The 130,492-nt window shown below is 37.3% G+C and overlaps 5 protein-coding genes and 2 long non-coding RNA genes across 25 annotated transcripts; 4 read left to right on the forward strand and 3 right to left on the reverse strand.

The window, feature by feature from the left end:
• Positions 1 to 7,574: 7,574 nt before the first annotated feature.
• Positions 7,575 to 15,681, reverse strand: LOC116254103 (serine/threonine-protein kinase PBL27). Of its 5 annotated transcripts, XR_004172627.2 has the most exons (7): positions 15,338 to 15,508; positions 14,791 to 15,249; positions 14,016 to 14,215; positions 13,554 to 13,743; positions 8,991 to 9,382; positions 7,741 to 8,880; positions 7,575 to 7,626 (listed from the first exon to the last, which is right to left on the reverse strand). XR_004172627.2 is itself a non-coding variant. In XM_031629195.2 (6 exons), exons 2-6 carry the CDS (start codon positions 14,906 to 14,908, stop codon positions 8,275 to 8,277), a joined length of 1,506 nt encoding a protein of 501 aa, XP_031485055.1. In that variant the 5' UTR covers positions 14,909 to 15,249; positions 15,559 to 15,681; the 3' UTR covers positions 7,575 to 8,274. The 5 variants fall into 5 exon arrangements, 4 of the variants coding, with proteins under 4 accessions (XP_031485055.1, XP_031485057.1, XP_049933758.1 ...); XM_031629195.2 differs by lacking the exon at positions 15,338 to 15,508 and adding an exon at positions 15,559 to 15,681 and having other exon boundaries at positions 7,575 to 8,880; XM_031629197.2 differs by having other exon boundaries at positions 7,575 to 8,880; positions 13,965 to 14,215; positions 15,021 to 15,249; positions 15,338 to 15,510.
• A 7,478-nt stretch (positions 15,682 to 23,159) lies between these two features.
• On the reverse strand, positions 23,160 to 42,287 carry LOC116255031 (lipase-like). Of its 7 annotated transcripts, XM_050078042.1 has the most exons (13): positions 42,068 to 42,287; positions 39,595 to 39,664; positions 39,360 to 39,408; positions 39,187 to 39,276; positions 37,630 to 37,715; positions 37,281 to 37,346; positions 37,095 to 37,142; positions 36,199 to 36,266; positions 26,846 to 26,918; positions 26,609 to 26,770; positions 25,379 to 25,573; positions 24,055 to 24,143; positions 23,160 to 23,968 (listed from the first exon to the last, which is right to left on the reverse strand). In XM_050078042.1, exons 6-13 carry the CDS (start codon positions 37,287 to 37,289, stop codon positions 23,731 to 23,733), a joined length of 882 nt encoding a protein of 293 aa, XP_049933999.1. In that variant the 5' UTR covers positions 37,290 to 37,346; positions 37,630 to 37,715; positions 39,187 to 39,276; positions 39,360 to 39,408; positions 39,595 to 39,664; positions 42,068 to 42,287; the 3' UTR covers positions 23,160 to 23,730. The 7 variants fall into 7 exon arrangements, with proteins under 7 accessions (XP_049933999.1, XP_031486602.1, XP_031486595.1 ...); XM_031630742.2 differs by lacking the exons at positions 39,187 to 39,276; positions 39,360 to 39,408; XM_031630735.2 differs by lacking the exons at positions 39,187 to 39,276; positions 39,360 to 39,408; positions 42,068 to 42,287 and adding an exon at positions 39,762 to 40,942.
• Positions 42,288 to 45,703: 3,416 nt separating this feature from the next.
• On the forward strand, positions 45,704 to 58,071 carry LOC116254296 (exosome complex component RRP41 homolog). 5 transcript variants are annotated; one of them, XM_031629603.2, is made up of 13 exons: positions 45,710 to 45,842; positions 48,184 to 48,528; positions 50,290 to 50,377; positions 50,446 to 50,492; positions 50,685 to 50,745; positions 51,648 to 51,686; positions 51,782 to 51,849; positions 53,024 to 53,102; positions 53,190 to 53,226; positions 53,353 to 53,469; positions 53,571 to 53,656; positions 55,409 to 55,498; positions 57,754 to 58,071. In XM_031629603.2, the coding sequence occupies exons 3-13, from the start codon at positions 50,324 to 50,326 to the stop codon at positions 57,799 to 57,801; spliced, it is 726 nt and encodes a 241-aa protein (XP_031485463.1). In that variant the 5' UTR covers positions 45,710 to 45,842; positions 48,184 to 48,528; positions 50,290 to 50,323; the 3' UTR covers positions 57,802 to 58,071. The 5 variants fall into 5 exon arrangements, with proteins under 5 accessions (XP_031485464.1, XP_031485461.1, XP_031485460.2 ...); XM_031629601.2 differs by lacking the exon at positions 48,184 to 48,528 and having other exon boundaries at positions 45,705 to 45,842; positions 50,286 to 50,377; XM_031629600.2 differs by lacking the exon at positions 48,184 to 48,528 and having other exon boundaries at positions 45,706 to 45,842.
• A 2,969-nt stretch (positions 58,072 to 61,040) lies between these two features.
• LOC116254869 (ribosomal RNA small subunit methyltransferase NEP1-like) lies at positions 61,041 to 62,912 on the forward strand. Its single transcript, XM_031630486.2, has 6 exons — positions 61,041 to 61,107; positions 61,240 to 61,384; positions 61,482 to 61,587; positions 61,676 to 61,758; positions 61,880 to 61,936; positions 62,482 to 62,912. Exons 2-6 carry the CDS (start codon positions 61,298 to 61,300, stop codon positions 62,599 to 62,601), a joined length of 453 nt encoding a protein of 150 aa, XP_031486346.1. The 5' UTR covers positions 61,041 to 61,107; positions 61,240 to 61,297; the 3' UTR covers positions 62,602 to 62,912.
• A 1,067-nt stretch (positions 62,913 to 63,979) lies between these two features.
• LOC116254654 (anaphase-promoting complex subunit 7) lies at positions 63,980 to 84,199 on the reverse strand. Its single transcript, XM_031630184.2, has 18 exons — positions 83,866 to 84,199; positions 82,929 to 82,997; positions 81,846 to 81,896; positions 80,917 to 81,054; positions 80,765 to 80,827; positions 79,556 to 79,671; positions 77,932 to 78,016; positions 76,707 to 76,766; positions 75,332 to 75,377; positions 67,722 to 67,795; positions 67,290 to 67,340; positions 67,008 to 67,211; positions 66,871 to 66,915; positions 66,697 to 66,790; positions 66,456 to 66,601; positions 64,894 to 65,123; positions 64,519 to 64,579; positions 63,980 to 64,444 (listed from the first exon to the last, which is right to left on the reverse strand). Exons 1-18 carry the CDS (start codon positions 84,076 to 84,078, stop codon positions 64,361 to 64,363), a joined length of 1,830 nt encoding a protein of 609 aa, XP_031486044.1. The 5' UTR covers positions 84,079 to 84,199; the 3' UTR covers positions 63,980 to 64,360.
• Positions 84,200 to 84,294: 95 nt separating this feature from the next.
• LOC116254655 (uncharacterized) lies at positions 84,295 to 95,218 on the forward strand. Of its 3 annotated transcripts, none has more exons than XR_004172735.2 (4): positions 84,295 to 84,383; positions 84,897 to 84,958; positions 85,586 to 85,709; positions 95,019 to 95,218. It is a non-coding gene; the product is annotated as an uncharacterized LOC116254655 (long non-coding RNA). The 3 variants fall into 3 exon arrangements; XR_007573438.1 differs by having other exon boundaries at positions 95,025 to 95,218; XR_004172734.2 differs by lacking the exon at positions 84,897 to 84,958.
• A 17,614-nt stretch (positions 95,219 to 112,832) lies between these two features.
• On the forward strand, positions 112,833 to 116,726 carry LOC116254646 (uncharacterized). Of its 3 annotated transcripts, none has more exons than XR_007573455.1 (5): positions 112,833 to 112,947; positions 113,924 to 114,255; positions 114,375 to 114,439; positions 115,034 to 115,328; positions 116,618 to 116,726. It is a non-coding gene; the product is annotated as an uncharacterized LOC116254646 (long non-coding RNA). The 3 variants fall into 3 exon arrangements; XR_007573454.1 differs by having other exon boundaries at positions 112,915 to 113,216; XR_004172733.2 differs by having other exon boundaries at positions 112,915 to 113,189.
• Positions 116,727 to 130,492: the final 13,766 nt, after the last annotated feature.

The raw sequence follows: 130,492 nt of genomic DNA on the forward strand, positions 1-130,492 counted from the left end.
AGCTTCGGCTAGTCCGGTGAGTTGCCCAGAATACCCCTGGTTAGAATTAAAAGAATCAGATATAAATTGTATTGGCCAAGGGTATTGTCATCCTTGGAAAAGATTGTGGTTTGGGTTAGAAACCCTAGCTGCCAACTTGGAAGCTCGCATCTACCTCCACCTTGCACGTACTTTCCATATCACCAGCTGGACCCAGCCCATCCGATCAGCTACACGTGTTAGCCATCCAAGGAGCCACGTGCAGCTCGCCCTCCACGTCGCCCGACTTTGCTGGAAGTGGACCGAGTCTCATGCGGGCCTCCTCCTTCTCTCGCGGGCCACCTCCTTCTCGCGCGCGCCACCTCACCGCAATCCCCTCTTCTCGTGGGCCACCTCACCACTCTCCTCTATTCTCGCACGCTAAAGGTAAGTCTAATTCTCTCTTGGCGCCACTTGTCCCACTCGACCTCTTCCATTAGAATTAGGAAGACCCGGTCCCCTTCTCGCCACCTTGCCACTTTCCTACTTTGTAGGAAAATCACCCCCCTCCCGCACAACCCTAGCCGCCACCTAGCCATTAGCCGTAGCCATTCCTTTGTCAACCGCAACCCTAACCGTTACTCGCACCTAGCCCAGACCAAGCTCACCTAACCAAGCCCAGTTAACCAAGTCGACCCGGACCAACCTAGTCCAAGCTCACCTCAACCGGACCCAAGTGACCTTGACTGAACCCATCTAACCTAGCCTACACTAAGCCAACCCGAACCAAGCCTACCTCTTGATCCTTACTAACCGTGAGAAGATCAAGAATAAGAAGGCCAGTAGGAGTTACTTAGACTGATTAACCTCCCTTAGTTCTCAACCTACCCCGTAACCAAGCCCGAGGCCCATCGTCTGCTTCATCATTGCCAACCGTAGCCTGCCACCTCCATCGCAATTTCGGCAAGTGCTCATCCTTTGTCCTCGTCACACGAGGCCAAGCGGGCCACGCCTGCACCATCCATCGTCACTTTCATCGCCTGTCGTCGTCGACATCACCCGTGGCCAGGAGGGCCGCACCAGTGTTAGTCGCCCGTAGCCATCGCGCTCGGCCAAGACGGCCGTACGCGCGTATCGTCCCGTCAGCAGTCTTCCACTCCCACCTTCGCATTCCGCATCTGCACCATCCACATCATCTGCGTCGCCTAGAGACTCAAGCGCCAGCCTTGTCCGCCTCGGCCAGGCATGCCGCCTTGGCCAGCGTCCACAGCTCCTGCAACGGCCAGAAGGGCCGGTTTTGTCAGTAGTCGTCTCCATCCGCTTGGCCAGGAGGGCCCAGTCTTCAGCATCCAATCGTCTGCGTCCGCTCGGCCTGGAGGGTCGAGCCATCTTCTGTCTTCCACCTATCCACCGCGGCCAGGAGGGCCGCGACTTCTTTCCCACACCCATAGCTGTAATACACTGGGGACGGCTAAGACGTAGGGATTCCCCGAGTGTCATCCTACAGTCTTGACCAAGTGTCTCTTGGCCAGTAACACTCTGTTCTCCCCCTTGTAGCTTCGTGGGTGGTAGTACTTGCATCTTTTCTTTTGTATTTGTTTTTAGCCTGGCTTAGGCCATTGCTACCCTGCGCGGTCCCTCTAAGGCTCTCAGCCAAGGACACAGTCGTAGGGCAGCCAGACCTCCTAGAGTGGGCATGGTTTGCTTGTTAGTTGTGGTTTGTACGTGTTTGTTACGGTTTGAGCACTTGGACCTACGAAGATTCTTCACCAACGGGCAGTGCAGACGGTTTTCTAGAGGGTTTCAGCTTTGTGAGTGGTCTTCTTTGAGTTTTCTAGTCAGTTTGCTCACGGATTTCTTAGTATCAGAATTCGGTTTTGAAGTCCTCACGGCTTCCGACATCGTACGTAGTTTAGGGCTTTGCTTGCTTCCCCTTAGCAAGTGAAGGGTTGTACATCTCGTACACCCGAGGGCGACCGAGCTCCCGGTACGTCACCGAGGCACCAGGAGGGTGCAGTGATTTAGGCTTGAAAAAGCCCGGCCGAGGGCGAAGTGGGAGTACCGAGGCGCTTAGGCGAAGCGCGGCACTAGGTGGGCCAACCCGCCTCCCTTGCCTTTAAACTCACTACCAGCAGCTAAGGCAGCGGCAGCGTAGGACAGCTGGGCAGTTTTTTTTTTTTTTTTGGTTTTTCAAGTCAGAGTCAGTCGGCAAATCAGAGTCCTCGGATAGTAAATCAGTCGGCAGTTTAGGGCGGCCATAGACGCCTCACTTGAGAGTGGCTGCTTGTCCGTTTTTGGATTTACGGGCGCGGGTGATACTTAATCTAAACCGCAGCTTACACGTCTGGTCGCACGTTGAAGATCGATAGGATTGGCCTTAGTAGGGATTCGGCCGATTGAGAGGAGATTAAAATCGTAAAATTAACATCATTCGGCCTCTGGTTCTTCTCCTTGGGTTCTCGGTCCAGCAGCCTAAAAATTACAAGAAATCGAAGCTCTGGCCTTGATCTGAGACAGAGGACTAGCCCAGAAGGATCGCCCAGAAAAATGCTTCAAAATAATGTAAATGGGGCGAAATCCGACGGCTAGGAAGTGAGAGTGAACTTTCGTCGGAAAAGTGAGGACTTCCGGCCACCGCTGCAATTCTCGGTGGTCGCCATTGATTCCGGTTAGGGAAGACCTTTCTGCCCTTCCTTCCCTGCAGTTTTATTTAAAATTGATAAGGGTAAGCTGGACAATTGGACCACGGGATTTAGCCCTAGCCGCCGGCGCGAGATTGGAGTTTCCACCTTAGTCGCTCGCCAAATCCGGTAAGTCCCCTCTCGATCCATCTTGTCCCTTCATCTTGACACCTGTCAGCCATCCAGCAGCCTCCCCTAGGTCGCACCTCAGCTGCCTCCATCTGTCCCAGGCCGAGATCATCTCTGAATCTCGAGCTCCACTAAGATAGGAAACCCCCATGGCGCAGCCTCACCTTTCCATCTAGCCGCATCCTCCACCGCGTCAACCCTAATCCCTCTTGATCTCTCACGTGTTCATCAAGACACGTGTCCAGATCTCGCCCACTCCCCTGCCACCTCACCTGCCAGCTCGTCTTCCAGCTCATCACCCTGGTCCTGCCTTCAGCCGCGTGTCACACCGAGAGCCCTTGCGAGATCCCCTTCCCTACCTTTTCGGATCTCCCTTCCCTAGTTTTAGGAAAGTCATCGCCACCTCGCACCTCCTTTCCTTATTCTTCTCAGTCGCGAATCTCCTCTCCTCATCTGCCTAATTCGCAGCCCATCTCCTCCGTTGTTCTCCTCCACGTGTCCTGATCTCAGCCCTTGAGGAGCCCGAGTTAGATTGAGAGTGACATCTGGCATTTCGCCTCAATCTCCTTCTCCTCCTTTGTCGTGTTTCTTCCTATTGTTTAGGAAAGAGTTCGAATCTTTCCCTAATAGCTAGCCCTTTCCTAGCTCTCTTGTCTTGGTCCCCTCATCTTGCCACGTGGCAAGCATCGGCGCCCATCCTTGGTTCGACCAACCAAGCCTTACCCAACCTAGCTAGGAGCTCTCTCGCGCCACCACCTTGCTTAGTTACCCTCTTCTTCTCGCCCTTGTCCTAAGCCGCTATCTTCCATTTTACCTTAGCCGAGTTTAGGTGCATTTCCCCACCGAACCCACTTCCTTTGCAAACTTCCTTAGTGACTCGAGTCTACCTCGAGTGACCCTTAACCTACGTGACCCGGACCCACTGAGCTAGGTACAATAGTCAACTACCCTGTTAGTCAACCCTTACCTCTCTCGGTCGACTTCGACCCTCACCCGTGAGCTTAGGCTCAACCCTAACCTACCCAAGCGGATCCCCATTGTAGTTAGGTCAACCCCCTACCGCACCTAAGCCCTCTATTACTCAGCCTACCCCAACCCGAGCCTGTCATGACCAGACCGACCCCCTATTAGAGCCCAGCCTTAGTTAGGTCTAGGTTTTGTCGGCTTAGTCCGGCCCTTGCAGCGGCCGCTCCTCATCCGTCGGCACCTACCGGCGCGCGTGGCCGAGCCACACTCCGGAGACAGGCAGGTAGGCGCTGCCGCCCTGACAGCAGCCCCCCTCGGCACTACAGGCGGCCCTTTCGGCCCCGGCTTCATCGTCTTCAGCGCACAGCCGCAACCGGGCGTAGACGCACGGGAACAGGCAGCCGCCCGATCTGCACCCTCTCGCTTCCGACCGCAGGCGAACACTCTCCAGCGGACACCGTCGGCAGCGACCACAGCAGCACAGTCGGCAGCATCTCTCGCCGTCATTGCGCACCCGCCAGCACTGCTCAGCGTCTGTCAGCAAGAAACAGCCGGCCACTTCCGACGACCTGCACCAGCTCGAGCAGACCAGCACTCAGCGACTGCGCAGCGGCCACAGCCAGCGATAGACGGCCAATCCACCGCCGACGATCAGTCTTCCGGCGTGCGACCACATCGACCAGCGCCTTCCAACTAGCAGTCCAGTGCGAGCAGCAGGCGACGAGGAGGCTCTCCTCGACTGATTTTCCAAATCCGTAAGTTGCATTGCCCGGGGGCTGGTTCTCACCCCGGGACTCTTATCCGGCTACGCCAAGGGCAAACCTTGGCCGGTATCGTCCTTCTTACCCCCTTGTAGCTTCGGGAGGGGATTTGCTTTGAGTATTAGGAAGCATCTTAGTTTAATTCCGTTTATTGCTTTAGCCTTGGCTTTGGCCTAGCTCCCCCATTGAGGTACCTCGAGGGCACTACGCCCGAGACACGACCACAAGGAGCCAGCCACCTATTTATTTCTGTTTGGTGTGGTTTGAACGTTAGCATGGTTTGTATGGTTTGTGAGTGAGAAAGAAAGTCATTTCTTGTATCGTTCGCGAATTGTAAGGCCTCACACCTATTTTAATTTTGTGTAGTAGGCATACCGTAGTTGAGATTTGGGAAATGGGTAACCTACCCCTGTACACCTCTACCTAATTGGGTTTGCGCCGGGGTCCTGTCCGGCCGGGTAGATTTAATGTGTAATTTGCTTAGGTTTTTCGGTTTTTAGATTAGGCCTCAAGAAGGTTCTGGGAGGTTTAGGTTCACACTGGTCGGATTTTTCTAGGCCAGCCGGTGTGTGCCTAACAATTGGTATTCGGGCTTTCCTCGAGGGATTCTGACTTTAGGACTAACTTGCGGCTAAGATTTGGTTGAAACCGGGTGAGTGCCTAACAATTTCCTTCAATTCATGGCGGGAACGCCATACCCATTTTACGGATTAGATATTAGATCCATTCCAGGTTGTTTAAGACCCGAATTATCCGTGTCCAATATTCGAGGCCGTGCAATAGCCCAGTCGGGGCAACTCGAACTCTACAGGGGCGCCAAGAACCCTTTTCTTTTTTTAGTTTAGTATGGCCGAATAAAAATTATAATAAGTTTTTGTTCTTTTAAATTCTCAGGGAGGGTCATGCACGTTCATAGAAAATAGAAACACTAACACAGTGTAGGGAGGGTCATGCGCGTTCATAAGAAAATAGAAACAGTAACACAGTGTTCCATGAATTGCATTCTAGTAGTATTTTTAAAATTTGCATCAATCATTTAGATAAATTCATGATTGTTTTGTAAATTTGTCTCAACCTTTGAAACATATTAACGAATCACTATGTTACTATTCATGTTAAGGGCATTGGACGATGGAAATAGTTTGTTATTATTCCATAAATTTGATATTATGCTATAGTATTTGATGAATCTACCTAATCTTTACATAGATACATGAAACAGCATACTATTGTTTCTATTGTCAAATGACCGTGTCAAATCATTATGGTCTCGTGAACGTACCAAAAAATTAGGGTAAATTTATGTAGGGGCAAGCCAAGATTTTTTTCAGGGGCGGGCCAAATGGTTCAACGAACTTATTCATGTAGGGTCACACTAAATCAGAATACAAAAAATACATTCGACAATTTAAAAAAATTAATTTTTTTAATATAATTTTTTTTTTAAGTTAGCTGTGATAGGGCCTTGGCCTAGACTCCCTCCTTCCCTTCGCCTCTGGATTTATGTACCAATCTAACACAGTGTTCTATAAATCAATCCAAAATTTTTGGACAAGTTTACAAGACAATAATAAATTGTTACTATTGCCAAGCAAACCCTAAGAAGTTGTTTGATAAGAAAAACACGAGTGTTTAATGAACTTGTTTCAAATATTAAGGCAGGTTCATGGAACACTTGTTATGTTAAGCAAGTTCATGGAACACATAATGTTTCATGAGCCTACTCTAAAATTGGGGCCAGATTCATTAGACACTCTCTAAATGTGGCCTCCTCATTACCTAGTATGTGGCATATGTGTCGATAATACAAAAAATGAAATAAGCCATTCTTCATGGCAAGGAAAGAGGGAGGTGTAGACTACGTGTAGGCAGTTGCCCACACGAAACCCAAATTTTTTCTTAATTTTGTATTGATATTACTGAATAAATTTTTTGACTTACACGACGGTGCCCCTTAAATTTTAAAATTGTATATTTAGTGCCCCGTAGCTATAATTTTTTAGCTCTGCCCCTGTTCCATGGTGTTCCAGCCCATTCAAACGAGTCCTATGAAGCTTAACTGACATGGAGTTTTGAAAATGTGAACACCTAACTACCGACCATTTGATGTTTTACACTTGCACTCGTCCTTTACACCAAAATCTAAACATCATTGTATGCAGATATGAAAATAAATGCACACACTCGACCCCTAGTGATTCGCAATTGTTTGGATCTACCCATTGTTGAATTCAAGTGATCAAGAATAAGTTGATTGCCTTAAGCAAGTCTTTGATTCAAATCTTAAGTTGAATCATACAAGCATTTTACCCATTGTACACCCCTAAGTGGTCGTTAAGCAAATGAAAAACTTTATAAGTGTTCGATGAATCTGCTCTAAAGATTGACCTACATTTATAGACATCTAGTTCTAGTACTTTATAAATTTGCCTCAATCTTTAAAATATATTAATGAAATACTTACAAAGGATTCCAACTGCTAAACAACCTCTAATGGAAGGTACTTTTACATCTTTTCACAAAAAGTCCAATTTTTAAACTTTACTTTTGCCCTTGTAAAAAGAGGGTTTTCAGATTTGCCATAGAGGGCATTTTTGTCATTACTGACTCCCAACACACAGTCTCCTTTTAAAGGCCAAACATGTAACATGTTCTAAAAAACTACTCCTTTTTCGCTTCAAAATTTAGTGGCCACACTTTTTCTTTTTTCAAAAATTTGCGCTTTGCAGACATTTTCAGAATTATTAGGTTTTCTTTTTCATAAAAAACCAACATTTTTAGTTTCAGTTTTTGTCCTTACAGGGAACGGGTCTCCTGCTCACACTTGAAGGGCAGTTTCATTATTTGAAGGTCTAACACGCTGCCCCGTGTTAGAATGTGAGTTAGAATGTGACCTCCTCCTCAAATTTTGAAACATTTTCTTCAGATCTTCAGGAGGATAAAAGCTCGCTTTCTGCAACATACCTCCCAGGCTTAAAGATGCTCTTTGAGGCTTCAATGGTGAGGGTTCGAGAGTTCAAGATCGAGATTACCCTTGAACTTTAGAAAGAAGGAAAAAGATACGGTCTGCAATGCTAGGTATCCTGCTAGCAAGGACATAAAGATTTTCGAACCAGATTATCAAGATGCACCTGAAACTCAGCAGGAATCAAATTCATTCTTCCTCCCCCAAAGGAAAGCACCAAACCATGTGCAAATGAACAGCACCAATAATGAAAAGGGAAAGCATGGACAGCTAGAGATACCTCCAAAATGTTATCTTTGCTCAATTTTGGCCACCATGAAAGCTTCCAAGTACAGCAGCTGTAACTGAAACTATAGCTATTTTCCACCTTTATAACTATTGCAATTCTACAATTGTAACTGCTCATTCTTATCATTTTTCTTCTTCAACCCCCCGAGAAAAAGAGGGAACTGATACCCTTCCTTCCACCCATTGTCAACCAAAAGAACAGCTGCAAAATCTAATTTAAAAAACAGTCCATGTGATCTGAGCTAACGCACATAAACAAGAAGTGCATACTAGTGGATTAAGTAGAACTTTTCATCATCAAGAGACTGCTTTGTTAATCGTCCACTGGCAGTCGGAATGGACGGAGTTGAAGCTTCGGAGAACCTCCTCATGCTTTTCTTAGGGGAGGCATACATTTTCAACTGCAGCAGATATTTCTACAGATGGTGATCACTTTTGATGTGTTTTTCTTATGTCATGGGGAAAAGGCCAGTCTTTGTCCCCATTCAGTCATTTTCATGGAGAAAGCCACTTGCTTCACTGCCATTCAATCGTTTGTGCTGTCAAAGCTTCCTAGGGTGGTTGCCCTGCTCTTGTCTCTCCAATTCTCCCCCCACACTTTTGCCTCTGCAACTGCCCTTTCCCGATCAAGGTCTCGATTAGAATTTCTGGTTCTTCCGTACAGAACCAGACTGCCCCTTACAGAATCTGGCTTATCTAAGCCATCTAAGTCCCATCTCCTTCCAGACCCACCTCCAGATTCAGCTCTGCCTACTTGATTGAATCCAACTCCATGGCTGAAGTCTCTACGTTGAAAATCAGGAGAATTCTGGTACGATAATTGAAAAGAATGTCTGCTAGCAGGGGAATCCATTTCGCTCATCATATTTGTCCTCTCATCCCTCGCTCTTGGTGTTGATGGGCCACCTCTACTGTTTCGTGCAGCAACAACATTTGGGTCAAAGTTTTGGGAAGCCAAATATGAGAGTGCAGTCACAACATCCCCAATGAGAGGTCGGGTAGCAGCTTGCTCTTGCAGACACATAGCAGCAACAGCAAGAGCTTGATAAAGGCCTCTCATGGGATAACGACCTTGCAACAGTGGGTCTGCCATTTTAGGAAACTTTCTGCGGTCCTTGAACAATGGCCTTGCCTGCAGAAAGTCAGCAAGAAGGGATTAGCATCAACGCTGCACCAACTGCCAAAAGCTGATCCCCAACATATTGAACAACTTAGCAGCTTAAACAAAATAGACACTCTTACCCATGCAACAAGATTGTGCTCTCCAGCAGCACGGGTGTTGTCGATGGCTTTTCGTCCTGTAATGAGTTCAAGAAAAACCACACCAAAGCTATAGACATCAGATTTCAGTGTTAGTTGTCCTGTCATAGCATATTCAGGAGCACAGTAACCATATGTCCCCATCACTCTGGTGGAGACGTGAGTCTTATCACCAACGGGTCCCAATTTTGCAAGCCCAAAATCTGACAACTTTGGATGAAATCCTTCACCAAGTAATATATTGGATGACTTCAAATCCCTGTAGATAACAGGTGGGTTTGCTTTGTCATGCAAGTATTCTAAACCCTTAGCTGCACCTGCTGCAATCTTCATTCTAGTGTTCCAATCAAGTGGTTCCTTATCTGGCGGAAGATCTGCAACATAGAAAGCTGATAATCGCTACATAGATTTGGAAATTCATTAACTATGTATAAAATTCAGAGTATCTCAAACTGTCTAAGGAAATTTCCATTTTTTAAAGAAAATTACAATCTTCAACCTCAGATTGCAGTGGCGGCCGAGTTGGCATTAAAATGCTTCGGATGTTTAACAAAGACAAAACCCTGTTCAAAAATTTGTGCAACAAGAACAGGATTAAACAAAACATCCAAAAAACGCAATAGCATAACCATCCCACGACTCTAAACCAACCTAATAAGAACAACTTTCCAGCTCTAGAAGACACTAACAGGTAGACCTTTCTAGGAACACTACATCTTTCCTTGGAAACACCCAAAAAAAAAAGTAGAAAAAAAGAATTTCAAGAAGGGGAAGATCCCATAATAATGGCCAGAGATCGAATATTTTACATAAATTAACAGAAGAAAGTCAGAAGACTTAGACTACAAATTGATTTGGACATACTAGACCATTAATATAAGGCTATAGGCTTGTCAACATTTTCTCTACATGACTTTGCAGCTTTGCTTAGGTTAATGTCTACAAAGCTATGTCAGCCTTGGAATTCATTGTGGTTCTCCATTAGCAGCTTAACATATTTCTGTTGCATGACATTGGTCAATGATACGAAAAAAACTTCCAAAAAAGATAATAAAGTAGTATCACCTTCAGACTCTGTCTCTCTTACCAGGCCATCAGGAAGCCACATAATGGAGATGGTCCAAAGTTTGTGCTCTTTCTTCTTTCCTTTTTTCCAGCAAGAAAACTCTACTCTTTGGCATAGGAATCACCCCAAGCAATAGTCCTAAAGGCTCGGTGGTATAACAAAACTGTAACTTAACTTTGTCCATGGACTTTTCAGGCAGTTTGATATATTTTGCAGAACGACAAGCTAAAAGAAAAGGTTATCCCTTTAAATTAGTGCCTTTTAAAAGCATTCTTACCAAAATTTACAGTTGAGAATGTGATAGAGAAAGTTAGTCATTTCCACAGGCCACCACTAGGATAAAGTGGTAATGGAGATACAATATCATGAAACATAGATCTAAGTCACCCACTATGTAAGGACAAAAGATTGATACAGATGCAGTGGCCTCTTGTGAGCAGTGCTACTTAGCACCGCAGCTTTAAACATCAAAACTCTTTTTTACATTATGACAAGTGATCTGCCAAGCATGTTTATGTATCTCTGGTGTGACGCAAAATGTTGAAAAAGAAGCAATTTCTAAACTGGAGAGAGACATTGACTTTGACAGCAATTGCAACAAAAAGGTTTCTCATATGACATCAAAGAATAAAAGCAGCACTAGACAGTAAGTTTTCTCTAGCATAGAGAGTTGTAAGCTTGAAAAGAATAAAACATTCGCATCATTTCCCTTTCTCATTCACTCACAGCACAAAAAATTATGATGGTGCCCCTTTTCCAGATAGGAGGCATTTGAAGAATGCTTAAATTGACATAGGACCAAGTGGAAACCCTCTTGCCTACAAAATCTGTCTTAGAATCCGTCTATCAGATTAAAGAAGAATAAGTAGATAAAAGAATGAGAAGTACTTCAACCATTTTCACTCACACTCTAAACCTGCAGAATTCAGGATGAAGCATCAATCTGCAGGTCTAAGATATCCTATAAAACATGATTACCGTTCAATTGAAAGTATACACTTCATCAAGACATTAATGACATGTTTACTGGTATTTCTCTGGGATCTTTTTTGTATCAGAACATGCTCAATGACATGTAATCATGTGTCTCATAATTATCTGTGGAAACCTGAGAAGTAATCATCCTAAGACTCACCATACAAATGCCTCTTCCACTTCACATGGCAGGCTACCAGATCCTTATGGCTTTCTAAGGATCTGCTTCTAAAATCCCAGTATACAACCAAGAATTAGAGAACCTTATAAATCATACAAGAAGAGGATAGATATTTCCCTATATCCTATACCAGACCAGGATAGGTCTCCATAAATCCTATACCTTGCTCACAATAAGTTAAAAGACAAGTACACTCATGTTACTGTATACAGATACACTTGTAGAAAGTCATAACAATGGCTAAGATCATCGGCATGCCTCCTAAATGGCACCTGTTTTCAGAAACTATGGCTGACATGCGGCTTGCCATTTGTCTTTCCTCCAGCATATAACCCACAAGCATCCACACAATCTTTGACAAGCTCAAATCATAGCTTCCATTAAAAATATTTATTTCTAACTGAGCTCGGGCTTAAGCAAATCATTAACTAAAGCACTGATCCTCAACAAATATCATTCACCGCACAAACAAAAGCTTGCTCCAGAAGGAAATGTCAATCACGGTTCAGCAAAGAGGGAGAAGGTAAATCTCCATATCTACTTCTCCAGCTTTCCCTTCGCATCAAACCAAACCAACTTTTCTTGTTACTTATTTTGAAACCAAAAATTACTGTCTAGGAATCCTATATCTCGCCATTCATTAATTGAACTATTCTAAAAAGTCTACCAGCTTAACTCCCACCAAGGTCGCCTATTTCTCCAACTTTTTTAGTTGCTTTTCTGATGCAAGGGCAAGGCTGTGGGGAGATAGATCTCCTAACCTTTATTGATTCAAAAAATAGAGCGATACAAAAAGGAATGGACAACCAACAAAACAAAAGCTACCACCCTGTAGTACTAAATCAAAGAAGGAAAAAACCAGCAGCAAAGCCTTTAGGCCATCCAGATGAACAATGGGAATCATTACAAGAAACTCAATTCAGGATAGTAAAAGAACTTTCAGATCCACGCATCAACTGCACCAGCCTTTCCAAAATTTGCATCGGAACTTCATTTTGAATGACAAACAGTTTCCCTCTACCCAAATTAGTAGTGAACTAGCAATATCCCAGCTACTATTACAAGCAACAAGCACATGGTCTCACTAATCACCTTCCTTTGCAAAATTGGAATCCCCTGGTTGGACGACAGAAGAGACTGGCCAGAAGAAACACCGGATTCCAGTTTTAATCCTTATCATTAATCTCTATGTTCTCAACTAATGAGTCAGTTGAAAGAACCTCAGATGAGTCAAATATATCAAATGGATCAACTAACTTAAGCAATTCCCATGAACCAAGCCTTTCCTGCTCTTGAAATGCCTCGAAATAGACTTCATGAATAATGTCACTCAGAAATACATTTTGGCTCTTAGAAACTGATCATCAGGTGGCGACTGAGACCTGAATTTTACATTATATTACTTACCAGGCTACTAGCTAACTGCAACGCTAATGATCTCCTATGCAGGAAGGGTAATAATTAAGCAACCTTGTCATAGAAAAATTTCAATGAGCCGCTGATAAGAACTTATGAAAATGAAAATTGTGTTTCTTTAATAGATTTGCACCATATGTCAGTCAATGGCAGATTGCAAGATCTGCGATGAGGTCATTTAACAATTATTATCATATGATCTTTGGGATTCAGATTTGCAGACCCAATAAGATAGAAACATCTCCCTTTGTACTCTCAACTCTCAAGTCGCTCATTTTACGTAGCTCCTTAGTGACCTTAGGCAGATGAAATGCATTTAGAAAATATCAGGTACAGAAAATTTGTAGTCATATAGATGGTCAATTAAAAACTGACGAAGGTCTGAACAATTCCTTGTATTAACAATGCATGAAGAGGTGCTAGTTGATCTTTGTTGTTCTCCTTGTCATCATTAGGATCTTTTCTGTGTTTTGGATTAAAGTGGAGGAAAGTTCTGCAAACTCTATTTAAGATCAAGCTGACTCCCACATAATCTCATTTGTCATTTTACCCAATACAACCTTTAAAAAGAAAAATAACAGGAGAAACAACATTGGATCAACAAGTTGTACAAGATTGTTTCAGTACTGAGATGACCAAAAAGGACCCTTTAGAAATACTTCTTTTAAGGCAAATGATTGCAGAATAGAAGCAAGCAGTAACCTAAAAGAAGGGGATAGATCCCAGCCATATTCTTTGATCAGGTAGTTCATATTAGTAGCAGTTTTACATGATATCAGAGACATTGTAGTTCTTATCATGTTGGGCTAAAGCCCCATGCAATAAAGTGTCCTTCCTACTCGTGGGAAACAAAATCTCAGGCAATACAGTGTTAAAGATACTGTAAAAATAAAGCTTGCAGTCTAACCATGTAAGTGATCCTCCAGTGATCCCAATGGCATAAGCTCATATACGAGGAGGCGTTGATCTCCATCGGCACAATAACCAATCAAATTGACGAGGTTAGGATGGTGCAAAAGACTAAGCATCAGAACCTCCACCAAGAATTCCCTGTTTCCCTGTAGGCCATTTCTGTCAAGTTGCTTCACAGCAACCACCTGCAATGTTCACAATACTGAGGTAACATCCAGAATTTGGAAGGCAGAGCAACTTAACATGCTTACAGCGTAAATTGCATTCCCCGACAAATAAGAAACTGATGTAAGTTAGAAAGTAAACAGATAGATATCAGGAAGAAAACAAAGTGGTCCTAGAGAGATGCTATTGTGCACTCTTCCTTCACCTATTACGATATATCTTCAGAGAAATCCTTCCACACCTTAATAGAAGAAGTTCAAGACACAAAAAGGTCAGCAGGAAACAATTAAACCTGTCCTGTGCTTTCCAACCGACCCTTGTAAACACGGCCAAAACCACCTTCTCCCAGAAGGCATTCTTGCCTAAAATTCTTGGTTGCTGCTGCAAGCTCCCGAAAAATGAACGTCTGAGCAGCAATATGGGGTGCAGATCCATCCTTTGGTGCAGAATTTTCTTTCTTTGAATCGGCCCCACTCCTAACTTTGGATTTATCTGCAGCCAAATCCAAATTAATAGAGCTTTTTCATTCTTCACATGATCGCCGCAAGACAATCAGGCAAATTATAATGGATCAAACTTTTCTACAAACATAAGAACCAAGCAACAACCGTGCATTCAGATGCATTCTTATGATTCACATTGACAAGCATGGTTTTTATTATTTTATTACAGTTAGTAGTGCAATTCAATTGGGATTCATAATCACATTATATTTCTCTGACAAGACGTCATAATTACAAAGAAACTCCTCGGCACACCAGGAAGGAAAAAAAGAAAAAGACTGTAATGGAGAATCGAATGTAAATTGGAGAAGAGTAAGTAGCATGCTCTTCACAATTCTGATAAAAGCAACAAAATTGAAGAGCAAATGAAGGCCCAAGAATGAAGAATCGAACAACAGATAAAATTCGAGACTAAATGGGGGAAGAGAAAGTAGGAAGCTCTTCAGAATTCTAAGAGAAACAAAACGCAGAGAAAAGCTACGAAAAGATTAATTAAACAAGAAAAACGAGAGAAAAGGAAAGGAAAACCGAATCACGACCACTACTGCAGCAAATCAAGCTAACCTGACGCCACCCTGTTGAGATGGGAACCACTTGAGAGCTGCCCATCCTTCCTACTACTCTTCCCACCCTCATGTTTTACATCTTCCTTCTTGGATCCAAAGCAACGGAAGCAATCCATCCTCAAAGCCACCGACCAACCATGAAAAGGACTATGAAACCCACATAATTCTACCCACTAAACAGAGCAACAGCCAGATCATGAAATCTCATAACACCCACTAAGATCCCACCTTTCTGCTAGGGTTCTATCTCCTCACCACTCCCAAGAATCCAAAAGTCTCCTTTTCTGCTCTCAACCTTCACCTCAAACTCCAACCAAAACTGCTTCAACTTCAACACTCGCATTCCTTCCAGTGATGAAGGCGGGACTTCACAGTCTCTCTATCTGTCTCTTTTTCTCTCTCCCTTACAAAGATCACAGCTCATTCGGAGACGAGAGATTACACCCGAGAGGAATTGCTGCTAAGAGAAAAAAAAAAAAAACATGAGGATGTTAGAGAATACAAATCTGTATGACATCATGCAGCATGTCAAATTATAGCAATACCCCTCCGTTGGACAAACTAACTCGAAGCACAAAATCTTTTCTGCAGTTAGTTGAATGAAACCAATGACCAAGAAGCTAATCTAAGCCATAGAACTTTCTCCTTCTCCTAGAAGCAGTCAGTACATGAACCCGCTTTGATGCCCGTAGGGATCCGACCTAGAGCTATAATTCACATCTGGAAAAGGAGGTCCACGTCCCCCTGTGGTTCAGGCCAGACTCACCCACTTGGTCGGTATTTCAGACTTGTTCTCTGGCGTCTCAGTCTCTTCACGTAGCCCTGGTTTTTAAAGTTTTACCTCTTTCTTTTCCCAATGGTGCCTCCCTTTTCTTTCAGCAAGCCTCCAACATGGGATTTCCAAGGATGACTTGTGTTGAAATTGATCATTTAACTATTTTACATAGCATTGTCTTTTTTTTCTCATTGTTTTCCATGTGGAGGAAGGCTTCCGCACTGTATTAATTAGTGGGTACCATGGCTTCTATGGAAAGATACCACGAAAAGGTTCAGGAGGCAGAGAGACATAATTAAACTTGCTTTAAGGGTTTATGTCACCCCTCCCAGTTTCCCTTTTGCTGCACCAGTGGTGAAAACGAGCAACGTGCAGTAGAAAGCAACTTTCAGCTGCAGTTTACAAAGTCCAGTCATCCTATCTAAAATTTGGAATTCAAGTTTTCCTCTTTATTTTGTCACTGTTATTTCTGATCTCTCCCAAATAGAAGGAGCACAAACCTCTTGAACATAAAAATGTTAGTTTATTACCCAACATCAGATAAGTACTACGTACTGTGCCCCATTTCATAGCAAATGAAAGAAGAAAAGAGCAAATGATTGCTTCATTTGTTCTCATTCGGAGTACCCCCCAAGATTGTAAAAAGTACAAACACAAATCCTGTTTGAGCCTTTATTGCATAGTTTTTTGGACTGCCCAAGTTCCAAAGTGAGTAGTCATGCACGAAGAAGATAGAGAGACAGAACTAGAAGCCCGCTTTCACTTTTAAAAATGAATGGCACCACACTTGTAAGGAACAAAGGACACTAATATTTTACTGAACCAATGTTGACATGGCTTTTCATTTTTATCTCCTTTTTTATCTTTAATAAATAGAAACTCTTCAAAGTCTTAGATGTTCGCAATCATATGAACGGAGACCGTGCTCTTTGGTACATAGCACGGAGAGCAGGGTATTCCTGATATTCTTTTAAAAAAAAAGGGGTGATTTCGAAGTCTCATCTTCCTCCTTACAGAATTCTTGAAACGATGACGCACACTAACTGCTGGATTTAAAACCAAAACACCACTTTTCACTGAAGATGGTCCGATGGATAAACAAAGAGACTGTTAGTAGGGATATTTACTAAAACGCCATACTCAAAAGCAAGTACTTTGTCCTAAACTTGGAAAGCCTTTGGTCTTTTATGGTAACGTTTTAGAACAGGAAAGGATTTAGATAATTATATTTTCATTTGAAAGTGGACCTAGCTTCCACCTTTTATCACAATGCTGCTTGTTTAAGGTGATTCCAACGACCCGAGACTTTCTCCTTTCCCCTTAAGTGTAGAGTCCAAAAAACTGTATACATATTAACTAATAGAGTGTTGCGCATTTTCAAAATATATAGGCTATATACATAATATATATATATATTTATATATATAATATGCAACATATATATGTCATATTATATGCTATACATATATAATGCATAATATATTGTATATAATATAAACATATATGTACATAACAGCAAAATATAATATATATATATATATATATATATATATATATAAAAGAATCAAACTGACAACCAAACTTTAACTAGTTCCCCAACCTGACACCTAAAACGAATGTCCTAAAAAAAGGCCTGAATGAAATCAGTAGCAGATCAATTAGATGAATCTGGTGCAAAGATGCCATATCTCTTACGCCGTTTTTTTTCATTTTTTAAAGTAATTATGAGTTCTTTTTATTTCTTATTACGTTTTATATTTTTTCCTTTCATTTTTTTTCTCCTTCATTATTAATTGATTTAGCTGAATTACTGAATCAACCGATTCGCTTATTTCTAGCTGATCGGATCAGAATTCTACTTTTTATAAGAATGCTTAAAATTTTATAATTGCATGCAGGGGCGAAACTATAAATTTTTTGTTGCATGGACTGTGGTCTCAAAAATTTTAACAAGCGCTGAAATAAAAAGTTTTCAAATTTTTTTATATATGTTAAATTAAAACTTTTGAAATTTATGTACAAATTTTAATGTTTTTAAAACCTGTGGGAGGGCCAAGGCCCCTCCGGGCGCCCCCTAGCCCCTAACCACATGACTAGGACACATGTATTTTTAAAATTTTTGTTAGGAATAATATAAGGTTACCACTTACCAGTTCGATTTCAAATCTATTTAGCCAGATCTGGTACTGGAACCAAGATCCAGTTGCTAACTGGATTCAGATTCGATATGCAGTTTCATACTTGAATCCGAATCTAAGTCCGACATACATACGATAGGAGACTGATAAAGATCCGATGCAACTATATATAAATCTTAGATCTTACGCTAGCAGATCCGAACTCAGTTTTAAAATGGCGGTCGAATATGTACTTAATTACATAGAACCTGATTAACTTTAGCCTTGGGAAAGGTTGGCTCTAACCGAACCTGAACAAGGATATAATTCCAGATCCAATAGAGACCATGATAAGTCCCTTTGGATGCCATATATTTGATACCAAAAGCTAGGTTTCTCAGCCTTGCAGGATCATTCTGTGCTTACTTGGATTTGGATCATGAAACAGGACCCTGGTTAGGGTCCATGAAGATGGCTGGTTTTGGGTCAGATCCTTCCGGTTCACCGATGCGTAAGCACGGCACGGTCAGTACCTACAAATCCAGACTTTTAGGTCTCTGTAGGTGGATGAGGTATTCATTCATCATTCATGTCAAGTTTTTGATAACCTTGCTCTTGTTGAAGTTTTTTTAATAATATTTATATTCATGAAAATTATTTTCTTTAAAATATTTTTTTGATGTAATATTTATGCTAGTGAAAATCTGCTTTTCCCTTCATTATTATTTTCTCCAGTAATTTTAGCAAGCATATAAATAGCATCTAGAAATTTTCGACCGTTGTGTACGGAATCAAACAGAAGCATACTTTATTGATATGGCACGAGTCTGCAGGTAAAGTATTTGGGTCAAAGGTCCAGTTGGAACGATTAAAGAAGATAATGTGATCCAATTAAGAATTGGACTCTAATAGGAGCCACACTTTTGGTATAAATCGGAGTCGGAACCAAATCCACGACTCAAATCACAATCCAGATACATGTAAATTGAAATTTAAACCAGCTGGACTTGGATTCGGTTCTAAAGGGGGAAAAAATAAATTTTAGGGATAAGCAAAAAATTTATGAGGAAAGAAAATGTCAAATTTAAAAATTATTGTCCTTTTACAGTTGAAAATTATTGCTCGATTACATAGACCCAGATTAGAGATTTCATTGAGCAAGAAGTAATCCTACCACGAACACGAGGGCCAAACCCTGCCGTGCCCCACCCCAGATCTAGATCTAGGATGGAGACAATGTACCCATCAACTTAGTATTATGCTCCACTTAATTGGCTGTAGTGCTTAGCACCCAGAGGAATAAAACCAACAACAGTGGAGTTTCACCGGCAGTTCGACGCTAGTCCGACCTCGACCTCGATGCTTTCCCTTAATCACCATTTACCATAGCTTGTTGTGAATTTGAAAAGTTTGGTCATGCATTTAAGATTATGGAGAATTTTACGAGATTTGTAAACAAAATTGTCAAGTGATTGGGTGTCCAGATTCTTTAACCTTTTTTGGTCGGAACTCAATTTGCTAGCGGACTGATTGGGATCTGTATGACTAGGGAACCAAGCATCGTGTGGGAGTGGGTCGGAACGTTACAGTAGTATTAAAGCAGTTCAATACTCAAAGCTCGTATGTGCCTTAAGAGGGATAGATTGTCACTTTGAAAAGTTTAGCCTTGTATCTAACATTGTGTAGAATCTTAGGAGACTTATAACAAAAGATGTTAAGTGATTGGTTGTCTTAGTTTTCTCATTTTTTGGTCTAAACTGAATCTACTAGGAGGTGGTTGGATCTGTCAGAGTATGGGTATGGAAATGGGAGTGGGTCAAGTCGTCATATTAGGAATTCAATGTTCTCTCTTTTCTTAAAAACAGTAAATTTGACAACAAAAACTATATGAAATTGTTTTGGCCTTTCATATGGGCCATATGCAAGCAGCCAAAGATGTGGAATCTTGAAAACACATTTTCTTTTCTCTTCTTTTTTTTTACTCAAGAGTGGCTGCGGTTGATTGATGGTGAACCACAGGGCACCATGGCATGGATTCCTTTGTCCAAGAAGAGACCATCAAGAAAAGAGTGTTTGGCCTATGATGGTCTACTTTGGGCCTCAGATATGTGGACCTTTCACCTTTGTCTCACCAAAAGAAAAAGTTGGAAAAGGCGAAAGAAGCATATAAAAAGCAAAAAAAAAAAAAAAAACATAAAGCTGCTCAATAGATAGGCCATTAATGAATCACTGCTTCACTTTTGAACTTCAACAAAGAGGCGCTCAATCTTTTCATGTCATGCTCAATAACTGCTTCTTAATATAAAAAAAAATGGTCAACATAGTAAACTAAAGAACAAAAATGTTTTTCTATAAAAGTTTCTTCCTTTTTATTTTGGTTTCGAACAAACTGAGCCTAAGCCAAGAGACTTTGTCATAAGTGGCGCTTAGTACCAATGCCCTAGGGCCTATGTCTGCTTAGACTTATGCAGGGGATGAATGCTTACAGGAATCGAATGAATACTTGGCTTTTTACCTATCGCGGGCCTAACTAGCTACGCTAAACCCATGAGGCTTTTTTTTAAATGTTAATCCTAAAAAACCAGAAAAAATTTTTAAAAAAAATAACAAGTATCACTAGATGCGGTCTTGAGCCTCAACCACTAAGGGAGTCTTCTTTTTTTGTTTTGTTTTTAGAAATAAGTTTTTAAAGAAGGCCATTTTTGTAGTTTCCTTTACTACCTTATCATTTTTTTCATTGAGAAGCTGTTGTATGAGAATTATACAAAAAAGGATTGAGCGCCTATGTGTTGAAGTTCAAAAGTTAGGCAGTAATTTGTTGATCACCCATTTGTTGGGCAGCATTAAGTATTTTTTTTTCTCAAGAAAAGGAACTACATTGAAGTGAGAAAAGTAGGGCAAGGTGGCCTAATAAAACTAAAAGCCTTTGATTTTGTCTCAATTGCTTTCACAATCTCAGTTAATTCAAAAAGGTAAAGACAGTTGGGTTTGAAAAATTGAGTGTTGATCGGTGGCTTGTTTCATCTTGGAAGAAAAAGCCAATGGAGGCATCAAGCACTTTATGTCACTTGAAAGGTCTTAGGTGGATCAACCCATTTGAGGACTTGACGACTCAATAATAATAACAATAATAGAAATAGACATCCCACTGGGCCCTTTTTGTTCTTGTTTTCTTCTCTTTTAATCATGGGTGTTAATAACTTGTGTTTCAAACCAATGCGCAGTTGATCAGACCATAATACTTGACATAAAAATATATATGTGCATTTTTTTTACATAAATTTAGATGTTTGCGTATTTACTTTTTGGGTAAATTTGTATTTATAATCAATTAACTTGGATGGACTAGTTTAGAGAGTTCGTGTTTTAGGTCTTAAAAGATTTATGACTGACAATTGCTTGTCCCCTGATATAAAATCCTCAAGATTTGAGAACCATCAACATAAACTCAGACCTTCCCCTCTCTGATATTAAATTCGATCATTTCTCAATGCAATAAGGTAAAACACGGGTATAGATCTTAAGTCTGACCCAAGATCCTTAGTTTGATTAACTATAGATTTTACCATAGATCTTTTGTCATGTCAGCAAAAACATGTCGTGTCGTGTCAAGACTATATCAGATCCATGGATTTCAAATCTGGAGTAATCAAACAATCCCTTAGGATGTGTTTGTTAAGGAGGAGTGTTATCCATCTCAGATCCACATATTTGAAGTCTCCTAGTCGGATCTGATAATAGATGCTTTTAGGGGGACTATGGATTTCATATCCACGTTCTCTCGCTGTCAAGATCCACTATTCATTCAGATAGTGGGTCCCACAAAAGAAGGAACTCAGATCCCCTTGGATCTCAAGTCTATCAGTAAACAAACAAACCATTAAGTTTTTCAGATATGTAAGTCATCCTTACCTCAATCATAATTTCCCTTTCTGATTTTGAATCCATCAGAAAACAAACGCACCTTAGTGTGTGTTTGATAGCCTCACATATCAGATCCGTTGCTGATCTCAAAATCCGCCTTAGGTGAAATCAACTGCTGAAACAACCAATAGGTTTCACAACTGCAGATTTGAGATCCACATTACTTTATAAAAACCATGGATTTGTGATCCGGAAAAGAGGAAGGGACTACATATCCATGGTTTTAAGATCAAAACAGATCCATGGTAGCCCCCAATCTCAAGCCCGAAGCTATTAAATAGAGCCTTGGCTTTTCAGATATGTAAGATATACTACCTCAATTCCGGTCGTCCCTTGTAAGCCACTTGATTGATAGGACAGAACACCTGGTTTCAGTACATGGTGTTATTTTCTACGGACTCGACAGCGAGGAGTGGACGCGTTGAACACATAGACTGTGCAAATTCTGTTCGGAGCAAACCGCTCTGTTCTATATGTCCATTGTTTGTGTGAAGACAAAGGTGAAAGGACCCATTGATTAGCAGTGTTCATGTTCCGCATAATCATACGACCTCTTAGCGTTAAGCTTGTCGGTGCCCTTCCTCAGCTGTTCTTAGACTTGGAATCTAGATTATGCATCCCAAGTATTGACCTTTAGACCATCAAGCGGCCGATTTGATTCGAGTCGACCGCAAAACAATTCGATTTCATAGCCGACTCAAGAGTGCCGCATATGGGTTCTTTAAATAATTTTTAAATATTTTAAATTTTCCTTACTTTTTATTGTTTTAATTTTTTTTCATGTAGTTTTTAAGTGATGTTTTATTTCTCTACTGATTTCGAACCGACGAACCAGTGCATTGACCAATTCGCTTAATTGGCAGCCTCACCGACTCGGCTCCTGAATCAATTGTTTTTATAACAATGCTGTGGACATCTTTTCAACTTAGAGAATTGAATTTGGTTTTATTTCACAACAAAAAATCTTAGACATGTAGAACAAGCAGTGAGGTTTTCAATGCATACCTACAAATATCATTTTTGGGTTTTAAAACAGCAAAGTTTTGTATGGATATAAACTAGCAAAGTTGTTTCTGACAGGAAATGGGAAAATTTTGATAAATTTTTAAAACACTTGATCTTTCGACGAGAAAGGTGGCAAAGTCATTATTTTTCATTATATATATATGTATTAAGGATGAGTTGTAACCAAATGGGATTCTCTAGACGGTTTTGTTTTCACTATTTCAGACTATTTGAAAGAATAACTGAAACAGACATCAAAGAGATCTTGAGAAACTCTTGGCTTGTCGGCTGATGCTGGCGGGAGATGTCCCATGCATAATAAAATCTGTACAAGAAGTCCGACGCCTGTTGGATTGGTGGATTTATGATGAGAGAATCTGAAAAGGTTGCCAATTCAGTGAAACAGAGCTTATTTTTTTATTTCATTACTGATATTGACCATATTGAACAGTGATGTCATTTTCATATGGAAGTAATTTTGGACTTGCTGGCGTTGATTGAAGAACAAATCTCTTCCGCAAAGCAGTATCAGTATGAAACTCCATCTGAGAAGGCAAATACCATCTTGATTGGTCTAAATTATTGAAGAACATTAGTAGAAAACTGCATCAAAGGGCAGACATGCCATCTTGGCTGTCAACACTATTTCTGCTAGTGTTCAATGTAATCAGGGCCTCTGTAAACATTTAACAGTAGTGAGTTTATTTCTGGAGAACCCGTTGACGTCCTTGTTTTCTTTAGACCAAGTTCTATGAAAAGACATTTTTATGCTCGAGTAACTCGAGCCATCTTAAACTCAGCCAGGCAAAGTTCGAGCTGGTCGGCTCAAGCTGAGTTGAGAGTCTTCAGACCTAACGACTGCAGCCAGCCCAATGGAATTGAACTTGATTCGGTACACCCTTTATGATGAGAAATAATGGATATACAGTTATCACCTCTGGAAATATATATATTCACATGACCTTAGATTGTGAGGTGAGGTACTTGGGAGAACTGAAACTAGACCTTAGAATGTGAGGTGAGGTACTGGGGAGAACTGAAACTACCTTAGAATGTGAGGTGAGGTACTGAGGAGAACTGAAACTAGACCTTAGAATGTGAGGTGAGGTAACTGAAACTAGACCTTAGAATGTGAGGTGAGGTACTGGGGAGAACTGAGACTACCATTATCTGCATGGCTGTTCTTCAAAGTCAGAGAAGAAGAATCCCTTGTCAAGACAAAGTTGGAACTCCCAATGCCAACTTTCTTGATTATGCTGCTGTCAGTAACAATCTTGCAAGAACCCCATGTCTCTGCTTGTAACTCAACACCCAAATAGTTTAGATGGTCAGAAATGCTGTTCCCAGAGACAGACCTGTAAACCACGTGGATGAAGCATGATAACCAACCAGTGAAACATACACAACCCTGCATGCTAAGGGAAGGGAGAAAAAAATCTACCTGCTGCAACTTGGGTCCTCACCAGAGCTGTCGCATACTTGCTCAATTCTGTATACCAAGCTTCCCACACCAAGAGTATAAAGCCATACCTACAATTTTGTATAAGTATACATCTTACAGAGGAATCTCCATGCAAAGAAAATGATCTTTTAAGTTTACCATAATCATGTTTGGCTACCGAACTAAGTGGATGTTTTTTGCCAATTTAACCTGTCTCTGCATTTTTGTTACCTAACTCCGTGGACGTTTTTTTGCCAATTTAACCTGTCTACACATTTTGTGCATTGGTTACTGCAGCAAACCTAAATGTGGAAAATAGAAGTTTGAGAGTTGATAATTGTGACCCATTGCAGCAATTAGGAGGGTTCACAACAAGTTGTACCCTATCATTCTACACCAGATTAAGCTGTATGATTTTTCTTCCAATCAGTGTAGATACAGAAAATCCGACCCATGTCACATAGGTGCGGGGTGCGGTAATTTCCAGAAAATTTTTTATACGGTAATTTTCAGAAGAAGTTCAGAAAAATGAGAAAAATGTAACAGGCAGAAACACCTGACGCCTGACAGCAAGCAGGCGTTCAGCAAAAAATATGAATTGATGCTCATAGCTATCTTAGCTCATTTTTAACTTTGACAAACTGAGGATGCTGAAAGCCTGCAGTATGTGATCCAAGACAAATTTATATGTTTCTAACAGTGATGCAAGTATGCAAGTCCCTGCCTACTCCCACCCTACCAAGCATTTTCTGGTGTCTCTTTCGAACTTAACCTCTTTGATGTGCTAATCATGGTCCAGTTGCTGGAAGACGATACTTGGACCAGAGATTTCTTCAGTGAAGAAACTTAGTACTCATTACTATTCATAAAAACTCTTGGTCCTTTAGAGATCCAAGTTCAGGTAATCCAAGTCCCTATTATTATAAAAAGAGCATGTAACGTGTCCATATGGGCAAATACTTAGAAAAAAAGAAACAGGCTCTGAAATGCTCAATGGGGAAAAGGGTAAGAGCAGGGTTCATAAATAAGTCAAGCTCAAGTAACTCTCCTCCGTTCAATTGGGCTCAGTCTGTGACAATATATGTATTATTTTTCAACTATGTCACTAGTTAGAACTTGGGAGTTCTGCAATAGTGATTTTTTTTTTTCCTTTGAGGAGTTTCAGTCCTATTGTATTGCTCTGGGGCATTAATCATTCAAAGAAAAATTATTTTCAGTGTTCTAGCTTGATCTCTGTCCAAGCTCAATCTCACTACCCAAGCTCAATAATTTAAACTCAAGTCAAGCCCAATGAAAACCAATGAGTTTGCAATTAGGAAATTACCTCACGAGGAAAATGATGGTATGTCTTCTGAGGGAAGTAGGTATAATATGGAGGCAAATGAGGCACCATATCATGTTCATTAGTGATACGGAAAGTAGCTGGCACATGTTCACTGAAGTAGGAAGCAAACACTGAATTCCCAACACGTGGTTGACCAAATGTGATGAGTTGAGTAATGTTTGCTCCATAGTTGACCTGGAACATGTTTATAAATTTGACGTCAACATGCATCCCAATGTATATTTGACCAACAATACTGTTTAAAACTGTTGGTTAAAATCATTAGACCAATAGAACAAGCTGTCTAGTCACCAAGAACAAACAATTAATTTCTATGACAGTTTGTCACAGTTACTGACATTCTCCCACTTTGGCAAGCGAGAGAGGAAGAGAGAGAGTATGATAAATTGAAAGAAATCTGCACACAAATGAAATGTGAAATCTCAATTAAGTCTGTGCATATATATATATTTATTACATACACACACAAAAACATCCATAAATACATTATATATATACATATACACACACCCCTCGCGATACTTGGCAAAGGACCAGAACTGTAAGCATAAGAATACACCAAGATTTGGCATTTTAACAACATAGAATATCATTGTTTCAGCTGTAAAGCCTGTAATATATAACTTCTAACACATGGACAACCTAATATACACATTTATGCACATCACATCAATGTGCTACCAATGCTACTTATGGGGAGACAGATGGAATTTTCTCAAATACATAAAAAATTGGAGCAACCAAAATTTTATAGGAAAAGCACACTAGCGATGCTAAGAATTTTCAGTGACATCATGATATCACATGAAAAGCACAAAAAGTAAAACCTTCAAGAAAAAAGGACAGCAGTAAACAATCATTTTACAGAGTCAGACTCCAAATGAGACACGACTCGCAAGGAAATTTGCAATTGACATTGTACTTAGATACCAGCAAAATGCCATAAGCAGCCATCATCATCACCAACATAAGATGAGAAGACACTCCTAGAACATCAGTGTGGATGAGATAGAAAAATATGAGGTTGGGCCCATCAAAAACTGGATGGCTTGAAATCCAAAGCATGCTTGTATATTGATCATTGAGACAATCAGACTGGGCCAACCTGTAATGTTAAGTTGGTGTGTATTTAGTGCATGCATGGATGGTTAAGAAAAATAAAAAATCACTAACTGTTTGCAGTTAATCATAAAGTTCATGTCAGCTTACTTTAAGGTCAAGTGCACAAAAGGATGCCATAGCTCCTCCCATGGAATGTCCAGTAACCAGAACACCAATTCTTCCGTATAATTCCCAAGCTCTCTGAACAGCATTAACAACTCCAGGACGAATGCTTGTGTTGTGGTACGCAGAATAGAAGCCATGGTGCACCTGGGAAAGAGAAAAAGTTATTCCAAATAAAATTTCTGGCGGAAAACCACTCTAATAGTTCTTTACACAACTAACCATTGCATCATGCATGCCAGGATAGTTCAGGTCCAGTTGTTTCCAGAACAGATCCTCAATCCAATTCTGTAAGCTGCATTTGATTATCATTGTACAAAGTAAGAGACAGAAGCTTCAAGACAGAGAGACGTAGAGTAGAGACATGCAACTTCAGTAAATGAGCTTCATTCTACTTAACAGAGAGTAGATTCTTGCTGGATAAAGAGAGGTGACAGTGTGGCATAAAGATACTTGAAATTGAGAATAAAGTTAATAAACATATTGGCACCCCTAGCTTTTCTTAGCACAAGTTTCTATATTACAGATCAACCCCTCAATTTTGTTGGCTTTATTGGGTTTCAGGTAGCTCTAACGCACTGTTTGGTTGGAGGGCAAGAGAGGGATGGAAAGGAAAGGAAAGGAAAGGAAAGGGAGGGAAAGACAATGGGAAAAGAAAGGAAAAAGGTGATTATAAAGCTTGTTTGGATAGAAAGGAAAGGAAAGGAAAGGGAGGGAAAGACAATGGGAAAAGAAAGGAAAAAGGTGATTATAAAGCTTGTTTGGATAGAAAGGAAAGGAAAGGAAAGGGAGGGAAAGACAATGGGAAAAGAAAGGAAAAAGGTGATTATAAAGCTTGTTTGGATAGAAAGGAAAGGAAAGACTAAAATCATGTTTGTTTGGACTATATAAAGGAAAGAAAAGATATAATTTATAATACTTTACAATAATACCCCTAACATTCAAAATGTTTAAAAAATTGAGAGGTTTCGCTTCTAGTGGAGCCCCGGTCTTGTGTTCAACGAGAGTCCATGCTCCATACCCTTGAGAGAGTGCCAATGGGTTGGGTTTGACCCAAACTCAACTCATACTGAGCTTGAATTCACCGAGCTTTGGTAAAAAGGGGTTCGGTTTGAACGTAACTTGGAAGAAACTCTTGAATCTCTTGTTTGGTTCGGTTTTTATGAGATGGCACCAAGATGTCAATGTTGTTAAAACCTAACCTCGAGTCGAATTGGACACCAAAGAGGGAGAGAGAGAGATTGAAAACATCAAAAATTAATACTAACCATCAAAAAATAATCACTATAGGGGCATTAATTAGCGCTGGTTTATCAAAAATTTGTTTCTTAGGAAAAATATTTTTAATTTGATTTCCTGATTCAATAAAAAAGGAACCACACTTACACTCGACATTTCATTCTATAGTAATAAATCTAGTAAAAATTTAGATCAATCAAACAAAATGTTGGTAAAAATAATAATTGTCTAAAGACAAAAATCATATAGCAAAATAAAAAATAACATTCATGTCTTACATAACTCCAGCTCTGCTAAGCATCCAAAGTAAAACATTCTTTCGCTTAGAAAAAGGACAAGCAAAAAATGTTTCCATCCTTTTTTCATTATCAGTAAGATGAAGATATGCTTTGATTTATAACTCTTCTTCAAGACCAATGACTTCAAATGCTGGAAATATGTCTTCTTTAGAATATTAATTTGAATGTCTCGGCTCTTGTTCGACATTACTTTTTTCAATTGCAGTAGCAACTCTTTTCAAAGGCATCTTTCATTACTTCAATCTCTTTTAAATCATCTTCATTTAAACGTTGGGCTCAACTTGGACTTCATACTCATCTCCTAGGTTGATAAATGGTTTTAATACTGCTTGATTTTGAGAAATCATTTCATCAATAAGCTGGATTTTATCGCCAGTACTGTCACACGCTGAAGTCATTTGGTTGCACTTTTCTTTCGCTGTCATCGATCCTTCCCATGTTGCTCCATCATTACCAAATAAATTTACTAAATTCTCATAGTTTGGAACAGGTGTCATCATCCACTTTTTTGCCATTGGATTTGCCTATAAATAACACAAAAAAGATACAACGGTAAAGAAACTCATATTTAACATAAAAATGTGATTATAAAAAAAAATTAAATCGCTACAAATAAAATTAGGTACCTCTATTGGTGGCTTTCATACTTCGGGTTCAGCAGTCCACATATTTGTCCTTCAATCAATGCTAAATCCACTCAAACCACTTTTAAAGATGTCATAACAACTACTGAAATTAGACTTCAACGTTTTCATTCAATTTTTTATGTGATCTTTGGTGAGCATTTTACCCAAGTTATCGTTTAGTTCTGTCACAACATTATCATACGCAGTTGTAGTAAAAGTGACATTGACTCTATTGCTTATTATTTGTTGAAGCAGTAATGCATCAATCAGCGCATCATCCATAAATTGGCTTCATTGTATCTTATCACTCTTTCCTCCATCTGTATATATTTGATTCTTGTTCATTGTTATTAGCTAAATGCAAAGAAAACTAGTTTAGGAAAGACATACATAATGAAAAGAAAAAACAACGTGTAATAATAAAAGATCAAGTAATTAAATTCAATGAACGTCTACAATGACAAATAATATAAAGAGAAAAAAATCAACATGTCTCATATACAAAGTTATTCAATTTATTGAAGTTTGAAGTTGATAGTTCTACCACATAGTCGAAGAGATGCTTTGCCGTGTGAATTCTCCAAACCTATACTCTTCATCTACATCAACTTGAACAGAATAATTTTCACTAGGTTGATTCATAAGTTCTGCATCAACATCTTCAATAATGTTAGCATCTAGATCGACACCCGTGAAAAAGTTGTGCAATGTACAACATACTAAAATGATCTCCGACTGTGTACTGTAGGAATAAACTGGTTCTGTCGAATTAGCTATAATTGAGAATCTTTTTTTCAAGACACCAAATGATCTTTCAATAACATTTCGCAAAGAAGCATGCCGAAGATTAAACAACTCTTTTGCATTTTCCAGGCCACGCTTGGAGTATTCTTTCAAGTGATGTGTCACACCCCTAAAGGGTGTGATAAGTCCACCTTTTAATGGAAAACCAGCATCAACAAGATAATATTTACCTAAAAAAATGAACACAATCACATGTTAAGTTCATATTTCATAAAAATTATTAAATTATACATGCTTTTAATTACAATTACCTTCAGGAATTTTTAGTTTGTCTTTTTTCGTTAATGCATTTTTTATGATTCTAGAATCAGAAGTAGTTCCTTCCGAACCTCCTAATAAATAGGTAAATTTCATATCGAAAGAACATGCAGCCAACACATTTTGAGTTGGCCAGTCTTTTCTACCATGGTATCTTGGTGCATCCTCTGAAGATACTTTAACACTAACGTGTGTTCCATCAATTGCACCAACACAATTCTGAAACGCAATTCAATGTTAATGCAATATTGGCATATTATAAAACAAAAAAACTAAATTAATTGATTTATTACCTGAAAGTATGGATAAAATCTATTATTGTATAAGATTTCATTTGGCACAGTTGATCCGTCAGACTCTTGAATGAATCTGTCTTCTAATAGAATAATTGAAATTACTACATTGTGAAAATATCGAGAAATTGTCTTTGTTGAATGATAGAACCAAAATTGAACCGATCGATGTTTATATGTGTGAGACAACATCATGAGAAAGAGAAAAACTTGCTCTTCTACTTTACAATGTCTTGTATTACATAGTCCACCATCATGTTGAAGAATATCACATAACTCTTTGAAAGTTGATGTTCCCATGCATGTTATATTGCGGCATTGTACATCATCATCTAATTATATATAATTTGATCTCTAATTTTTTGTCTTTCTTCATAAGATAGTCCAATTGATCGATGCACAAGTTGATGTCGACGTTGTCTTCGACGTATGAAATAATAAAAGATATAACATAAAAACAGAACAACTTGTTGTTGTTGGTGTCGTCTCATGTCTTCTAATATGAAATAGGGTAAACAAATAAGTCGGTTATTTCAAACACTCTTTTTCCCATCACTCTTTTTGTAGAATATGGACCAAGGCCTTTCTAGTTTTTGTGGATTTCCTTCTTAACAAAGTTCCAAATTCTAACATCATCCTTCCCCTTTCTTTCAGCTCGTTCCTCCCCAGATGGTAAATATTCGACGCAGAGAATCCTGTTGAAGAAGCATTTTCACTTGCTTCCTACCCAACAGCCACCACCAAACTGATCGACCATCTAAGAGCATCAGACTTTTTGTGGTACGTGGAGTCGGCTGTTAATTTAATATGTTATATTACACATTTTCCTTTTAAGTTCATGGGAATGCGGTTCTATATCATGTACCTGTAGTGCACGCTAGATTATAATGGTTGGTCTAGAACCAATAGTAGATTCACGATAGTCGTTCGTCCTCTCTCAAACTTGGTCGATGAAGAGGTTGCAGAATCCCTTGTGAATGGATTCAAATTTGAGCCAACCTCCAGCTAGAGCTTCTAAGACTTGATTCAAGCTTGAGCTGGCCTAGCTCTGCTCATGTCCACCCCACAACATACACCTTGGGTTTGTGCTGCCCATTTTACTCCTCGAAATTGGGCCAAATCAACTGAACCTCAAAATTGGGCCAAACCAACCATCAGATTTGTAAGTTGATTCCCACCTACTTGAGTCCTGCTCAAATTAGGAAGTGTTGCCTTCTATCTAATGTCGGGAATCGCTTGTCTTGATTGTCATCCTAGTGCACATAAAACTTAAAAATGATCTGATAGCTATTGTCTTTTTTATGTTGAATCACGATTACATGTACCAAACCTTTCCCTTCACCCTCCTTCTTGGTAGGTAAACATGTTTGCATTGATGGTCTTTCTAATATGTGCATTTTGTGATTGCGAATGATGATTTTCTTCCGATTTATGTGTTCTTTTGCACTACGTTCTTTGTGAGTGTTTGAAATAAGTTGTTCTGTTTTTATGTTATATCTTTTATTATTTCATACATCAAAGACAACGTCGACAACAACTTGTGCATCGACCAATTGGACTATCTTATGAAGAAAGACAAAAAATTAGAGATCAAATTATATATAAATTAGATGATGATGTACAATGTCGCAATATAACATGCATCGGAACATCAGCTTTCAAAAAGTTATGTGATATTCTTCAACATGACAGTGGACTATGTAGTACAAGACATTATAAAGTAGGAGAGCAAGTTTCTCTCTTTCTCATGATATTGTCTCACACATATAAACATCAATCGGTTCAATTTTGGTTCTATCGTTCAACAAAGGCAATTTCTCGATATTTTCACAAAGTAATGAGTTCAATTATTCTATTAGAAGACAAATTCATTCAACAATCTGACGGATCAACTGTGCCAAATGAAATCTTATACAATAATAGATTTTATCCATACTTTCAAGTAATAAATCAATTAATTTAGTTTTTATGCTTTATAATATGTCAATATTGCATTAACACTGAATTGCATTTCAGAATTGTGTTGGTGCAATTGATGGAAGACATGTTCATGTTAAAGTATCTTCAGATGATGCACCGACGTATTGTGGTAGAAAAGACTGGCCAACTCAAAATGTGTTGGTTGCATGTTCTTTTAATATAAAATTTACCTATTTATTAGCAGGTTGGGAAGGAACTGCTTCTGATTCGAGAATCATAAAAAATACATTAACGAAAAAAGACAAACTTAAAAATTCCTGAAGGTAATTGTAATTAAAAGCATGTATAATTTAATAATTTTTATGAAACATGAACTTAACATGTGATTGTGTTCATTTTTTTAGGTAAATATTATCTTGTCGATGCTGGTTTTCCTTTAAAAGGTGGACTTATCACACCCTTTAGGGGTGTGACACATCACTTGAAAGAATACTCCAAGCGAGGCCCGCAAAATGCAAAAGAGTTGTTTAATTTTCAGCATGCTTCTTTGCGAAATGTCATTGAAAGATCATTTGGTGTCTTGAAAAAAAGATTCCCAATTATAGCTAGTTCGACAGAACCAGTTTATTCGTGCACTACACAGTCTAAGATCATTTTAGCATGTTGTATATTGCACAACTTTCTCATGGGTGTCGATACAGATGCTAGCATTATTGAAGATGTTGATGCAGAACTTATGAATCAACCTAGTGAAAATTATTCTGTTCAAGTTGATCTAGATGAAGTGTATAAGGTTGGAGAATTCACACGGCAAAGCATCTCTTCGACTATGTGGCAGAACTATCAACTTCAAACTTCAACAAATTGAATGACTGTGTACATTAGACACGTTGTTTTTTTTCTCTTTATATTATTTGTCATTGTAGACGTTCATTGAATTTAATTACTTGATCTTTTATTATTACACGTGGTTTTTTCTTTTCATTATGTATGTCTTTCCTAAACTTGTTTTACTTTGCATTTTGCTAATAACAATGAACAAGAATCAAATATACAAAGATGGAAGAAAGGCTGATAAGATACAATGGAGTCAATCTATGGATGATGCGCTGATTGATGCATTACTGTTTTAACAAATAACAGACAATATAGTGAATGACACTTTTACTACAATTGCATCTGATAATGTTGTGACAGAACTAATCGATAAGTTGGGTAAAATGCTCACCAAAGATCACATAGAAAATCAAATGAAAACGTTGAAGTCTAATTTCAGTAGCTGTTATGACATCTTTAAAAGTGGTTTGAGTGGATTTAAAAGTGGTTTGAGTGGATTTGGCATTGATTCAAGGACAAATATGTAGACTGTTGAACCCGAAGTATGGAAGCCACTAATAGAGGTAGCTAATTTTATTTGTAGCAATTTAATTATTTTTTATAATCGCATTTTTATGTTAAAATATGAGTTTGTTTGTCGTTGTTATCTTTTTTTGTGTTATTTATAGGCAAATCCAATGGCAAAAAAGTGGATGATGACACATGTTCCAAACTATGAAAAGTTGGTAAATTTATTTGGTAATGATAGAGTAACAGGGGAAGGATCGATGACAGCGAAAGAAAATCGCAGCTGAATGACTTCAGCGTGTGAGAGTACTGGCGATACAATCCAGCTTATTGATGAAATGATTTCTCAAAATCAAGCAGTATTAAAACCATTTATCAACCTAGGAGACGAGTATGAAATCCAAGTTGAGTCCAACATAGGTTCACTGTCAAAGCGTAAAAAAGGAGAAGTTTAAATGAAGATTATTTAAAAGAGATTAAAATAATGAAAGATGCCTTTGAGAGAGTTGCTACTGCAATCGAAAAAAGTAATGTCGTACCAGAGACAAGACATTCAAATAAATATTCTAAAGAAAACATATTTCCAACATTTGAAGTCATTGGTCTTGAAGAAGAGTTACAAACTGAAGCATATCTTCATCTTACTGATGATGAAAAAAGGATAGAAATATTTTTTGCTTGTCCTTTTTCTAAGCGAAAGAATGTTTTACTTAGGATGCTTAGCAGAGCTGGAGTTATGTAAGACATGAATGTTATTTTTTTATTTTGTTATGTGATTCTTTTGTCTTTAGACAATCATTATGTTTACCAACTTTTTGTTTGATTGATCTAAATTTTTATTAGATTTATTACTATAGAATGAAATGTCGAGTGTAAGTGTGGTTCCTCTTTTATTGAATAAGGAAATCAAATTAAAAATATTTTTCCTAATAAATTTTGATAAACCATCGCTAATTAATGCCCATATAGTGATTACTTTTTGATGGTCAATATTAATTTTTGATGTTTTCAATCTCTCTCTCTCTTTGGTGTCCAATTCGACTCGAGGATAGGTTTTAACAACGTTGACATCTTGGTGCCATCCCAAATGAGAGATTGAAGAGTTTCTTCTAAGTACGTTCAAACCAAACCCCTTTTGACCAAAGCTCGATGAATTCGAGCTCAGTATGAGTCGAGTTTGGATCAAACCCAACCTGTTGGCACTCTGTCAAGGGTATGGAGCATGGACTCTTGTTGAACACAAGACCGGGGCTCTATTAGAAGGGAAACCTCTCAATTTTTTAAACATTTTGAATGTTAGGGGTATTATTGTAAAGTATTATAAATTATATCCTTTCTTTTCCTTTATATAGTCCAAACAAACATGATTTTATCATTTCCTTTCCTTTCCTTTCTATCCAAACAAGTTTTATAATCACCTCTTTTCTTTCTTTTCCTTTTCATTTCATTTCTTTCTCTCTCCTTCCTTTCCTTTCCTTTCAATCCCTCCCTTTCCCTCTAACCAAACAGGGCGTTACCCTATGCTTCCCTTTCCTTTCCCTTCCTTTGCAACCAAACAATCTCTTTAATTTTCTTTCTTTTCCCTTCTTTCGAATTAATCAACCAAACAAAGGATTGATTGTTCAATCCCTCCCTTTCCCTCCAACCAAACAGGGCGTAAGTTTGCATTGATCTTTTTGTGTTGTGACTGCTCTCTCAAACAGTGAACTCCTTGTAACATCGGTAAACCAAAGGGTTGGACTGGTTTGCCATGTTGATGTATTACGCAACCACATATCCACTAACTATTTTAACATATTCATTTTCCTATTTTTAGGATCCCATTATCACGAAAGTGAGATAATAATTTAGTCTATTAGATCCATGACCACACCCAATAATGCATTAAAAAAAAAGGCATGTCTATTAAGAATTACATGTTTAAAAACATTTAAATCATTCATGAGAATAAATGAACATGAGGATGAAACTCTTATCAAGCTATTAAGCCATGAAAACAAAAATAAAACAGGACCTCTTATGGGTAGGGTAGATTAATGCAATTAGTCCCTTCATTCCTCAAACAGAACCAAATAAATAAAATGTGACAAAACATAAATTTTCAGTTTCCTTTTTTGTATCATTGTCACAAATATCTTCTTTGGGTTTTCAACAGCAATTCAGCAAGTTTCTTCTCCAGTACAATGTGGCAGAGTTGAAAATCTTGGCAGATTTTTAAGAAGTCAAAAAAAGAGAGCTTATAAAATAGAATGTGAAAATAAAATTTTGATAACTAAAAATTTTAAAAAGTGAAAAAATGCAAAAAAAAAAAGAACAATTTTGCATGAAACGCAAAAAAAATGTGTTTTCACATTTTTTTCGATTTGGGTTTTTTTCAAAATGTCATGTTTTTTTCCTTTTCTCTAGCTGACTTGTTTCTAATGGTTTTTTCACTCTTTTTTTTGAAAAACATGTTTTCTGTGACAATGTAATCTGTATACACTGTCTCTCTACATACAGTAAAAAAGCTTAGTGAGATATAATGCCTATAAACTCATATAGTATCCAACATTTACTAATATCTTATAAACTTTGTAAGTCCAGAAATTATTAAAGATAGCACTTATTTATTACAGAGAATGCATTACTTTCTTGTTTCTTGCCCCTTTAAGTGCTCAAATATCAGCTAGAAATGCATAGATGCTTAAGAACTGGCCATGCACCAGCCCGTGCTTAGTTCACTTCAACAAATGGTTAGGCAAGAACTTGTGGAAAACTAAGAAATGCAGAAGGTCTAACAATATAAAGAATACCTATGTTCCTGTGTTCCCCTGAAAGCTATCACAATAGCATTGAGATCTGGAGCAACACCTACATAGGCCTGTTGTAAAATAATAGTAAAAAACCACCAAGAACGGAAATAAGAATAATGATAATAACTGTAGTAGTATAAGTGTGTAGAATATATACACAAAGAGCATGCTATACATAGCCTTATTGTCTTGATCGCTAGGGAAAAGAGTGCCTAACAGCATGATCACAAGCACTTGTATTGACTTCACTTGTATAGCCATTGAAATCTACAAGTGGACATGCAGAAGGGATCCACTAGTTTTTCCTCTCATCAATAACAGCACTGATCAGTTACTGACTTAGCTTCAGCAACATGTTGCTATCAACTGTCACTTGAACCAGCCTCTATGCTAGTTCTGACCTTTCTGACTGTGCAAGCCCAGTCTAAGATTGGTCGACAAAGGGGAGAGAAGGGGGGCGTGTTTCCAATGCATGTCCACTTGTTTCTCTTCTCATCAATGGTGGCATCGATCAACCAATCAGCTGAAGCAAACTGTTGCATATTCAACTGGCACTTGGTGCAAGTCCAGCCTAAGGCTGGCCAATAAGGGAGAAAGAGATAGAGAGAGAAACAGAGAGAGGCTTGCTTGCAATGCGCAAGCACACATCTGTGCACACTGCACACACATGCACATAAAGCTTCTTTAATTTTTTTATACTGGCGTTACTGCCCTTCTCAAAACATGGGAATAATCTATCTGCTAACAAGCTGATATGGCACATCAATTGCTAAAGGGGGAATGTCCTCAAGCTCCTATTTACAATATCCTCCATATCCTGCCTTTACAAGGATTTACAATCCTCAGGAGATATGTGTAAGTGTATGTCAAATCAGCAGCACTGTAGAAGAAGGTACCTGTAGGCAGTGCTGCACGTCCACGATGAGTTCTATCATTTCAAATCCCTGTGGAGAAAATTTAAGGTCTACCCGTTTCAGTAATTCGCGAAGGTTACACAAGCTTCTTCCAGCAAAAAAGTAGAAAAACAAAGCCTTAATTTGTGGTTCAAACTTTAAACATAACAAAGCAACAAGTAGGCACACCTCGGTCATGTCTTTGCATCTTGAGCAGGTCCAAGTAAAAAGCTCAGTTGAATCTGATATGTAGACCTAGAAAAAGGACAAAGAATGAACTTGTGAATGGACAGATGTATCACAAGAAAGACACTGCAAACAGAAGAAAGTGACTGCTAAATGTTATCCTTAAGTGGAGGTTTACAGTTAGACACTAGAAGCATGATATTTTAACAAAATAAATATGGCACACAAGGCAATTTTGTAAACTTGTATAACTGAAGCAAGCAGATTCAAGGTTTCAAACTGCGACTACAGCTCCAAAAGAAAACCATCACCAGCCACACAAGTGACAGAGACATTTTAATGCTAAACTTACTGCAGAGGCATATTCCACCAGTATTCTTGCAAGTGTGTGGTTATAACCAGTGGAATGATCTTCATAGTCGCACTTAACAGCAAGCTCTGAAAGCATGGGAAAACAAAAAAGCGATGATTGATCAATGTTTATAACATGGAGGGAGTGGAATGAACATCATAGTCACACTTAACAGCAAGCTCTGAAGGCAGGGGAAAACAAACGAAGAGATGATTGATCAATCTTCAACACAGAAGGAAGACATCTGATTGAGCCCAAAAAAATACGGAAAGATTTTATGTGACACTCCAGGTAAATTTATAAGATAAACTCACATGTCCAACTCCTCAAAAAAAAAATGCAAAAGCAACCAGCATGCAGACATAGCACAAACGTGCCAGCAAATTGCTGAATTTGGACCACATACACCAAAAGCTTCCACTAATTAATGATTATCCTTTTCAGAAGATTAGGCGAACAACTACAGTATCTAGGATCACTATTTAAAACAGACACGAACATGCACATAATGAGAGAGAGAGTACAAAACCAAAAAAACGACTTTCTCCTTGACTACATTTTGATTAGGTAAAACTGAATTTTTACAACATCAAATGCAACAAATAAAGATAGAACAGAGTCACCAAGTTACCAGTTACCACCTACATCAGCTGTGGTACACCTGCCAGAAACACTGCCTTAAAATTAAACTATGTCACACGGACACGGCAAAATGGGCCACGTACCGGTGTCGACACTCCGACACCTGGATACCGACACTTGGACACGGCAGGATACGTTTTGGATCGGGTCTGGGTCAGACCCGATCCAAACCACTTTACTAACCCGACATTCTTTGTTTTGTTTGAGACTTTCTTTCTTATGACTTATAAGATTGGTCATGAACAATGTTTTGTTTGAGAATCTGAGACTTTCTTTCTTGTGACTTATGAGATTGTAAGAGTGAATTATTAATTTAATGTTTTTTTATTTTATTATCCTTTTTATTTTTTTAGAATATAAAATTCACCGTATCCACGTATCCTAAAATTTTGAAAATTGCCGTATCCAAGTACCCGTACCCGTACCCATAGGATACCCGTACCCGTATCCGTGTGACATAGAAATTAAACCATTATCGGCAATAATAAAAAGAAGAGAATAAATACAATTAAAGTGAAAATACATTTAAAAATGTGACTGAATTTATATATTACTCCTAAACTACTGGAAAAGATTTTGAGTACTTAGAATGTCCCAAAGTTCTAGCACAAGAAAGAAGGAAGAAAAAAGACTAACCAGGTTCTGAAGACTCTTGGTACTATGTAGAAATGAAAGGTCTGGCTGGGAAGGTATGATGATAGACGTATAGAACCATCAGTGGAAAAACATATGATCCTGCATAACTGATGGTATATGACTGTTTTGCCTTTAGTTTGATGCATTTTGAGTCGCGGTATGCATTAAGTGGCTACCATGTTTGAAAATCCTTTAATGTCTAAGGTGATTTTCCTTCTGGCAGTCAGACAAATAACTACAAATCAGAATTAGCTACACATCCAGAACAATAACACGTACTTTGAGAAAAGAGAGAATGTAAAGATGACTAAGGATGTTGACACTGAAGCAGGAGTATGGATTGAATAACCTTCAGCATCCAAAGTTGATCTGATTATGGAAGGTGTTTCATTCCATTAGAGTGATACCAACTTAACTGAGCACAAAAAGAGAACAAATCTGTGGATACTGACCTGTGTATTTAGATGCATAAGGGATTTGTTACCACCTAACTTTATGTTTCTTTGACATACACATGCACAAAAGCAGGCCCAAAATTAGCATCATTTGGTTCTCTATATTCCAAGGAAATTTGCACAGAAGCAACAATCATGCAGCAATCCAGACTGCTGCATGCTAGGAATACGCATTATGATTTTGTACAAGGAAGCAAATCGTTAGAAGAAAGTGAGGCTCAAGAATAAATACCTCTTCCTCCTGATAGAAAAGGTAAGCAAACAAGCATTGCCACAATAATGTGCCGAGAGAATGCCATGCCCTGCAAATTGGCACAAGTTATTTCCAAATAAGATTATACTGAAACTTAAATAAGAAAAAAGCAAGGATTCCACAATTTAGCAGGTTTTGGGACTGACATGCTCAACAATATGCGGCTCTTACTGCTAAAGGTGCTGCAGGAAGTAAGCCTGGGCACCAGGCCGGGTCGCCACTGGGTACCCGGTACCCGGCCCGACACGGGCCCGGGCCCGGGCCTTGAAAAATTTATTAACAGGCCCGATTTTATCGGACCTGATCCGGCCCGATACTTAACGGGTCGGGCCCGGGCTTGATCCAGTGATCGCCGACGGCCCGACAGCCCGGTAACTTAAAACAATTTGTTTCAATGTTTTATAGTTCATTTTTCATTCATTCTCCCCGTGGACTCTGCAAACGATTCATCGTCCCCGTCGTTCAGCTCCGCGAGAGTCGGTGAACGCTTCATCATCCCCGTCGGCGAACGCCTCCTCCGGTCCTCCCCTTCGCCTGGGGGTCTTTCACGGTGTCAAAGAGACGGATGATGTTCTGAAGATTGGGCGGCAGCTGTTCCACCGATTGGACTTAGACGGGAGTCAGAGGGGGGATGGGTTTTGGCCTTTTGGGGACTTCTTCGATGATGATGATGGGAAGCAGTATGAAGTTATGGAGATGAATCTCGCGGTGAATCTGATGGGTTTTTTGAGGTAGAGTTTACGGGTGATGCTTGGGTGGAATGATCGGAAAGAAGAGCAAATCGACATGCTTTTTCTTCTTCTTCCTCGCGGCGTTTTCTCTTGTGTAGATTGAATCAGGAGTGAGGTAATGGGTATTTTAAATACATAAATAGATGGTTTCGAGAAGGGGCTCGAGGGAGAGGATTTGGATGAAGAAGAAAGTGGCAGAGAGGGAAGTCTGCTTCAAAACATCCGTGAGCATCCATTGATGTTTTCCCTCATCCATGATTCGGAGGAAACATATAGCAGAGAACGACGCCCCTGGTGAGAGGGAAGTCTGCTTCAAACCTGTCTTGCACAACAACCTCGCGCTGCAACCAGTCATTAGATTGACAAGGGAACGTATGGCCAACGAGAACCAATGGAGTGTTCGCGGGGGAGGAAAGAATGGCGGAAAAAAGGGGGAAAAGGCTGAGATAGACCCTTCACCGCCTTCACGGCAGCAGGAGGAGGCCAAGCCCTTGAGCGGCCCGGCCCATCAATAATCGGGCTGGGCCGGACGTCGGGCTTAAGATTATGCCCGAGGCTCGGTACTTCATTGGCCCGGCCCGGCCCGATTAGAATCGGGCCGGGTTTTAGGCTGGCCCGATAGCATTAACGGGTTTTATTTTTATCACTTTTTTCGGGCCGGGCTGGCCCGGCCCGGCCCAGCCCGTTGCCCAGTCCTTGCAGGAAGTATGCAACGAGTATCAAATGCTTGACAAATCACTTAAGATGTGAAGTGTACAATATTTGGGAAGAATAAGGGGAACAGACTAGCCAGATTTAGAAAGAATAAGAGACAAGTACCAAAATTAGTCACAACTCACAAATATGAAATATCCTTCTTGGGTTTTTATCGGTGACTGAGGCCGTTTGGGTATTAACCGAAACTTTTGTGGTACCAAAATGAAAAATGAACAAAATAATAGAAAATTTTGTGAAATTGCAACTTTTCAACTAACTTTCTTACAAAAACATTGGTGAAATTTAAAATAGTTATGAAACGTTAAAATATAACCACAAAACATGTTGGAATACATTAACATTTTTACTTTTGCTGATATTTTTTCATTCCGGTAATGTTTTCAAAATTCAAAGTATCACAAATTCACAATATAGTCCATTCTTTCCACCTTTTTTTTTTGCGCTCTCACCATGGTGTTTTGAAAATATCACCTATGTGACTATGAACCACTAAATGCGAAATACTTGACCATACACTTAAAAAAAAAAAAAAGCTTCGAATACAAAAGGTAAAGCGTTCCTTCTACTTGAAAGCTTCCACTACCCAAAAGCTTATAAGACATCACGCTCATAAATGTTGGAATACTCCAAATTTCCGATGTGATGTTGAAGATAAAGGTTCGAAAAAGTTTTTACTGATTAGCATGGTACGTGACAGTTAACAAGATTAACTCTACGATGTCGTTCAACAAATCAGCAAGGTGCGTGATAATTAACAGGACGAACTCCATTATGTGAGCACAATAAACAAATATTTTAACCGATTAATCGCGTCAACCACCACTCTTCTTTCCACCAAACCCTCAACCAGCAGGAGCGAACTACACCAAATTAAACAACACAAACGCGCCAATAAACAAACGGCCTGATCGCTATTACCACAAAACAAAAGAGAGAGCGAGACAGAGAGAGAGAGAATCCTTAGCTTCCACCGTCGAATGATCGAGGGGAATGAGAGAACGTACCGCAAGGATCCCGACCGTTTGGATCAGGAAAAAAATATTCCGGTGGACTGTTTCCAATAAATGTTCAAGAAGCGCCGATTCTCGTCCAATGGTCCTCGACGCTTTTCTACCGGCCGCCGGGCATTGGCCTCCCGGCGACTCTAATGGCGCCGGGTCATCCTCCCCCTAGGTCGTCCTCCCTCGGAAGAGCCGAGGCGAGGAGGACAGGGGGCTCGAGCACCGTCGGGTAGATAGGTGCGGTTCATAAGGATCTGTGCCTTCCGGTGAAATAGTTAGTTAGCAACCACCGTTCCAAAGAACCGAGGGGCCCATTTCCCGTCTGTCTATAGGGATGGGTACGGTACTCTCAATAACTCTGTCCATATCCCACCATTTAGTTTATCTGTTTGAGTAAGATTAGGGTCGAGTTAGAACTTTTTAATTAGTTCGATAAGTTTTTTCAATCGAACTGTGTCAGATGTCACCAGCACATTTTATTTTGTTCTTTCTCTTTTTTTCTTCTTTTATATATATATATATGGGCTCAACTATAAACTTTTTTGTCCATTGCCATGACTTTGTTATAACATCTTCATAAAGTCTTCGTATGTGTCATTGATGGCACTCTTATAAACTCTTTATTTATCATTAATGACATCTTTAAAAACTCTTTCCACGTCACTAAGAATTTATGAGATATTAAAATATAAAATATTAAAGATTTCAAATACATATGGACAACACAATTAATACTCAATGCATATAAAGTTGACGGTCCAACCCATTTATCGCCAGCAAAAGCCGACTTTGTAGAGCCTTGGGTCTACTCGGCCCGACCCGATGTCCAACCTTAAAATCAAATACCAATTTTAGGGCCTGTTTGGTTGGAAGGAAAGGAAGGGAAATTGAGGGATTGAGCAATTTCTCTTGTATTTGGTTGGCTAATTAGAAATGAGGGAAAGGAGAGAAAAAAAGAAAGTCTGTTTGGATGGGAGGGAAGGAAAAGGAAAGGAAATGATTGTATAGTGTAAATTAAATCTCTCCCAAATCAGACGGATTGAGAGGGAAATGAAAAGGAGTAAGTACAAAAGTGTTGACTGCCCACAATACCCCTCCACGTTTTTTTTCTGCCTGCCTCCCAACCTTTTGACTATTGAGGGTATTATTATAAATTGTATCGTTTCCTTTCCATTTCATTCACTTTTATCCAAACAAGCTTTTATAATCACCTCTTTCCATTCTATTCCCTTCCCTTCCCTTTCCATTCCTTTCCCTCCCTTTGCCTCCATCCCTTTCCCTCCATTTCCCTCCAACCAAACAGGGAGTTAAATTTTATAAATTAAGATTTTTTAAAAATTATATACATGTCAATTTAAAAATTTTGAAAGTGTAAGCCGCCCTTTCTCTCCGTCCTTGATTCTTGAATAGCAACACTTAGAGATTTGGAAACGGGGGTACTCCATCACAATGCCAAGGACAACTGGTGATTTGGATCGAACCCAGTTCTATCATATTAGATCTAAGTGGATTACGTGTAATCATGGAATCTGGATCTAAGTCCCTGTTCAAACTCTATTTTTTAAATTCACATTTGGATTCAACTGGCAGATTCAGTGATGTGTTATCGCTCGATTCTTCATCCGATCTGAATCGGTTATCCAGGTCGAATTGGAACATAAAACTGCATATCAACTTTGAATCCGGCTTGTTTCGGCTCAATCAGATTCGTTTTAAGCATTTTAAATTTGAAATCGACTCTATTCTTTGAAGCCGAACGTAGACTCAACTAGCATGCTTCGGTATTATGGAATCAGGTCGAATCGGATCTAACTCGAATTGAGTTATCAAATTGAAACCCGGCAGTAATCAAATTAAATTTGATCTTACCATTTATTCAGACACACGAAATCGAAACCTGCCCCACAGTAATATAGAAATTTTCACTAAACAGGATTAAGGAAGTGTTTTGGGTGACACTCTGAAAAAACCTGGTTTTGTGAAAAAACCTGATTAAAAACTAAGTTTTGTAAACTTCGCTTAGATGACAAGTGAAAATTTTAGTTTGGAGGTAAAAGTTAGTCTTACTTAAAAAACATGACAAAAGAGATGGGGTTTTCAGGCTTTCATGAAATGAAAACTTGGTTTGGCAAAACCTGGTTCTAATAAAAACCCACATCCAAATGTTCTTGAAATGGTGTTTTGGAACAAAGCCAGGTTTCATGTATGTTGTCAGCCAAACGCCTCCCAAATCTTAATGAAATAATAGAAAGACAGTTGGGTTCTTAATTTCAAAATTTAGCATATTTTGAGCATCACTGTTTATCCCCAAGAAATTATGACAAACCAATAAATGAAATTACCAGCGTTACGTTTAGATGACACCCCGAAAAGGCATGTATGGATGACGGTCAAAACAGTGGTGTAGCGATATTTGCCCACACTAGCCTCACAAAATTAATTTAATATAAATGTTAATGTTTTGATATATTTGATTGCTATACAAGTAAGTGACTTAAAGAAATTAAAGGTATTGAATGAGTGCCCCAACAAAAAAAAAAAAAAAAAAAAAACTGACTCACTAGTGGGTCAAAACCTCTTTAGACAAAACATTGTCTTCAAAAGAGAGTGAATAACCTAACCCCTTCCTGAAATCTTCCACAAAATACATTGTTTCTAGTTCTTGCGAAACATACAAACAAAGTTTTGAAAACTGGTTAGAAAACCAACTTTTGATAAAATTTTATTTGTAAGAACTAAGTTTTTTAGGGGTTTCATCCATATGCTACCGTAGTGATCGCCATAGAACAATCAAACATTGATTTGAATGTGTTGATTTCCATTCCCCATGTTAGATACCACCCTATTGTTTATGTTTTTTTCAAACATGAAAAGAAAGAGCAAGTAACAATTAAAATTGAGATGCAAGATAGCCATTGTCAAATAAGTAGGACAAAGTTACTTTATATATTTTGGTATAAATTTAAATCTTATTGCGCATAATTAATTACATCCTTTTTTTTAGATGGAAGAAACAAAGATGGAACTATTGAGATAGTCATTTCTTTATCTAACATACATGCTTCTTTCATTTGAACCAGCCATTGGACCTCTTGGTAGTCTGCTTATTTCATAACAAGGCTTGTATCGAAATTGTTTGATTCCTATTGATGTCATTATTTGAGAGTTGAGTTCAAGAAGGTGTTGTAGACAAGTAAAAGAAGTATTTTCTCATAATGTTCATAGGAGAGTCAAAACTATCACCTAACCCCTCATCTATCTAAAGTAGATGACCTATTTATGTGCCTCGAAGTGTAGTTCGGACCTGGTTAAATTTACATTTTTTTTGCAGTACAAAGAATTAATAGTATGAAGATTTTGAACATAATTAGCTGCTTACCTACCATTGTGTCAACCTCTTCACAAAAATAAATCATGAAGAGTTATTCAATCCACCTAAAATAAATATACTTGGTGGTTGTCCATCCCCCTCCCCCTTCTCTCTCTCCCTCCGTGCAGGTGCAGCGATTGAAGAAGGTGTAAACGGCAAAATTTAAACAAAAAAAGAAAAATCCTTACCACCTAAAAAATATAAGTACGAGTCTCAAACTCATGAAACTCGGATGCGTATAAAGCGTAGCGGAAAAAAAAAAAAAGGAAAAATGAGAGATTGTGTAAGGAAAGGAAAGGGCAAAATCGGTGGCTGCCCACAATACCCTTCACGTATTTTTCTTCAACCAACAAAACGAAGAGGAAAGCCGAGGCCTCCTCCACCGCTGGACACCCGTTTCCTGAGAAGGTACGTTCTTCAGCTTCTTTTCTTCTTCTTCTTCTTGCTGCTGCTGCTCCTCCCCGTCCTCCCTGGTTTCCTTCTGTTTTTTTTTCTTCTTCTATGTTTTCGTTTTCTTTTCTTTTTTTTCTCTTTGTGGCGACGGAGACCGGGCCTCCTCCCTGTCCTCCCTGGTTTCCTTCCGTTTCGTCTTCTTCTTTTCTTTGTTTTGAATCTCTTCCCTAGCCTACCACCGTCACCTCCTCCTGCGCCATTTCTCCTCCCATCCGTGACAAGGTCTTTCTCTCTTTCTCCCTTTCTCTCTCTTATTCGTTGTTTTATGATGGCATGTTATATGAGTGGACATAACCTTATGGTTGATGGGGGCTTCACCATGTGCGACTCTATCTTCAATGTGTTCAAGAAATAAAATATAAACTGTGTTTTCCATAGTGTGGAATACCCTTTGATTTGAGATAATAATCATGTTATTTAAACTGAAGGCAGTGTTTAGTCAATGTGAATAAATGTGTGCTTAGTGGGGGGAAGTCAGGCCGCCTAGAGTTGCAGCTTATGGATGTAAAACACCACTAGGATCAGATTTTCCTTGGTTGCCGTACCACCATTAGCATACTGGAATGCTTGTCAAGGAAACTACTTAAGTCTCTGGTGTTTGTTACTGGGGGCTTCACCATGTGCGACTCTATCTTCAATGTGTTCAAGAAATAAAATATAAACTATGTTTTCCATAGTGTGGAATACCCTTTGATTTGAGATAATAATCATGTTATTTAAAGTGAAGGCAGTGGTTAGTCAATGTGAATAAATGTGTGCTTAGTGGGGGGAAGTCAGGCCGCCTAGAGTTGCAGCTTATGGATGTAAAACACCACTAGGATCAGATTTTCCTTGGTTGCCGTACCACCATTAGCATACTGAAATGCTTGTCAAGGAAACTACTTAAGTCTCTGGTGTTTGTTACTGTGAACCAGATGACCTGTTTTCTGTGTGTTTCGTCAACAACGTCCGTGGTTTTTTTCCTTTTGTTGGTCCAGTCTGAGTACTTATATGCTTCTAGTTTTATCTTACCTATCTTTGTCGATGTTGCTCTCGTCTTGCTTCAAGTACTGCAGCAGTAAGAGATTCAAGTACTTATTCCAAATTCAGCAGAACTGAAGGACTGATCAGTACTATCGTCACTTGTTAATCGTTCTCCAATTTCTGGTTAGCTTTTCTTCACCATGAGATGGAGAAGAAAAGCTCCATTAGAAAAAGAGAGGGAGAGTAAGCAGACCAGAACCTAGACCCAAAAATTATTAATTTGTTATGTTTCCATGTACTGATAGATTTAATTGAGATGTCCGCAACTAGTATTTCACATAGATGAGTTGGATTAAAATATGGGATCCTGCAACTGTTGGTTGTCCTGAACCTGATCTGCATTTAACCACACACTGGTGGTTGTGTGGCTGTGAATTGTGTTGAGGGGGAGTTGGGTCAGGTCTGCCATTTACCATATCTAATTTATTTGGATCTTCCTTAACCAGACTCAAATTCAGGTTCAGACTTGAAATGATGAATCTGAAGTAAAGGGTCTGGTTTTCCGGCCCACAAAATCTGATCCGTGTAACAAAAAAAAAAACGAGATTTTTTAATCATGAAACATAAAGTTCGCATGCTTATGGTTAGTTTAATTTAAAAAACCACATGTGATTTGATAGTGCAGATGCACACACCACACACATATACACCCCAACGAGGATATGCAACTTTTCTAGGCAGATGCTTTTTCGCCAAGGTCTCTTGGGCAGATGAGCAAGGTGGGATGGGCATTATCGTGTTTTTTCTGAAACCTCTCATTCTTTTATTAAACATTTTGACCGTTAGGGGTATTATTGTAAAATATTATAAATTCTATCCTTTCCTTTCCTTTATGTAGTCCAAACAAACATGATTTTTAGTCTTTCATTTCCTTTCTATCCAAACAAACTTTTTAATCAACTCTTTCCTTTCCTTTCCATTCCATTCATTTCTCTTTCCTTTCTCTTCCCTTCCCTTTCCTTTCCCTCCCTTTCCCTCCCTTCCTTTCCTTCCCTTTCCCTCCAAACAAACAAAGCGTAAAGTCGTGTTTCACTTCCTTGTTGTCATCATCATTTCTCTTCGCATTCTCGCGAGCTCTAGCATCTCGATTGCTCGCTTTAGTTTTCCCCCTCTACCGCCGTCATTCGAGCGCAGTGGCAGCTTCAAGGTATGAATCCGCTGCCCTCCTCTTCCTGCTTCCGTTTCTTATTTTCCTACTTCCTCCCTTTTTTACTGCTGTATTCTTTCCTTTCTATTTTCTCACGTGTTCTTCTCGTTTCTCTTCCATGGCCAGTCGGCAGCCGAGGAGGGATGAATAGGGAGAGAGGCGATGGCGCCATGTCTCCTTCTGACGAGAGAGAAAGGCAGCCGAGATTGCGACCTTCTCTGTGTTGCAATGCAGAACTCTGGAATACTTGTTCAGTCTAATATCTGATTTTTTTCCCTATTGGGAATAGAATTTTGGGATGGTAATGCTTCAAGGCGCGAGGCCGGTGCGAGTTAGGCATGAGCGTGTCAAGGCGTGCTACGCGTTCGGGCATGGGTTTTCTTTTTAACTAAAGAAGTGTTGATTGTTTTTCTCATCGTTATTCGGTCCTGCAAGCCGCAACCCCGTTCTCTCTCTCAACGGCCGAACAAGGTTTCTGAACGCAGCAGGATTTGTCTTGCCAGCGTCGCTTTCCTTCTCCCTCTCTCTCTCTCTCAAAATTAAGAGTCAGCCGCCAGCAATGGCTGGTTGGCGACAATAGCTGCGACATGGAGGAGACCACACTACCGTTCAGCTTCTCCATGGCTCTCTCTCTTTTCCCCTCACTGCCCACACCCATCTCTCTCTCATCTTTCTTCCCTATTTTTAATGGAGTTCAGTCATGCTGTTGGTTTTCTTAGCTGCTGTAAAACCTCTGGATGTGGATTTTATAAGTGTTCAGTCTTTTCTTGGTTCTGTTAAGCAATTGTAAAACAAGAAATAAGTGGGAATTTGCCCTTTTTGATTTTTTTTTTCCATACAGTAGTTCTGATTCTTCTGACAGATGCAATGTATTTTCTAGTTTTTGAGGTGCTAGATTTCAGATTTCCACTTTCATTTTCTGCCAAGAAAAGGCCTATCTTATAGTGTTATATGCGGTTTCCATCTCTTATTAAACTATGGATACATTTGTTATTGTTTATCCAATAGAACATGCATTTTTCCCATATTGTATATCATACTTTTGTATTTTCAAATTCAAACAATGGCTCTGATCATGATTAAACTTGATTACTAATGTTTTTTCTTCTTCAGCAGATCCATCTGATTTCAAAATATAATTTAGCAAATAAGCAATGGTAAACATATCTATACTTCTATAGTTTAAGATATGGCAGTGTGCGTCTATGTTAACATGATCTGGTATAAGTTTGATATCCGTCTACCCAAGTTTTCCTAGGACCAAGCAAAATATAAGCACAGGGATTCACATGTGTGTGTGTGTGTTTCGTTTGGTGATTTATGAGCTTATGCCATTGTTCCCAAGCTCATTTTCCTTTAAATGTATGATATCTTGCCAATTAGAGAGCACGTTCTGAGTACCTTAGCTACCAGAAATTACAAAAAAAGCTGCATAGATCTGCTCTTGAAAGTCGGTAAGATTTTCTTTGTTTGTCATGCAACTCAAATGATCTTACCAATGCTACTAGCCCTCAAGTTTCATCATAGTTGGGTACTTGTTTATGCATTTGTTAAGCAACTGAAAGGAAGTGATGCAATAATGTGTTTGCATTCCTATTTTCCTGAACAATGACTGCCATAATATGACTGAAATATTAAAAGCATGTAGATCTGCAATTTCATAACCAGTTTACAAATGTTGGCTTGTCAAGAACATACTAAACCAGTAAATGTCCTTCAAAATTCAGCAACATCATGCTTTCTTAACCAGTTTACAAATGTTTGGCTTGTCAAGAACACACTAAACCAGTAAATGTTCTTGAAAATTCAGCAGCATTGCACTTTTGTGTTGTATAATTTGCTGCATTTGCCCTCTTCTGTTCAGATGAATGAAGAGAATCTCTTGTTTCATTGTGGTAATGATTTGCCTATATAACAATTTGAGTTGTATTCCTGGATTTTTTGGCTATTTTACCTTGACAGAATTAAGTGTAAAAGAGAAATAGGTAGCTCTTTTTTTAACTTTGTTATGAAAAGTTCAAGGAACACGATGTTTTGTGAACACATGAGTTGAATCCACATCTGATATTGAATATTACTACTTTCCTTTGTTTATTATATTCAAATATCTATTTGACAGAAAATCTGAAACCAAGTATGCAAATATTAGTCATTGAAAGTCCAATTTGTGCCATGCTAATGGCCGTCATTGAAATATTTTAATCCAAGTTTATGCTCTTTCCGTGTAGCCAGTCTTTTTCATCCTTTACTATCTTGCTGTGAAGACATGGAATATGTTAGTCCAGAGGGTCTGCGTTTGGATGGTCGGCGTGCAATGGAGGTAAATCTCTCTCTCTCTCTCTCTCTCTCTTCCCCTTCTCTCATATTCTGCTTTGGAATGAGTTTCAGATGAGGCAGCTTCGTGCAGAGATGGGTGTTGTAGCAAAGGCAGATGGGTATCACCTTTATAATTATATCTAATTTGTTTTAGTTATGAATATTTTTTAATTTCATTTACCTTGTGTTGGAAAGGTTACTGTCTATTGCTTGTAGGGATTGATTCTGTCTCGTCCCTGCAACTGAGGGCTATCCTCAACAGATATTTTTAGTCAATAACCTTCAAATGCTTTTTGTTTCCCTCTTTCCAGCTCTGCTGCTTTTGAGATGGGAAACACAAAAGTAATAGCAGCTGTTTATGGGCCAAGAGAGGTTGGGATCTTTTCAAATGTTTTTCATTTTGTTAAATTGGTTTTGTTGGTATCATTTCTTGCTATATGGTTATTGCATTTCATTCTAAATAAGATTCTAAATATGTTTATTTTCCTTTCGAATTTGGTTTCATCTGTCTACCTAATTCAGCTAATTTTGCCACAATCTATTTTTTACATGAACCACCTTTTGCACGAATAATTTTGGTATTCTGATATTCAAAATCCACACAACTTTCATACAGAACTTGGCAAACTATTTTTTTGCGAGATAAACATGATTTGTATGCCTGTTCTTTGCAAATGGACTATTCCCGAACACACTCATTCATGTGATGGTTATCAAGATTTAATCACAGACGATAGTCACAAATAACATGTTTTTTCGAAAAAAACATGTTAAATGCAAAAAATAAGTCAGCCAAAGAGCGAAAAAATATTTTCTTGGAAAAACCTCAAAAATGAAAAAAAAAAACTATAACATGTTTTTTTAACATCTTTTCATTTTGGATGCTTTTCATTTTTTTTTGCATTTTGACGCATTTTTATATATTTTTTTGCATTTTTTGCATTCCTTTTACATTGTTCACTACCACATTTTTAAATTTTCACATTTTACTTTTAAGATATTTGTTTTAATTGTTTTAAAATTTGCCGAGATTTTTTGAGAAAAGCAATCCGTATTATACCCGAGAAAAACCTTGCAGTTTAAAACCGGTAAACGATATTTGTGACTATGATTTTAATTAGTTTGGTATTTGCAACCACATTTGAGCTTTCAGCTTATGTTGAGCTTTGTTTGCTTGGGAAATAATTTTTTGCTTTTCTCTGTTTTTTTACATAGTTGTGCAACATTGAACTAAACAAGTGCTGATAAATTGAGTGAATCTTTTCTCTGTTTAGGTTCAAAATAAAAGCCAGCAAGTCAATGACCAGGCATTGGTGAGTTTCTGCTTGTGTCTATAGTCCCTTCATTTTTTTTCATGTTCACATGTTTGCATCATTTTCCTCATCTTCCTCTTCCCTTTTGCATACAGGTTCGCTGTGAGTACAGCATGGCTAATTTTAGCACTGGTGATCGCAACAGGAGACCAAAAGGGGACAGGTTTTATTCATTATGAATCATTTCTAGCTTTTTCTTCTGACATGGTTCTTGCAACTAGTCACTTTCAAGTGTTAGTTTTCTTTATCTGGAGGGCAGAGCTGTTCTATGATGCTGATGTTGAAATTACTGCATAATTATCATTTGCTTCTATGTTTTGTTGGTAACAAAGCCACTACTTATTTTGGATGACACAACCACCTGATGCCTTTTTTATCATGACAGGTGTGTGTGTGTGTGTTTTTTTTTGGGAGATATATCTTCTCTATGCATGATCTTGGACTAGGTGCTATGTCACATGGGTGCGAGGTGCGGGTGCCAGTGGGGCACCTCCAAAAAAAAACTTGGGTGAAGGGGTGCCGCAAGGGTGTATGTAGTTATGTACACATTTAGTTTATAGATATAAGTATATGTATTCATAATATATATAATTATATGGTTGTTTTTTAGCTTAATCGGGCCTTTTTTCTTACTTTTAATACTGTAAATAAAGAAAGAGAGGGAGAGAGAGAAGAAAAAAAAAGGGAAATTTTTTTTAAAGGTGAATAAGAGAAGGTGCGGGTTGCATGTCGGAGCCGCACTCATGTCCAATGCACCTAATCTATGTTCATGTCCTATAACTACTATGTAGAACTTTGGTTGCTGTTTCATACACATGCAAGTACTGTGACCTAGAATGGGATGAAGTTTTGATAAAGTAATTTGTGATGGATGATCTTGTTGCAGAAGTTGCCTTTTCTTTGATGTAATGCTGCATGAAAACATGCTATTAGGCCTTGTTGACTGTCCTTTATTTCATAGAATTGCTAAGTGTGTCAGCTTACAGTATGAGTAATCAACGATACTTTTTTAAAAAATTTCTAGTCCATTATAGGTATTGGAGTCGACTGATACCGAAAGTCCACATCTTTTTTCTGTTCCTTTCTTGCTCATTTAAATTTATATGCTTTTGGGGCCTTCACATTATTCTGTGATCATACTCTTATATTGGGCTCTAGAAATAAATATATTTTTATCCTTAGTGTGTTTGGAAATCCCTCCAAGTTCTATCAGATTTTTGTAAACGGTTGAACTTGTGAGCTAAATTTTTAGCTTTTTTATCTATGAATTCTAGTGAACTTGATGATCCCTTGTACATTTCTAATCTGTTCTAAAGATGAACTTCTTGTTGTGGCAGGCGTTCAACAGAAATTTCTTTGGTCATCCGTCAGACTATGGAAGAATGCATACTAACACATTTAATGCCTCGTTCTCAGGTTGGGCACTACCCTGATTTGAGTGAGCTGCCTTTTTTTAAGCTTCAATGTTATGATATTCTTGTTTTGAATCTTGTATTGTTGCAGATTGACATATTTGTACAAGTTCTTCAAGCTGATGGAGGTAATGTACCATGTCATTAGCATTTAATATTTGTGTTTGTGAGTTAGAGAGAGAGAGAGAGAGAGAGAGAGAGAGAGAGAGGTGCATGCACAACTTCTATGTTGTTAAGATGTTGTTGTCTTTTAGGAACCAGGTCTGCATGTATCAATGCTGCAACATTGGCACTCGCAGATGCAGGGATCCCAATGCGTGATTTAGTTACTTCATGCAGCGCTGGGTATCTTAACAGCACTCCTTTGCTTGGTAACCATATTTTGTTTCTGTCTGAAATATGCCTCATTTTGAATTCCCTATGTGGTGTATCTGTTTATATCTTGTTATGCTTGTTGTTTTCCTGTCAACAGACTTGAACTATATCGAGGATAGTGCTGGAGGCCCTGATGTGACCGTTGGAGTACTAGCGAAGCTTGAGAAAGTCACACTTCTCCAGGTTCCCTGATGGAATGTGTTCTCTTCTAACATATTATTATTTTGAGATGTTACTATTGTCAGAAATGTTGACATTTCTTTTTCAATGCAGAAAAAGAGAAATTAGAGAAAAATGAAAAAATAGGAAAAAACTGCAATAGTTTGAAAAAAAAAGAGCCACAGTGAAGCTATCACATTTTAATTATGTTTTCTCATTTTTTTCAGAAAAAATGTTGCTTAATATATTTTATCATTTCAATGTTTCTTTTAATGTCGTAATAATTATTTTGAATTTTGATTGATATGTTTGTAAGAAAGTTAGTGGGAAACTCAAATTTCAAAATAAACTTCCCAATTAATACCTCGCTGATAAAAGCCCGACAATGATATTTGTTAGATTGGTTTGCTGATGTGATTTTGCAGTTAAGGGTTAGCTCTACTGGACTGCTGTTGTCTGTCTAGAATTTATTGCTTTGAAAAGGTTAGTCATGACAGTGTGTACTGATTCCACTAGGAGGATGTAAAGCCTTCCATAGAAACTAGTTGATGCCATAATCAAAGAATAAACTTGTTGCTGTAAGCATTCATCTCTGCTGTATGTTCATAAGCTTGGTCTGTCTACTGTCAAGGACTCAAGAGTCGAGAGTTATGAATATGCAAGTTGGTCTAACTTCTGACCTGGAACCGACACATATCATTGGATGGTATTGATTGGGTTAGTCAGGTCTCTTAGAATTCGAAGTTGACCTGAAGTTTGATCGAAGTTATAAATTTACAGTAACTTGCTTCACACTTTTTTCCCTTGCTAAAATCAATATTACCTGTTCTGCTGGATGTGGTTTCACATTCTTTCTGGTTAAATCTGGATCTCAGCCTCTAAGGTGGGATCCAAGCCACACATGGATCTGCACCCTATTCTCAAGGAAGGAACGTAGTACTGGATGGAGGATGATGAAGTTCATACCGTACCTGTCTCCTTTCTATTTAGAGCCAAATTGGTGAAAAGTTTCCATGTCATTTATTTAGTGGTTTATATGGAAAATTATATGAATTGCAGTGTACTAGCAAAAAAAAAAATGTAGAGTTCTTGAGTTGATAAGATTTACCAAAGCGGGAAAATGGGTTTGGGTGGAAGGTGCAATTTTCTAGAATAACTCAAGTATGTTGGCTATGTTAAGGAGAAACCCATGAATGCCTGCAAGTCCACCAGAGAACAATTCTCTTGCCTGCACATGAGGTGATCTAAGAAAAGGTTTCAGGAAACTCGTGTCAGAAATCTGTGCCTAGGTCAAGCAATATATGAGCTTCTACCTATAACATGCTACTCGAAATAATCATGTATCTTCATGATAGAGAACCTTTTTGGAAGAAAAAAGTTTGTCATCATCTTGTAGAAAAAAAGGGTGGGAAGAATCTTTATCTAGATACCATTACTTTCTTTGCAGGATTTGAACTAGAAGGTCCATATTCTGATTTGATTTCCAGAATTATTTATTCAGAGCATACAGCTAGTTCATGGCGACTGGTTGATTAGTCATGTCTTATTCTTGCATGTCATATGAGCAGGGGTAAAATAAAGGGTGAAAGTAAGGTGATTATACCAGACATGCAAATCCACGATCAATTTTTGATTTGCTTGTGTTCTTCAGCTATGCATGCATTTTCTAGATTCTGGTAAAATACATTTGTGCTTGCTTTTGGTGTCTGCTTCGTGCTTCATTTGTATGTGTGTAGAACATTTGGATATTCTTATGCTGGTTTTTGTTTGTCTCAGATGGACTCGAAATTACCTATGGACATATTCGAGGATGTCATGGAACTAGCAATTGCTGGCTGCAAGGCTGTGGCTAAGTATATAAGGGAAGTACGTGATGTTGGCCAGATTTCTGTTATGGACAATTTTCCTATGCATATAAATTTAATGTTTTCTGAATCTTCTGAAATTTAGCAGTTGTGACTGAGTTATTGTTTTTGTTGTTGGAGTTGGGGTGTGCTATATATATATATATATATATATATATATATTGACTGAGTTATTGTTTTTGTTGTTGGAGTTGGGGTGTGCTATATATATATATATTAACTGTCTGCCGGTTCAGCCTGTTTTGTGTGGTTTCTTGGAGTCCAACCATATATAGTTGTCCAAATCTATATGCATCTGCTAGACAATATAAAGAACAAATGTGAAATCGGGATTTTATACAGGATCAGAATTAATAACTTTATATTATTATTATTATTTTTGGTTGGGTGGGGGGGAGGGGAGGGATTGGGTCTCATAATCACATCCACACATCAAATTCCAATGTTTTTTTCGAATCATGTAAAATTTGGCATTTTGGCATCGCAGAGGTCGAACCTTTGAAAAGCATCTCACACTGAACAGCCATCTGTATAACATAATTTAAATACAAATACTTACTTAGTTGGCTGCAATTGCCCTTTGTGTTGTTATTCCTAGTAGCAGTTGGGGTTTGTTTAAGGTGCTCCTTCGCTCTGGTTAATGTAAGTTCCTCCTTTGTTTTCAAAAAGAAAATTTTTCCTATAAACTAGATGTGTTTTGCACAAGCAAAATATGATAGAGTCGTCTTTCAGGTTGTGTATATAAAGGAATGGAGAAAATTCTTGTATAAATGAATATATCTGTTTGGCGATACAGTTCCTCACTGGAAAAATATCATAACTGGAAGATGAATATCGAACTTTCATATCCACACATCAAATTCCAATGTTTTTTTCGAATCATGTAAAATTTGGCATTTTGGCATCGCAGAGGTCGAACCTTTGAAAAGCATCTCACACTGAACAGCCATCTGTATAACATAATTTAAATACAAATACTTACTTAGTTGGCTGCAATTGCCCTTTGTGTTGTTATTCCTAGTAGCAGTTGGTGTTTGTTTAAGGTGCTCCTTCGCTCTGGTTAATGTAAGTTCCTCCTTTGTTTTCAAAAAGAAAATTTTTCCTATAAACTAGATGTGTTTTGCACAAGCAAAATATGATAGAGTCGTCTTTCAGGTTGTGTATATAAAGGAATGGAGAAAATTCTTGTATAAATGAATATATCTGTTTGGCGATACAGTTCCTCACTGGAAAAATATCATAACTGGAAGATGAATATCGAACTTTCATATCCACACATCAAATTCCAATGTTTTTTTCGAATCATGTAAAATTTGGCATTTTGGCATCGCAGAGGTCGAACCTTTGAAAAGCATCTCACACTGAACAGCCATCTGTATAACATAATTTAAATACAAATACTTACTTAGTTGGCTGCAATTGCCCTTTGTGTTGTTATTCCTAGTAGCAGTTGGGGTTTGTTTAAGGTGCTCCTTCGCTCTGGTTAATGTAAGTTCCTCCTTTGTTTTCAAAAAGAAAATTTTTCCTATAAACTAGATGTGTTTTGCACAAGCAAAATATGATAGAGTCGTCTTTCAGGTTGTGTATATAAAGGAATGGAGAAAATTCTTGTATAAATGAATATATCTGTTTGGCGATACAGTTCCTCACTGGAAAAATATCATAACTGGAAGATGAATATCGAACTTTCATCTGACTGGAGCTTTGGTTTGCAAATTATGGACAACAAACTAAGATGAGTGCACCTGGTTGTTTTTTCCTTTGATGGTGTTGATGATTCTTCATGCTTTTACTTTTAGAAAGTAAAACCTGAAAGGGGAAGGAAAGTAAATTCGTTGTGTCCAACAGCATGCTCCTGAGCATGCATTTGATCGATCATGTAGCAAGGGATGACCATAGAATAAGTAAGATTAGTCATTAGCATACACCACAGTTAGTATACAGTAAAACAAGTATTTATCATATAATGTGCTATATGTCCGAAATAATTTCAAAAGATTTATGGTTAACATGTTCTGAAGTACCATAAATTTCTGAAACAGAAAATAATTTGTGCTTAGGTGCACGATATCTTGCTGGCTTATGTACTATTTTCATGCATACACCTTATTGTCACTCTGCAAATTTCCCTTTCTATGTTTTGATTGCAGGATTTCATGCTGTGTGCAATGTCTTGTCTGTGGAAGTAAATATATGCTTGTGACCTTGTGATACTGCTCTATTCATGCTATGCATCTTGGTGCTTTTGAACAATAGGTGCTGCTGGAGAACACTAAACAGTTGGAACTAAGGAGGGGCATATAGGTGATAACTGAAGGCACATTCCATTCCAAACAGTAATGGAAGTGTAACAAGCTTGCTTCATGGGTTTTTTACATCCGTTTTGGAATCAGCAGCCTGCCAGTAAAGAGTAGAACAACGAGAATGTGCATCCATCTGTAAAAGTACAACATTTTCTCATGTTAAATTCTTTTAGGTTGTTAGCTTCTCATGTTTGACGTACTTCATTGTAAGCTAGATTGTTTTTGGCATTATTTATGATATTATAGTATGCCAGATGGATGGTTTTAACTATTTTCACTCCTTATTGTAGATGGCCTGCTCAATACGTCTCCAAAGCAAAGTTTTTATTATCTTAAAAAAGGGGCATCGCATATTTTATGGACAATTACTTCTGATTCTCGTCTTCAATGTCCATCATTTAAATCCACTGGATGGAACATGACTGAAAGATACAGAGAAAAAAAGAAGAATGAAAAAATTCGTTTCCAAAATCGGATTGATTGAACTCATTCCTGATATATGTACATAGAACGCGAGAGAGAGAGAGAGAGAGATTTTGCTCTACAGCTATCGTTTTTTTTTTCCATTTTAAGTCATTGCTTTACAAATTTAATCGAATCTATGGTTGTAAAATGACCAAAATATTTGGTTTAAAATGGAAATTTTGTACTTTTTATGTATAACATGGGCTTGATAAGAGTATTACAGCTCAAAGGGTCCTTAGATCTGGCGGTCTAATGATTGGTCTATCTAATAGGTCATCCAGTGGTGGAATTTATATCTGGGTTTTGAGTAGTTGATGGTCATGTGCCCCTGCCCCAACCTTATAACCATGTTTGCTAATAATGAATCTGAGGTCGGAACATACAATATGGATTTGATACCTGCGCTACTGATATCCCCTGTTTGTTTAGACGGTAAGTCTGATGAACTGTGGATTTCATATTAACATTGGATCTCGGAGGCTAACAAAACCACTTACACGTGGTTTGGACACGGGCCATCTCGCTTTCTTTGCCGGATTTCTGCTGTTTCCCGAGGAATTCAACCACTAGAACGTGATGTACTTGACAGTTTAAAACTGTATGTTAAAAAAATGAACAAATTAATAATGAAGATCATATTTTTACGATACTTTTGGGTGAACATTAGGAGAGTCCCACTACCTCAAGTTCCGAGATTGTATGGTGTGGCACCCCCACCACATTAACTAGTATACGGATGTCACCTCATTTGCAGAGAAGAGGGGTTGACCATGTCACTCGAACCAGCAACTGGCCGCCTACCACATAGAGTTAAACTTTATCTTAATGACGTTATCTATTTTTATTTTTTGGTATATTTGCAAGTTTATGAGATCTGGCCACAATTGCTTTGCCTAAAACTGGCTAAACAGCCTTACTGAATTACTTATGTAGTTTTCTATATTTTTAATATTCAGTTGTGAATCTTGATTAGCATTTTATTTTGTTGGTGGGATCCAAGTGCTTGGATGTTTTTTACTGATTTGATGAACGTTTGGTTTTGAAAGACAATAAATTTGATTAAAAGTTTAAATTTGCTTTGTATTTTTTTTATTTGAACATTAATTTAATTTTTCCCTGAGGGACGCAACATATGTGGTCTAGCTAGTGGGCTAGTAACAGTCCGGTCATAAGTTTGATTCATGTGAGTGCTACTCCTCTGAACTATGAGTGACAAACACTACTTCCAAATTAAGGGAAGTAACCGTAAGTTTATCTGGTCCTTATGCAGCTCCAAACCCTAGAGGCAGGGGGAAAGACGAAGGCTTCAACGCTTCTCGTAGGTGGTGGGGTCTTCCCAGTCACCCGAACATTAATTTAATTCTAACTCAAAGTAAACAACATTTGACCAAGGTGGCCCTTGGGAATACTTTTCCTTCCCAAACGAGATTGTTCTCGTTGCTCTTTGGGTTTTTTTTCCAAATCCTTTGCCAAAATTCATGCCGATTGAAAAACCTCAAGTTGGGGACAAAAGAGAGGTATATTTAAGCTGGCAAGGAACTCAATGATAGACTCTCCATTCCCCTCCATGATTTCTTTTACTATGCAGCTGATTGTGTCTTGTACTAGGTGGCGATGGAATAGGGATCTTATCAAACATATGCTCTGGTCCCTAATAATCCCCTAATAATCCGTCCAGAATTTGGCTATAGCATAATCCGTCCAGAATTGGCTATAGCACCGTTGCCTATCTTCCAGTCGACATTTGCATTGATCCTGCTCCAAGCCTGCAATGCCTTTGGCCATGCGTTAGACACCTTTCCCCCCCTAGCATTGCTGTTAATGAATCTAATCTTTTCTACTCATAGTACCGACCTTTAACATGGTCTGCCCAAGGGAAAGACTGCTGGTCAACGCGAAACCCTAAAAAGACCAAGTTGGCTAGATTGGTTTCCTTGAGGTCTCTGAGTTCTATGTCTTTCTCTAATTTTGAGAGACATAGCATAGACCATTTAATACGACAATAGCTTTTGTTGTCTGCAATATCGCCCCATAAGAAGTTGGCTGCCACTTATAGGTTGTAGCAGGGATTTTAACCACTAGGCTCCAGTAATGAGACAACAGAGATAGAACATGTTTGATTAAGCTGAGTCTACTTGCAAAAGAAAGGTATCTTTGTTTCCAAAGAGTTAGCTTCTGGGATGAGTGAAGAATCAAGTTCCAGAATTGTTCCTCTGCCACATCATTCGTTTGGAGCGGAATGCCGAGGTACACAAAAGGTAGCTGACCTTGACGCCAGCCTAATTCCTGCCTATCCGAGTGCCTACTCGGTTGTCCAAGTTGAATGGAGGAATTGAGCTTTTGGAAGTGTTCATGGCTAGATCCGAGCAACTAAAGAATTCGTCAAGACACACTTTTAAGTTCAGAAGTTTTTTAGCCTTCCTTCTATGAAGAATATGATGCCTTTTGCAATAAAGTAGAGAAGGGGGGAGTGGTCCCTGCCCCTGTGGAGGGGATCCTGATTTGTTTGTTATTTAATTGAGCTTGATAACCAAGCCAAGGTCCTTTTCCATTGAGTCCATCTTAGGTTATACTGTATGTTTCAGGAAGGTGGGACCTATGAAAGTGCTGAATATGGCTACTCTTTTGAGGTTTTCGGTTTCTCAGCATGTGGCTCAAATATATGATTATTTTATTAGTGGTGAAAGATATAAACCATAGACACCATCATTCCTGATCTTCTTAAACATCTTGACAGTCTCGTTGGAATAACTTAGAGTGATGATATTGGTAACAAGATGCAGTCGTTTCAAAAGCCTATGAAACATTATCATGATTGCCACGATCGTCTTTGAAGATTATTGTAATGATGACCCAGTATCACCTTCTCTTCTCTGTTCTTTTACAACTTGCATCTTGATCCTCTCTTTTGTCATGATGGAAATGCATCAGATTGTTCTATCCAATCCTGAGTGATTGTTCTATTGTTTTTCAGGCTCTCTTGACAGTACTTGATAGCCCACTCAATAAAGCTGGAAGGTTACATAGTCTTTATGTGCAAACAGAAAGGAATGTTCTCATACAAATCAGTCCGCAAATACGTATTCCAAGAACGTTTAAGCGATTTAACAATCTCATGTGTAAGTTGACTGTGTGTGACATTTTAAATGATCTTAGTGCTTTAACATGCTTTTTCAGCTAATATATCCCTTTTGGTTACAAATTGTTGCAGTATAGCTGTTGCAAAAACTCAGTGTACGTGCTAGTAATGGATCTAATAAAGTCTTGCGTACAGTAAAAAATCCCGTAACTAATTATTTGCCTGCTAATTGCCGGCGAATAGGTGCATGTTTTGCCTTTTTAGTTGTTGATCTTAACGATTTGTAATTTCCTACTTTATGATATTTATGTTTTGGGTATCTCATTTATAGGTCTATCACGTAGTGCACCACGAGTAGTCAATCTGCGTGATTATGTAAATGCTGCAAGTGACGATGAGCACCTTGTTTTTGTGGTATGCTTTTATTATAAGACGCCTCTTTCAGAATTAGCAATATCTAGATTTTCAAGCATTTGCTGTTATTGTGCAGACGTTAGGATATTTTATCTTAGCCAGATTTTTGTCATGAACGCAGGTTGGTGCTATGGCCCATGGAAAAATCAATGTGGATATATTGATGATTTTATTTCAGGTAAACTTTTTTGTTGCTATCTTATGCAACATTTACTTTTCGAAAGTTTTTACTTTAAATCCATGACATTGCTTGGACATGGATACATAACACCTGGTTGGTACAAGATGGGAATTTTCTGAGACTAGGATGCTCAGAGATATAGAACCAGCTTGTGAAAATTGAAATTTAGGGTGTTTTTCACAGCTTTTGCAAGTGTAGCTATAGAGATTTGAATTTTGACCTACTTGCTGCTTTGTAAGAACCAAAAACTGGTATACTCAAATCTACAACATGGGTAGTGTTTAATGAAGGTTTGATATTTAATGGTTGATCATGTTAATTCAGGGCTCATAAATTCATGTTTTTCAACCTCTTCTGCAAGAATTTCATGATAATGCTCTAATGGCAGAGGAATAAACTTTTGCATCATCCTTTCTAATGTATGGATAGGAATTCACACTTAGCCCTCTCATGATTTGTATAAAGGGTTGTTTGCCCCCACGATTTTTTGTTTGTTTGTGTTTGTTTACTTCAATACTTCTTGCTACATTTTTTTCTTTCAGTTTCAGAGTTTCCACTTAGTGCTGCATGCTGCATTGGTCGCATATGTAATGCGGTGGAGCAGAAATGGAAGATCTTGTAGTTCATCACATGCAATTCGAGCTTTGGGACCACGCTTTTGAGCCAAATACTGCATGCTTAATTAGTTGAGAAAACGGTTTGAATGCATCGGTGATCTGCATTTGAATTACCGCAACATTTCTCCATGAGTTGTGTTTCTATCTATTTTATTTGATCTCTAATCTCATGGCTCATGGAGATTCCCCATTTCTGTTCTTTTATGTGGTTCCCCAATAGCATATGAAAAATAGTTCTGGGGGGCGCATTTTCTTGAGACAAGTAGATTTCTGTATTGCAAAATTAACATCTGGATTACGGTAGACTAGGATTGTAAATGGTTCGATTTGGGATAAATCCAAATATACTTGAAACCAGACATAGTTGGACTTAGTACGATCGAAAACGCTAAAGTTCCAAATCATATATTAACTTATTAACCGCTGCCGTGACTGGAGGAGTTTGTCATACAAGTCTGCGCCTTGAGCTTTGCCGTGGTTTATGTTTAACAAAGCGATTCATCATATTGTTTTGTCAGCAGGCACGACGTTTATAACTCGTAGGTTGCATTTGGTAGCTTTTTAATCTTAAATCCTAGGCTGCATTAAAAGATGTGTTTTTCAAAATCATCAGTTTAAATGAAGTGAGGATAGATCCACGGTACATGTTGAAGTTACAGATTCAAGTCGGTCCAATTATAGATTCAAAGGGTTGATTTTAAATTTTAAATTCATGAATTTGAGATCCCTTGGTGAAACAAACATGCCCTTAATTGAAGGCACAGGCACAGATTTATAATTTCCTTGTACCATGTTAGCAACCACGGAACAATACAATTATTTCATTAATTGTTTTTAATATATAAAACACAAACTGTGACCATCAACTACGAGCGAAGTATTAGTCAACATAATTTTAAATGTACTCAAGACTGGTGGTTGTGTTAAAAAATTACTGAACATATTCGCTGTTTCTAGATCTTTAGGAAGAGCAATAATTCCACCAATTTAGAGGCAACATGCACTTTTAAAGATTGCCACAGCAAGCACATAGTAGTGCCGCAAATATGGCCCAACAAACTGAGCAATGCATGCTCAGGCTTGGTTCATTAGCGTATTTATTTGCTTGAACTTGGGTCACGCTAAAAACTGTATGTGTGTGCACATGCGCGTACGGATGTTCCTTTTATCTTGTGACAAAAAAATGGAAAATCCTTAAAGAGGAAAACCCTGGGGAGCCTCAGGGCGTTTCATAAAGAAACCATGGAAAACTCGGCACCATAATGCAATGCTGAGAATTGATCCAGAAAGAAGAAACCCCCTTAATGATGAACATAGCCTGTGCAGCCAACAAGATCGCCAGTCTGGTCTGGTGATCATGAGATCATATAAGCATAATCTGAGCAAAAAACATCTGGTCTGCTAATGAGTTCGCATAAGCTCATAAATGAAACTGACTGACGAATAAATTAATTTAATCAATAAAATACAGATCAGTTGGCAGCATGTAACAACAAACTGTTGGGCTTAGTCACTCAGACACATATACCTGAGCTAAACTGCTTGTTATGACTACAGGCCTTAATTGAGCTGAAGCCCAAACACACACTCTTCATACTCCGACTTGGAAGTCCTACAGCCAGCCCACGTCCAGTTCATTAGCTTGCAGAACCAAGTTGAGACGAGGTGAACCAATTTCAGCCATGAACTTGCTCTGTGGAATTGAAGCTCTGATTAGAAGTCCAAACCATCCTCAAACATTCAAGGTTAGACCTCATACATACATCCTTGGACAGGATAGTATGATCCCCTAACAGGTTTCCTCTCATAGAAGTTCCCCTTCTTCTGGATCTTCAGCATCTTCAACTTCATTATCTTCATCATCATCAGGGGCATCAGGATCCAACCCCTAACAAAACAGATTTGATTAGCAGACACAAGTTACTTGACAACAACATCAAGTAGCAGGGACGTGGTATAAACCTTCATTTGTTTCTCCATACGTAGCAGACCTTTTTTCGCAGCCTCATTATGTTGGTTTATCCTGACATAGAAATTCAACCAAAAGTAACAAACAACTCTAAAGGAGAGAAAGCATTACATTATATATATACAAATAAGGCAGACAAACAATGTCCTACGCAGTGTTGCAATTGTATAGAAGAAATTTTCAAGTGTTTGACGTTAGGTCAGTAATAAGTACTTACTACAATCTCACTGATTCAATAAATAAAATCAAACAGGATGATCAAACATTTTCCACCAAGACCCCCGAATCTGTTCCAGGAGGGTAGTATCAAACCTAATTTTCTTATTTGCAAGCTCGAAGATCCTCTTTCTATGAGACAAGGAGAGTACCTTAATGCTTCTTCATAATGGGATAATGCTTCTGTCAGCATATTACTTGCAGCAAATACTTGTGCCAGCTTGGTGTGGAGAGAATCATCTGCCCAGTTTTTGAGGTACCTTTGAAGGAGAGAGATAGCATCTGCATTTCGTCCCTCAATGACATGGAGATCAGCTAAGGATAAGACAGCTCCAAGGTAACCAGACTCCAACCGAAGTGCTGATTCATAAAACTTCCTTGCCTTGAACAAAACAGCAATAGCTGAATTACGTGGAAGGACTACAGGACTAGAATTCCAGTAAAATGCCTAATATATGTGAATCTTAACTAAAACAGACTATCAAGTAAGGAGATGCAGGGAAAGGTATATGATCATGAAACAGATGGGAAATTCTTGTAGCACAATGCATCACCAACAAGTGAGAAGTTGCTTCCAGTTCCTAAAGTTAGAAACTGTTCCCAAAGCAGCAAATAATGGTCCTAAATGCAATTTACAGCCTAACTAGAGACACATGTATGAGTACTTTCACAAATCACAAGTAAAAAAAGTTTCTGATACCAAATGAGGAAGCAAACATCAAGCAGGGTAACCCACTGAAAACCCTATCCAGCCACAATCTCGCCAAGCTATTTTAGGCTAGGAACAACTAAGGTTAGTCCCAGTGCAACCCTTTCCAGGGTGGATATATACCAGATACAGAATTAGGTTGGTCTGTCCTAAATTGGGCCAAGGCCCAGCCTGCAACAAGCAGGCGATGTACATAATACATACATTACAGAGACACTTACATACAAGTGCATTAATTTCAATTATCTGACCTTTTTCAAGTTTGATGGTATAGGATGACAGCTCCAAAGAACAAGTTGGTTTTTTCTTCTTCTGAAAATAATGCTTCTCAACTTGAAAAATAGTTGTCATCCACCTCTTCATGAAGTCGTTTTCACATGTGGCAACTTGTGAGCAATTTGAATTGATTGACTAATCCATGATGGTGCTTATAATGCTCATATTTCTCAATACCCACTATCATTATCCCAAATGTAAGACCTAGCATTTTCAAGCTTTTCTGTGAATCCAATCACATAGATGAACTTAGAATGTCTACTGTTTAAAAATGCTAAAATCAAAACATATCATGATTTTTCAACGTACAGGACAGATCCACAAGGCGAAAAAAGTTAAGACCAGTAATTTTTAAAACCTTACATACTTCAATCTACACATCAAAGCCAAAAAAATTTGATGTATAGAACAGATTTCCACCAGCTGAAATATTCCTCTATGTTATGATTCCAACAAAGTAGAAAGTTGAAATCCCAAATCTGCATTCTGCATTGACATAGTGATACAAACAATTCAAACATGTTTATGAAGAATATGAGTCAATTGGTTGCTCCTACCAATCCTTGACAATGCAACGACATGCAGATATTGGAGGTAAAAATTAGAACTACAGTTCGTTTAAATCAGAAAAAGACAAACACTTGACAGATGTGTCCAAAGTTGCATTTTCAGTACACATACTCATATATATATATATATATATATATATATATGTTGCATAAAGTTTACCTTTTCTCTTCCACCAGAATGACTTGCATGTACATCACCAACCAATGTCAAAGCCTTGGCAGATTGAGGCATGGCCTTCATTGCCTCCCGAGCAGCATAAAGTGCATCCTTTGTCTTGGAAAGTGTCAAATAAGATTGAACCAACCCTGGAAAGATTTAGCACCATCTAAGTTTCGAGATAAAGGTAACTACTCTAGCATGACACATCAAAATTTTTACAGGGAGAATGCGGTAAACATGCCTTGATAGGAGCGAAGATCAGGTCTCAACTCTTGTGCTGCTCTGAAAGCTCCAGCTGCTTCTTCTCGTTTGTTCAATGACAAACATAAATTACCCTAGAATGAATTCATAAGTTTAGATGTAAGTAAATTCATGTTCAGGTAAGATTCAGACAAAGAAACAAGGCATGCTAGACCTTCATAATGTACCCAGGTACATTTCTGTCATCAATCCGGAGGCTCTGATTGGAAATGGTAGACATATAAAAACAAATCAGCAACAATATTTAGCAAAAGTCAAACATCTGAGGCAGCAATCTACATTAATGCTAACCTTCTCTGCATAAGATAAAGCTCGACCTTTATCATCTTTCCTATCCCATAGCACTGACAAAGTGACGAAGACCTCTGCCCTTGCTGGATCAACATTTAGCAATTCATGCAACAACCTGTTTAGCTTGGAGTTATCTGATTTTGTCTTTAAAAGCATTGCGTACTCATCCATGTATGTAACAACATATGGATCAACCGCACGAGCCTGCACATATCCTTAACATTTAAAACAATTCATATATATCTGCAGAAATGCTAGTAAATGAAGAATGATGGATGACACCTTCTCAAAACCCATTATTGCTTCATCACTTCTTCCCATGAGAGCTTCAACCTTCATAGGAAATTGGTATAATGTCAATGACACAATGTGCCAAAAACTATTACAAAGGTGTGAACAACAAAGAAGAGAGACATCCTTTTCTATGACGAAACTCATGTGAACAGCAGAAAAACAGCTAGCTAGGAAAGGAAAAAAGGATAACTACCATGATAATAGACTGGATACATTTTTAAGTTATGCTCTGAGTGATAATTTTCATGGATCACCGCAGAACATTATAGAACTTTTAGCATGGAATCAATAATGTTATGCAACAACATGGTAGATGAAAACCAGCATGACAAGATCAAGCAACAACACAGGGTAACATTTCCCAAAACATAAAGAGGTGATACTGTAGATAGATAATCCTACAAATGCCTGTTGACCAACCTTTGCTATTTCCAGCAAGATGTGTGCATTACAAGGAAAGCGCTGTAACAGATCACAAAAATGTTCCAGACCACCTGTGAAGCCATTATTAAAAGGTCATCATACAATTCAGTAAAGATGCCCAACAGCTTTGAACGTCGGAGCAAAGATCTAAACCAAAAGACGTCAAAATAATTAGCACAGCTAGCATAAGCATGCATACAGGAAAATGTTATTTAAAGTTTGCTTCAGTCTTAGAAGAAATTATCCGATCAGGAAATTAAAGAGACAGGAACAAACTCAACCAACACCAGAAATAGACCTGCAGGTGCAATTATACTAAATACTCCAAAGACCACTGAATGTGCAGCAATCCCATCTAACATTACATCAAAAACAATAACTGTGGTGCTTCGCTTACATGTTTGTCACAAGTTGACCAATCAACTGTGGAACTTAGTATAATAGAACACAATAACTCATGGCAACTACTATTGAGTTACCTAATCAATATGTTTGAAATTTTGAATTGCCCACAGGTTGTAATACAAAACGCAACTTTTTAGACTGCTCATTGTACTTTATCTCTTTGAAAAATCACTTTCAATGTGGTGCCTTGTACGTCATCTATAGATGAATTCTACTTATCTCAATTAGGTTCCAGCAAGTTATGTTCTTTTATATGGGAATAGTTATTTCAAACATCCCCTCTCTACTCCACCTCAACCTATTTTAAAATTATGTTCATTATTTAAAAACCTTATGAAACTTCAAATTTCTTTCTCAACAGTAAGATGAGTGTAGAAACACACACCAAGATGGAGAGAAAGAGAAGGAACACACAATATACGTGGAAAACCTCAAAGAGAGGTGAAAAACCACGGAGAAGCTCTAACCTAGGTGCACAACCGCAACCCTAGGAGAGAGAAAATGTTATTCCACTTAATCAACAATTACACCATAAGTGGGATTAAATAAGAGGGAAAAACGCCTAGGGTACCGAGCCACTCTCGGTACCCGTGCCCATGGGACCGGGTCTGGATCCAGACCCGGTTCCCTACACATGATATGTTAACACTCCCCCTCAAGCTTGGCATACATGTCAAACATGCCTAGCTTGCTTACATTTTTCTCGAATTGAGATGTACATAAGGCTTTGGTTAGAACATCTGCAATTTGATCTTCAGACTTCATATAAGGTAGGATCAACTCCTTTGAATCTATGCGTTCCCGTATGAAGTGGCGATCAATCTCCACATGTTTAGTTCTGTCATGCAAAACGGGATTATTCGCAAGATTAATTGCAGACTTGTTGTCGCAGTACATCCTCATCTTCTCTTCTGTTTCAACACCAATATCTGCTAGGAGAATCTTTAACCATAACATTTCTGTAACTCCCATAGCCACAGCCCTGTATTCAGCCTCAGCACTGGATCTAGAGCAAACTTCCTGCCTCTTACTTCTCCATACAACCAGGTTACCTCCCAGAAAGATGCAGTACCCTGTGGTAGACCTCCTAGTATCAGTACATCCGGCCCAATCTACGTCAGAGTATCCTTCAATATTAAGTTGGTCTTGCTGAGTATAGAGTAATCCTTTTCCTGGGTCATTCTTTATGTACCCCAACACTCTTTCTGCACTCTTCTAGTGACAATCAGTAGGAGCATGCATAAACTGACTCAACACATTCACAACATAAGTAATATCAGGGCGAGTAAGAATAAGATAGATAAGCTTACCAACCAGCCTCTGATCCGCCCTTTTCCTTCCTCATCTAGGATGTTGCCAGTTTTGATGCTCATCTTTGTACCAGACTCCATTGGAGTTTGAAAGGGTATGCATCCAAGTTTGCCTGTCTCCTTTAGAAGATCCAGAGTGTATTTCCTTTGGCTCATAACCAGCCCTGTCTCTGACCGAGCAATCTCTATCCCCAGAAAGTACCTTAGTTTACCCAAATCTTTAAGATCAAATTCAGCAGCTAACCTCTCCTTCATCTTCTTTTTCTCTTCTTCATCGTCACCTGTGACTATCATATCATCAACATACACAAGAAGAAGACTCACCAGGCCATCTCTCTGCTTAATGAATAGGGTGTGATCACCATTTCCCTGTTTGTATCCATTTGTCTTCATCACTATCCTCAGTCTTTCAAACCATGCTCTAGGAGACTGCTTTAATCCATACAAGGCTTTCTTAAGATGACAACATTTTCCGCTTTGAACATATCCAGGAGGCATACTCATATAGACCTCTTCTTCTAGATTGCCATTCAAGAATGCATTCTTAACATCAAGTTGATCCATGCTCCACCCCTTTTTCACGGCAAGTGCTAATATGACCCTCACAGTTTTTAGTTTGGCAACAGGGGCAAAGGTTTCAAGATAATCAATACCATATTTCTGGCTGAACCCCTTTGCAACAAGCCGAGCCTTATACCTTTCCACAGTACCATCTGATTTGTACTTCACATTGAACACCCACTTTGAACCAACTAAATGAGTCCCTTTGGGAATATCCACAACTTCCCAAGTGTCATTCTTTGCCAAGGCATTCATCTCCTCTGTCATGGCCTGTAGCCATTTAGGATCCTCTCTAGCATCTTCCACACACCTGGGAATAACAGACTTAGACAAGGATGTTATAAAGCATTTGTAATTCTTACTCAATTTCGCATACGAGACAAATCTCTGAATAGGATGAGAAGTGCAAGACCTGGTGCCCTTGCGCAGGGCTATAGGAAGCTCTTCATTGATTAGACTTGGGTCATCCGGGGAGCTCACAGGATTGGGATTGGTTACATCAACATTTTCAATCACATCTGTCTTCTTCCTTCTGTACACCTGGCCAAACAAATGATCACGGGCTGTAGGCTGATTATCAACAAGACCCTCGTCCATGTGACGGTCTCTATCATCTCTGACTGTGTCTGCCACACTGTCACTGGCCTTGTAATCCAAGAAATCCGTAAACTGAATCAACTGATTTGAGGAATACTCTTCACTACTGTGTCCTAGATACTCCCCCTGAAGAGGATTCACATGAAAGTATGCCTCATGTTCATGGAAGGTGACGTCCCGGGAAACATAGACTTTAGAGGTGGTAGGATCAACACATTTGTATCCCTTCTGAGTGGAGGAATACCCCAGGAAGACAGCCTTGACAGACCGAGGATCAAGTTTCTTGAGGGTGGGACTATGGTCATGAACAAAACAGACACACCCGAACACCCGAGGAGTAAGAGGCCAGGGATTCTGAGTAGGCCAAAGCATAGAGTACGGGGAATGGCCCTGCAACACACGGGTAGGCATACGGTTGATAAGGTGGGCACTAGTGAGAAGCGCATCACCCCAGTAGCGCTTGGGAACCTGTCGATGGAACAGAAGAGCCCGGGTAACATCAAGCAAATGGCGATTCTTCCGTTCAGCCACGCCATTTTGGGGAGGTGTGTAACTACATGACGTTTCATGGATAATACCCTTGCTCTTCAAGAAATCATCTAGGGATTGAGAGACATACTCTCTAGCATTATCGGTGCGAAAAGCTTGGACAGACGTCTGAAACTGAGTCTCAACAAAGGCCACAAAATTTTTGACAATAACGGGAACTTCACTACGTTCTTTCAACAGATACACGAACGTACAACGGGAGTAATCATCAATAAGGGTCATAAAGTAATGAAAACCACGACAAGTGGGTACTCCCGAAGGACCCCACACATCAGAATGAACCAAAGCAAATGGACGAGTGGTTTTATTGAATGAAATAGGGTACGAGGCCCTAACATGTTTAGCCAACTGACACACTTCACAGGTGAAGGAGTCCATGGAAACATAATGAAACAAACTAGGAAACAACTTCTTAATCAATGGAAACGAAAGATGACCAAGCCGCTCGTGCCATCGCATAATAGTAGATCTGTCTTCCATGCCTGACAACTGTCCACTAGTGGCTGAAATAAGAGCGGACGCAACCTGCACAGGCAGTCTGTAGAGCCCATCAATAGTCGAACCAATCCCAATCTTCTGCCCCGTCACCAAGTCTTGTAGAAAACACCGATCAGCAGAAAAGATCAGATTACAGTTGAGCTCTTTAGTAATACTGCTGACAGATAACAAATTCACAGGAATATTGGGAACATGAAGAGCATTATGAAGACAGTATTTATTTAACAAGGACAAACTCCCTTTTCCAGCCACAGAGATAGAAGAACCATCAGCCATAGATACACGTTGCTGCCCCGAAGACAATTTGTATTCTTGGAACATCTTAGGGTCCCCTGTCATATGATGCGTAGCACCACCGTCAACAATCCAATCACCATGTGAGGAATTACCTTGGTCACTAGTGGCCACGAGAGCTTGGGCTAACTTAGCCCCCTCAGACATGGAAGTATCCTCCTGAGTAGTAGACAGCCGGCTGATATACGCTTGCAGTTCTTTGATTTGATCGGAGGAAAGCTTAGATTTGGCAACATTTGAAGGACTACTCTGACTAGGCTCAGGCACAGAAGGACTCCGGCGGCTAGAAGGAGGACGACCCCGGACAAGCCGCCTCTCAGGATGAAGATCCCAACAAAAATCAACAGAATGTCCAGATTTGTTGCAATGGCTACACCGCCGAACAGGACGCTGTCCAATCCCAGAAGCACGACTAACAAAGGCTGAAGGAGAACTCCCCTGACTGGTGTCAATATGCATCACCTGTCGACGCTGCTCCTCAGATTCCACATGGGCATACACCTCTTCAATTCCGGGGACCTCGTCACAATTGAGAATTTGGCTCCTAATGGATTCAAATTCATCGCGTAAGCCTCCGAGGAAAAGAAACGTCCGATCCATCCATTCTTTGTCCCAATACAAGGCATGATCAGACCCACAGTGCCAGTCATCATTCACATGGTAGTCAAGTTCCTCCCACTTAGTCTTTAGGGCTGCAAAGAAAGCGGCTACAAACAAGTCACCCTGTTTAAGAGAGTATATGCTACGTTTGATTTGGTACGTACGCAATACTCTCTTCTTACGGCCATACATCCGTGCAAGCACAGTCCACATGTCGTAGGCAGTCGATTTACGCAAGATCAAAGGCTGAATATCTGCAGAAACAGAACTAATAATCCATACTTTAACCTGACTATCTTCCAACGTCCAAGTAGCCCATCGCGGATCGGTTTTTGAAGGTGCAGGTTTCTCCCCAGTAATGTAGGGCAGGCGACCACGACTGGTTATCCCAATTTCTAGGGCAGCCGACCAAGAGAGATAGTTATCCTTGTTCAACCGGATGGAGGTGACTTGAACAGGCAAGATCTCGCTCTTGGTATTGCTGCCCGAGTCTAGGGCATCATCGATCTTGAGGGACATCTCCTCGGCCATCACAATCACCAAGGGGAAAGAATACCCAGCACCAGAGACGACAAACCAGAAGCAGCGGCCGGCGCTGGACTGCGGCGGTGCGGGAGAGAGCGACGGCAGTGGGCAGCGGTGGCGCGGGACGGCGGCGGTGCTGAAGTGGGCGACGGTGGCGCTGAAGTGGGCGACAGCGGCGCTGGACAGCGGCAACGCAGCAGAGAACAACCGCGCTGGACAATGGCGGCGTAGCTGGCAGCGCTGGACGGTGGCGGCGCAGCTGGCAGCGCTGGACGGCGGCGGCGCAGCAGAGAGCGACGGCGCAGCAGCGGCAGAGAAAAAAAACGGCGGAAACAGCAGCGGCAAAAAACCCGGCGGAAACACGACTATCACACCAACGATCTCTCACGCGTTGGCTCTGATACCATGTAGAAACACACACCAAGATGGAGAGAAAGAGAAGGAACACACAATATACGTGGAAAACCTCAAAGAGAGGTGAAAAACCACGGAGAAGCTCTAACCTAGGTGCACAACCGCAACCCTAGGAGAGAGAAAATGTTATTCCACTTAATCAACAATTACACCATAAGTGGGATTAAATAAGAGGGAAAAACGCCTAGGGTACCGAGCCACTCTCGGTACCCGTGCACATGGGATCGGGTCTGGATCCAGACCCGGTTCCCTACACATGATATGTTAACAATGAGAAAGTCATAGACATTACAACCAGTTCAAAGAGATGGATTATTTTTAAGTATAACCAACTCAGGTCTGGTTCATCTAGATAACCAAGAGCATGTTGTGGAAGAACTTTGCCACAATCAATGATAATCAGTAACAAATCCTAAACAAGTTTGAATTAATTGCCTTGTTTCTGAATTAGCTTTTGCTATGATATGCCACACAAACATGGTTGAATAGAATGATGGATATAAATGTGGCACCCCATTGTCTCACCTTGTGTGTGCAACAGAAACACACATAAATTTAATGCAATAACAACCTATACTAAAAAAACCGAGGTCATGCATTCTAATTGGATTTCAATAAAAGCTGACAATAGCAACCGCTAGATACCCAACAACATTAACTATGGTTTTCCATCTTCAACAGAAAAAGATGCTAATAAATTCTGTGCTAAGTCACACGGATACGTGGGTTTAGCCCACGTATCCGTATCGATACGCTGATACGGGAATTCGGACACGGATACGACATAGATGCGTTTTGGATCGGGTTTGAATCAAACGCGATCTGAACCCAAAAAAACACCGATTTTAAAACCGATTGAGCTTTTCTCCCTTTAACCCGTCGAGGTCTTCCACTGCCGAAGCGGGAGGTGTTCTCAGATACAGGAAGCGGGCGGCAAGATTATATCCTATTTTATTGTTTTAGATATTTTTGATACAGGACTAAAGTTGGCCATCTTTCCCTCCCCCTCAATATACAAACTGATATATATACGAAGACATTTTTTTCTGAAAGAAGTTAACGCAATCATCATACAGACAAGATCTACTAAATAAATGAACACATAAACAAAGACAAAAGAGACAAAAGAGAAAACGAGTCCAGCCTCTTCTTTGTTGGTTCATCGGTTTAAGGCGAGACAAAAGAGAATCGTTGAGATTGTATCAAAATTTTCATTTCTAGGGAAAAAACGAGTCCTTAAACCATAAGCTTTGAGCTAACTCACACGGATACGTGTGATAAACAATGTTTTGTTTGTTTTTTTTTAAATTTATAATTTTTTGAGAATATTATATTTGCCGTATCCGCGTATCCGAAAATTGTGAAACTTGCCGTATCCGCACCCGTATAGCACCCGCACCTGTGTGACATAGATTCTGTTACATTAAAACTACAACTAGCAGCAGTGAAGAAATATTATCCATAAACCTGCATGGCTCTATCTGATTTAGATGGGATAGGACTTGCCAATACAATTGGTGAAAAAAATGGATAAATTCAGACAAAATAACAACTCAGATGAAGAAATGCTTTCAAGTTTATTTCCCGATATGTTTGTCAAGATTGATGGTTGACTCAAGCAGACATGGTTCAACATCAGACTTAGCAACAGTGTTTGAACTATCTGACAACAAAAGAAAAAAAAAAATCAAAACTGACCTTGATACCTAAGGGCAAGTATTTGAAAAGAACTATAAACATGTTAAATCCTTATCAACATAACTAAAAGCTAGTAGTTCAACCATACACACTAAAAACTTGCAAGTAACAATCCTGAAAGAATGAAAAATATCATGATGAAGTTACCAAGGATACCTTTATAGTCATTTGAGGCAATGCAACATTGGGCCTCTACATAATGCTGCAAAAGGTTTCCAAAATGAAAAGACGATGTTCAAAAAGAATATTTTCATATGAACAAAACAAATACAAAAAAATGCTAATATTCAGCAGCCCAAAAGGACAAGGATGAATTGCATTTCACACATTATGAATGATTCATCAATAACTCTCAATAGCGCCATAAAAAATATAAAACTTAAACACCGGCTAAAGAAGTGAAATTAACATGTAAATGAGAAAAAACTTGATGGCTCCTTCTCATGACATAAATTCTAGTTGAACCAAGAAAATACTCAAAACGAAGCAATAAGGGCATGCCAAGTTTAGTTGCAGGTTAAGAAACCACATGCTACTGAAGCCCTATAGATTCGCCAACTTATGTTCCAAAACAAAAGAAAGATGTGAACAGGTTCTGCCAACACACACCTAGGTGGAAATATTCAATCTTGGGGAACCATCACAAGTATGGCCAGCCTATATTTGAAGAGAATGCCGCATCATCCAGCAGATCATAGAAGAAGGCAACTCAGAGGCTAGAAGGAGGTGACTCCCGCAGATAGCTGACTCCTTTTCAATAGAAAGGAATAGCCAAGCCCACCCAGCTGGCTGGTGAATCTCGGAGATCTTATTGGCTAGAAAACAGAGACTTGACTGTTATAATCAAGAGTTCTGATATGGCATTGGTGCTCACAGGAGGTATGCAGAATTACAAGCTACATTTTGTTTGTGTAGCCTCTAACATTTCTGTCTGTACTTGTTATGTGATATCTATTAATTAAAAGCTTAGGAATCAAAGGCAAGGAAGCATGCCCTAAGACATTTGGAACTTCCCAAGGTTAATCCATGCATAATCAAGAGGCAAGCATACAAACACACTCATTTTAGAAGTCTTAAAGTGATGAACGTCTGATTCAACAATTATCCTTCACATGATATTTAATACAACTTTAAATGGAAGCATAGACCAAAAATCCAAAACCATGTCGACTCACTGAGCATATATATGAGCTCTCCACCAGGAATGTGACCAGAAAATGCATAGCCAGACCAATTAGAGCATAAATTGAGAGACTATCTATTGTTTTTAAAATGCCAACCACCAGTCGAAAACTAAAACCACATAAGCCACAAAGGCTTCTAAGACACTTGACTAGAGTAGCCATCCTCTTTACAACAAATGCACAACTGAAAACAAACAAATACTATATAACATAAACATCAAATACTGATAATCATGAAAAAGAAAAATATAATGTAAACCTCTCTTACAATATATGTACATATGCAGTTCAAGTTATCTTATAACATCCATATAAATGCACACATGGAAGAAGCTAGACAGTCTTACCCACAACCATCGGCCTGAATCAAAATGGTCAAACGACAGCCTTCCACCTCTATTTGGTGTCTATTGATATCAGAGGAAGATTTAATCAAATGATAAAAAGAATTAGCATGTATAATGAATCTTTAAACTCAAACTTTTTATTTAACAAAGAAGAGAATAAGAAATAAAATGACATCCTATCCTCCAATCCACCACATCCCGGCAAAACTTGAGCAATAGGAGGATGACAAACTGCTTCCTTTTCTTTATTCGGCAGAAAAAAATTGTTCTATCAAATCAAAAGAGGAGGTGTGATAACAACTTTTTTGTGACTTGGCAGAAAAAGAAGAGCCCTTATTTATGTCAAATCAAACTGAAGGAGAAGGGACACAACCTTGCAAGTAAACAAGGCAAACCTCAAGGACAAGCACTGCCGATAAGGGATGGATACAACCAAGCATATTAGGACCTCCTCCCTCTTTGAAATTTGAAGGAAAAGGAGGTAGGAGGCAACACCCATTCTCTTTTAATTTCGGAAAGATGGACAGAGATGGTGTTAAGTTTCCTGTTATCGACTCTCTCATATCAACTGGAATCAAGAATACTTGTGTAATATGTTCTACCTCAATCTCCATCATGCGTTTTCACAAAATTAACAACACTGATTTAATCTCCATGTTTGATATTATTGTTTATTAAATGCTCTATGAACTTATTCTATAAGGATTTAAAAGTCAATAGCTTGAGCATTTTTGGCTTGTAAAATCCTATTGGAATATGGAGTTCACATTCTTACAATTAGTTCTCTAAAAAAATTACTCATGACAGAATATTTAGTTAGAATACATTGCTTGTAGCCTTTTACATATATACATGTATGTGTCTTTATAACACTTAAATGTCTATTGTTTGAAACTTTACCATGTTTAACACTGTGTGTGGCTAATTTCAATAATCATGTCATTTTCCATGAAACATAGCTCAGTATAAAAGTAGTGGACTTTTAACTGATAGATGCATTGAGGAACTAAAATCAAGAATAGTTTCCAGAAATAAGTAGCAAGAAATTCATCTCTGTGAACCATATAGAGAAAAATCATGCCAAGGATTGAAAAAAAAACTTGCATGAGACAAAAAATTCAAAGTTCATTGATGAGGATATCCAAAATTAACTAGGAGGAAAGCATGAAATTTCTAACAAAAACATGATAAGTACGCTTGATGAAGTCATGGACTACTTTCCAACCTGAGGAATTAGTGAAAGAATATCCTTTGCAGAAACACCTAAATCAGCCAACGCTATGATAGCCTCCAAAATATAAGGGCAATGCCTGCCATAGGCAATATATATTGATCAATGAATGTAAATCCTCTCATTCTAAAAAAATGCAACAGCAAAAAGGACACGGAAAACCCATTTTATAAGATTGATAAATTAATTACAAGTTGGTCTAGGACATAGAAAACAATTAAGCATATGTATTGACATGCTAAAAATGCATTACAAGTAGAACTAATCCTTCCACAAAAGAGTATAAGAGAACATCATCATCTGAACATTTTGCATGCATCCGTAACATAGCCAATATAAAACAACTATCTAGTAGAATTAATACAACAAAAAAAGAAAAAAAAATAACAAGTTGGTGGAACCAAAAGACTAGAAGATGAGGCGGTCTTGTCGCCACTTACTAGAAGAAAAAAACACACACATGAAGGGAAAAGGTGTTGCGCCAATTATCATCTAAAAGGCAAAGAAGCTTAAAAGTTACCATCCTAAAGGAGGATCTTTCAGCTCACAGCAATCAAATTCAGCTCTCCTTGAAATTCCAGAAATACCCATTCAGAAAACAACCAATTATGTTGTCTCACTTTCCAGACTCTTTCTGGTACTAAAGCATCTAAATTGACCAATTCCTAACCGAAATGATTACACCACTCAAAGCTCTGAGGTGATATATGTGTGTATGTATGTATGAATATATATACAGAGAAAGAGTGAGAGTATATACCATAAAAGCTTAAATTCTTCGGTTTATGGTATCAGATGCTAAACATATACTTGGAAAACATGTCAAGAAACACCATTTTATATTCACCCATCCATCTAAATATGGTTGACCTTACAGTATGTTTATTGGGACCGACCATTTACTGGTCAAAAATTACTAGGATACTGCAAAACAATTGATCCAAAAAAAAAAAACTGACCATTTTCCATCCACCTACCATGCAGAAAATGGCCAAGGTAATACCAGCTATAGGAGCATCACAATCTCAAGTTCTCAATGGCTCGATATAGTGGGGAAAAAACTCTGTTGGCCATTTTTTCAAACATCCGACAAGAGGAAAATTGCTGGAACTCTGCCATCCATGAATGGCTGCATCATTCAAGCAAATCAGTTACTATCCAGCCAGAAAATGTCTATCTGATGGTGGTGACAGTAGTTCCAGCTGACCATAGGACTCAGAGAGAGAGAGGGTACAGTTTCATTCTTGAAAAAGCTGTCCCAATTCATACAAAATTTATTTTAGAATCTTTTTATTCTCTTTGGTTTTGTATTCAAAACAACAAAAGCTCTTTTTTTCCTTTTTTTTTTTACTTGTGGCTGGGTTTTTATCTAAAAACCAAATTACAAACTCAGGATTTGTTATCATCAACAGGCCTTCAATGGATTTTAGTTGCATTTTTCCAGTAATATTGCAATATATATTCTGAATATCACATTTTGATTTACCTATGAGCAAAGGCACCATAATATGGACACATATGGAAACATATAATATAATAAAAGGAAACAACTTGAACAATCAAATATCAATTGAACTAACACCAGATACCACACAAGCCATATATAAACTGAACATACCTCAAACACTCCTTGTATGAAGCAATAGCAGCACGGTTGTGTCTAGTTACCCGATATAGCTTTCCCATGGTCAAATTCATCCGTAGTGTTCTTGCTTTTGTTGGTATTCCTTCCATCTGTTAAACGAGAAAGTGAAAACATAAATACTTTCCCCCAAAGCCTAAGAACATCCAGTCACCAGCTAAAACTATAGTTCCTCATGGAGGGAGCCTGGTCATGCCATAGTAGGTGCATTTTTTCTTTATTAGGCCTTTTATCTACAACAAGTATGTTTCCAAGATTAACATTTATGTCAATCTATGTAGGCATGCCTCCCTAACATTCATGGAACCCATATAAGAAAGCAAAGAAGTGAGATTCATCTATGTAGGCATGCCTCCCTATATAAATTTCCCTTCACAATTAGCACAGGTTGAGTCAACTGCTTCCAAACAAAATGATCAAAAAAATATTGTGTAATACGAATAACACTAATTTAGCCATCCAGCAACATCTGGATGATGGCTGATTTCAATTTTTCATATATATACGTACACACACACAGACATTAGGGCTTTGGGCACCTGCATTACAATATCTCCAAATATGACATCAATGTCACCCTATGGCATTTCTTGCATCCTAAAAATGAATTTGAGTTCTCCAAACTTATAGGATCCACAAAAATGAAAAGGCAATTGTGAAAATCCAATGTGTAGCTTGGATTATAACTTAAAAATCTAAGACCATTTAATAAATGATTTTTCAAACATCCAATTTACACATCAGATTCTCATCCCTCTTAGCTTGTAGATTGGGACATTTTGAATTCATCCATACAACTAGATATGCCAACTATAACCTCAAAGAAGCTACAAAAGCCAGATGACACCCTAGACATCCAACACGAGAGAACATGATTTAAGAATACCACGTATATGCATAAATACACACACATGTACTCTACATGTTCTACAACAATTAACCTTTGCTTCTTGAAGATTGCACCAAGTGGCATCAAAAACACCTTCTCTGCTATTATCAGTTTATCACATCATACACAAAAGTTTAAAATGTCATAACTAAAAAAAAAGATCCCTTTTGGTTTAGTTTCCTTTGAAAAGGTAACCACATGAACAAGCCAACATATTGGAAACAACAGTCTGAAAACAAAGGACACAAGAGTTAGACACATATCATATACAAAGGGACAGCTGAGCCAATTCACACCTCAGTAAGAGCCGCACGGTTTTCATTCAAACTACAGTGACAAAGAGCAATCTTGAATTTGATCTGCACAAGAAAGCATAAATATTAGGTCTTCCCACTATGAAAAGAGAAATCACCTTTTGTCCAGTTTGGTGGTAAAATAGAAAGCCTACCTCATTTTCATTAACTGTTGAAATATTGACAGAGTTTGGAGATGGGGATCGGCTTGCAGATGAGACCATGGTTCTATTGTTTGTCATTACTTGTTTAGGGTTAGTCTTGCAATGTTGCAAGGCTTGCTTGTATGTATTCTGAAAGCAGGTCCCAAAATCAGAATAACATTCATCAACGATACTGAGGCAATAGTGAAACTAGGTCAATGTGCAATAAAGGGTTAATGAGTGAAAGAATAATGGATAAGCATGTTAGGTGCTAACTTCATAAAAATGCATATATATATATATATATATATATATATATATATAAATTGAATCTGCCGGTTGCCGGATGTTGTCGGGTGACAAAATATTTAAAACCGTGGTAAATGCACCATAAAATATTGTTAAAGCATCATAAGCCATCACTATAACATGCAGCTGGCTGATTTCAATTTTCAATTTCTATATATATCGGATACAAATTTCTCCAATCGTCCAGATGCTCTAGCCTCCACAGCATGCAGCTCAATGCATTGCGTCGGGCTCCATGTGTGAGAGGCCAGATGGACAGACAGCCGGAGGATTTCAGCTCCTATATATATGTGTGTGTGTGTGTGTATGTGAGTGTGTGTGTGAGTGTGTGTGTAGGAAATTGAAATGGTGACTAGCATTTCAGAGTCACTCGGCCATCTAATCAGGGCCGTCAAATTCATCATGATGGACAGTTAAGAGAAAAACAAGGAGAAAAATGTGATGGGCATTTTCGTCATCTAGTATGAATTTACACCTTGTTTCTCCTTGTTTTTATCTCAAACATCCATCTAAGATGGATGGCCCTGGTTAGATGGTTGGGTTGAAGAGCTAGTCATCATTCACCCACTATATATATATATTAAACCATAACAGTGGAAGCAATATAAGAGATCCAGATCCAAATGCATAACCAGTGCCCTCCGAAATTCCTTCTCTTCAAAAAGCGCATCAGCCAAAAGTACCTGTAAGAACAAGCAGAAATTTAGTTCAGAGAGGAAAGAATAGATCTATATCTAATACAACATGTGTAGAATAAGAGCCTTCTAGCAGTGGTTTTGACACAAATGTTCTTACAAAAAGTTACGCTAGTTAGCAATTACTGATTGAATGACTACAAATAGTTAATGGTATATAGGTCAAGGCATCATCTGAAGCAATATTAAATCTTGAAATAAATTGATCAAGCAGCCATGCTTAATGATTGAATTGGTTTAATAAGTAAAAGCCTAAGTCACATGGGTGCACCAAATATGGTGACGCACCCACGTCGACTCGGGTTCGGGTGCGACCCAACTCGGTCAAACCGAATCGGGTGCTGCTGACTATACCCATTCTTCCTTTTTTTTTTCATTTTTTTCCTTCTCCTATCTTTCCCTCTTCTCTATCTCCTCCCTTGTTTTATTTAATAAAACTTTGAATTTTGTATGAGATTAAGATAACGTTGATAAAAAAAGTTTAGAAATATAGACAAATAAAATTACTTATTATATATATATATATATATATATATATATATATATATATATATATATATATATATATATATATATATATATATATATATATATGCTTTCGCCGCACCCGCACCCCGTACCTATGTGACATAGATAAAAATGTTGATGCCATTGTAGACCAAAGTCTCAAACATCTCCATTGTGTTTGATATTGTAAAGCCCCAATTGATTTTGGAGAGAAAAATTATCTGAAATCCCTAACATCAATATCATGAAAAAGTATAATCTGTTCAATTGAATAGAAACATGGGATAGAGAACCAAATGCAACACAAAATTTTCTCTTTTTTTTTTAGTTCCACAATTATATGTACAGATTCCATCTTAAGCTTGCTGACAATTAAAGGAAAAAAAAAGGAATGAAATCAAAGAAACAGAAATGCAGTTACCCACCTTCAAAAATTATATTAATAATCATCTCATTGAACATCATGACCATTAAAGAGAACGAATAATGAGAAACCCAATTGTTATTTCTTACCACGTGTTCAGCCTTAACATATGGATTCAGTTCAATGTTCATGGCAGATGAAGACACAAGAAAGCATCCCTGTGAAAATTAAAGTTGGCAGGTGAAAATAAATTAGAACAATGCAATCTTAATATATACTCATCCCTTTCCTGATTACAGATGCATCACCAACTAAAAGAATTCATTGCAGAAGAAGTTGCATATGCACAACATCACGAACTCTCATATATGACTAGCTAGTAGCATGATATTATAAGGAAGCGAATTTTAAGTTTCATACTCACGCCCATAGTCACATACACCATTGGAAAGTTTATTGATCCACTTGATTATCAAAACAAGATATTCTACATAAATGTGTATTTGAACGAACATTAACAGCAAAAATTCCACTGCTCTCGCATATTAAACTACTGTTACTATGACCACCAAAGTACAGCCCAGGCTTGTCTCGAGATGAATATGAAAATTTGTGAATGGAGGCTGACGCTCAGGAAAGGACATGAGCATTAGAATTTGGGAGCACACCAGAAACACGCACGTGAAACTACCTGAACCACCATCCGAGGCATTTAATTTTCACTCCAGACACCAATATCGAGCCGACAAAATCTCCAAATAAGCCACATCTTTTACGACCCACTTAAGGACTGTCGTCTACATTTTAATTCTCCCTCATATGAATCTCGAAGTAGAGCTTGCCGTTGGCAAAAAAACAACAAAGAACAAGAGAACCACGAACCCTAGCGCCAGAGAAACAATAAAATGCCTTCGCCCAGTGCACAAAGAAATCAAGAAAGCCGATACTGCACAACCACTAAACCGCATCCGATCAAATAAACCTAGTCCAAGAAAGCATCCGATGAAAGACCGAAACCACTCCTACTAACATTTAAAGAAGGAAAAATAACGATGGGATGAAATAATGATAGCAACAGATCGATACCAGCATCGCAGCGGATTGGTGGAGACCCTGGTCAAGAAGAAACATCATCTGTTCCTTCAATCCTTCCATCTCCCTTCCTCGCCGCGCTCTCTCTCTCTCTGGCGGGAAGAGCGAAATTTGATAAGTTCGGAAAAAGGAGTGTGCTCCAACAAAGATCAAACACGATTGCCTTTTATGCACTGGAAATGTTAAAAAATATCCTGGAAAGCCCATAAATTCCTGAAAAAAGCCGCCGAAGCCCTTTCATGATGACATACTTTTCGTTAAGCCTCCATTTATTTTTGCACCAGACCAAACAGGGCGTTAAACGTAACGATTGGCTTTTTGGGCAGGTTGGGCTGGATAGCCTGGATTCAGACTCGAACCCGAACCTGAATCCCACCCACGTGAAGAGGAAGGCTCGACGATAAGCTCTCCCTCTTCGTCTCTCTCGCTGGTTCGAGTTCGAACGTGACACAGAGGAACACGAGGTGGAAGAAGGTGCAGCGGCGGTGGAGGTGAAGGGTGGCGGCACTACGGTAATCCCCTTTGGTTTCTCTCTGTCTTTTATTTATTCTCCTTCTTTCACACCCTCTATCGCAACTCTGCTCTTCTCCCTCTCTATCCTGAGTCCTCTTGCCTTCATCGTCTCTCGTCATCCTCACCCTCTGCTCTCTCTCTCGCCAGTGTTCTCTCACCTTCACCATCTCGCACTCTCGCATCTCTCTCTGCACTCTCCCTCAACTAACCCTCAATCACAGACTCCTCTGGACCTCTGGTCTCTCGCACTATCTCCCTCCTTCATCTTTACTCCCTCGTCTCTCTCTCTTGCTAGCTCTTTCTCGCTCTGACCGTGTCTCACTCACTTTTGTATTCCCCTCTCTCCCCTCTCAACCAAGCACTCTCTCACGCACGCTCTCTCTTTCTCTTTTTTTTTTTCTATGTAAGTGTGTCTCCCTCAGCGGAACCATCCTCCTCTCAACTGACTCCTCTCTTCTCACGTTAGATTTCTCTTTTACTCATTTTCACCCTCTTTGACGTTGTTGAGTTAGAATGAAGATATGAGAACAGTCTTTTCCCTCGTACCAACGAATAAAGTGACTCTAAAAAAGCGGTGAGCAATGCCCAATCCAGCCTATTTTATTTAATGTTTTCCTGTATCAATAATCATTATTTGAGCATGCTAAATTTAATATTGAATGCATTAAGACACATGATAGAGATTTTATTACATGGGAGAAGGTCCTGCTTTGGAAGGATGAAATCTATGGGTATTTTGTTGGCTGTTATGACATGTAGGGAGGGAGCACCGATGTTCTTTTATAGGTTAAATTATGGTTTGAATGAAAGACATAAAGTTTAAGTTACTAGATGCACGCAAGGGTGCAAAGGAAACACCCTTTTCTTGGTGATTTGTTTGATGTATGTTATTGTTAGTGAAATAGTACAATATCATATTATGATTGCTAATGGGGAAGTAAAATTACAAACCGTAATGCTCCAACATGGTGTTAGGCACATATTAAGTGTCTAATTTATTAATGATGCGCCTAAAGATGCATTTGAGAAGGTTCACGCTTAATGACCTCTTAATTTTGGAAAAAAATTGAAGCAATGTTCTACAGGCCAATTCAAATTATCACACATGCTCGAGTCGATAACCGATGCCTCAATAGTCATATTTCTTAAATAAAATTTAGAGCGAAATAAATAGAAAACTTATTGCTTTGAATTGTTGCAGATACACTGGACACGTCGAGTAGACTTTGAGCGACATGATTTGAAGCTCGAGGCGATTTTGGGTGTTTGTGGCTACGCACAATGGCGGCATTTTAGGCAAATCTTTGCTTGGGGCCAAATGTAGAGTGTGTACTTTTTAGGATCCTTGAATCTTATGATTGTGTTTTGTTACATGATGTGTGATATAATGTGTTTGTTGCCACATGAATGTATGCATATCATTGAATGATTATGAGATTGGTTGAACGTTTTTAAATTATTACGTGATAGCATGTGCATGATAGAAATTATAACTGTTTAGGGTAGATTAGGTAAGATATCGAGTCGAGTATTTCATTAACCTTGATTGCTCATTAGTGAGCATCCTAACATGATATTTTCATATGACTATGAGACAATCAGGGATTGATACTGCTCACTGTGGTTCAACTAAGTTTTTGTATGATGTAACTGTTATGTTTGAATAATGCGAATGCTATAAGATTTTCGTTTAGATTGCTATTGGGCAGTGATGTAATTGGATAAATTTGAAGTGTAGACTTCAAGCAGAAATAGCAGAGTTTTTTGCCAAGAAAAGAGCTAGATACATACATATTATTTTTGAAGAACTACTACAACAATTCCAAGAAAAGAAATTTTGGATTTATAATTCCGATAATTATCAGATAGTATATTCACAATCTACTCAGTACAAAGATGAAAGTCATGAGTTATCAAATTGGCTTGAATCTCTGGCCAAACCAGATAAAGATGCTAGAACCAGAGCAATTAAAAGTCAGATATTGACAACAGAAAGTCTGAAGAAATATTGTCAAATGATGAAACATATTTCAGAACATGAATGTGGAGAATGCTTGAAAGAACCAGAGATTTCTTGTGATGTAAGACTGGAATAGATTCCCAACAAGATAAAAAGGAGATTCTCGACAAGATAAAATAGAGATTTCAGACAAGATAAAAAGGAGATTCCAGACAAAATAAAAAGGAAATTCTCAAATCAACTAAGAAGAAAAAGGAGATTCTGGAGAGATCTATATAAAGGATAGAAAGCCACAAGCTGAGGGATAGGGGCTCCTTTTCTCCTCCTGCTATTCCGTTGCTCAACCCTATTGCTCGCCTCCGCTTCCTGAGGGATAGGGGCTCCTTTTCTCCTCCTGCTATTCCGTTGCTCAACCCTATTGCTCGCCTCTGCCTCCCCAAAGTGGTATCAGAGCTCTAGGCTTTGATACTCTAGGCTAAACAAATATTGAGTGTTATTGTTGAGAGATGTATACTAGATAGTGCTATGGAGTCTGTTCCAGATGCACAAACAAGAATTGCCGAATGTGGCATGAATATCCCCCACAATATAATCTCTCTAAGTTATGTTTGTTCAAGTCACGCACCTTTTATATTTATGGAATAAATAACTGTTCTTCCTGACCATCCTATTTTTCAATGTCTTAGAATTTGTTTTGTGTTGTTTGTGTTTATATTCCTTTACATGTTTAAACACTGAAGTATGATATACCTTTAATGGTAAGAAGAGAGATCTATTTATTTGACTTACACACAATAGGTACAAGTTGTTTCTCCTCCACAGTAGGTACAAGTTGTGAAGGATTGTCAAAAGACAAAGGCAATGTAAGTACCTATTGCGGCAAAGGCCGGAAGGGGAAGATGCCATATGATGAGACAATCTGTAACAGAGGTGTATTGTGTAAAGGGAGAGTAATAAAAGAGCTTCAAACCAGGATAAAGTATATTATATTAGGTTTCTAAACTATGAAGGTTAGGAAAAACAAAACACACAACAACACGCACCAGATTGTAGAAATTGAAAATGGATAGGAAGGAAGAAGTTTTAATTGCAGCAAAATGTGAAAAAATGGTAAGATTAAACAAAGAAAATGATAGAAGTAAACAAAAACAGAAGAACATAATAGAAGAAGGTGTGACATTGACATTATTAAATAAAGATTTAGAAGGAGAAGAAACACAATCTAAACAAAATATTAGACTCTTGGAACATCTAAGACAAATGATAAAAGAAGAACTAGAAAATTCTCAAACGAAATTAAAGCAAACAATAAAGATTGTCCAACAAGACATTAATAATTTAAAAACATAAATAAAAGATCTAAACTCCGAAATAAGCAAGATAAGAACAAAAGTCTATGAAATTAAAATAGATTTAAAAAATCTAAAAGAACAAACACAAACATAATTAAGTATGATAAAGATCAAATGAGGTAGAAATCTTAGGAATAAATAAAATAGATGATTTACAAGATGAAAGTGACAATGATTCAGTAACGTATACAGATTTAATAAGCAACATACACGAAGTTAACATGAATACAATACCTAAAGAAGATGTAAAAGTAAAAGAAGAACTAGGGAGTTCGAGACCGTGTAAACCAACATTCAGAATCACTGAATGGAGTTATTATCATGGAAACCTTGAAAGAAACAAAAAGTTGTGGGAAGCAAGTTAAAAAGAAGTATTTAGGATAATAGCCCATGAACAAGGAATATTAAACCAAGATGGAGCAATTAATATAATGAAAATAATTGAAATATGGCAAACAAAAATGTTAAAACATATAACAAAAGCCAAGATAGACATTAAAAACACAACAAACTATATTGAAAACTCATTTGTTGATAATGTAGAATTATGGTTTGAAGAGATCGAACCAAATTTAAAAAATACCTTACAAAAACAAACAGAGGATGATGGAATTACACTACTACAACCCATAAAGCAATAAAAAAAGAATTCTTATAACAAAAATAGATAAAATAAATGCCAAAAAACAACAAGAATTAGCAAAAAAAAGCACTCTTACAAATAACCTTTTATGATATGTGTTACTTAGATGACTATATACAAACTTTCAATAAAAACTACTATAAAGCAAAACTGAAAAAAGAAGAAAGGGAAGCTGCATTAGAAATATTCTATAGCAGATTACCAAGGACTATTTTAGATAAAATTGTTTAGGCATTTAAAAACAGTTCACCCGAAGAAAGTTTAGGATCCAGGATAGAATATTTAAGAACATGGTACAAAGAACAATGCAGAAAATATATAGAAAAGAAGAAATTCAAACAATATATAAACTCATAGAAGTGTTGTGTGGACTATGAAATCCCAACTTTTCGATGTACCAAACATAAAAAGAAATAAAAAATATAAGGAGTATATTAAATTGTGAAGAAAATATAAATATTATAAAATAAAGTTTAAGAAAAACCAAAAACATAAACAATATATAAGACAATACCCAAAAAAGAGTAAACCATGCAAATGTTATAATTGTAGAAAGTGAACATAAGCTAAAGAATGTAGGACAACTAGAAACCCAAAAACAATAAATCTCTTAGAAAAAGAATATGTATGAATAGAACAATTAGAAAGCCTAGGGATAGATATATCAGAAAATGAAACAATATATGAATCTTAGACAGAAACAAGCTCAAGTGATAACATGGAAGAGACAGTGAAATACCAAATACATACATCTGTAGAAGAATGATAGATAAAATACTAGAAAAACTTGAAGAAATAACATATCATGAAGGACAGAAAATTATACAAATCAAAGATTAATTTTTGATGAAAAACTTTTTGACAAAATAAAGAACAAGGACATTGACATCTGCACAGAAAAAATCTTTAACATACCTAAACTAAGTAAAATTCTTATATTAAAAAATATGCTAAAAAAGGAATTAAAAAAAAAACTATGTATATAATAGTAGAGAACATGTAATAGATATTATGCAAGCAAAGGGAACAACTAAAGTACCCCTGATAAGCAAAGAAGGTGTAAAAGAAGAACTTAAACATATAAAACATAAAGAACCTATGAAATATATATAACTTGGAGGAATTGAAATATTCATAAAAGTCTGTTTTAAAGAAGGAATAAATACACCATTAGAATTATATTTAGCTGATGACAAAATAATATACCCGCAAGATAAAGCAATTATATCCAAATTGAAAGGAAATTTAATTTATCAAAAGGTAAAATTCATAATAAAACCAAACTACTATCTCATTAACAGATGAAAATATAAACAAAAGTTTAGTATTATATTGGAAATTATCAGGAATTGAACTAGAAAAAGGTAATAAAGTCATCACAGTTAAAGCAAAAAGTATATATGTTATAACCAATAAACACAAAATTTCAGCAAAAAGAAAAGACAGTGATAGCATAACTATAGAAGATTCTTTCCAAAATTTAATCAAAGTTATTGAAGGAAAAGAAGGATATTACTTGGGAAATAACGAGAACAAAGAACTCAAAATCATTGAAAAAAGATTAAGTATATGTGACCCAATAGGAGAGCCATCAATCAGAAAAACCAATCAACAATTTAAGATACAAGGCCTAATAGATGGATAAATCCAAGAAATACTAATTGACACAGGATCTCAGGAAAATTATATTACACTAGATTTAGTAAAATTAAACCACTTACCAAGTAGCCATATGTACAAAGACATACAAGGAAACATTATAGATAGTCTTGGATTGGTGAGTAAGTTAGTAACCTTAGGACAACAAGATATAAGAATAACTTTTGAGATACAAAGACAAAGAAGTAATAACAAAACACAAGTTATATTTGGAGCAAAATGGCTAAATAAAATGGAAGATTACAACATAACTAAGGAATTAGTGAAAATAGAAACACAAAACAAACAATTTATAGATAAGTTAACACTACTAGTTATAGATAGATACAGCTAGACTTGTTTATAGAAGAAAACTCTTACGATATAAATAGGGAAGTAGACGAATGCTATGATGAATACAACACAGATTAAAATAGAAAAAGAAAAATTTATATATATTTTAATTAAGATAATAATAGAAGGATACCAAAATAGATACTACACTTCTTTTATAGACATTGGTGCATAGATAAATCTCTGTAGAGAAAATTGGCTACCTAAGGAAAAATGGGAAAAAACAAAATTATTAATAGGTAACATATTAGAACAAAAATCTAGAAACATAAAAATCCAAATATGGGATAACAAACTAGTAATAGGAGAAATATATGCCTATAATGGATTACAAGCCAAAAACATGATATTAGGACAATAATTTCTTAACAGATACTTACCATTAACCCTAACAAACAAATATTTAACGCTAACAACACCCTGCAAACACAAGGTACCAGCATTAATATTCAAAAATATGATAAAACAAGACACACCATGGATTAAAGGGGACAATCATGTAACTCAGTGGCTTGAAAGAAAACAAGTTAACATAATAAGATATGAAATATTCGAGATAAATCAGTTAAGATTAATAGAAAAAGAACTAGAAGAGTTATCCTCAGAAAATTCACTAAAATTCTGGGAAAAACATAAAACATATGTAAAAATATAATTAACAAATGAAGACAAAATTGTACAACAAGCACCATTGAAATATGTTACAGATGATCTAAAAGAATTCGAAATGCATATAACCGAGCTCTTAAAAGAAGGATATATACACAAATCAGAATGAAAACATAGTAGTCCAACAATTATTGTTAATAAACACAATGAAGAAAAAAAGAGGAACAACAAGAATGGTAATAGATTATAGAAACTTAAATGCAAAAACCAAAACATATAACTACCCAATACCCAACAAAATCTTAAAACTAAAACAAATTTCAGGGTATAATTATTTTAGTAAATTTGATTGCAAGAGCGGTTTTTACCATTTGAAACTAGATGATGACAGTAAAAAGTTAATAGCATTCACCGTATCCAATGGATTTTATGAATGGAATGTGTTACAATTTTGATATAAAAATGTCCCACGAGATATCAAGCCTTTATGGATAAACAATTCAGCAGTTTAAGGAACTGTGTAATCTATATAGATGATATACTATTGTACAGTCACACTTTAGAAAAACATCATAAGCTTTTATTAGATTTTATTACATATGTAAAGAAAGCAGGAATATCCTTAAGTAAAAAGAAAGCATGTTTATGTAAAAATCAGATAGAATTTTTAGGAATCGAGATAGACAAAGCAGGAATAAAAATGCAAAATCACATCATTTCTAAAATAGGAATCTATGAATATTTGGATACTAAATAGAAACTTCAAGCATTCTTAGGATTAGTAAATCAAGTAAGAGAATATACACCAAATTTAGTAGAATACTATCTACCATTACAACAAAAACTTAAGAAAAATAGTGAATATAATTGGAATGATAAAGATAAAAAAAATTATACAAAAAATACAAACCCTTTGTAAAAACTTTCCAAAATTAGAATTTCCTGATGAAACAAAAGAATTCATATGGATAATCGAGATAGATGCATCAGACAAAAGCTACATATTAGTACTAAAATATAGATATCACAACTCTAAATCAGAGTACTTATGCAGATATCATTCAGGAAGCTTCAAAGATAATGAAATTAAATGGGAAATAAATAGGAAAGAATTAAAAACATTATATTATGCATTGTTACATTTTGAAATTTATGTTGTGTTTATACATTTCATAGCTAGAACAGACAATACAAAAGTAAAATTTTGGCTTTCAGCAAAACTAGATGATTCGATTGTAGAAAAAGAAATCCGACGTTTGGTCAATGATATCAGATTATTTGATTATGATATTGAGTTATTAACAACCGAAAAAAATGGTCTAGCAGATTTGCTATCAAGAAGACCCATATGAGAAGAGAAAGATACATAGAAAAACAAGATACTACTGAGCACACACCTACTTTGTTAGGGACGTATGTGCCAAGTCTCATGGTCACAGGATTTTTGACAAAAACTTTTGTTGCAGGAAGTTCGTGAAGAAATAGTAACACTCAAACTACAGTTACTAGAAACAACGTCGAAAGTAGCAGCTCTGGAAGAAGAAGTGAAAACAAAAAAAGCCAAGCTACAAGAAGAGGGCATAGCTAAAATAAAAAAAGAACAAGGACAGAAAGAAAAAGCCAATCCTCAAAAAGAAGGCAAGGAAAAAAGGAGAAAAAGACATGGTACAAAAAGAAGTCGTACAAAAAAAAGCACAATTCTTCAAAAATCTAAATTTAAATGAAAAGTTTACCCCAACAATAAAAAAACCTGCACCAATACAGTTTATCCCTCCACATACAGTTTATCCCTCCACAGATACAGATCTATACAGAGACAGTCTAACTACACAAAAAATCCAACCAAATTTACACCATAACCAATAGCTAAAGCAACCACCAATAGCCAAAGTCACCCATTTCTTAAATATGAACCCAAGACAAAAAGACACCGAGCCTACTTATGGATATTCAACTATATCCCTCCAAAGCTTTAACAAGTTATATGGATACCCAAAAACCAATTCAAAATTAATCCAAACAACCTACAATTATGGATTGTTACACACTGTCTACATGATAGATGCCACAAAATTAGAGGAATATGAGAGATATATAAGTATGCCAGACGATTCATCCGGATAACCAAAGTAGACTTGATATATGTGAGATTCTATTCAGCTATGGCAGCAGTTACCAGAGACAAGATATACCCACCAGTCCACTATATTAAAATTGGATTAGCTAAAGGAATGATACCAACAGAGCCACAGGAAGAAGCAGAGATACTCCAAGCAGAAATAGCGAAGTTTTTTGGCAAAAAAAGAGCTAGATACATACATATTATTTTTGAAGAACTATTACAACAATTCCAAGAAAAGAAATTGTGGATTTATAATTTTGATGATTATCAGATAGTATATTCACAATCTACTCAGTACAAAGATGAGCGTCATGAGTTATCAAATTGGCTTGAATATTTGGCCAAACCAGATAAACTTACCAGAACCAGAGCAATTAAAAGCCAGATAATGACAACAGAAAGTCTAAAGAAATATTATCAAATGCTGAAACATATTCCAGAACATAAATGTGGAGAATGCTTGAAAGAGCCAAAGATTTCTTATGATGTAAGACTGGAATAGATTCCCAACAAGATAAAAAGGAGATTCCTGACAGATAAAATAGAGATTTCAGACAAGATAAAAAGGAGATTCTCAAATCAACTAAGAAGAAAAAGGAGATTCTACAGAGATCTATATAAAGGATAGAAAGCCACAAGCTGAGGGATAGGGGCTCCTTCTCACCTCCTGCTATTCCGCTGCTCAACCCTGCTGCTCGTCTCCACCTCCACCTCCCCAAAGTGGTATCAAAGTTTTAGACTTTGATACTCTAGGCTAGACACATATTGAGTGTTATAAGATATTGTTGAGACATATATACTAGATAGTGCTATGGAGTCTGTTCTAGATGCACAAACAAGAATTGCCGAATGTGGCATGGATATCCCCCACAATATAATCTTTGTAAGTTATGTTTGTTCAAGTCATGCACCTTTTACATTTATGGAATAAATAACTGTTCTTCCTGACCATCCTATTTTTCAATGTCTTAGAATATGTTTTGTGTTGTTTGTATTTATATTCCTTTATCCAATTGTTATTTTGATATGCATAGCTCCTTTTTTATTGTTGTGTCATTTCACCTCGACGTTTTACGTTTTAACAAAAAAAAATTATTTGGGGGTTCAAAAGGGTTAGGGTGCAACATTAAATATGATATTTGAAATAATTTTTCAAATCTAACCTTAGTAAGGATAGGTTGATGCAAAATATATATTATGTTGATCATTTTTTAGGTTATAATAATGTTTTTATAATAAGCAAAAATTAATAAAAATTCATAGCTCTTGTAGCATTAATATTTTGATAATAGAAGAATATCACCATTTTACATAAAAATAATTTGATTCAAAGCATGTTTTATATCAAAATAGTTTTTATAAATATATTAAGATATTTGTATTTTATTCACAATAGTTTTTTAACAAAAAATCAAAGGGTCTGGGTTTTATCCCTGACCTAAGTGTTTGGTTTCGACCAATTTCTCTCTCTCTCTCTCTCTCTCTCTATATATATATATATATATATATATATATATATATATATATATATATATATATAATCTTGTCGGCCAGCCATATGCTCAACCTTACTTGTAATCATAAAATGGGTTTTTCTTTTTGTGCCTCGATTTATGCGATCTTGTCATCTTATTTATTCTCTATTGTGTATAAAGGCATGAACTTTATAGTATTTATTCAATCTGTGAGCTATTTTTGTTTGAACTTCATACCTCTGTTGTAGGAGTTGAAGACAACAAAGAATCTTGTGATTTTTCATTGTTATGGATATAAAAATAAACATTTATTTTCATGACTTACTTTATTTCATATATTATTGGCTTTTCCTTTTCCATTTTGCTTAGTGGTTTTGATTGTTCGTAAATCACTTTACATTTTTTTGAACTTCTTTATTTTGTCGTCTCCATTATATTATGTTATTCTATATAAATCATGTTCTAAACTTATTTGCTAAAGTTGTAGGTGGCCCGAAGCGGACATTATGCAACAAATTTGGGTTCTATTCGAATCCTTTTTGGTGGTGAAGATGTCAAACGAAGGAAACTGAATCATCTTCATATGTTTGATCTGAAAGTCTGAATGACTAACTATGCAAAATGGATATTCATGAAGAATAATTATATTGGCTAAATCAAGTCAGTTTTTATCGGAATTAAACTTGAAAGTATCAGTAGTACATTTTTCATCATTAGTCTTTTCACTAATGACAAGGTGTTGTTGGCCTAATTCTAAGTTAGCTATTTTAAGACATGCCTTAAATGATTATTTAAACGTATGGTGTCCATCTTACTATTAGAATCCATAAATACTTTACACTGTTGACAAACAACACGTTGAATACATGTTTTGTTTGTTGTCATACTAAACCCCTTCCATAGAGTTGATCTTAGTGACTTGGCTTTTGTAAGAAGCATGTCAGTTTTTATATTGTTAGTAAAGGTAGAACTAGAAGCATTTCCACCAATATTGTATAATCCATATGCTCCATATATAAAAAATAGAAATAAGCAAATGGATAATTTATGACATGACAAATGCACTTGACAACCAGCTGGAGAGAGTATAAAAAAACATGAGTTGTAGATTCAAATAGTTCGAGAATAACAAATGCACACAACATTCATTTTTTGCATGCACACAACTTCAACTAAACAAATCTCAAATTCAAAGTTTAGACTAGACCATGTTAAAGATGATCAATCTAAGTATTCTATTAATCGACAGCTTGGTAGTCTTTATATATATAGTCAATATATATTAACATTTACTTAGATGTTATTGTAGGTTAACATGAATTGGGTTTGAATCAGCTGCCAATTTGCTAATTTGGTTATGAGCCAAGCAAAAGACTACTATATCCAGCAGACCATTTGCCTAGATGCAGGCTCTTACCAACTTATACCACTAAAGATATGTTCTAGCTGAATCAGTAGTACATATGAATTTCTCTTTCACACCATACTAAGCATGCCTCTAGCTCACACTTGTGATCGTCAAGCATTTCAATACCAACTCAGCTTGCTTTAACTGAATAAAAATTCAAGGTGTTAGCTAAAGCAAGAATATAGCATAGATGACTTTTTATCATGAAATTGGCAACATAATGGTATGCATAAACTTTGACCAGCATGTAATCCATTGAGAAATGATAGTAGCCAGTGACCAAACCAAACCAAACCAATGACCTTGTTGTGTCAAATTAGACGGTCATGTATATAGCATACATATGCGATCTGCATGTGTATGCATGAATATAGACCAAATAGTGCACTCTCATTTGGATATTAGGAATAAGTGAAAGAGAAATAAATAATCCACTTAATATCCTAAGTTTTGTACAAGGAAAAAGCTCATGCATGAACACCAATATGTTGCTCATATTTTCTATTTCCAAATTCTTAGGAGCCCAGCATGGTAGTTGGCCCATATGAGCACATCAAGAACAAAAACCTGTAGATTCTTCTTTCCTTCCTGAAGAGGCCAAAGTAATAGAACAGAATCTTATGAATCTAGCACTAAGCAATGGGTTCAAATTCGTTGAACAGGTTATTTAGGAGATGCCTTGTCAACAAGAAACAATAAAAAAGAATAAGAGAAAACAAGAAATGGTTACTCGACATAGATCATCTGTTATCCCTTAATGGGAGCTACAAAATGAGATGATCCCTGTGGTGTGACATTGTACAAGTCCTCTTATCACAATTAACAATGGAAATCCTCATCATTTTTCTGGTTGCTTGCTTTATTCACTTGTCAATAGGCACATGCAGATCAAACATCATTTGGATTCATAAACAATAAGAACAAAGAATGTTGAGTCACCACAATGCAATCCATGACCATTCAAGCACAGTGTTGATTCCTCTAGATCGTGCTCATGAACTCAAAACCAATGAGTAATGTATGAGTTGAATATGGATATGATGTGCCCCTACAATCTTATTCAAACTGAACAATAAAAGAGGCTCCTCTAATAGAAATAGAATAAGAAGGGGGTTCATAAGATGAGTGTAGCTTATCTCTAGTTCTTTCAATAAAGAAAAAAAAAAGTCAATGACTGCGCATAGGTGCCATGTTATGTGGTGGAGATTACAATTTTACATGAATTTCCATCTCCCATCTGATGATGAAGCTTTGCTTATTTCTCTTTTGAGTATCAATGAATCAAATAATCTTTCCCTTCTAATTTTTGCCTCTTCTTCCCTCTTTCTCTGTACAAACTTTTTCTGCCATAATGGTTTACCTCCTACTATTTTACCAATTGTACACAATACAAATTCAATTATATATTCATTTTCATCTATAATGGTTCAACCTCCTATTATTACCAATCAATTTACAATACATATTACACAAAACTGTTGTCCAGGAATCCAACATGGAATGTATAACTGTGGATGCTCAATGTAGCCCAATTATATGATGTCAACAACTATCTGCAAAATTGCACACTAATAATCTATGAGAACTTTACATACATTTTATAGTAAAAAAAAAAAAGAACTTTCAATTTTGACACATGAATACACCATGCTTGTTCTTGTTTTATGTGCCATACATATGCCTAGCACACTTATCTTAAATCAGAAATTGAATGTTCATGTTGTTAGTCTAGAAAAAATATGTTTATATGCTCCAATTCCCAAGTTGTCTGGCTTTTCCATTGATTGGTTAGCATGCCAACTAGTAGTTGCTCACTGTACCGTAGAAATAGGCAAGTAAGTTGTTCATGAAGTCATAAAAGGTTCATACAAGTGAACTACAGACAATCATGACTTTTCAACAATGTAATGAAGCACCCAAACACCAGCAAACCAAAATTATGGTCCTTGACAAGAATAATAACATACAGGTTTGCAAGAGGTACCTGGAGCTCTATTGATAATATGTGTTTAACAAGAAGCTTGATATCAACATGAAGCACCTCATCTTTAGTTTGCTCAATGTTACTTTCTAGAGGAGCTGCAAGACCTATTCATAAATGAAGTCATAATTCTTATTCATTACCAATGGCTTCCTTGTATAAAAAAAATCAGCATTATGATCTCTGTGATGTACAAATTACTATTACCGAATAAGTTTCTTTGTGAGATTATTTATCAGTGCGACTCAACTATAAAAATGGATTATTTATAGTTCACACGTCGTGTTATAATATAGAACAAGAGCATCAAAAGGTCATGCTGAAATAGTTTCTCCTCTACATTCGCCACTCGTTGTCATCAACAGTAGAAATTAGTCTTTGACATAAGAAGTCCTACATTAAGCCAATGTTGTGAGAAGCGTACGCTTCTCACAAAAAAGTACGAGTCAAGGCGTTTTTAAGGAAAAACGCCTTGAGGCAGTGGTTTGAGGCGCACGTCTCCCTAAGGCGTGCGCCTCATGTATGTGAGGCTAATGCCTTTCACATTGGCACGCTTCTCCTTGAGGCAGACGCCTCAAGGACAAATTCATTTAGTGGTTTTCAATGTAAAAAATTAAAATTAAACAACCTTAGTAGTTACAAAAGTTAGTTTATTTAGTGGCTTTTAGTGTAACCCTAATTAAACTCTCTTTCTATTTCTAACTGTCTTTTTCTCAAATATCAATCCCAAATCACCCGTCCCCACACTTTTCTTCAAAAAGGAGCTTTCTTCTCCACGGCTAAGAAGGTGAAAGGGCACGTCTGCTTCAAGGGCTGCAAGGCACTCTCCAACTCACATGAGAGTTTAAATGTCTTCCTTCTTCCTGTTAGCATATAATACAATAGTTTAGTGATATTGAAAGTCTGGTATGCCTTAGCCCCATCCTGTTAGTGTACAATGGTTTATAGATATTGTCAGCCACGTATGAGGTATGCCTTGGCCCCTTACGTTGTTCTGATTAAAGTCTTGAAGGAAGGTCTTGGCTGCTTCATACGTAAACTAGCAAATGGCTGCAGCAAGCTCATGATCAGTTTTAATTTGGGAGCCAATTTTCTTTCCAATGCCGCTTTCATTTTTCACGGAGCTTTTTATAAATTTATTAGGCGATGGAAGTGATCTTCTGGAGGTGGAGAACGAAAAGAATGACTATGATTGGTTTGTATACTCTTGGTTTCATGATGCATTTTGCGCCCAATGCTGTCATCAGTTACCGTACATTTTATGGTCACGATAGAGAGTAATTGAAGATTGGGTTCGTTTAGGACTAAGAATTCAGAAAATTCTGTAATTTTTTTACTTCATTTATTCAGTTATTTGGATGATTGGCCTGGAGTTTCATTCACCTATTCACATCTGTACACTGCCTTGTGCTTATGTTTACAACTATTTTGAAATTGAACGGTGTGCCCATTTGAATGACCTGTAGATGGGGCAGTTGAGTTCATGTCGCTAAAAAGGTCTCGTTCTTCTTTTTTAGTTGCTGCTGATCGACCCAATTGATTAGGCGATGAACCACATTTATTCAAAGAAACATATTTAGTTACAAGAACTTAGTCGACCAGTTCAATGCAACCCTCCATTTGGATGATCAGTTCATTATATCCCTGCCTCAATTATTTTTTATAAATATTATATAATTCACAAATTTGTCCATGAAGCTTATGCTTCAATTAACGCCTCGCCTCGCCTCATGAGAGGCTCAACACGTCGCCTCGCTTTCCCGCCTTTTACAACATTGCATTAAACCCTTACAAATTCAGGTTGAAGAATGTGCATGTACAAACATGTAATGATACATGGACATGAAAGCAATAGATAACCCATGCTTGAAATGAAATGACATTTAAATAATGTGCGATAACAATTGGTGTCACACCCTTTTGCATTTTTTTGAGAGTGAGTCTCAGGTCTGATAATACTACCTTAAGGTGCAACTTGGAACAAGTTGCAGTAGGTAAATCAGACCATAGTTATGCTTAGTCTTCCAAACTAGATAGACCAGTTACCAGTCACATATATGACTTTTACCTCCAACCCACGGCTACAACTTAAGGATAAGACATTGCTACATAATCTGAACTTAGATAAATACTTATTTTAGACAAACTATCTGGTGGACAATAACATTAAAAAAAAATGTGAGGAAAGTTCAAGACTGAAACCTCGTCAAGCCTTTGAAGTTATTTTCAAATTCATCAATGTCATTCTGAAGCATTGCATTTGTTTTTGACTTCTCATCTGTCCCTGATTTTATGGAATCAACTTTATATTGAAGACCCTAAAAAAGAAAGAAAGAAAAAACAAAAAAGTGCTCACACAAAAGAATAGAATACAAAACAATGTGCACATTGATTTGGATGTAAAATGAGAGAAAGGTGGATGTGGGCAAACCTTAGTAGTCACACCATCTGTGAATCCCTAACGATGCTTGAAAGTTTTTTGGCTGCCCCTGAACATTGACAGTAATATCTTCTACGTTCTAATAGCCCAAAACCACCTTATGGCTTCCTTGTGTACAAAAAGTCATCATTACGTTGATGCACAAATTATTCTTACATAATAAGTTTCTTTGTGAGATTATTTATCAGTGCCACTCAACTATAAAAATGGGTAGCAACAAAACAGTAAGAAAAACAAAACAAAACCAACTAACTGTAGATGAGACGTAAGTGTAAAACTAAAACAGAAAACAGAAATCACAACCCAAGAATAGAACAAAGAACAAAAAAGAAAACAAGAAGAAAATGTCTGAGAGATAGAGAGAGGTGTCTCTCTTACAAATTCTCATGCCCTTCTGCCTTTCAGGCTTCAATAGTTTCTCTTTCTTCTTTTTGAGTAGGCCAGTAGCCCAATTTTCTCCAAAGAAACCTAAGCAATCGTTCCTGTTGCTCTTGGGTGGTGTAGTGAAGACGTGTTTGAGGAAGAAATGACAGAGAGAAAGGCAGAAAACCAATAATCTCCATTAATGTACATGAGACCACAAATAGCAGGAATAATTTTTTTAGAAGCAAACGGGAACATGCGAGAAGCTTCTTTATCACTATTTTTAATTTTTTAAATAAATGTTTGATTTCTTAATACTTTTCATTTTTTATTTTTTTATAATCAAAGTACAATTTTAACCATTCCGATTCACATATGATTTCAATTAGGTGCACTTCGGCCCATTTCAAATTTAGTATGAATATATATATATATATATGTGTGTGTGTGCATTTCAACAAGTCTTTTGAAACGATTTGACTATAAAAGTGCTTTATATCTTGAACTTTTAGGTTTTCATATTGTCTTTTTATGCAAAAATATTTATTACTTAATTTTCACCTGGTTCGTTAAGATGTTTTAACTATTAGCTTATCAATTTTCTCAATAAGTTCTTCATGCCCTTAATTTGTCATATTTGATTTCTATGTCTTCAAGTCATTTAAGGATGTGTTATATTATTTTCACATACATTCTTTGATCAATTTTTTTTTTTTTAAATACTTGTCTCAAACAACTAGTTTATCAACTAAATATAATTTTTATGAGGTTGCATGTTTGTGCAAATGATATGTATGAGTAATTAGACACATAGTTTTCTCAATAAACAAGTTTATCATATGGTTTTCACACTTCTTTCACAAGTTTTTCATATGATTTTTATACTTTTTTCACAAGTTTTTCATATGGTTTTTATACTTTTTTCACAAGTTTTTCATATGGTTTTTATTCTTTTTTCACAAGTTTTTCATATGGTTTTTATACTTTTTTCAAAAGTTATTCATATGACTCTCATACTTTTTTCATACTAATTGCTGTTTGCATCTTCAAAAATATTTGGTTTTTGGAGTATTTCATAAAAATGAAGTTTTATTTTAAATGAGAGAGAAATGGACTCGTCTGTCGGTACGATGATTGACCTTTGAGAAAATATTTGAAAATTTGATGTTTCAAATTTTTGAGAAAGAAAACGTTTGAAAGTATAAAACATTTTGATTGGAGAAAATTTGAATCGAAAAATCTTTACAAATATCATTTGACATCGTTTTGAAAATCATTTTTTTAAGTCACTTTAGTGTCATCTTAAAACTTTAAGTACGTTTGAGATTTTGATCTAATTCAGTTATTACCTATTTAGAGCTCTATCTCATCTTGCTTAAGTTTTTTTAGAGATATGTTTGTGATCATTCGTAATGTTAAGTAAGTGTAAATGTATAAATGCATTGATCCTACATTATTAGAAAAAAATCATTTATTCCTACCATGAAATTCATCTAGAAACATTTGTACAATCACATACATTTAAGTTTCTCATTTTTATTTATAAAATTATCATAAGTATTTTTATGAAAAGATGAAAGTTTTTGAAAATGAATGAGGTTCTAAACCATCAAGCATGATCTGAATATTGGGTCATTACTTGAGTTTTAATTTTGGTGAAACTGGCAAATAAGAAATTAAAACTTTAGGTCTTGGAAGTATTCAAAAGAATGGGAAAGAAGGAATATTTTAATACAAGAGGAATGAAAGAGAGAGAGGAAGAAGTTTTTTAAAAAAAAAACTAGAGAGAGATATGTATACATATGCGTCCTTATGTGTGTGTGTATATATATATATATATATATATATATATATATATATATATATACACACACACACGCAAGTGAGAGCATGTGAAAAGAAAGTATTAACTCAAACGAAGAAGGAGAAGAAGATTTAAAAAAAAAAAAGAGAGAGAGATATTTTAGAGAAAAAGAGATTTTTAGAGAAAATGAGACTAGAGAGAGAGAGAGAGAGAGAGAGAGAGAGACATATATATATTCATATGTACGTGTATGAGAATTTGTAATAATATGTTAAATCATAAAAAGAGAACGACAAAGAGAGATAGTCATGTGCATGTATGCATATATAACATGTGTATACATATATGCTTTCATGAGAGTTGAAATCAAGAAATAACTTCAAAATATCCGACTTCGTTTTTTCTCCAAGGGGTAACTCATGCCCAAAAGGAAAGATTGTGGAGGTATTTATAGGGAGTTTTGGAGTCAAAACTCAAAATTTGATTTTTTTTAATTTAACTAAATTTTTATACGAATTCCAAATATTTTTTTAATATTTCTTTTTTAAGAACAAGTGGAATTGACCATTAGCCCTGCAAATACCCCTTTGGGGTGTGGGTAGGGCTATTGCCCACACAACATGGCTAAAACTGCCCCTAGGGGCTGTTTTTGACCCAAAAAGGGCCTCTTCTCAAAAGGGGGTGAAATGCTCCCTTATCGTCTCGTTTGGTAAGGGGTGGATTTAGCCTTCTTAACCTCCCAGGGAGCCGTTCATAAAATAAAAACGTAAAAATCATATTTTAAATATATATTTACAAGGGGTAAAAATGGTTTTTAGGGCCAACTCTGCTTTGAGTGATTTTGGGCTCGTTTTAGATCGGGATTAGGTTTGATTGGTCGCCAATGCATTCTAGTGAGTGATTTAAGCTTCAAAAACACATTTTGATGCGAGAATGAAACATGAAACAAAAGGAAGGTCTCGTGCGTGCAGGCACAGTGCTCAACAAATTTTGTTGTTTTGATCTCGGCTTTGGAATTTGAGTTCAAAATTCTATATTTGGATCTAAACTTGGGTTTTGGATCTAATTCAGATCCGAGATTTGGATTTTAGAGTTGAATCTTGCATCTAAAGTTGGGTTTTTAATTTAAATTTTGTATTTGGGTTCAAACAAGGGTTTACAGATTTATTTTTGATCGAATAGTCACGAATTTGTTTTGGGTCTAGGATTACGCTTTAAGTCTAAAAATTTAAATCCAAATGACTAAGAATTTTGTTTGGGTGAAAATAAAATACTGTCTTTTTAGAAAAATTTGGAGTGATAACAATTGTATATATTGAACATTAATTGGTCTATTTTTAAATATAGCTTATTTTAATTAAGTAAACTATTATTTCATCATGATCACGTATTGAAAATTATTAAATCAGGTGACCCATATTATTTCTCGTTTAAAAAACATTATTTAATGCATTTTTTTCATTTCATTAAGTTAATTGAAATAATTTGTGTTACATTCGTAAAAAAGTGTTCAATGACATATAAGATAATTTATTAGTCCTCTTAGCTTTATTGCAATAGGTGTTTTTTTGCATAAAATTATATATTTGATAGAATGATATATCAGATAATTTATTAAATCAAACAATTTGTTGTTCTCCTACTAGTTAAAGGTTTTGTTTTCAAATTGTGAATTATGTGTTATATATAAAATACTTAAGTCTTTTGGATAAATTATATGGTTATACAACACAATTTACTTAATTGATTAAATAAGCAATTGATAATTTCATAAAAAAAACTTTTTTTATGAGTTCAGCAGTTTTTTTCATATTACATATATTTATTTGAGATTATGTATAGTGAAGACACTTTCAACTTAAAATGAATATCAAAATGCATTTAATATTTTCTGTTTATTATAAAACATATTTTCTTTTAAGTTGGTTTTACAAAAAAAGTATATTTTTTTGCTATCAATTTTTTTTAATACTCATAATAAACATTGTTTAACAGTTATTTACAAGGTCAAATTGCACAAACATAATTATACTTATTAAAGTAAATTGTTTGGCACTTTTGTCAGTAACTTGTTTGGTTTATGTCAAATTTTGACTTTGTGAGTCTCAAAAATTTAAAATTAGCTTGCTGCTGGATAACTACAAAAAACACCATAAGCCTTTGTTAGAGTCATTATAAATCATGGCTATGTGATAATTATTGCTAATGCTTCATTGCAAGGTGTTTTTAGGGGCAGTTATTTAAACAAATTTGTCATGAGACAATATTTGGCAGCTGACTGATTTCAATTCTTAGAGTTCTTGTGCATGCAAATAATTTTTTTTTGAAACCTGCCATTTTTTAAATATATAATATAGCTATTCTTGGAACTAATTTGACATAATAGACCATTAAAAATTTTATAACTTTAAAAGTGTCCTTTTCATATTTTTAAAAATGCCCATTTTGTTGGATTTCTTGATTGAAGTTTTCTTTATTATTTTAAATTAAATAAATACAATATTTATGATATCATGCTTAGTTGATGCCTTAACTATAGTAGTTTGCTTGATTACACAAAATTGTTTAATTAAACACAACATTAATTAATTAATTAATTAATTAATTTTATATGATGTAGTTTTAAATATTTTAAGTTAAATGGTGTATATGGTAACTATAGGCTATTATTATATGCAATTCCATGAAAGTCATTAGCTCTTAGTCAAATTATGCCTTCATATAAAATACTATTTTTTTCTTACCTTGATGTTAAGTTAGTGTATTTGGCTAGACCTTTTGCCCAAACATCATACCATTCTCATAGGTTGTAACTTCAAAACATAGAGCCACCAACTCAAGCTCTCACGGCTCAAATTCATATATTAGGTTACAAGATTCAAATATCAGCTCTCGCGGTTCAGATTTAGATATCAAGTTACAATTCGGATTCTGATATCAATTCATGGTTCAGATATCAGTTTAGAGTTTGTATTTCGATATACTTGCTAAAATAGTTAGTATATGATGAGATATTTATTTAAAATTGAATCTGAATTCGATCTGATCTTCTTAATCGGATGTTAAATTGCTTACCATATCCGATTTTTTAAAAGCAATTCGGATGGATATCGGATCTGAATATGATCCATTGACATCCCTAGATACCCCAAAGAGGCTACTTTTCCCCTACCATGAACCCGAAGGCCCTGCCCTTGGAGTATGCAGGTCTACAATGGGCAGTGAATTTTATAAAGGAAACAAAATAGCTTACGTGAACCAATGTTGAACTCAGATCATCACATATCTCATATCAACAACAATCAAACACAACCTAAGTGTTAAAACTGCTTCTTTTTGTGGCGATATTGTCTCAGATCTCATAGGGATATTCCCCCTGCACTTGTTGAGAGGCCTACACGTGGTGATCTTACAAGTGACGTCTGTCAATGGTTACCATCTTAATGATAAATTATATGCGAAGCTGCTATTTAGTGTTTTTGACATACTGGACGAGGGAAAACTTGCTGAGGTTTGCTTCAAACTGAAACTGTTGGCAACATGGTTAGTTAGGGGATGCATTAATTTGTCTGTCAAGTGAAATGAATTGAGGGGAGAAACCAAATGCCGGCAAAAAAGAAAAAAAGAAATGTAGAATTTATTTTTACAAGGATGAATTGTTAAGAATGGTGTGGAGCACCACTGGTCACCTTTTAGGCCCCCTTTGGATGATAGAGCGCAGAGCAGGTTTTGCACATAAATCAAGTTTTTGGAGAAATTAGATTTGCAAATTTACTTGAACTTAACTCTTTTTGGATGCCAAAATTTGGGTTTGCAAACAAAAATATCCACGTAAAATGACCCTGGTCAATTCACTTTCCATTTTACATATTGACAGTACTCTATAAAAGAAAGGTAGATCCTTTTCTTGCGTTCTGGCCAAGGCTGTTCCAACTGGTATAGGCATGATAACATTCTGGTCGACTGGTGGCCGGAAATTGGAAAAAATGGCCGGAAAATGGTGGAGCTTCTCCACCACCGTGAAGTGAAATAGATGGAAAGGGTGAAAACATTGCCCCCTCTCCCTGAAGTTTCGGAAACCTGATCTTCTTATCAGCAAATAGAATGGGAAAGTAGGATTTTGTATAAAAACTTGGTTTGACTCTAAAAACCAAATTTTCAACCTGATTCCAAGCAATGCGTTAGGCTTTTTAAAACCTTACGCAATCACTTGAAGGTAACTACGTAATCAAAGTTCATTTAGCCTAAGAGGAAATTCTTTTGCTTACCCAAAACTTGGACCTAATTATAATTCAATTTCCGGACGGGACTTTAGTTTACCTTAATAATTGTAATGATAACAACATGTGACCAGACCAAGTCAAATTCAATATAAAATTAAAATGAATTGACTCAGTTTTTGCCATATTCTCTTTCATATATGATTATATTTCGGTACAATGTGAGTTAAATTTACTACCATAAGGCCTCGATTTGAAGCTTTTGACTATTTTCAAACCTAAATAATCAATTATTTGGACATTAGGGATATGCTATGATTGAATTATATATGATTTGTGTTATCAATATCACTCCTTATCCGAGCATATCAGCTGATAATCAAGCATTGTATTAGCCCCTATTAATACGAGAAAAGCCAGAACTATTTTTTTTAATCTTTTTGTTTGTCATTGAATTTGAAATATTTTGGATTATTTTTAACTTATGAAACAAAAAAAAAAAGGGTGATAGGTGTTAATCTTATTTAACAACACATTTCGGCCTTAAGCCGATACCGCTTTTTTCACTATGCTAATTGATACGATGGTCCGGTGGCAAGATTTTCTACGGAAAGGGGACTCCCAACGAGGACGGTGCCTTGGAAATTTTCTTTGGGTAGCGCAGCAGCCATGAAGATGGCTTTGATAACTTGGACAAGATAAACATATTCTATTGAGATCTTGTTGTATACATATTCTGTTTAAATATTGCCAGGAAGAGATTGGTAAAGCTGCATATGTCATGGTACCCAAAAATGAATTTCCAAAAAGTATTGTGGCTTATATTGGAAAACTTTGACGGTATAAAATATTTTTAAAAAATCACAATGAGTGTGTTGGGATGAGAGAGAGAAGGTCCAAGTATCTAATAAAAAAGAGAACTTGTTGAAAGTGTTAAGAAAATGAATCTAATGGTGTGTCAATCAAGAAGAAAACAAGGGCAGGATTTATGTGGTTCGGCTTGAACGCCTACGTCCACGGGAGAAGTCACCAATTGTTATTTCTGTTGTGTTTTTTTGCTTGTTGCAGTGGTACAATATATTTGGAGTTTACAACGGCTGAAAAACTAAGAGATGAAACAATGAGAGGAAGGAAAGAAGACAGCGTATCTCGTCAACATTTCTTTCTTCAACGTTCTTCTTGGAGTTGTCTTTCCATAACACAATAAGGCAACTCATGAGGTGATTTCCTCCAAGAAGTCGTAACAATCTCCCCCTAAAGTTGGTGCACATATGTCAATCTATCCCAACTTGTTTGAAATGACTTTGTGCTTGTTTCGTCCAAGAGCATTCGTTAAAATATCTGCAAATTGATTGTCACTGTTAACATATGGAGTTTCTATAGTTCCATCTTGAATTTTTTCTCCGATAAAGTGACAGTCAACTTCTATATGCTTTGTCTTCTCATGAAAAACTAGTCATGTTGTCACAAAGAAGTTTCATAGGAATCTTTACGTCCACAAGCATGTCTTTTAGTAATGATTTCAACCATACCAGTTCACAAGTGCAAGATGGCATAGCTCTATATTCTGCCTCTGCACTTGATCGAGCTATGATTGACTGTTTTTTGCTTCTCTATGTTACTAGATTTCCTCCAACAAATGTGCAATAGCCTGATCTAAATCTTCTGTCATTTGGATTACCAGCTTAGTCTGCATCAGAGTATACAAAGACATCAAAAGATTTGTTTCTTTTCATCAAATCCCTTTTTCAGAAGATTCCTTTAGATACCTTACTATCCTATGAGCTGCTTTCACATGTGTTGATATTGCTTTATGCATGAATTGACTTATAGGGCTAACTGCATAAGTAATATATGGACGAGTGACAATTAGGTAAATTAGCTTGCCAACTAATTTTGGAAGCTCTGGACATTTTTCACTATTTCACCATCATCATGCATGAGTTTGCAGTTGAGTTCCAAAAGAATGTCGACTGGCTTGGCTCCCATGCATCCGGTTTCCTAAAGAAGATCCAAAACATATTTTTGTTGGCATAAGAATATTCATTTATCTGAATGTGCCACTTCTATACCTAGAAAATACCTTAATCTGCCTAAATCTTTTATTTCAAATTGGTTGTGAATGTACTTTTTGACTCCACTCATGAAGTCGATGTTGTCACCTATCATAATGATGTCATCAACATACACAAGGAGAATTGTGATCTTTGAATCTCGTGCGGAAACAAACATGGTGTAATCAATGGAGCTTCTTTTGAATACAATCTTGGCAAGCGCATCACTAAGACGAGAAAACCATGCACGTGGAGATTGCTTAAGTCCATAGAGGGCCTTTTTTAATCGACACACATAGCCCATCTTACTTTCAATGTCTTGAGGAACCTCCATGTAGACCTCTTCATTGATGCTTTCATGCAAGAATGCATTTTTTATGTCAAGTTGCATAATATCTCAGTCTTTATTTGCAGTAACTGAGAGCAATGTTCTAACTGAATTCATTTTTGCAACTGGTGCAAAAGTTTGAGTGTAATCTTCTCCTTCAGTCTGAGTGAATCCTTTTGCTACTAGTCAGGCTTTAAAACGTTCAATGGTGCCATCACTTTTATATTTTACCTTGTAGATCTATTTGCATCCAACGATCTTCTTTCCATCTAGCAATGGTACTAGGTCCCAAATATTATTTCTCTGTAGTGCTGAAATTTCCTCTGTCATGGCATCTCTCCACTATTTATTTTTGCTAGCCTCCTCATAATTTTTTGGTTCTTGGATAGAATAGGGTTTTAGGATATAGTCTTTGTAGGATTCAGACATGTTGTCAAAGGTAAAGTAGTTATCGATGGAGTGAGAGTTGTGGGTGGACAGATAAGTGTAGTAGTCACTAAGCTTTGATGGAGGTTTTTTTAGTCTTGATGATTTCCTAGGGTTTTCTGTAATGGTTGGCTCAAGTTGACTTGTTTGTTGGTTCGCCACAGTCTAGAAAAATCATAATATGGCTCTTGCTCAAAGAATTTGATGTCTCGAGTCACAAAATATTTTTTTAAATGAGGATCATAACATTTGTATCCCTTTTTTCTACTAGAATAACCAAGAAAAATACACTTCATAGCTCTTTTGTCAAGTTTATTTGGAAAACCAGCATGTACGTGAGCAAAACACTTGCACCCAAACACCTTCAAGAAAAAAAGTGTTGGGGAACGTTCATGTGTATCATGAGAGAATGGGCAATATTGAGTAATTGCCGATTTTTGGATTCCGCCACTCCGTTTTGTTGCGGGGTTCTGGCACAAGAGTTTTGTGGTTGAATTCCACGTTTTCTCATGAACACTTTTAATGTTTCGTGCATGTCTTCCCCCACCATTTTCAGATTGAAGCTTTTTTATTTTAATTCCATATTGTGTAAAAAACATGTTATAAAATTCTTCAAGAATTTTTGGGCCTTCACTTTTGAATTAAAAAAAAATAACCATGTAACACGAGACTTGTCGTCAATGAAAGTCACATAATATTTATAACCCAAATAAGAGTCTACCGGGGCTGGTCCCTAAACATCGAAATGTACCAAATCAAAGAATTCAGCAGATCGTTCAGTAACATGATGAAAAGGTAATCTAAATGACTTAGGAAATTCACATGCATCACAAGCAAAATGATCAACATGAACATTAGGAAACAAAAGTTCAAAAGTACGGTCTGAAATATGCCCCAAACGGGAGTGCCACTTATGATATTCTGAAAAACGTGCATTCTTGGAGTAGGTAAGAAGGCTAGAGTCTGGTTGATCCAACACGTATAGCCCATTGAGTTCACGCCCCCTACCAATCTCCCTCCTCGTTGTAAGGTTCTGAAAGATCACTTCCTTTGAAGAAAAAGTAAACAGACAGTTGTGAGATTTTGTTAATTTACTAACAAAAATTAAACTAGCAGAAATTTTGGGCACATATAAAACTGCAGAGCATGCTTTATTCTCAAGCAAAGATGCTTCCCCAGTCCCATTGACGGCAATAGGGGCTCCATTAGCAGTAAAAACATGACCCTTTTTACATTTTCTAAATTAGTTAGGTCTAAAAAGTCGCTCGTCATGTGATTTGTAGCACTGGAATCAATAATCCAAGGAGATTCATTTGAAAAAGTGTAAAGGGCATGAGATGTACCTTCTTTGTTGTGGATAGGTTGGGAGGAAACTAAGTTAGTCTTGGAAAATTGCTGAAATTTTTTTTCCAGATCTTCTTTGGTGATGAAATTTGCAATGTCACTTTGCTTGGACATGGGTACCTTCTCCCTAGTAGGACGTCCGACCAATTCCCAGCATTTCTCACGGACATGACATGGTTTTTTTCAATGAGTGCACTTGATCTTGTTCCAGTTTCTTTGGTAGTTGTTGCTGCTATTTTGATTTTTTGAGTTGGTTGCATCGTTGAGAGCAAGATAAGCCATCTTCTCAGATGATTCCTCACTGGTTTGGGTATTGGACAATTGGTTCATGACTTTAAGCCTAGAGTGTTCTCGTTGTATAGCTTGACATACACTATTGAAGCTAGGAAGGGGAGTAGTCATAAGAATTTGACTTCTTAATCATTCATAGTCACTGCCAAGGCCAGCAAGAATTTTGAACACCTTGTCTTCCTCAACACGTTGCTTGTAAATTTCTGGATCTGAGGTTGGTGGTCTATATTGCATAAGTCCTTCCCATAAACTGCGATTTTGGCTTAAGTACATGTGTAAAGGCTTGTCTCCAAGGATTAACTTAGCAATTTCGGCATGAATCTGATAAACTCTAGCAGCATTGTTTTGTTCACTAAAAAGATCTTTCAAAGTTTCCCATAGTTCTTTTGCAATCTCTTGATATAAAAGTGTATCAGATATATGAGATTCCATAGAGTTTAAGAGCTAGGACATTACCAGATCGTTCTCAGACTCCCATCCTTTGTATTGTGGATCTGTCTTGGGTGGCTGTTTGATGTCGCCATTTATGTACCCAATCTTTGATCTGCCTCTGAGAAAGAGTCGAGCTGCTCTGGCCCAACTGAGGTAGTTTGCTCCATTCAGCAACGTTGAGGTGATCTTCAAAGTATGATTGCTGTGATCATCATTTGACGTCTTGGATGAATTTCTGTTGTCGTTACCATGGGATTCTGCCATAGGTATGGGCAGAGGATGTTGTTGGATAACAGGAGGAAAAAGAACAGAGCCTTATGCAGAGATGTGCTCTGATACCATGTTAAGAAGATGAATCTAATGGTGTGTCAATCAAGAAGAAAACAGGGGCAAGATTTTCGTGGTTCGGCTTGAACGCCTACGTCTACGGGAGAAGTCACCAATTGTTATTTCTGTTGTGGTTTTTTTCTCATTGTAGTGGTACTGTTGTGTTTTTTTTCTCATTGTAGTGGTACAATATATTTGGAGTTTACAAGGGCTGAAAAACTAAGAGAGGAAGGAAAGAAGACAACGTTCATCTCTTCAACGTTTCTTTCTTCAATGCTCATCTTGGAGTTGTCTTTCCACAACACAATAAGGCAACTCATGAGATGATTTCCTCCAAGAAGTCGTAACAGAAAGCAAGAAGCCCATTTGACATTTGTCTTGTGTTCTGTCTGTTTTGTCTATTTGATCCTTGGTGGGCAAGTGTCTCACAACATATAGAAAGGGTCCAAGGTATCAAATCAAAAGAACCAAATCAACACATATGCATACTTACAATTCAAAGCAATTATAGATCAATAAAATGAAAAATGATATAAAAATGATAGATACATCCCGAAAGGGAAGAAAATGAGAACTGGTGATGGCACTCGTTGTTTATTACAATGTTAAACCCCACTAGTGCCTCCTCATTCTGTCAAGAGAAAACCTCGCATAAAGACAGCAGAAGGGAAATTGTTGAACTTCTATCTTGACCTATTGAACTAATTATGAATATCGGATGGGTGAACTTCAGGGAATACACAAGGTGGAGCAGTGCACCTGTTTGTGACATTTCTTGGAACACGGTGTTCCACAATCAAACAGTCCTTTTTAGTCAACAGAAACATTTATTTCTAACTTACTTTTTAGTTTGGAATGGATCAGGATATGAAGGTGAAAAGCTAGCTACAATCCGACTTGGGACCTGCTAGGTGACGGTCTTTAAATTCGGGTCTTTCTCCGTTAGCATCGTTGGCTATCAGAATGTGATGGCGGTGGTTAACCGAAGGAAGGTACAAGGCCTACAAAGGCGGTTAAAGTTTGTTTTCGTCATTTGATTGGAATCACTCCTTTTTAAGCAATTTCCAGTGTCCAGTGTGGACTTCCGTCGGACTATCATCTGAAATCGATGATATACATGCTCCTTTTCTAGCTTTCACCTTTCTTCCTCTATCATCGTCGTCTACCGTTCTTCCGGCTCGTTTCATTGTATGCCGCAATGGGAGGCGGATACGCATCCGTCATATCTGTCAGGGTACTGCGGATGCCGTAAAAATTCAGAGTATTTATTTCATTTGCTTTGAATTTCTTGTGTCTTTTGTGGTTGCAGTGTGTGACTTTGATGGAATTGGGATTTTGTGTGTGTTGCTGGAAAATGCAGCATTGGTCCTAGGGTTTCTATTCGCTTGATTTAGGGTTTCGGATCTAAATCGTATGGCTCGAGTGTCTGGTCTCCTTAGCTTGGGTTTCCATGACTTAACCAGCGATCATCAGACAACATTTGCAGTCTTTAATCGGAACTGGCTTCTCTGTCTATCCGCAGATTGAGTCTTGTTAAGATGCTTGCGTCGTTCGATGCTGTCTGTGGATTTTTTTTTTTTTGGGTGCTTGCCGGCGACAGAGAGCTTACCGTAGGAAATGTGCGATACTGTTGGTTCGAATTACCAGCTGAAATTCGTGTAGTTCTGGATCACAGCAACATTTGCTGAATGCGGTTCAGTAAAGGCCTAAGGCCTCTACAGGCCCGATCTATGACTTAGATTGACAGTGACAAAATGGGTCTATTTATTGATTGTTTGCGTATTTGATTTTGCGATTTATATTGTTGGTGGGAGTTTATGCTTGGCTGACTATCCTTCTCTTAAAATCTCATACTCATTTTTCTAATTTTATATATGTTGTCGAAGATATTGAACATCGATCATTGTCTTGTCTAGGCCTTGTTTGTGTTATCCATAATTTTTTTCTAAAGTTTCTTCTAAATTTTAGGTGACAACTTCATCAACACTCTAGCAGATGCAATCAAGATAATTGATTACGGCACTGGTAGTCATGGGACTGGCTCAATTATATATTGTCTTTTGAAGAATGGGCTTCATCTGTGATTGTACTTGCCATTTAATGAGTTGGTCTAACTGATTGGTGAATTTAGGCAATCACAGTTGGAGCTGATCCAGCTTTCTAATGGTTCTTCTGAATTTTGTCTTATCTGGGAACTTAATTAAGAGAGTTGTATTCCCCTTGGTGCTGCTTCCTTGGATGATGTTGACCTGGATCAAGTCAGCCTTGATTATGTTCTCAATTGTGCCAAGAAAGATTAGGTGACAAAAGATTTATATTGATTCAACTTCTGCAGCCATCATGGAAAGAAGAAAAAAAAATGTTGCAGTTAGTTTTCTCCCCCCTTTATTGAGCTTTTAGGAACTTGCTTTTGTTACAGGAGATGTGCTAGAGTTATCAGAAGCAATTTGAGACCATTATGAAGAAGTCATCCTTCCAGCGACTGTGAGATTCTTGTACACTTATTTTTCTCTTGTAGCAGTTCTTATTATCTCACAAACTTCCATGTTCTAATTAATTGATATGTAGTCTTTTCCAGCTTGTGAATCTATTTGAAGCATTTAAATGAAGTATTTTGATGGATGAATATACTAACAAGTGCTTATAGGTAACTAGACAAACATATATGTGAACCAACAAACAAACAGATAAGTAACGTTCGTGTTTATGTGTGCATATGTATACTTCATTTCCCAATAAGCCGAGGGAGCAATTTAGACAAGCTTAAGTGCTGCTTGAGGTGCAAATTGAGATGGCACTGACAGTGTCATGTTGGTGTTGAAGTGATCCAGTCAATAAACATAGCTGTGACTCTCTATTTTCTTTTCTTCTATCAAACCTATTTTTGGTGGCATTTTTTCACGTTGATGGGTATAAGACTTCCTTCTAGGGTATGTTTTTTTTTTACGTATTTTGTGGTTCTTTTTGTTTTCTATGGTTTGGGAATTGTTTGTCATTTAGTTTTCAATCTTGAAGCGTTTGGTTTGATTTGTGTATTTTTTTGCATAATGCAATCATTTATCATCTTTGTGCTCGCAGATGAAGGGTGTTCAGCAGAAGAATTTTTTTTTACTTACTAGGCGAGAATACTCAGGATCACCTCCATGATGGGCACCACCTCCAGTTCCTGTCCATATAGTGCCAGCACCTGTTGTGACAAATCTTACAAAGTCACAGTCACTTCATTCCCCGCCTGTTCATGAGTTAACAATATATGGCACTGAGAATTTTGATGATGGAGATGAGGATGCTCGACTTAATGTACTCAAGGTTGTAAGACGTCAATAAAATGATGCAAGTGACCTCATCTTTGATTTGCCTCCATTTTCAACAGGTATGCCGGCCATCCTCTTCATATATATATATATATATAGCGAGAGAGAGAGAGAGCAGTAGAGTGGACCATCCAGTCACATTTTGTTTACAATTTTTTAAAACTAATTATATGGATGTGTTCTTCATGTCTAAAACCATGAAAACCAATACAAAAATTATATTATTTGGACATACAAGGTGAGTTTTATAAGCTAAAAAAATTTATGACTGTTGATTATTATACTTCTATAAATCTTAGCCAGACACTTAAAAATGTCATTCGTTGATGGATTTATAATGAATTAGTTACGAAGGTCACACTCATAGTTGATTTTACAAGAAAAAGAGTAAAAAACATAAACATAATTGTGACTGGTCTGTGTAGCTGGTTCAACTGATTCTCTCTCACACACACACACACATATACATATTATATATCTGACAGTTATTTTCACATTCTATCTATTGAATTACATTGGACGTCTATGATTGTTATGTATAAGGACGGATTCACAGAACACATTTGTAATTAATGGAAACCACTTTGGCTGTCAAAATGAGGCCCATATTTACTAAATTTCAATTCCAAGTAATACCATGGTTTTTGCATTCATTGATGACAGGTATAACAGATGTCGATCTTTGCGATAGCTGGTTCAACTGATTCTCACACACACACACACACACACACATACATATTATATATCTGACAGTTATTTTCACATTCTATCTATTGAATTACATTGGACGTCTATGATTGTTATGTATAAGGACGGATTCACAGAACACATTTGTAATTAATGGAAACCACTTTGGCTGTCAAAATGAGGCCCATATTTACTAAATTTCAATTCCAAGTAATACCATGGTTTTTGCATTCATTGATGACAGGTATAACAGATGTCGATCTTTGCGAAACAGCATGTGAGGTTCTCTTAGCTTCTGTAGGAGATACAAAGCACATTTACAACATCCTTCACACTTTTTTTGTGAGGTTAATTTTAGTGTAAATGTGGATCAAACTTTTCAATGAGCATTCCTTTTCTTGGTTTCGATCCAGTTTGTTAGTAGTGGAAACTGGCATGTTTAATTGATTGGCGGTTCTTGATTAGATTCTCTGGGTCCTAGTTTTCCTGCAAAACAACATTTATTGATTAAATAGCTCATGTTCTATCATTGGGTAGTGATTTCTTGCAGAATGAATATCTGAAAGAAATCTTCTTTTGCATATAGTCTCATTTTTATGCATGTCATATAGATGTTCATATTCCGTGTTTCATTTATGGGGTTCTCTCTCTGCCATCTAAGGAAAAGGAGAAGAAATCAAAACTGTTAAGCTTGCTAGCAATGAGAGTGAGAATGTTGCATCCCAAACCTCACATGAATCAGGTTTGACTGGACTTTTTGAGGCAATATGTGTGCAAATGGAGGTAAGTAAACCATGGAGTACAGTGATGTTATTTCTTGGCAAGTATTTTTGCCTTGCTCTCTTATAGGAGCCGCCAATGACTTGTTTCATACTCTTATTTTGGATTTAGTGAAGTAGTTCATGTTGTATGTTTGGAGCAGCTGTTCTATGCCTTGATTTCGGTGACTTGAGCTGGGATATTTCATCAGTTTGAGACCTGGTTAAAGTATTGGGTGCTCGAGTCCAAAAATTGAAGTGCATTGGTTGACGAGTCTCTTTCCTTCTCTATAAAGCTCAATATCTACCATGAGTTGATACATATTTAAATTGTGAAGCATGGCTCATTGGCTCTATATGTATTATGTAGAAGCAAGAATCTTGCTTGATAAATAGCAAACATTTTTATGTATAGCACACATGCACATGTGAAAACTATGCTTTTGCTGTTTTGCACCAATTTGCAACTAAACTTTTGTTCATAAGTTCTTGGTTGCTTTTTAATCTATTTATAATGTTAATTTTAGTACTTGTACGTATTCCTACATGTGCTGGTCTATATTACCGTAGGATTTTCTTGTTCTGTAGCCACCTGCAACGGCCAATGCCAATGAGGGAGAACCCAAATGACATAGATTGCTGTTGTATGAGTTCCTTCAATTTTGTTTAGATTCAGTTGCCATCCACGGTAGGTTGAGTCAGTTTAAAGAGGAACTTTTCACATGGTTACTGTTCATTACCTTCGACACCCCCCGGACAGTCCTTCCATTGCATCTCTCGTGCGACAAAATTTTCTATACTCGGCCACAGAGGGTGCTCAAGTCAGGAGATTTTGAGTAGAACGGGAGTCGAGATACATTCAAAAGAATCAAGACTAGAGCTGTTTAGGTCGACATCAAAGAAGAAACTATATATGCTGAATTAACGTCAAGATGTTTATCAGCATATTGCCTCAAAAAGAAGGGTTAGGGGATACATTAATTTGCTTGACAAGTAGAATGAAGCAAAAAAAAATTAAATTGTAGAATTTATTTTAATTGTTAAGAATGGTGTGCAGCACCACGGTTATTACTCTTTGTTTGTGAATTCGTTTAGTCGTATAGCAGCTACCTCAGCGGTGATTCCTATCGTCGGTACTCTATGCTATAGCAGTGATTGTTCACCGGTACACCTACTTCCACCTGTTAGCAACCGCCTGTAGAGTAATAGCGGTAAAAGCCCAGTATATAACATTTTCCAGCGGTGAAACTATTCGCCGGTGCTGATTATAGCGGACAAAGAGCTCACAGCTATAGCTTCTTCCAGCGGTGAAACCAGTCGCCGGTACTCTTTTGGTGTAGGAGCAAAAGGACTCACCTTCCAACGGTGAAAATATTCGCCGGTGATGTATGTATAGCGGCCAAGATGCTCACCGCTATAGCCACTTCCAGCGGTGGAAATATTCGCCGTGCTGTCGTTTATAGCGGCCAAAGTGCTCACCGCTATAGCCACTTCCAGCGGTGAAAATATTCGCCGCTGATGTCACCGCTGTAGCCATCTTCCAGCGGTGAAAATATTCGCCCGTGATGTCATTTATAGCGGCCAACGTGCTCACCGCTATAGCCACTTCCAGCGGTGGAAACATTCGCCGCTCCTGTCAATGGTCCATTTGGGAAAAGGATGGCCACCCACTTGGTGCCACTAGAACTACTTTGTTGTAGGCAGATTTTTCTGACAAAAAATCATATCCAAAATGGTAGAAAAGGCAGGTTTGTGCTCTATGGATTCTTCAAGATGTAGCTGTAATATCTTCTTTTGAGTCAACTTTTGTTTTTTCTTTTTTTCATTCGTAATTAAATATACTGGAAGAAGACTTCTACACCATCCTGCAGTGCCATATTTAATCAGGCCATAAACCAAGTGATTTTTTTGACAGTCCTTTCGACAAAGATTGAAGAATCTAAGGATTCTTTTTAGTTTTAATTGTCAACGAAATGTCCCTTAATTAATTAATTTATTATTATTGTTGTTGTTGTTGTTATAACATACAGCCCTATTTAAGGGCAGGTGCTTCATTCTCAATGGGGTACTTCACCTTCAGGTCATGGGGGCCAAGAACGGCATCCACTTTCACATCAAAGGGGCTCAAGCAACGCCTTCTTTTCCTGAGTCCTCACCTGTTTTGGTATGGTGAGTACTCATGTTGGTATGGTGAGCACTAATGGCATTTGTTTCTACAGTGAGTACTAATGGCATTTGTTTCTAGAGTGAGTACTAATGGCATTTGTTTGTCAAGTGAGTACTCATGGCATTTGTTTGTCAAGTGAGTACTAATGACATTTGTTTGTACAGTGAGTACTAATGACATTTGTTTGTCAAGTGAGTACTAATGGCAGCCCCTCGACACTGCACAGTCTGCACTCATACGAAGTATCATGCTTTCAGTTTCAAATGTTACGCGAACAAGTCCCTCTTATATATGCGACGTAAACATTATTCAATGTATCATCTATGGGGTATTGATCCGGGTCCAGATTCAATGAAAAGAAATACCTCCCTACTTATTCATCCCATTTGCAGACCATATGAAACGTTCCTCACTGCACCACCCCTTGAGCAAGTTCACAAGCTCCACATAGGCATGAGCTTGTTTATTAGATGAGTCAAACTTGAACTAGGCGCAAAGCTTTCTCATTTGAGCTTGACTAAGCTATACTTATAATTCGATAATGATCGATTGTCCTTGCTTCTTCAGTAAAAAAGAATCAGTTATAAATGATGCAAAATCAATTTCATATGAAGTTCTTTCTTCCACAGTTATCAACGGAGGAGCACGCGCATTCTATGCATAAGATGGTTGATTTTCATTATAAGAACACTGAAAACATGGCACTAAAGTGAGCGAAAAAAAAGTAGAATGTCATGTTGTTTTGTACATGTGCACGGAAAAAGCGAGACACCACACTACCTGGAATTTTCAATCCATGTTTGTGTGGCGGAGGACAGATGCGTTCAACCATCTTGCAAAACGAGTTACTAAGGTCCTTCTCAACGATATTGTCGCCACACCGCGAGTTTGTGACATTTCTTGAAACATGGTGTTCCAAACCATCTTTTTGAGTCTCCATTTCTGAGTTAGATTTTTGGTTTGGAATAAGACAGCAAGGGTTTGGATAATAAATGTGAAAAGCGAGAAGCCGATTTGGCATTTGTCTTGATGTCTGTTTTGTCTATTTCGTCCTTTGTGGGCAAGTGTCTCACAACATATATAGAAAGGGTCCGAGGTATCACATCAAAAGAACCAAATCAACAGATATGCATACTTACAATTCAAAGCAATCATAGATCAATAAAATGAAAAATGATATATACATATGGACGAAAGGGAAAAATATGAGAACTGGTGATGGCACTCGTGGTTTATTAAAATGTTAAACCCCACTAGTGCTTCCTCATTCTGTCAAGAGAATACCTCATAAGATGCATGGTATAAAGACAGCAAAAGGGAAAATTTTGAACTGTAATCTTGACCTATTGAATTAATTATGAATATGGGACGGGTGAACTTCAGGGAATACACAAGGTGGAGCAGTGCACCTGTCTATGACATTTCTTGGAACATGGTATTCCCACAATCAAACAATCCTTTTTAGTCTGCAGAAACATTTATTTCTGACTTACATTTTGGTTTGGAATGTATATCTTAACACGGCAAGGATTTAGCTCAGACGTGGCTGGCTCCTCTTTTTGGGTTTTTGGGTGTGAAGCAGTGTCAAACCAACAAACAAGCATTAGCTCTTCTTGGAAAGGAGGTGATCCAGCCGCACCTTCCAGTACGGCTACCTTGTTACGACTTCACTCCAGTCACTAGCCCCGCTTTCGGATATGAAGGTTCACAATCTGACTTGGGACCTGCTGGGTCGGTCTTTAAATTCGGGTCTTCTCCGTTAACAACGTTGGCTGTCGGAATGTGATGGCGGTGGTTAAGCAGAGAACCGAAGGAAGGTACGAGGCCTACGAAGGCGGTCTTGGTTTTCGTCATTTGATTGGAAATCACTTCTATTTAAGTAATTTGTAGTATCCAGTGTGGACTTCCGGCGGATTCCCACACTGAAATCGATGATATACACACTCCTTTTCTAGCTTTCACCTTTGTTCCTAGACCGTCGTCATCATCGTCTACAGTTCTACTAGCTCGTTTCATTATCTGCCGCAACCGGAGGCGGATACGCATCTGTCATATCTGTCAAGGTACTGCGGATGCCGTAAAAATTCAGTGTTCATTTCATTTGCTTTGAATTTCTTATGTCTTTCGTGGTTACAGTGCGTGACTTTGATGGAATCGGGATTTTGTGTGTCTTCCTGGAAAATGCAGCATTGGTCCTAGGGTTTCTGTTCGCTTGATTTAGGGTTTTTGGATCTAAATGGTATGCCTTAAGTGTCTGGTATTCCATGACTTAACCAGCGATCATCGGACAACATTTACAGTCTTTGATCGGAACTAGCTTCTCTGTCTACCTAAAGATTTGAGTCTTGTTCAGATGCTTGCTCCGTTCGATGCTGTCTGTGGATTTTTTTTTTTGGGTGCTTGCGGCGACAGAGAGCTTGATGGATTTAGGGGAGTCGCGGAAGTCGGTGCAGAAGAATCTCCAACGGCTCGAGTATGCAGCGAATATCCCTGTGAAACCAACAAGACAAAAGAAAGAGAAAGAAGAAGAAAACTGATTTAGGGGTTTCCTTCCAAGGGGCTCCTCACGGATGATGTGTTAGAGAGTTTCTCAAACTCTGGATATGCTAGGAATATATAGTCCAGCCCCTTAGGTTTTCCCCAACCCTAATAGCGGTTACGTAAGTGAGAGATTTTAGGTGAGCATTAAAGCTCGTAACTGCAAGTGGGCCCCCTTGCAGTTATGAGATGAATGGGTAGGACTCATGGCCACTACCACTATCCAACATCTCCCACTTGGCCATGAGACCGCCAGTTTGCTTCCACTATATGTGAGTTTTCTTAATTTTTAGTTACGAGGTTTTCCATAATTGGCTTGGCCATCGTAACTTGAATTTTCATTCAAGGATTGTAGCGAGGTTTTCCTTTCAACGGTTTTCCATCACAACCTTTCAAGTATTCAATATATTTCACGTTATAACATATTAAAACTTAGTCCCATGTGGACCACAAGTTTTATATAAAACATCAAGAATTCTCTTGATAATAATGCTAGCAATCATGTACACATTTGAAACGTACATGCATATTCTCTTCTTGTTCAACAACAAAAACAACCTGGATATTTTTCAACTACCTTATAAAAAGGCAAACCAGGATTTTTCTAGCCCCATAAAGGCTACATATTTGGCAAATAAATCATTTGAAATTCTTTTTGTCAAAATTGCTAGCAATCATATGAATGTATCATTTGTTTCATTCATGTATCTCAAACATTTAACTGCCATAAAACAAGGGTCAGCCTGGACTTTCTTAATGTATACTTACAAGCCAAATTAGAAGCTTGTACCAACTCCAGCACACAAGCTAATATGCATTAAAACACATGGAATATTTTCCTTTACTGTATTCCATAATTATTTAACTCCTTTAACAACAGGAGTTCCATAGCATTCATGCAATGCATTATATCATATGGCAAAGCAATATTAGCTTTTCAACATAATAAATGGCATATTCAAGTGTGCTCCCACTTATCAAATATTTACATAGTCATCAACTTGATTAGCGACACCTAATCTTTATTATGACTATTTAAGGGAATGAGCAATCAACCCATAGTCTATCATACAAGCACTTTTCATCTTGTATAATTTTCATCAATGTACTCTCTCATACAATGAGTTTCATTTAACTCATCAAGGTCAATACATAATTTTGACAACTCATGCATGCAATATACAATTCACATATCTCTACATATGTATACCACAAGATGATCAATAAGATCACTAATAAGCTTCAGTTGGACGTTTAATACCAAACTGATCTTAGTCGATTTATTACCTGACTAATCAATCAATCAATCAAACTTGATCACCAAATAAATAGTCAGTTTTTGTACATGCAACAATTATTCACATATAATCATGGAGCTCACTACCCAGTCGGTTCATTATCAGACTGATCATCATAAGAATCGTGCACAGTTGATTCATTATTAAATTGTTTCTCAGTCGGTTCATTGCCAGATTGTTATCCAGTCGGTTCATTGCCAAACTGTTCCTCAGTCGGTTCATTGCCAAACTGATTATCTGAATAAATCAGATCCTCCAGTAGATCGTTATGATCTCCCACTGGATTATTGTATTTGGTATTCTTATTCGAACACTTCAAACTCATACATATAAGGAAAATGTCATATACCCTACTTTCATTTGGGTATCCAATACATATGTATTTGCAAACACATCGTTTCATTTTTAGATATGCATTTAACAAGCATTATAGATCTCCAAGGATCTCAATATGGATCTAATTAGTGTGGATCTCATTATTTTCATGAGTATTATTTTATACCTCATGAAAAATTTAAAATCAAATTCATCCTCAAACAAAAACTTGCTTAATAGCAAGCTAGCTTTGTTTGATCCTCAAACGAACAAATAACATAATATGCTTGGATCTAATATAAACAAGATATGGATGTTTAACCATATATCCAAATATATATTCAAATCCGAATCAATGATGTACATAAGGTGGATCTCAAACAATGAATAGATCCAATTTCAAAAGCCACATGAATATAAAGATTCAGATTATATTAGTATAGATCCAAACCAGAAACATCCACAATACAATTAATGAGTTTAAAACACATGATCCTTATTGAAATATTATACAATATGATTCAACAACCATATTTGGATCATTGCTAACCCATCTCTCTTTTGAGAAAAACAAGTTATCATGTATTAGCACTTTAGTGCTACAAAGCTTCAAACAAATGCATTCTTGCCAATATTAATTTTGGTCCAAGAGTATTATATTACATCTCTTGAGTATGCATTAAAACAAATTCATTTTCCTAAGAAAGAAAGGCAAACGAAGCTTTATTCAATGATTTTCAAGAATAACCTTTGGATCTAGAATGACAACACGTATTGCAGTATGATCCTATCCAAAGGCAACCATGATAACATATATTGGAACTAAAACAACAGGATATGAATTATTCTCACATATCCAAACAAGTCAGTTTAGACCTGCAGCTAAACTTTATGTAATGTGGATTTCATTAGTTCAAATATGGAAATTCAGATCCAACCAACAATATCCACAATACAATAATCTGAATTTAAAAAACACAAATGATCCATATGAAGTATTGTGCACTATGATTTCAATAACCATGCTTGGATCCAAACAATAGTCCACCTGTTGAACAAGGTGAAACAAGAAAAGTTTCTTTACCTTGAGATGATGCATGTTTGTACCCAAACTTATCCATCACCCTTAAGAGCAAATAAAGTAAGTCTTTAAATCAAGACATTCAAACTTATATGAGTTCCACTCCAAGAGTGTTACATTACACCTCTTGAATATATATTTTAAAACAAGTTCACCTCATTAATGGAGTAAATAAAGCCTTGTTCAATAGCACTCTAGAATGATTTGAATCTGAAAGGACAACAAATATCATAATATCATTGGATCCAAAAAGCAAACATGATATATTGTGTTTAGTAACAGCATGAGAATTTGGATCCAATGATTCAACCAAGTTAATTTGGATCTTAATGTATCACGACCCAACATAATGTTATAAGGATCTCACCATGTCTAAGAGTGTTGATTTACACCTCTTAGCATATCAACATGCAATAACATAATCATTCCTTCTAACTGGAATTCATCTTTAGCACTCTAGTGTTACACATTGAAAATGTACAACTTGTAAAACCATTAGCTCTAAAAATCAATGTTCATCATAATATGTTTAGATCTAATATAAGCAATTTATAGATCTTGAACAAGTCAAATTAGATCATGCTCCAAAAGAGTGCAACGTTTAGTGTGAGATCCAAATTCAACAACTAAATGAATATTTAAAACAAAGCTTTGGTCATATCTAATATCTGCATAGACCCAAAATGACGAAGAATATTCATAAATCAAGTATAATAACATATACTTGAACCAACATAAACATGATATGGATTTAGTTTCAGATCTTACCCATGTCGATCCACACACAATAATATCAATACTAATTGATATGTGTTTAAACAAATAAAGTGGATCAAAATCCAATATGAATGTGTTTCAACACCATATCCATATCCAAATAAGATTTTAGTTAGTGTACAAGCACAGAGTTTATACCGCCATTTGATCATGCATCCATAAATAACAAAACTGCATAAACATACATACATGTTACAAACCATGTAGTTTTTGGTTCTTGACCAATTTTGAGGCTCCCACTCTAAAAGCCATTACCAAATTAATTCCATGACAAATATAAAACAATAATACATGAAAATCAATAAGGAGAATAATATATCAAATATCTCCAAAACCATTCTAAGGTATCACTTAAACAAGGAAAAGTCATATTAAAATTTTAGACCGTGAGTTTCCTTTCTCATTTTCAAAATTGCCTTTAGAACTCTTTTCTGTAATTTTAATAAGCCTGAGTGGTACTTGTATGCAATTTTACAAAATAACTCAGTCTTTCACCGAAATTGCAAAACAATCTTCTGGAACCCTCTTTCAGAAAATTATAATAAGTCTGAGGGTATTACGAAGAAATTTATAATAACTCAGGGGGTACCCCTACGCAATTTCGTACAAATATCTAGGTTTTCACCGAAATTAACTTTGACAAACCTCTTTCTGAAAAAGTTTTTAGCAAAAAAGTTGCGGCATTAATTTATCAAAATTGTAATCACTTTTTTTTGAAAATTATGCAAAACTGGTGGACTGATTTTGTAATTTTCACACTTGGGATAAATACCCCTCCGAACCGTTTTTCACTCATTTTTTCGCTCGATACTCTCTCTCCTCTCGCGTGAACCCTTTCTCCTCTTCGGAGAGTTGCGCTAGGGTTTCACATTGCAGCTTCTTCCTGCCCACCGATGCCTTTAGCCGCCGCCTCCTCCTTCTCTGCCCTCGTTCCTTCTCTGTTGACACCTTGAGGAAGACAACTTCCCCAAACCAGAAGCTTAAAAAAAATAGCTTCCTCAGTCTCCCTTTCGCTGAGACAACGGTGAACCGACAGACTACAGAGGAACGACAGGAGGATGTTTCCAAGGCGTAACGCTGTCTTCCCCTTTAGACAAGTCGCCTCCTTGCTTTCAGCAAGAGATCTGTGCTTCTCGCACGAGGAAGACGACTGTCTTCCAGTCGATCGGGCGACTGCTACTTTTCATCGGTAGAGAAGGCGGGCAGACAGGTCGAGTTCAAGAAAGGATTTTAAGTCCCAACAAAAAACAGTAACTGTTCCTCCGGTTTTGACAGACGGGAGAATCCCGGCTCTTTTCCAGGTAGCCGTTGGGTCAGTTTCTCAAATAAGAGCAAAGGTTCTGTGTTCCATTTCCTCCTTATTCTTTATTTATTTTATTTTGGCTCTGTTGTATGTCGAGCAGAGCAGGCTCTGCCTCCTTTGCTACCGTTTGGCAGAGATGCAGGTCAAAAAAATTTACTTGAAGTAGTGGAGATCTTTGTGGACAGATCTTCTACGAGGGTCCTGATCTAGAAAAGTATTGACAGAGCCGATGTGCTCAGTCCTGGTCTCAGTCTCTCGCAGACACAGAGAAAAAAAAAAAAAGCTACATAATATGTAAAGCAGAGGATTCCAGACCCAAACAATACTATCATGTTTCATGCTTGAACTCACTTTTGCCTAGCATGCTTTATTTTCAGTAAACGGATCACAGCATGATACACGCATGATGCACAGATGACATATGCTTCACAGTAGTATAATCTGCACAGGCACAGGCACCATCGAAAACACTTACTGGTGTTCGATAGAGATGGCTCTGATACCACTGATGGATTTAGGGGAGTCGCGGAAGTCGGTGCAGAAGAATCTCCAACGGCTCGAGTATGCAGCGAATATCCCTGTGAAACCAACAAGACAAAAGAAAGAGAAAGAAGAAGAAAACTGATTTAGGGGTTTCCTTCCAAGGGGCTCCTCACGGATGATGTGTTAGAGAGTTTCTCAAACTCTGGATATGCTAGGAATATATAGTCCAGCCCCTTAGGTTTTCCCCAACCCTAATAGCGGTTACGTGAGTGAGAGATTTTAGGTGAGCATTAAAGCTCGTAACTGCAAGTGGGCCCCTTTGCAGTTATGAGATGAATGGGTACGACTCATGGCCACTACCACTATCCAACAGAGCTTACCGTAGGAAATCTGTGATACTGTTGGTTCGAATTACCGGCTGAAATTTGTGTAGTTCTGGACCACAGTGACGTTTGCTGAATGCGGTTTAGTTAAGGCCTAAGGCCTTTACAAGCTCAATCTATGAATTAGACTGTCAGTGACGAAATGGGTCTGTTTATTGATTGTTTGCGTATTTGATTTTGCGATTTATATTGTTGGTGGGAGTTTATGCTTGGCTGACTATCCTTCCTTTAAAATTTCATACTCATTTTTCTAATTTTATATCTGCTGTCAAAGATATTGAACATCGATCATTGTCTTGTCTGGGCCTTGTTTGTGTTATCCATTATTTTTTTTCTGAAGTTTCTTCTAAATTTTAGGTGTCTACTTCATCAACATTCTAGCAGATGCAATTAAGATAATTGATTACGGCACTGGTTGCTTGGAGCTGTTGATTGATTATGGAGATGGAAGAGTATAGCCACGGGACTGGCTCAATTATATAGTCTTTTTTAAGAATGGGGTTTCATCTGTGATTGTACTTGTCATTTAATGAGTTGGTCTAACTGATTGGTGAATTTAGGCAATCACAGTTGGAGCTGATCCAGCTTTCGAATGGTTCTTCTGAATTTTTCTTAACTAGGAACTTGATTAAGAGAGTTGTGATTCCCTCTGGTGCTGCTTCCTTGGATGATGTTGACCTGGATCAAGTCAGCATTGATTCTGTTCTCAATTGTGCCGAGAAAGGTTAGGTGACAAAGATTTGTACGGATTCAACTTCTGCAGCCATAAGGGAAAGAAGAAAAAAAATCTTGCAGTTAGTTCCCCTCCTTTTTTTTTTTGAGCTTTTAGGAACTTGTTTTTGTTACAGATGTGCTGGAATTATCAGAAGCAACCAGAGACCGTTATGAAAAAAGTCATCCTTTCAGCGACTGAGATTCTTGTCCACTTATTTTTCTCTTTTAGCAGTTCCTATTATCTCACAAACTCCCATGTTCTAATTAATTGATATGCAGTCTTTTCTAGCTTGTGAATCTGTTTGAAGCATTTAAATGAAGTATTTTGATGGATGAATATACCAACAAGTGATTATAGGTAGATAACTAGACAAACTTATCTGTGAACCAACAAACAAACAAATAAGTAACGTTCGTGTTTATGTGTGCACATATTTGTGTGTATATGTGTACTTCATTTCCCAATAAGCCGAGGGAGCAATTTAGACAGGCTTAAGTGCTGCTTGAGGTTCAAATTGAGATGGCACTGACTATGTTGCGTTGGTGTTGAAGTGATCCAGTCAATAAACACAGCTAGTTCTGTGACTGTCTCTATTTTCTTTTTCTTCTACAATACTTGCTTGAAATCAAACCTTTTTTTTGTGGCGGTTTTGTCATGTTGATGGGTATATACTTCCTTCCAGGGTATGTTTTTTTACGTATTTTTTGGTTCTTTTTGTTTTCTATGGTTTGGGGAAAGCTTGTCATTTGGTTTTCAATCTTGAAGCGTTTGGTTTGATTTGTGCATTCTTTTGCATAATGCAGTCATTTATCATCTTGGTGCTTGCAGATGAAGAGGGTCCAGCAGAAGATTTTTTTTTACTTTCTAGGCGAGAATACTCAGGATCACCTCCATCACGGGAACCACCTCCAGTTCCTGTCCATACAGTGCCAGCACCTATTGTGACAATTCTTACAAAGTCACAGTCACTTCATTCCCCGCCTGTTCATGAGTTAACAATATATGGCATTGAGAATTTTGATGATGGAGATGACGATGCTGGACCTAATGAACACAAGGTTGTAAGACGTCAACGAAATGATGCAAGTGACCTCATCTTTGAGTTGCCTCCATTTTCAACAGGTATGCCGGCCATCCTATTCAAATATATATATATATATATATATATATATATAGAGAGAGAGAGAGAGAGAGAGAGTGGACCATCCAGTCACATTTTGTTTACAATTTTTTAAAACTAATTTTGTAGATGTGTAATGTGTTCTTCATGTCTAAAACCATGAAAAACCAACACAAAAATTGTATTATTTGGACATACAAGGTGAGTTTTATAAGCTAAAAAATTTATGACTGTTAAAAAGAGTAAAAAAACATAAACATAATTTTGACTGGTCTGTCCAGCTGGTTCAACTGTTTCACACACTCATAAATATATACATATGTATATATATATATATATACCGACAGTTACTTTGACATTCTATCTATTGAATTACATTGGATGCTTGTGATTGTTATGTATAAGGAAGGATTCACAGAACACACTTGTAATTAATAGAATACCACTTTGGCTGTCAATCTGAGGCCCATATTTACTAAATTAGTAAATTTCAATTCCAAGTAACAACATGCCTTATGCATTCATTGATGACAGGTATAACAGATAATGATCTTCACAAAACAGCATATGATGTTCTCTTAGCCTCTGTATTAGCTACAAAGTACATTTGCAACATCCTTCGCACTTTTTCTGTGAGGTTAATTTCAGTATAAATGTGGATCAAACTTTTCAATCAGCATTCCTTTTATTGGTTTGGATCCAGTTTGTTAGTAGTGGAAATTGGCATGTTTAATTGATTGACAGTTCTTGATTAGATTCTCTTGCATCCTTGTTTTCCTGCAAAACAGCATTTATTGATTAAATAGTTCATGTTCTGTCATTGGGTTGTGATATCTTGCAGAATGAATATCTGATAGAAATCTTCCTTTGCATATAGTCTCATTTTGATGCATGTCATATAGATGTTTATATTCGGTGTGTCATTTACAGGGTTCTCTCTCTTCCATCTAAGGAAAGAAGAAGGAGAAGAAATCAAAATTGTTAAGGAAGCTTGCCAGCAGTAAGAGTGAGAATGTTGCATCCCAAACCTCACATGAATTAGGTTTGACTGGACTTTTGGAGGCAATATGTGTGCAAATGGAGGTAATTAAACCATGGAGTACAGTGATCACTTGTTCCCTACTCTTATTTTGGATTCAGTGAAGTACTCCATGTTGTACATTTGGAGCATCTGTTCTATGCCATCTAACAATTATGACTTACATGTAGCAATAGTAGTTATCTAGGTTACTTGAGCTAGGATATTTCATCAGTTTGAGACCTGGTTAAAGTATTGGGTGCTCGAGTCCAGAAATTGAAGTGCATTGGTTGACGAGTCTCTTTCCTTCTCTATAAAGCTCAATATCTACCATCAGTTGATACAAATTAAATTGTGAAGCATGGATCTATATGTATTATGTAGAAGCAAGAATCTTTCTTGATAAATAGCAAACATTTTTATGTACAGCACACATGTACATGTGAAAACTAAGCTTTTTCTGTTTTGCACCAATTTGCAACTGAACTTTTGTTCATAAGTTTTTGGTTCCACCTTAATCTATTTATAATTTTATTTTTAGTACTTGTACATATTCGTACATGTGCTGGTCTATATTACC

The sequence above is a fragment of the Nymphaea colorata genome, chromosome 5 (genome assembly GCF_008831285.2).
Source record: "Nymphaea colorata isolate Beijing-Zhang1983 chromosome 5, ASM883128v2, whole genome shotgun sequence".
NCBI lineage: Eukaryota > Viridiplantae > Streptophyta > Magnoliopsida > Nymphaeales > Nymphaeaceae > Nymphaea > Nymphaea colorata.

Bases quoted from the DNA above. Each gene is read 5' to 3' on its own strand.
- LOC116255031 (XM_031630742.2), bottom strand. From the start codon at position 39,661: ATGGCATTCTCTCGGCACATTATTGTGGCAATGCTTGTTTGCTTACCT. The intron at 26,771-26,845 runs GTTAGTTGTGTA...TCTCTTTCCCAG, and splicing joins CTGGCATGCATGATGCAATG to GTGCACCATGGCTTCTATTC. The intron at 23,969-24,054 runs GTAGATTTTTTT...CGTGGTTTACAG, and splicing joins GAGGACCCAAGTTGCAGCAG to GTCTGTCTCTGGGAACAGCA.
- LOC116254103 (XM_031629195.2), bottom strand. From the start codon at position 14,908: ATGGATTGCTTCCGTTGCTTTGGATCCAAGAAGGAAGATGTAAAACAT. The intron at 9,383-13,553 runs GTTAGACTGCAA...TCTATGTTGCAG, and splicing joins ACTGGAGGATCACTTACATG to ATCTTCCGCCAGATAAGGAA. The intron at 8,881-8,990 runs GTAAGAGTGTCT...GACTTTCTGCAG, and splicing joins AGCACAATCTTGTTGCATGG to GCAAGGCCATTGTTCAAGGA.
- LOC116254296 (XM_031629600.2), top strand. From the start codon at position 45,706: ATGAGAGATTGTGTAAGGAAAGGAAAGGGCAAAATCGGTGGCTGCCCA. The intron at 45,843-50,289 runs GTACGTTCTTCA...CCGTGTAGCCAG, and splicing joins GACACCCGTTTCCTGAGAAG to TCTTTTTCATCCTTTACTAT. The intron at 53,103-53,189 runs GTTGGGCACTAC...GTATTGTTGCAG, and splicing joins ATTTAATGCCTCGTTCTCAG to ATTGACATATTTGTACAAGT.
- LOC116254654 (XM_031630184.2), bottom strand. From the start codon at position 84,078: ATGGGCTTTCCAGGATATTTTTTAACATTTCCAGTGCATAAAAGGCAA. The intron at 80,828-80,916 runs GTAGGCTTTCTA...TTTCTTGTGCAG, and splicing joins CAACAGTTAATGAAAATGAG to ATCAAATTCAAGATTGCTCT. The intron at 67,341-67,721 runs GTTGGTCAACAG...TTTCCTATGAAG, and splicing joins TCTTGCTGGAAATAGCAAAG to GTTGAAGCTCTCATGGGAAG.
- LOC116254869 (XM_031630486.2), top strand. From the start codon at position 61,298: ATGTGCAAACAGAAAGGAATGTTCTCATACAAATCAGTCCGCAAATAC. The intron at 61,588-61,675 runs GTGCATGTTTTG...TCTCATTTATAG, and splicing joins TGCTAATTGCCGGCGAATAG to GTCTATCACGTAGTGCACCA. The intron at 61,759-61,879 runs GTATGCTTTTAT...TCATGAACGCAG, and splicing joins ATGAGCACCTTGTTTTTGTG to GTTGGTGCTATGGCCCATGG.